General features: G+C 42.8%; 11 protein-coding genes across 17 annotated transcripts; 5 read left to right on the forward strand and 6 right to left on the reverse strand.

Moving 5' to 3' along the window:
• The first annotated feature begins 1,174 nt into the window (after positions 1–1,174).
• LOC129456248 (uncharacterized) lies at positions 1,175–4,436 on the forward strand. Its single transcript, XM_055221818.1, has 4 exons — positions 1,175–1,306; positions 2,135–2,711; positions 2,945–3,286; positions 3,553–4,436. Exons 2-4 carry the CDS (start codon positions 2,175–2,177, stop codon positions 3,865–3,867), a joined length of 1,194 nt encoding a protein of 397 aa, XP_055077793.1. The 5' UTR covers positions 1,175–1,306; positions 2,135–2,174; the 3' UTR covers positions 3,868–4,436.
• Positions 4,437–4,842: 406 nt separating this feature from the next.
• On the reverse strand, positions 4,843–11,506 carry LOC117371609 (bone morphogenetic protein 7-like). The gene is made up of 7 exons (XM_055222012.1): positions 11,119–11,506; positions 8,162–8,363; positions 6,735–6,883; positions 5,518–5,718; positions 5,284–5,357; positions 5,096–5,206; positions 4,843–4,992 (listed from the first exon to the last, which is right to left on the reverse strand). The coding sequence occupies exons 1-7, from the start codon at positions 11,504–11,506 to the stop codon at positions 4,843–4,845; spliced, it is 1,275 nt and encodes a 424-aa protein (XP_055077987.1).
• Positions 11,507–12,904: 1,398 nt separating this feature from the next.
• On the forward strand, positions 12,905–18,447 carry rae1 (ribonucleic acid export 1). Of its 4 annotated transcripts, none has more exons than XM_055221821.1 (13): positions 12,905–13,014; positions 13,383–13,501; positions 13,660–13,764; positions 13,884–13,976; positions 14,069–14,155; positions 14,232–14,318; positions 14,393–14,464; positions 15,029–15,136; positions 15,378–15,484; positions 15,602–15,677; positions 15,746–15,940; positions 17,353–17,438; positions 18,075–18,447. In XM_055221821.1, coding segments are annotated over exons 2-13 (1,107 nt in total). In that variant the 5' UTR covers positions 12,905–13,014; positions 13,383–13,411; the 3' UTR covers positions 18,076–18,447. The 4 variants fall into 4 exon arrangements, with proteins under 4 accessions (XP_055077796.1, XP_055077794.1, XP_055077795.1 ...); XM_055221820.1 differs by having other exon boundaries at positions 12,917–13,014; positions 13,391–13,501; XM_055221819.1 differs by lacking the exon at positions 18,075–18,447 and having other exon boundaries at positions 12,916–13,014; positions 13,391–13,501; positions 17,353–17,442.
• A 1,994-nt stretch (positions 18,448–20,441) lies between these two features.
• Positions 20,442–30,008, forward strand: LOC117371130 (RNA-binding protein 38-like). The gene is made up of 4 exons (XM_033966752.2): positions 20,442–20,871; positions 22,900–23,023; positions 23,671–23,725; positions 28,720–30,008. The coding sequence occupies exons 1-4, from the start codon at positions 20,659–20,661 to the stop codon at positions 29,063–29,065; spliced, it is 738 nt and encodes a 245-aa protein (XP_033822643.1). The 5' UTR covers positions 20,442–20,658; the 3' UTR covers positions 29,066–30,008.
• An 18,317-nt stretch (positions 30,009–48,325) lies between these two features.
• On the reverse strand, positions 48,326–51,085 carry tada3l (transcriptional adaptor 3 (NGG1 homolog, yeast)-like). The gene is made up of 8 exons (XM_033966742.2): positions 50,876–51,085; positions 50,270–50,517; positions 50,094–50,199; positions 49,879–50,014; positions 49,665–49,768; positions 49,483–49,589; positions 49,079–49,270; positions 48,326–48,750 (listed from the first exon to the last, which is right to left on the reverse strand). Exons 1-8 carry the CDS (start codon positions 51,083–51,085, stop codon positions 48,558–48,560), a joined length of 1,296 nt encoding a protein of 431 aa, XP_033822633.1. The 3' UTR covers positions 48,326–48,557.
• Positions 51,086–51,107: 22 nt separating this feature from the next.
• arpc4l (actin related protein 2/3 complex, subunit 4, like) lies at positions 51,108–54,844 on the forward strand. Its single transcript, XM_033966759.2, has 6 exons — positions 51,108–51,984; positions 52,901–53,019; positions 53,345–53,456; positions 53,578–53,673; positions 53,782–53,952; positions 54,370–54,844. The coding sequence occupies exons 1-6, from the start codon at positions 51,982–51,984 to the stop codon at positions 54,373–54,375; spliced, it is 507 nt and encodes a 168-aa protein (XP_033822650.1). The 5' UTR covers positions 51,108–51,981; the 3' UTR covers positions 54,376–54,844.
• Positions 54,845–55,024: 180 nt separating this feature from the next.
• LOC117371121 (6-phosphofructo-2-kinase/fructose-2,6-bisphosphatase 4-like) lies at positions 55,025–64,289 on the reverse strand. Of its 4 annotated transcripts, none has more exons than XM_033966739.2 (13): positions 60,742–60,986; positions 59,966–60,082; positions 59,634–59,730; positions 59,503–59,566; positions 59,295–59,426; positions 59,096–59,217; positions 58,751–58,958; positions 58,534–58,680; positions 58,273–58,377; positions 57,761–57,890; positions 57,505–57,567; positions 57,348–57,412; positions 55,025–55,895 (listed from the first exon to the last, which is right to left on the reverse strand). In XM_033966739.2, the coding sequence occupies exons 1-13, from the start codon at positions 60,851–60,853 to the stop codon at positions 55,836–55,838; spliced, it is 1,422 nt and encodes a 473-aa protein (XP_033822630.1). In that variant the 5' UTR covers positions 60,854–60,986; the 3' UTR covers positions 55,025–55,835. The 4 variants fall into 4 exon arrangements, with proteins under 4 accessions (XP_033822630.1, XP_055077791.1, XP_033822631.1 ...); XM_055221816.1 differs by lacking the exon at positions 60,742–60,986 and adding an exon at positions 64,045–64,289 and having other exon boundaries at positions 55,026–55,895; XM_033966740.2 differs by lacking the exons at positions 55,025–55,895; positions 60,742–60,986 and adding exons at positions 56,226–56,797; positions 64,045–64,267.
• A 3,653-nt stretch (positions 64,290–67,942) lies between these two features.
• Positions 67,943–81,149, reverse strand: mapkapk3 (MAPK activated protein kinase 3). The gene is made up of 12 exons (XM_033966743.2): positions 80,947–81,149; positions 80,600–80,834; positions 79,113–80,228; positions 72,645–72,784; positions 71,693–71,757; positions 71,511–71,590; positions 71,297–71,423; positions 70,716–70,791; positions 70,519–70,643; positions 70,213–70,298; positions 70,042–70,122; positions 67,943–68,390 (listed from the first exon to the last, which is right to left on the reverse strand). Exons 3-12 carry the CDS (start codon positions 79,383–79,385, stop codon positions 68,235–68,237), a joined length of 1,209 nt encoding a protein of 402 aa, XP_033822634.1. The 5' UTR covers positions 79,386–80,228; positions 80,600–80,834; positions 80,947–81,149; the 3' UTR covers positions 67,943–68,234.
• Positions 81,150–82,687: 1,538 nt separating this feature from the next.
• LOC129456152 (dynein axonemal heavy chain 1-like) lies at positions 82,688–83,371 on the reverse strand. Its single transcript, XM_055222013.1, has 3 exons — positions 83,213–83,371; positions 82,914–83,084; positions 82,688–82,733 (listed from the first exon to the last, which is right to left on the reverse strand). The coding sequence occupies exons 1-3, from the start codon at positions 83,369–83,371 to the stop codon at positions 82,722–82,724; spliced, it is 342 nt and encodes a 113-aa protein (XP_055077988.1). The 3' UTR covers positions 82,688–82,721.
• A 1,578-nt stretch (positions 83,372–84,949) lies between these two features.
• LOC117371610 (dynein axonemal heavy chain 1-like) lies at positions 84,950–87,804 on the reverse strand. The gene is made up of 10 exons (XM_055221817.1): positions 87,643–87,804; positions 87,374–87,565; positions 87,110–87,277; positions 86,822–87,013; positions 86,350–86,481; positions 86,148–86,273; positions 85,869–85,988; positions 85,550–85,699; positions 85,256–85,416; positions 84,950–85,173 (listed from the first exon to the last, which is right to left on the reverse strand). The coding sequence occupies exons 1-10, from the start codon at positions 87,766–87,768 to the stop codon at positions 85,170–85,172; spliced, it is 1,371 nt and encodes a 456-aa protein (XP_055077792.1). The 5' UTR covers positions 87,769–87,804; the 3' UTR covers positions 84,950–85,169.
• Positions 87,805–119,779: 31,975 nt separating this feature from the next.
• LOC129456267 (uncharacterized) lies at positions 119,780–125,453 on the forward strand. Its single transcript, XM_055222014.1, has 8 exons — positions 119,780–119,981; positions 120,937–121,004; positions 121,576–121,654; positions 121,735–121,968; positions 122,760–122,859; positions 124,319–124,358; positions 124,454–124,637; positions 124,789–125,453. The coding sequence occupies exons 1-8, from the start codon at positions 119,780–119,782 to the stop codon at positions 125,451–125,453; spliced, it is 1,572 nt and encodes a 523-aa protein (XP_055077989.1).
• Positions 125,454–125,807: the final 354 nt, after the last annotated feature.

Genomic DNA, 125,807 nt, shown 5'->3' on the forward strand with positions numbered 1-125,807 from the left:
TTGTAAATGTCAGTGGCTTTTTTTTTTTTTTTTTTTTAAGTGCATTTGTGGCCAAGTGTGCGGTGTGAAGTAAACCCAGTGTGAATGTGAATCCTCTGCATCTTGTGTCGTACAGAAGAGTCTGTGAGAGCGAGTGGGCAGAGGAAACACAGCATGACTCAACATGAGAAATCCTCTTCAAAGTCTCCGCTGGGCTTCTCGGGGGTTTACCTGCTGAGGGCATAAAAAAAATCAATGACTAACTGAAGTAAATATGAGGCAAAAAGGCAAGTTTATGCGTTTAAATGTAAAAATGTAAAAATACAACAGGCAATGTTTAAGAGAACAGCCCCAGGTCTCACAAAGTACAAAAATATCTGCAGGAGGATCATGTTTAACTGATGCTTTGAGTTAAATAAAGTTCTTACATTCAAATAGTGGAATGAATAGTGCAATAATGTGAGATATATTTATACAGTGCAGGGATAAAGCTGTGGATACACTCACATTTAATTCACACTTCACCTGCAGCAGTAGAAGCTCAGTGACACTTGTGGTCTGTCCTGTAACTGTTTCCTCAAACGCACAACATGATCAAAGTACATGATGTTGTTTTGCTGCTCAGCTTTGGATAAACTGGTGAGTTAAATTACATTATTTACCAGCCTCGTGGGATATTTACCTTTTAAAATGACTCTGTACAAGCACCATTCTTCACACGAGTTTGTCTGCATCTTTCATAATGCTGCATGTTGTTGTGTTTTTTTGTTTTTTTCTGTCCAGGCTGGTCTAAAGTGCTGTTTGCCACCCTCTCTACACAAGGCAAAGCGCCCGAGCCATCAGGCTGTTGTACTGTACGCCTACCATCAGTTGAGGAGTGGCACGGCAGACTCATTTCTAATTATACTCCCAACTGTGGAAAGCTATAGAGAGGAGGGATATTAGTGCAAAAAGGTGATTTGAAATGAAGGAGAGCCTGAGAGCCCAGCAGTCACCATACGAGGTGAACAGGTTCAGATGTGAGCGACTGACAGATAGAGACAGAGAGGAAGAAAACAGAGCTGTGAGCTGTGTCTCAGAAAGGTTAACAGGACTGGCTGAGGAGAGTGGGAGTGCAAAATGTAAAAAGCGAGTAGGAGGAAAGAGAGAGAGGAGTGTCTACTGAGCCTGTCTGGATGTTTATTCTGCTTATTTCACCTGCAAACAGGGAGCACAGAACCCAGACAGGTGTACGTAGGAGCAGCTGTTTGCAGGAACATGTCTGAAGACGTCTGAGTGGAAGAGGCAGAAAAGGATGGAGCGACCTGAACGTCTGCCAAAGAACTAGGTGAGAAATTACAAATGCTCTTGTTTTTCTAATTTAATTTGCTCAGATGTAACAACACCAGGGATGGCATCACACAAACTGCACAGAAGATAATCTCATGCAATTTAGTTTGCATAACATGAGCGTGCAGTTAACAGATGACCTCATAAGGTGACGAGTCAGACATATCTGATGAGACTGACCGATGACCCAGACGGGCAGCATTTGAATGAATTTACCTGGGTGTTATTATTAATAGACACATAAAGCATCACTCTGACAGTAAGCTCAGGATGCTCAGCTCAGAGTGGTGACGTATAAGACGACCAGCATCTTCTCTCCAGGTAAGATGTGTATTTTAAATTATTACACTTTGGTCATTACATCACTTTGCTTTTGCCGTCTGCTGCATCTGTGTAAAACCTGTAAGAGCTGTAAGAGTTACTTATACTCAGCCCAGTCGTGTGTGAGTTTTATGAGGAGGCCAGCAGAAAGGCGTCGCATCACATACGTTCCATAAGGAGGCCAGAGGAACTTGCAGATGTAACCTATGTAACTGCGCCCACTGTCGGCGTTTCGTTTGCCATATTCTTGCTTTGCTCCTCACATCATCAATTGTACTGAGCTGTATTTTGTTACCATAGCAACACGTTATCTTAGCCCTATCAACATCACTGAAGGCCTTAATTTGCTCCACGCGGTGAATCAAATGGTTCTACTGGCTACAAGAGGCACATTGTATGGCTCTGGCTGTGTGCTCATGATATTTGTGTAGGTGTAGGTCTCAGGTGAGAGCAGTGCTACGATGTTGTGTTGTGTTTTCTGTAAAGCACATCTTCTCATTTTCAGGGGAAGTCAAGCTTCAGTCCAATTGAGCAGCGTCAGCGACATGAGCTTCTCCTTGTACCCTCCCCTTGTGCCTGATAGAGACAGTCTCCCCTTGAAGAAGAGGGACCAGAGACCAGACGACTCTCCTCCCCACAGTGCACAGTGTGACAGCGCCATGTTTAAAGCCCCCTATCCTTATAAAAGACATAACAGCCCCTTCCAGCCTGTCCCAAGGCGTGTGCGGCCACTGCGCCATTCATGGACGCACCACTCGAGCAGGATCAAACCACATGCCCTGTCAGCGTTTACAGACTACCAGCACTGGACACAGATGAACAGTGTGCATTCTCCGCAGTCATGGAGTCCATTTCACTTTGATCAGCTGCACCCTCACCTGTCCGGACCCTCCAAGTATGTACAGCCCACACCTGTGTCTCTGCACAGTGCTCCTCACTGGGACAGGAAACTACAAGATGCAGACAAGGAGGTGAACGGACGGAATAAAGGCCTGAACATGTGCAGAAAAGACGTCATATCTAATGGATCTACACTGGAAAACATAAAGCAAACATCACTGAGGTCGAGTGCAGCTAAATATGTAAGTGCAGAGTTTTATGTGTGAAAGCAGCACTTACATTAAAGATACACTCACTTTATGTCAGTGTCTTGTTTTTGAATATAGGAAAATACAGTATTAGCTTTCACTTATCATTTGTTTAGAAATATTACTTTTAGCAGTTCAACTCTCAGTGTAGGCTTTGTATTTTCACATACTGTATGAGCATATCAGATTGTGTGTGTGTAATTGAATTTTTTCCTTCTTTTCCTCAGTTTCACAAGCCATCTAAGCCCCCTCCATGCCCCATTCTCAAAGTTCCCTTCAGTGAAACCCTCACAGTGAGAAGTGTCCCTCCACAGACCTCCAGTCAGTCCCGGTCCTGTCTCAGCCCTCTGCCCTGGCTGCTGCCTCATTTTGAGGCAGGCTCTTTAGTCGAGCTGCAGGACGGCCGTCTGCAGCGAGTGGAGAGTCTGCAGACAGAGGACTTCCTGTTGGGGGCGCTGGCCTGTCCCGACCTGCGCCTCAGCTGCTGCACCGTGCAGAGAATCTGTCCCTCAGAGCAGACCCCGTCTGTGTGTCGCCTGCTGCTCCTCCTGCACCAGCCGCTCTCTCAGGTGAGCAGTGTCATTGTAATAATTCAACTATTTATCTATTAAATTTTATATTATTATTAAGTCTAAAGTAAACTGAAGATAAGCCTCCTGTTTTAGGCCTGAATTACCAGTAGATCAAAGCTCCCCCTGTTCATCACATTCATTAAAGTTGTGAAAAACAATAATAAAAAGTTAACATAGTACATGTTTTGTGATAGACTTTACTTTAATAGTTTCTACAAAATGCTATTTCAAAGCCCATGAGCGCATGTGCCCTCCCCCTGCAGGAGCTGGTGGATGTGCACCTGGAGTACCCCTTCTTTGTGCGGGGCCAAGGCTGGTCGTCCTGTTGCCCCCAGAGGACGGCCCGTCTCTGTGGCCTACAGTGTCGGCAGCTCTGCGTCGGGGATGTGTGCCTGGCCCTCACCCCCCTCTCTGCTCCATGCCCCCCAGACTCAGCCTCCCAGGAGCCAGAGACCCCACCCGGCTGGACACAAAGGTGTGAAAAACCATTGCTCCCCCCAGGCCTCCAGGCACCACCCGCTGGGGACAGTGGAAGACCTGATGAGGGGCGCAAGAGGCACTGTTCAGCCCCCAACTGATCACCAGACTCCACAGACGTGTTTGTCAAATGTAAAATTGACCATACAGTGTTTCCAAATGTCAGCAGTGTGTGCGACGTGTGTGATGTGTGCGACGTGTGTGACGTGTGTAATCTAGCACTTTATGTCCAGTCAACTGAAAAGTTAGACACAAAAAATTCAAGAAAGGTTGTGTCCCTGTCCCTGCTGGCACAATGACACTTACAAATTCAACTTCTGCACCAAAAATATACTGAAATATACTGGAATTTAGTTTATAAGCAAATTCTTACTGATAATATCCTTTTTTGCTAAGCTTGGTTTGTTGAAAAAATCTACCTCTTCTTTTTTTACCTCAAAGTGGGTGTAAAAACAAGAGCAAATGCGTCGGGAGGTGAACATTATCCCGAACATTGGAGTTAGACGTTTGACTTTGAAGCTGACGTCTGCACTGAGAGATGCCAGAGTGAATGGTCTTGTGAACGTTTCTGGATTCAGAGCTTTACTTTGTATAAATTTATGCTTTTGCCTGAACCTCTTGTCCTGAGCGTCGCAGATTTACAGATAATAAAACAATCCCCTCAGGTTTCATTCACATATCTTCAATCACACTTTAAATAAGTTTAATGGAGTGGCTAAACATATAAAACCAAATATTTGCAAAAATGATGCAAAATATAATTAGAAAAAGTAGTTGTTTTTATTATTAAACCTGCAGCCCACATGGCTGAACACACAGCAGCACAGTGATCCCTGCACAGTTACAGTAATATACTGTATATTTGCTCTGCCGCTCACATCCCACACATGATCATTTACTGCATGGATTATTATTTTATAGAAGCCTTCAGTCTTTTAATACACACAATCCATGAGCAAAGAACAGCACGTCTCAGCCACAAAGTCAAACCTGCTGGATAAAAACTGTTAAGTCCGTCTCTTGGTCCATGTTTTATAATCTTCCACTTCTTCCCGAGTGGAGGGAGTGGGTGGGGGTCAGTGGCAGCCGCACGCCCTCACCACCATGTTACGATACTTCTTGAGGATGACGTTTGAGCTGTCGTCAAAGTAGAGCACCGAGATGCCGTGCAGCTGGGTGGGAGCGCAGCAGGGTTTGGGGACAGTGCCAGGGTTTATGAAGTGGACCTGGGGTTAGACGATTCAAACATTAAAATAAATACCAGTGTGTGTGATGTCAGTGTAGTGCCTGAGTTAGATTAATGGACAGGGAAAAAGCTGATATACTTACCAAAGTTTGTACAATGGCGTGATTTGTGGCGTTCATGTAGGAGTTAAGAGGAAACGCACACTCTCCATCACAGTAATACGCTGCATATCCCTCTGGAGCAATGATCCAGTCCTGACACAAATAATTAAGACAGTGATCAGTAAATAATTAAATAAGAAATACAGAAACGATCAATTAGAAACAGATACCTGCCATCCCAGATCTCTGAAGCTGACATATAACTCGTGTTTTTGACAGCCATTTTTAGAAAAGCCAAGTGTTTCTGAAATTCAATGAGAGAGTAAGAAGATTTTATTACAATTTGAACGTCGACGGTTCAGTTCAGTTTGACATTTATTCCCTCAAAACCCCTGGAATCAAACCCACATTATTTACAGAGCACTTTTACTGAATATCTGAAGGTAAACGATCTCCAAACTCACCTGTCGCCGCCTCCACCGCCTTCAGAGCGTCCTGCACTGTCCTCTGCGGCTTATTACGGTGAGAGTTGCGCCCCCTGTGGGCCGATCTGACATTCCGCAGCCGCACTTCGTTGGCTTTGAAGAACACGACCATGAAAGGCTGTTTGTCCTGGGACCCTCCGCCCGTCACCAGTCCCGCCAGGCCCGGGCTGCTCCTGCGTCCTGCGTCAGAACAGAGTAGCGTGACGTGAGAATGTCCACTGACCACAGAGGCCTCACAACAAACACGTCTGGCGCATATTTTCATCCTTCCTAATACAACCACAGTCACCACTATTGAAGAAAAAACAGTTGAGCCATTGAAAAACATGTGTGCTTTTTTATTGTTGCAGTATTTATTTGTTATTTTATGGCCTGGAGACCTCGTAATGATGGAAAATATGTAAGCTGACATGACCGAAAAGAACATACCATATCCCTTTACCGTTTTATACACTTAACCTCCTGAGACCTGGTGTCCTCATCTGTCGACAACACATTTTGGGTTGTTTAGGCCACAGTGCAAATTTTTAGAAGAAGAACAGCAACAAGAACATGTTCAATTTTGAATATTTCTAAGAGTTTAGAATATTTATTTATATTTATTTTTATTAAATCTTTTAATTTAATTTTTTTAATTTTTTTTTAAATTATTTTTATTTTTTATTACTTTTTTTATTTTTATTGTATTTTAATAAATTAATTATTTTTTATTTTTAATTAATTTGTTTAATTTAATTTTTATTTAAAGGCATCAGCAATAATAATAATAATAATAATAATAATAATAATAATAATAATAATAATAATAATAATACATTTTATTTATAACGCACTTTACATTTGACACCAAATCCCAAAGTGCTACAGTGCAAAAAGACTTTAAAAACAGAAGAAGTTGATGAGAGGTACCAGTTTGGATGGCTTCTGTTTTGGAGGCATTTAGCTGCAGGAAGTTACAAATGAGACACATTGTTCCTAGAGGCACAATTGTTTCTCATTTTCATAGTTTCATAGTTTTTGCAAATAAAGTCCTGCAAGAGCTCGGGTCTCTGGAGGTTAAAATATGTTTGTGTCCATATATCAGTGAATGCATCAATCCCACCAACTGTGCTTCATTGATAAGACCCTTTTTTATTCTTTCACTATCTGTTAATCGTCTCATTCATGTGTATTTGTATTTCACCGCTCATTCTGACCGTGCCTGTCCTCCAGAACCAGGTGAAGGCCCAGGTTGTGTTCAGGGTTGAGTAGCCACAGGTTACTAGAGGCGGTCAAATCAAAAACCATCCATCCATCTTCACTCGCCCACAGCTCTCTCCGCTCCAGCAGCAACAGCTCTCTCTGGCTGCGAAAAGAGAGAATTACAACAATTATCACACTCTGAACCAGCAAAAGTTTTAAATAACTCAAGAGATTCATGTCAGCGAGAAGCAGTCACCCGACACCCCGTTTTCTGCTCCCCCCTTTGTCATAACATCAAAAATATTTAACCATTCTGAAGCAATTATTTTCATTCTTTTGCTAAATGAAAGGTATAAAAACATATGAATGTGTGTGGCATGTTTGGGAAGTGTCATGTGACTTAAAATATATTTGGGAAAGCAATATAAAATAATACGTCCATTATCTGTGTGGTCTCGTAATGGCGACGCTTCACGAGGGCAGTTTTTCTTTTTTTGTCTTAAAAATGAGAGCTTTTAGTAGTTTATCTGCGCTCGTTTGTAGTGTTTGAAAGGCTGTTATTGTCCTGTTTGGGAATAACAATGATGCTCAACAGTAACCGCTCACATCCTGGTTCTAAAACGACATTTCACATATATTTTCCTATATAAAAACATTATATAAAAGGTTTGAGAGCTCGCTATGTGACAACTAATGATCACAAGACCTCTAAGACCACTAAGTTCTTCAATTATGTTGCTGAATCTGCCTTCAAACTCTTAATATTTTAATCTGCAAAGTCTATGGGGAAAATGTGTAGAAAATGTACTATCTCCACCCTAATCTCCATCTAAAATACTGCAAAAAAGCCATAAGTACTTTGCATTAATGCTGGACTCATTATGTGCAAATAAAACTGCAGGGAGAGAGTCATTAAACGTGTCATTTTAAGTCATAATTGCACATGATTTTAAGAGTTTGTTTCTGTTGTTTGAAAGAAATATCCAACGATTTATGATCCACAAATGCTGAGCTTGATTATTATTTGTTGCTCCACAAACTAAACTCACTCAAATCCTCCTTAAAATGGTTTCCGCTGACAAATATAACGTTTTTGAGGTTGAGTAATGTCATTACTTTTTGGAATAACTGAAAAAATTATAATTAATCAGAACTTTTTGCTGTTTTTCCAATTTATTCTGCAGCTTCCACCTCAGGAAAACAGATTTAGATTTTTACATAAAACTACACCAGGACAGTGCGTTAATTTACTCTTACAAAGTGGTTATCTGTCCTCAATCTCTGTGACCTCAACCTTTGACGAGTAACGAAGCGCTTCCTCATCTTCCTCACCAAGAAGAGCTGAAACTTGTGGATGATTGACGAATGTTGTGACCCAAACATTGGATATTTTGGCTCTGAGCTCTTCTGTAATCTGTTGTACTTCTGTAAAAGCGTGTACCTGTTTGTTAACTTGGGCAGGACTTGGTAGATGCTAACAATAAAAGTCTCATTTTCGTGTCGTTCGTGAATAAAATCCTTATAGACTCTGAATTCTGCTGCGGTGATGGCTTCTCCCTCTGGAATTCGAGACAAGTCGAATTTGAACTCTGTCAGAAGCTGCTCCTGCTCCTGCTGGTGGTGCTGCTGACGATCGTTTTGTTCTACTGCAACGAGAAACAAAGTGGGCACTTGATTAGATCTCATCACAACGGAGGCAAAGACAAATGTTTGATAATTAGTTATGTTTGTTCGCCTCAAAGTTTTGCAGAGAGTACAATCAGATGTTGCCTTTATGATCCGTGCCACAACTCGGAAGCAGTGTGGCCAAGAAGGAGAAAACTTCGATTGAACTAAACATCACTTAAGCGCATTGGGGCGTGCGTTCATGCCAGTGTGGGAGAGAGGAAACCCACTCCTGGCTCCGTTTGGTTCTCTGTTTAAATTACACACATGTGCCGACCACAAGAAAAGGCCCGTTAAGGCACAGGCCGGAAAACCGCAGCAGTCAGTGTACTTTTATAAACAGACTCATAGAACATATAGACGATTTCGCAAATTCATGTGTGACTTAACTATAGTGGTGCCACCCACACCTCTGTAATCACTTTGCCAGGATCATTGCTTCTGGGCACTGACAGTAAAGTGAAGAATGAGACTAGAGCTGTAAAATGATCAAGACGCTGTGGGGTAAACTTGTGTCGTCTTTACGTGTTATGGGTCAAATCATAAAACGGATAAGTGCTCAATAGCAAGGGTTAGACGGAGGTGAATGATTTTCTGTGGAGCAAACCTGTAAATATAGTCAAAATGTTTAATTACATGAGGTAGGGGATTACACAAAACAACTCCGGGACTTTCAAGGATCATAATTTGGGGTAAAAATATAACTGAAAAGAGGGGCAAAGTGTGCCAGCTAAGAAACAGAAACACACTTCAAGAGAAAGATTCAAAACTTCCTAAGCGTTTGCGTTTACCCTTGACCCTCGTACACGTATGAGTCATGACAGTGATTATTTTTCTGCCCGGCACCCACAATGACATCACCTCTCACCCTTTCTGACAGCTTACTACTGATTTATACACAGCCTCTTTATCCACAGCACACACTCTGGACTAAGTCTTCTAAAAACATCTCCAAACCAAAAACACACTGTCGTTTGGAGCTCCACATTCTGAACCTTGCCAGTCATTTGTTTGACCGCAATTAAAGCCGGGAATGGAACCAGGAGTGTTTTTATGAACGCTATAATTGCTTGTAAGGACTCGGCTTGTTTATGTTAGGGACCATTAGCTGCACTGATCAGACCTCAGATATGCAAACTTCCCTGTGGGAGGCGTTTCAACACTTCACAGTGCTCCTGACACAACCAGGCCACACACCCGCATCCGCCCCACACTGGAGGGGAACGGGGAGGTGGCATCACGAGTCTGCTCACCTGAAAAAACGTCACTGGAAATGCTTTATGCTTTAAGATACGACATCCTAACCAGAAAAGAACATGGAAAATGAACTTAACTACAGTGCTACAGTTACAAGAACCAAAAAACAACACAACGGACATTTGTTTTGGTTAAATAAATAGTATCATCAATAACCAAATATTCTTTTGATTAGAGAAACACAGTGAAATTTACTAATGTGTCGTCAACTGACTGATTAAAAGGAAAGTGAGGGAACCACCAGAGATGAATGGATCAGACTGGATAAGATTGTTAATGGGATTACACAAAGACAAAGGTTCTACCAAACATCTCTTTATGTTTAGAGAGAAGCACCAATAGAAAAACGTAACTAAAAGACAATTTAATCAAACTGTGTGCATATATTTCAGTGATGTGATGTGGGCCTGGGCTGAATGTTCTTCTTTATAATTCATATGTAAATGTCTCTGATCATCACATGGACTCCAGGCTTTACAGAGCTTTTTCTATTTAGCACAATATAGATTTGAATTTACTTTTGGTCTCCTGCTGGTGCCCAGAGTCAGGACTGAAACAAGGCTAAACCAGGACTGAACCAGGACTAAGCCAGGACAAAACCAGGACTAAGCCAGGACAGAACCAGGACTGAACCAGGACTAAATCAGGACTAAACTAGGACTAAACCAGGACTAAACTAGGACTAAACCAGGACTAAACCAGGACTAAACCAGGATTAAACAAGGCCTAAACCAGGTCTACACCAGGACTAGATCAAGACTAGAGCAAGACTGAACCAGGACTAAACCAGGACTAAACATGGACTGAACCAAGACTAAACCAGGACTAGACCAGGACTAAACTAGGACTAAACCAGGACTAAACCAGGACTAAACCAGGACTAAACCAGGATTAAACAAGGCCTAAACCAGGTCTACACCAGGAGTAGATCAGGACTAGAGCAAGACTGAACCAGGACTAAACCGGGACTAAACATGGACTGAACCAGGACTAAACCAGGACTAGACCAGGACCAAAGCAGGACTAAACATCTTGAGTCAGTGTTTCAGTTTTGTGCAGTTTAAACCTGGAACATTCTTCCTGAAGATGTGAGACAGGCCTCTACTTTGACAATGTTTAAATCCAGGCTAAAACAGTTCTTTTTATCTGTGCATACGGCTGAACGGGTTTTATTCTGCACTCTTCTGTTATAATGTTAATTTTATGATGATTATTTGTGATTATTTCTGTTTTGATTTGTCCTATCGTGATGTTAATGTCTTTCTTATTCTGTAAAACACTTTGAATTACTCTGTGTACAAATTGTGCTGTACAAATAAACTTGCCTTGTCTTTCAGACCAAAAAAGGTCCTTGATTAATTCATTTTAATTAAAGACTTTTTTGTTCAAAGTTAATAGCTTCAAATATGTTTTACAAAATGCTGTTTCTGTCACCAAATTTCAACAGTTTGAACATCACACAGACATTGAACTCACCCATATTGACAAAACTCATAACTGTGTCTGCCTCATCCAGAAAGTGGCTGTCCTGTGGAGAGAGGGGCGCAGGGGGAGCCCGGGTCACTGCTGCAGGTTTGTTGTCCCCGTGGAAGTTTGTAGAGATGGTTTTATACAGATCCAACATGAACACGGGCGCTGCGTTCTGTTTGGTGTGGACCAGGGGCCGAGGACGCTGCGGGAGACCCAGGATGGACAGGATCTCCCTCTGGATCTCCCGACGCTCCTGGCTCCGGAGTCTCCTCTGGATGAAGCTAGAGTGCGCCTCGTTGTCCAGTGAAAAGTTGGAGAAAGCTACATGTGAGGAAAACACACAGTGGAGCCAAGAGAACCAGCAGAGCGCCACGGGAAAGGCGTTTGGCATCATTTCAGCGCCAACTTTTACGCACGAGTCTGAACTGTTCTCTGTCAAAATTAACTAGAAAGAAATGAAATGGCCAGTGTGGGTTTCCTCTGCGCGCGCTCCTGGATGCCTCCTGTGAATGTCCTGGTCCGTGTGCTTCAGTGCGCGCTCCTGGATGCGTGCTGGGACCGTCCTGGTGCGGTTCCTCTGCGCGCGCTGCTAGATGCGTGGTGCTCGTGCGTCCTTGCGCGCGCTCAACTGAACCTCTGCGCTTTTCTTGAGGGTTTTGACAGAGTCTGGGGGTGGGAGGGGCGCAAGAACAGGTCCAGACAGACTCAATTAAACGGATCAGTGTCCAATAAAGAGAAAGACTTTGTGTTGATAATGTGAGGCTGGGTGTGGACTGAGTGCCTGTTTTACATATGTGTGCCGCTACAGAAAAGGCTTTTACTAATGAACTCGTTTAGCAGTAAGAAAAGGTAGTGTTTCTTGGCATGTTGACTTTTACTATTTGAATGAATTTATTTATTAAACTTTCTTCTGAACAAACTCCCTGATCCACTGGGTCTTTGTGAACCCAAAGTGCACAATATCCTCAGCCTTTGCTCAGGCGCCTTTTCTTTTCAAACCATCAGAGAATCAGCTCCAGACTCTGAAACTGTCTGTAGATTTTAATAATTTTACTAGAAATTTGAAAAAAATAATAAATAAAAAATAATATTTTTTTGTAAGATTCATGAATTTGTGTATGGTTCCTGACAAATAAATAAATAAATAAAAAGAAAGAAAGAAAGAAAGAAAGAAAGAAAGAAAGAACGAAAGAAAGAAAGAACTCAATACCAAATATGCTCCATTTCCAACAGCACTAATCCCATCTTTTTCTTATGTTTCTTTTCTCATCTTTTCTCATCTTTTGGGCTGTTGTGCTCAACAATCAGCTGCTGGAATCTACCTAACATTCTTGAACTACAGTTAAAGACTTGGTGCTTAAGCCCCTGCAGTGTTAAAGATGATCTACAGAGATTATTGTGTCAGGGCATCCTATTCAAACACTAAAGATCTGAAGCACCACATTTTAATTTCAAATAGGACACAGACACAGAGGAATGCATAACAACAAAACACGAGGTAATCTTTCGTTTGTGTAGTAGAACTGTCACAAACAACTTGGGAATAGTCCAAATCATCAGTTTAATCACAATCACAGTCTAGGCTAAAATGGACAATTTATATGAACTCTGGCCTAATAATTCTTTCTGCTTTCACATTAACCCAAAAACCACACAACATTAACAAATTCAATACGTGAAAAGTGTTTAATTTGTTTACGTAGATCTTTGAGAAACAGAAAGAAAAGAGTTTGTGTCCTTCTCATGTCTTTCCTGCACCGCCCCCCAGCGGCCGGTTTAGAGCGCTGCTGCTGACGTCATCCACCTGCGACACCTGAAAAACAAGCGCCACATTTTACTTCACCCAAATATTTTCCGGTTATTTTCAGGCGGATTTTATTTCCTCATGGTTTTGATTTAGTGGTATGTATTTGTTAAACAGGACCATGTTTATTTGTTTGTGCTCATTTTGTTTTGCAGTTGCACAGTTTCCAGAGAGGCTAAATCTGACATGTTTAGCATTAGCAAAGAGGTTATTTCATACTGAAGCCGCTAAATGAGCCCCCAGTGCACTGTTTTTAGTCAACTACGGGCTTTTGTCATAGTTTCATATATACCTGTTTTATAGTGAGTTATGAGCAGGAATTATTTCAATTCAGCCAGATTCTATCGTCAGACACTGAGAGCTGAGCCTCAGCGGAGACACGGCCATGTCCATGAACAGCATAAATGTTCATCATAAATGTCCATGTTTATCAGTTTGTTTATATTCCGTGATTCTTTCTTCACAGGGCTCGAGTGGAGGAACTGTTGATGCACTATGAGTCTGTTTGGGACAAACACGGGCTTTGGGACCGGGGGGACAGGGGTCTTTGGCAGCACAACGACAGACAGTCACAATCCCATGAAGGTAACATCAGCCTCAGGAGGTTTTTTCTATTATAAAACTGCTGGTGTATCACTTCATTTTCACTTTCAGTTCAGATACAAAGCATGAAAAATGGACCATTAACAGTTACTGTTCTGTACTGTTGTTTTTCCAAGTCTGTGGTTTTAAACTTGTTACAGGATGTAGAAGTGTCTTCTCCTCCTGATGACAGCATCAGTTGTCTGGCCTTTAGTCCTCCCACTCTGCCTGGAAACTTCCTCATTGGAGGATCGTGGGCTAATGATGTGAGTTAAAACAAATGACACATGCATCATTCAAGCTTTCACTAAAGACATTTTTAATCATATTCACATGTTTGAGATTGAGAAAGCTTCATACTATTTTTTTACTTTTTTTTTTTCAGGTCCGCTGCTGGGAGGTGCAAGACAATGGCCAAACAGTCCCTAAAGCCCAACAGATGCACACAGGGCCTGTGCTGGATGCCTGTTGGAGTGATGTGAGTTTTGCAGTGTTGTAATTGTGGTGCTTATACTTTAAAAATGATAGAATTCATGTTGATTTTTTTTTTTTTTTTTTTTGTTAACGAAGGATGGTAGTAAAGTGTTTACAGCCTCATGTGATAAGACGGCCAAAATGTGGGATCTTAACAGCAATCAAGCCATGCAGATTGCACAGGTTCAGTAATAGCACACGACTGATCATTAGAATTTTAGAATATTGTTGTAACTTGTTACCTTTTGTTTACTTACAGCATGATGGCCCCATCAAAGCTATTCACTGGATTAAAGCTCCCAACTATAGCTGTGTTATGACCGGCAGTTGGGACAAAACACTGAAGGTACATTGGCAGACTTTTTCCTAACATTGAACGTCAATTTAAATTTGTCCAATTATTCTCTTTTTCTCTTTAAGTTCTGGGACACACGCTCTCCCAATCCCATGATGTCATTGCAGATGCCAGAGAGATGTTACTGTGCAGATGTTGTAAGTATTTTGTATATTTGAATTCCACATTTTTGAGTGATGCAGTTATTACTTTTTCAATTCAATAATAATAATATGTTGTCTTCAAGAATTTGTTGATGTCTAATATCAAATAATACCAGAACACAAATTTAAACTAAATATTTATTTTCTTAAAATGTGAACAACATGATTACTAAATTGATCAAATCTTCAAAGAACTGTGGTGCAGATACAATTTTAAATAAAAGTTCAAATAATGTTCTGGGTCAAAATCAGCCAGGTTTTGGGGCAAAGATAAATTTAATTTGGTTGTTTAGTGCACACTGAGTTACCTGCGCATGTAAATGTGTTGACTGAGAGAAGGCAGCAAAGACTTTTTTTTTTTCCTTTGTTACATAATTTTTCAATGTAGAAAGTGGTAAACAAAAAGAAATACACATTGAACGATAAGGTCTCTCCAAAGGTTTGAGTGGTAGTGTAAGTTTTCAACCCATATTCCATACATTTTCTTTCATCCACCAGTCACTTGCCATCATTTTAAAAACTGTACCTTATTTATAAACTACTTTTCCTCTGGTTTAGGTTTATCCCATGGCGGTGGTGGCTACAGCTGAGAGAGGTCTCATTGTTTACCACCTGGAGAACCAGCCGTCAGAGTTTCGTCGCATTGATTCTCCTCTTAAACATCAGGTACTACTAACACATATTCTTTTTTCTAAATCTTGAATTGATGACATTGAAATTCAAATTTTAAAAAAACAACAGATTTATTTTCATGACCAATCTGATAATTCAGTACAACCACGGACCTCCCAAAACTATTGCCTTTACACATGACTGACATTTTAGCTCATTTTTAAATGGACTTAATCTAAAACCTGCATGCAAAATGAATGAAATTAAATACTGACATGTCTGGGTTTCCTTCCAGCATCGCTGTGTGGCCATTTTCAAAGACAAGCAGAACAAGCCAACAGGATTCGCTTTAGGAAGTATTGAGGGAAGAGTGGCCATTCACTACATTAACCCTCCAAACCCGTAAGCTTTAAATTTCATATCTAATATTAGTATGTGCTATTTTTTACAAAGTTACCAAAACATATTTTCTTTGAAATGTGCAGCCAAATATTACTGTGTATTTTATTTTTCTTTCAGAGCTAAAGACAACTTTACCTTCAAGTGCCACCGGTCCAATGGGACCAATACCAGCACTCCACAGGACATCTATGCTGTACGTTTCCCAAAATGGTTGAGATATGATATCCACAACATCGTGTACATATCTATTTCCTTGTGCAGGTGAATGCCATCTCCTTCCACCCTGTGCATGGCACTCTGGCCACTGTGGGTTCAGATGGACGCTTCAGCTTCTGGGACAAAGACGCTCGCACAAAGTTGAAGACGTCAGAGCAGCTTGACCAGCCCATCACCGCGTGCTGCTTTAATCACAATGGGAACATCTTTGCATACGCTTCCAGCTATGACTGGTCCAAGGTACAAATATAAATATATTCAAATATATTATGTCCAGTGCCGTTAAATGCAGTTCAAGGTGTGTTTTATATTCAGGATATGGATAGTTGCTAAACACAGCGCAGAATCATATTTCTAAATGCAAGCTAGTGCAGTATTAAAGGTGACAGTGATTAGCAGTCGTCCACCACCCCAAAAGTCGCAGGATTGATTTCAGGTCTGAGGAAGTTCTTCCCCAATAAGACATTTATATCGGTCAGCTCCACATGAAGCACGCTCCCGTTGGTTCAGTGCGCGCTCACTACAGTGAGGGTCAGTGGTCGTCTCGTGTGTCTGCAGGAATCAATCACCTGAGCTCCCACCGAGAGGAGAAAGCACCGCGGCGATGCATGGACCAGTCAGGTGAAAGTTTTAGTACTCAGTAAGTTCGGTCGATCTGCCGTTCACATTTTAATGTATTTTTGGAGCCTGCTAATATGAAGCTAAGTGTCTTCAGTCCCCATTTGGCCCAATGCTCGTTTGTGATGTTTTTAATGACCATTTTCATGTTCAAGAAGAAATTATCCAAGAAATTATAACGAATTATAGCAATGTGCTGTAAGACATGAGATTTTACATACTCGTGATGATACTGTATGCACGTGCATAACCAGTGAGGTGTCTACAGAACTTCAGTAGTTTAGCTCATAAAACCATGAGTTTGGATCTCCATATAGGATTTAAGGTGCATTTTTCAAGAGCCACTGCAGTGTGATCAAAACCCCTAAGCAGTGAATACAGTGTACTCAAGTAAAAAGTAGAGATTCAAATATTGACCAAACAGTAAAAGCTTTGTTTTAAGTCTTATTATACTTAAGTTGGCTAATAATACTAGTGGAAGAGTTTAAACAATATAGTAGACTAGTAGTAAATGTGTACTGTATTGTCTTTATTTATAGACCTGTCATGTTAAACTAGGCTATACAGGGGACCAGCTCATTCTTTAATGTCCAAAATATTGTGTTGATCCCAGTCTTATATGATTCTCTTTTGAAGAGTCCATTTACTGTAATAACACTTTTTATTTACTGGGAAAAACTATATAGACAAAAGTTAAACTGGCTGCTCTGGGGAGCAGTGGGTGCAGGATTTTAAATAAGCTATAATCTATCCTAATTTAAAAAGATACCTAGAGTTGTTTTTGTATCATTCACACACATTTCAATAAATGTATGTGCCTAGCGTCCTCTGCTGGCATGTATACACACATTTTGTGACATTTGTGTTCCTGGAAAGTATTTGCCAGTGTATTGCATAATATTCACTTAAGCCACAGAAAATATTTTTTTCATTCTTCATAGAAAAAGGAAATAACTTGTGACGGAATATGACTTGTTTATTAATAATCTTTTAAACCTCTACCACTCGATTCTAATGGTTCCTCATTGTTTTAGGGCCATGAGTACTACAACCCTCAAAAGAAGAACTATATCTTCTTAAGGAACGCTGCAGAGGAGCTGAAACCTCGAAACAAGAAATGGTGAGAAGGGCAGCCACACTAAACCTGGAGACAGAGGTCACTGGATCAGGCTGCCCTGCTTCCTCAGAGTCCTAAGACTGGGCCTCATGTGTTGCACTTGTGGCCAGACAGAATAGTGACTTGAATCAGATTTCCGCACTGCTATTAAGGGTAGTCATTTTGCTGTGAATGCTGCACTAACATGAAATTAATACAGTTTAGTTTATTTTTTGGGAGTGAAACTGCAGAATGTGCCTCTGACTTAATCACGTCACAATCATGTCAATAGGCACTTTAATGGTAGCAATAGATTTATCCAGACCTATAATGATCTTGCCTTAATAAATGTTGGTGTGATTTTATTTTTGAAATGTTGTTCAAGCCTTGTAAGAAGTACATAATTTTCACATTGTTTTATTTATTAATTTCATAATATTTATGGGAATTTTAGATTAAAACTTGTAAAACAAGCTGTAAACAATTACTACCAAACTCACAACATTATTTATTTCTGCTATAATTTATTAATTTATTATAACACAATATACTTGTGCTTAGATATTTTTTCTCCCTTTTTTTCTTCTGTGCAGATCTGATTTGAAATAAATCTAAACTGTAAACTTTTTTTTGTGACTGACTGCTTGCTCCTGTCTTTAGATTCGTCGTGCCAAGTCACATCTCTTGTGAAGGATTGCGGAAGACCTGCTGCTTTATTGTTTGTAAACACCCCAGACAGACTCCTTCCTTTCGACAAACACACGGACCAATGGGGTGCTGGGTACAGTGCATGGACCAATCAGAGGGGGCTATGCCGCTCGGTGCTGATAACAGATGTGTAACAGTTTGTTTCTGTCGTCATCACAAAAGGGAGATCTATTGTTGCACGATGTTGATGTTTCTGCATTATATTTTGTGTCCATCTTATTTTTTACTGTTATCCAAAGACTTTTCTTATCATAGGCTGTTTATGATTTAGCTCAAATGGATCTGGATGTCAAATAAATAAGTGCATTCACTGTTATTCAACATACTTATTCTGGGCAGAGTTTGATTCAGGTTTTTTTAATTTATTTTTTTAACCAAACTAGCAACAAGGAAGTCATTTTAACCTGCCAGTAGGTGGAGCTCTGCAAATTATGAAAAGATGAGACTTATGAAACCTTAAGGGAAATACTGTTTATGGGTCCAAATAAGATCAAAGCTGAATTCTCTTCCTATGTTAGAATATACTGGAGAAAACAGATGGAGGCTGAGGATTTATCAACAGGATATGAATGAGGTGCAGAGGGCTTCTACAAAGGCTTCATGTGTGAAAAGTGAAGCAGTTCATGAAGAGGATGTGTGAATTAAATGCCTTTTTATTGAGGTCATTAGAGTGTCACTTCGCTGTTAAACTCGCCCCTGATACTTGGTGGGAGACCAGGCTCTGGGGGCTAAGGTGCTGTGCCTGGGAACTTTTGTACCACTTTAAGAAATGCACTTTGAACTGGTATGTGGCCTACATGTCTTCAGATGCACTTGCCTGAAAGTGGGGAAATGCCTGCGGTTTCAGTACTAACAGCAAACTGTCTTTCAAGCATTTTAAAAGGCATGGCAAGTTTATTTGCATAGCACAATTTGTACACAAAGTAATTCAAAGTGCTTTACAGAATAAAGACATTAAAATCAGAATATGACAAATCAAAACATAACCACAAATAATCATCATAAAATTAACATTAAAAGATAAGAGGCAGAATAAAACACTTTCAGTCATATGCACAGCTTAAAAGAACTGTTTTGACCCTGGATTTAAACAAACTAGAGGCCTGTCTCACACATTCAGGTTTTAGCTGCACAAAACTGAAACACTGATTGTCCTGGTTTAGTCTTGGTTTTGTCCATGTTAAGTCCATGTTGAGTCCTAGTTTCTTCCTGGTTTAGTCCTGGTTTCATCCATGTTAAGTCCTACTTTCTTCCTGGTGTAGTCCTGGTTCAGCCCTGGTTTACTCCTGGTTTAGTCCCAGTTTAGTCCTGGTTCAGTCCTGGTTTGGTCCATGTTGAGTCCATGTTAAGTCCTACTTTCTTTCTGGTTTAGTCCTGCTTTAATTCTGATTTAGTCCCAGTTTAGTCCTGGTTCACTCCTGGTTTAGTCCTGATTTAGTTCTGGTTTAGTCCCAGTTTACTCCTGGTTTTGTCCCGGTTGGTTTAGTCCTGGTTTAGTTCTGCTTTAGTACTGTTTTAGTCCTGTTTTAGTCATGGTTCAGTCTTGGTTTAGTCCTCTTTTACTCCTGGTTTACTCCTGGTTCAGTCCTGGTTTGGTCCATGTTGAGTCCATGTTAAGTCCTACTTTCTTTCTGGTTTAGTCCTGCTATAGTTCTGATTTAGTCCCAGTTTAGTCCTGGTTTAGTCCTGTTTTAGTCCTGGTTTACTCCTGGTTTAGTCCTCCTCATGTGAGATGGTTCATGTGGCTCTAACATGTGGCAGATGTACTTTGGTGCTGGTCTATGGAGAGACTTGTTCATGAGCAGAACTGCTTTAAAGTCTATTCTCTGAGCCACAGGAGCCAGAGACCTGAGCAGAGGACTTCCTAGTTCTGAACTGACTTTTGATTTTGACTCATTATCTTCCAGCTTCACAATACAACAATTCAGCTCTTCAAATTGGCTTGACTCATGGTTTGTGTTCACCAGCCTGGACTTATGAGCAGTGAAACGCACAGGTCATAAATCTGTTGTTTATAATAATGTAATTTAACCCTCAAACCCCCACAATAACCCTCATTAACGCAGCACAAAAGCCCGTGTGGCCGTGTGTCTCTTCCCCTTCATCCCCGTGTCCTTTGTGCCTGGACAAAAGCAGGTGCAGTCGGACTTGGACAGACTGAGCGAGGGGGGGAGGGGCCAGAGCTTGCGACGCGTCCGAATTGGTCAAGAGTTTTACGCAGGCGGCCCCACACATCACGCTGTGCCCGGATTGGTCAAGAGTTTTTGTGTGGGCGGGGCCTCACCTCGCACAGATAAAACATCCCCGGCAGTTTCCAGCGTGACAACAGAGAACAGGCGACGTCAACGGTCACGGCGACGGTTTTACGCGGAAAAAAAGGACTTCTGTGAGGCGTAGGAGGCTCGTTTATGTGGCAAAGTCGAGATTATAACGGTGTAAGCTGAAACGAAGCTGAAATAGTGGTTTTGTGCTGATGTTGGGCCGTTTTTCCCGCTGTTGAGCACTTGTTTGAGCGTGCGCCGCGTGCTGCGGACCGATGCTTCTCCATCAGTACATGAACGGAGCCGTGGAAGTCATGCCTCCCACACTGCTCCACAAAGACACACGTTTGACCAAAATCTTCGTCGGGGGGCTGCCTTACCACACGAACGATGCCTCACTCAGAAAATACTTCGAGGCGTTTGGGGAGATTGACGAGGCGGTGGTTATAACCGACAGACAGACGGGCAAATCGAGAGGATATGGATTTGTGAGTAAAGTTGGCCTCCTTTTTGTAGTTTGCTGTGTCATTATGTGTCTGAATCTAAACGTACAGCCCCTAAACGTGTCTGGAAAAAGCCCCAGTTGCTCTTAAACACCTATTGTTCCACAGGATAAGCGCACATGCCCATGGTGATCCACTGGGGCATGTTCACTGTGTCACTGTGCAGCATCCCTGTGTTTTGTTTTTTTTTAATTGATTTTATTTTTTTAGGATCTCACGAGTTGATGGGTATCTAAGAGGATTATATTTCAACATATGTCCCTTTGCCCCCCCTTTTTAACCCCTCAATCACCCCCTTGGCTTACAGCTCGTCTGGATAAGTCCCTGCGTCCTTGCTTTATATGGTTACTTTGTCAGAGTTGGAGGGTGACCTTGTACACTCTGCTCTCCATTGTTAAGGACTGCACAAGTTGTTTCTATGAAGTGCAAGATTTACAGCAAGAACTTGGCTTGTGTGAAACAAATTCCCACCAACAATGAGTCTTTATAAACTTCCTTTGATGAAAATATTCAACAAATTATGACAGCGTTCACTTCTATTGTGTTTTTGTTTTTTTTGCCATTTTTTTAGTTGTGCCTGTAACCCTTGCTTATCCGCAGAATACAGCTGGATTACGGCAACATATCCCTGACCTCCAGATGCCCGATCATTGCCCGTAATGGGAGATAAAGACCCATTTCATTCACACAAAGAACAGAAGGAACTACAGAAATGCAAATATTTACCAAAAGTTTGCAAAGGCAGTCACAATGTCCTGTCAAACCAAAGAAGGAATGGAAAATGTGCATGTTTACTCGTAACAGCAGGACTTTAAGGCAATTGCTGTCTGTTGACACATAAACTCTGTAACACTCTGTTAGTGTTACAGGTTTAACAGGCTTGCAGTGCGCTGTGGGTGATGCCATGGGGTGAACACAAGCCTCCATGTGGTAACCTGCTAAGTTGACAAAACGACAGCGGTTCTGTTTTAAAATGTACTTCAGAAGAGCGTTAGCAAACCCCCCCCAGCACTGCTCCTCAGAGTAAACACAAGTCGAGAAGACTGTTTTTAAATGTTCTATTTGAAGGGGCACTATTCTGTAGAAGCGAGAGCACATTATCTCCATGGAGTTGTTTTGCCTGAAATGTTTCATAGTATAGCGTTAAACTTTTTACCTTGCATTCGTTCAATTACAGATATTTTTATTGCTCAAACATACCTTGAAAACATACGTTTTTACTGTAAATGGGGTTGCCGCTCCATGGAGTAGCCCTGTAATTTGTAGTTTGGTGGTGACATCTGCTTGTCTCCATGGAAAATTCAATGGAGACAGTAGGTGGATGACCCTTCACTAGAAAAAATAGTGGTTTTAAGTAGTGGCGTATCACGTTCACAGGTATAAAGATGTTTTGGATGCAAGGAATTGAATCTCTATTATAAATGTCAGTGAGATGATCAAGACTTGAATTTTGTGGCAAAAGTTAACGCTAACCCTGGGGACAGTTTTTTAACATTTTTCAAATGTATAGTTGTTGATCAAAAACTGAGCAATTGTTTATAATAATTAGCATAAAATCTAAATGATCACCTCTTTAAATAATCATTATTTTTCGCCATATCGCCCACCCATTGTTGTTTCTCCAAACAAGACGGATATGGCCTAAACTGCTCCTGATTTTACACTCCTTGGTCATTGTGAGCATTAATAGAGATGACCGTCTGATGCTGAACCCTCTGAGTTGGCAAAACCTGACAAAACAGACTGTCTAATGCCAGAAGGGAGAGAGGAGGGGCTTTGTCATGGCAATCCCCTTAATATTTAGTCCTAATTGGATTAGGTCTTTTCCAGATCCATATTTCAGCAACTTTGCCCAGTGGCAGCCTGCCCTCCACTTTTGAAAGCTCATCATTTTGCTGGGTTTTTTAATCATTGCATCAACAGTGACAGAGTCAACGACTACTTTGTGGTTATTAATGTTAGTTTAGGATCTTAATTATGATTAATTAACCAATTCTTTGGCTGTGTGTGAAGGTGACAATGACAGAAAGTGCAGCAGCAGAAAGAGCCTGTAAAGATCCAAACCCCATCATCGATGGAAGGAAAGCCAATGTGAACCTGGCCTACCTGGGAGCCAAGCCTCGCAGCATGCAGCCGGGTGAGAGCTAGCCCCAAACTTGTGCTTTCATTTGAAAAACTTTGTAAATGATGGCCCTAACCACGGTGTTTAATCAGTCTTGGCAGCCTGTGTTTTTTTTGTTTTTTTTAATGATTTTAATAAATGTAATATTCCTCAGAAAGACCCAAATCAGACTAAGCAATAGTATCTGTTCCATTTTACAGCAATTTGATAATATTTTCTGCAGATTGGCAGTAGTTGATGGCATTCCATCCATTTGTTATGGATTTAGTGTTTGGTTTGCATACATTAAATTAAATACGGTATAATGCTCATTGAATATATTCAGTATGTAGAAAATAAATTGGTCTATGACTAGGTGTAGGCAGAAGCTAAATCTTCTTGTGCCTACCCCTCTTGACATTGTGTAAAAGGATACTGTGATCCAAAGTCTCCATGTCCGGGGTTGTACAGTTAGTCTGTGTGTGTGTGTGTGTGTATGTGTGTCGGGGTGTGTGTGTGTGTCGGGGTGTGTGTGTGTGCGCGCGTCTGCGTCCAGCCTCCTCAAACTGTTGTGTTGGACTCCACACAGACTTGGCCTGTTTGCTCTGTTGCCCTTCTGTGCATTGTTCTGTGGTCCGCCTCTGTACATGCAAATGTCTGACAGGCTGCCTCCTGTCTTCCAGGCTTATCCATCGGAGTGCAGCCCCTTCACCCCGCTCTCATCCAGAGGCCGTACGGGTAAGTGAGCTCCACCAGTGCTACTCCTCCTCCTCTTCTTCTTTCTCTCCCTGTTTTCTGTGATGCCATGAGGACGAGTGTTTTCACTGACAAACAGGGCCTCTGGACAGTACATGTCAGTTTCTGTGTCTGTGTGCAACTCCAGCACTGGCCCATTAGCATATTTGAGCCGGTAGGGCCTGGAGATGGTTCACATATCTATGGTAATGGGGAGCATTCCAGGGGTGAAAGTCGGACTCACTTGTTAGCTTCTGTCAGGCGCGCTTGCCTCGTGCACCTGCCCCAACCGCTCTGTCACTGAGCAGCCTTCGTCCAAGCCGTTGTGTTGTGGAAACCAATCCAGTAGCGTCTAGTAGTCACGGTCGACTGACTGTAAAGTGTGTTAAAGACGCCCCTACAGGTCTCACATGTCCCCCCACTGCTGCGATAAACGGTTATTCACATTTGATACACTCAGTGCCAGACCCTTTTATGGACAAGTCCAGACAGCAATCGTTTTGGCCCATAAATTATTATACTACTTGCAAGTTATAAAGCAGTTACATGGATCTAAGCAGAAATTATTAACAAAACGTTTTGTTCTGTGCTCCGTAGTCGGCAGTCACAGAAATGTTTACTGTTTTTGGGAAAAGTCTGTCAATTATTAATAGAAATGATTGCAGTTTGCAATTTTTGGGGGAAATCCCAGAACAGTCCAAAATGAGAGCTGTGGTGATGAGCATTACAAAAACCTCAAAGTTGGATACACCAGAGTACAGTAAAAGAGAGTCTTATCTGCTTGGAGGGTTCAATGGGGACATGTCCAGTTGTGTTCCAGTCTACAGAGGGACACTGGATAGTCCCCTAGTGTCTGTGCTGGGTCTGTGAGCGGCTGGCAGCAGAGCTCCTGTGAGATGTGGAATACAGTTGCTTTGAGCATGTGTCTGACAGGTGTGGGCTCATATTACCGCCTTTTACACCCTCTTAATCTCCCATGACCCACACCCCAGAGACACAGCCCTGCCCGCGCACACCGCACCTGTCGGCTGGACTCCGAGAGGCACACCGCACCTGTCGGCTGGACTCAAGAGGAGGGTGACAGGCGCAGACCTCCCTGAGATGCACAAGTAGCATTTCTTTGTACCTCCGACAGAGCCCTTGATAACATGTGGCCTGAGTAAATGAGAAGACATGACAGAGCAGCAGCAGGCACACTGTTCCAGGCGTATGTGTCCACACACTGCACATGTGGGCTCTGATTCATTTATGAGGCTTTTTGAATGGCATTAATGGACTAATAGACCAGAATCTATTGACAAATGAGGTGGACTGTGCAAGACAAAGGCCCATTATTGTTCCAATGGTCTTTGTTTATCTTGTTTTTATTGGCACAGACACGGTCTTCATAAATCATGCCATGTACCGGTAATTGCTCTCACCTTTATTAGTTTTATAGAATTCTAGTTTTATTTTTAATGATGTAGTTTTGGGTTTTTTTTCTTTAGACTTCCTTTTACCTGGTTTTGTCCTATTGGAGCACCTTCAGTATAGCACAAGGAGACAGAAAGCTGACACCTGTGAGGAGGAGTGGGGAGTTGAAAGCAGATTTGGGGGGAGGTGGATCTGGGGGGACTAATGCTTAATGAGGCGGGGTGCTCCCTAGGAAACACAACTACAGGTGTCAAACAAAACACCTTTTTTCTTTCTTGCTCTCAAAGACTGCTCTAAACAAAGGGATAAACAGCACATACCAGTTCTAGGTGTTGTTTAATTCACCCTCTGACTCTAGTCCTTCTGTTTCACACCAGTGGAGTCACCAGATGAAGGCCATTTTGTCACCACTTTGGAACATATAACACCTGGGAGCGGTATCTGTGGGCTGGCGTCATTAGTTCTTTTTAGATCCACATAGTCAAGTGTTGAATGTTTCTAATGCGCAGTGGCATCCTGTCATCCAGCACAGACGGTCAGCACAAAAGCAGCTGACCGCTGGCTTCACCCGTCATCCACTTTTCTCTCAGACTGGCATTTTGAGTCTCTGGGACCTAGATATGGGGACTCCGGTCCAAAACACTGTTTGACATTTCCTTTTTACAGTAGAGGGAATTAAATGAAGACAAAAGACAGCAGTGATTTGAAAGATCTTCAGATAATTCAAGAGTATTTAACAGAAATCCACATGTCATATCTATCTATCGAACTTAAATAATTCCAGAAATGTACCAGCTGATTTGTTAATGTTGTATTTACACTGCAGTGACTGAGGAGGAGCATTTTATTGTTTGCAGAGAACATTAGATTACCAGTCATCTAATGGAAATTTTTTTTCATTTTTATTATTGTTATCATTATTTTTTGAAAACCATAGACGACTGAAAATGTAAGCGAATAATGCACAAAAGATTTCCTATTGCACTCGCCCTAAACTTGACTATCTGATCTGAATAGTGCACAGTGAACTGCCCAGGGCTAAAGTGTAGAGTAGGCCATCTCATTATACACAGTGTGAGTGAAGGCGCATATGCCCAGCAGCGTCAATGTATGTCCATCTCTGAAGGCTGTCGTCACACTGAATGCCTCTTTGTACAGGCTCAATGGCACAGTGAGGGCACAGTGTAGATGGGACCCGTGCGTGGGGGGTTGGCTTCATTTTGCTTATGTCTCCACTGCCACTGTCGCCTCCTGCAGTGTTTAGGCCACTGACTCCTTCTTTCAATCGGCCAGATGCCTGTGTGAAATCTGCTCAGAAATAGTCCCTGTTTTGTTTGCATCATTCAGAGGTTAGTAAAACAGTGATATGAGATGGCAAAGTGTTGTCTCACAGTGGCAAAAATAAAGGTATTTTTATCTCAATGAAACTAACTGATAATTAGTTTACTTTAGAGATACCAGTGCCTACAAAACGGTACCAAATATTATTGTAGGAGAGTACTGTCCTGCAAATTGATATCGCTATAGAAAGATAAGAGTGTTACCATGTTTCTAGCAAATCTTTGTTATTTTTGGCCCTACATTGCCACCTCCTCCATAATTCCTCATTTCAAATCTACAGAGATGTCTTTCCGACTTGGCTGCTGCCCCTGTCCGCTTGAGCCACAGTAGGTGTAGTTTTGCTGATGGTAATCCCAGCTCTTATCCTTTGTTTGCCAAGATGACCTTCCAGTGGCTCCAGTGAGGTCCTGAAGACACTCTAGCGTTCTCCTCTTCCTCCTCTTGTCCAGCGGCAGTGTCCAGGTGCCGAGGGGCTTGAGAGTGCCATGAGGTGCAGTGGTGTGCTGTGGCAGACTGGAGTGCCTCTCTATCTCTCCCTTGTTTGTGGTGTGAAGAGGTTGTGCTGATTGCAGTCCTGACTCTTTCTCCCTTTTGTGGCATGGTTTGGGGTTTGCAGTGGTAACCGGTGTGTGCTGGACCAGGCCGGGCAGGGGGGAGGGAGGGGTGTGGGGGGCATTGGAAAAGGTGGGCTGTGTGATGACGAGCCTTTTCCATGCATGCTTTTGCTGTGCTGCTGACTCACGGGTAGGACTGGGTGATATGGCAAACAATTTATACTAATTAAAATCCAATATTCTGGTGTTCACTTAAAAATGTGAGCCAACTTCCACTCATTTCTGTTTGCGGTGGGGGGAATACATCACAGGGACGTACACAGATGGCTAACGTCTTTAACTCCTAAGCACGAACCCCCACGAAAATGACATGACGCACTTCGAGATGCTATTCAAAATTAAGAAATGAACATTTATCATCATGATCAGTATTAATCACAATCAATACGGCATCTTCAACGACTGAAAAGTGTTATACTTTTTTTTTTGTTAATCCAGTGATTGTGTCTGGCTGCAGTAGTTACAAAAGTTTAATGTCATACTGTCAAACATTCCAGGAAAAGCAATAACAAGCAGGTGGTGTACTTCCCACCAGAAAAGTTACATAGGGCACCTTTTTATGGGTTACACAGTGAAAAAAAATGATACTGATGATTCATGGCAATCCTGTTGTGTGTGTATATATCACCCAGTCTTACTCAGCCACCTCTTGTCACTGATATTAATGATTTTCTTATGAACTTTAAGCCTGTGATTGTAAATTTACATAAAGTCCAGGTTGAAGAAAAGCCGTATCAGTGCTAAGAGTTGAGCTATGGTCAGTGACGTGACGTTTGGATTTAAGTTGTGTGTGTGGTGTTGTTGTTTTTTTTTTTCATTTATTAATGATAAAATTTAATTGTATGAATCATTTTGTAGAGCGTGACCAGCCTGAACATGTTACAATCAGACAGTCTAAAGCAGACAGCCACACTTCAGTAAAAATAGCCTCCAAAAGCAGAGACAAAACAGTCCCCAGACTCGGTCGCTCTAATCAGCTCCATGTGACCCGCGAGACCCGCCGCCAAGCCCTGATGAGCTCCCAGGCCACCACTCTGACCCCCTGCGGCTAACAACTGCTCCTCTGATAGTCCGCAGCACATTTCCCTTTTTTAACAGAGCGGACTGTGAGATTGTGTGTGTTTGAGAGAGCCAGTGAAGAGCAGCAGCTGTTAAAATACGGGATGTCTGCGTTTGAAAACCTGCCAGTAACGGCTGACACTACCCCCCCTTTCCTCCCCCTCCCTCTCTACCCGCACCCCGTCGTTTATCCCAGGAGGCCCTACCTAACAGGTTGGGTGGGTTTCCTAACCGACGTGCAGGCTGAGTCACCTTGGTTTTACATTTACCTTCAATTCAGTTGTTTTATTTTTAGTTAGGTTCTAAAATATAATTGCAGCGGTAAATGTTTACAGCAAAACAAAGCATCAGTACTGAAGGTGTTAGGGGCACTTCTTACATCGAGTTTAAGGAGAAGAGTGCCATATGTCATTACTGGCAGTGTTAGCACGTCATCTAGTTTAGAGGAACATGTACAGACTGTACATTCAGTCTCTACAAACTGGGCCTCAGGGAGCTCAATGTAAACAATAGAACACAGAGGCGTTGGATGTGCCCCCTTTGTAACCTTCTGTTTGCTCTGTCGCTCAGGTTGGCTCCACCGTACATTTATCCTCAGACCTTTGTGCAGCCCAGCCTGGTGCTGCCCACTCAGATCTCCACCTCCGTCAGCACCAGCCCTTACCTGGACTACAGCGCAGCGTACTCCCAGTATGCCCAGGCCGCCTTCGAGCAGCAGTACCCCTACGCCGCCTCTCCTGCTGCTGGTTACCTAGGTTACAGCTACGCCACCAGCCCCACAGCCACCGCCGCCGGGCCGGCGGCCGCCACCACGGCTCCGCCCACCGTGCACCCCAACCTGCCCTCGGCCAGCGGCCCCGCCACAGCCTTTCTATACGCACCCCAGCAGCACATCCAGCCGGACCGGATGCAGTGATGCTCTGAGGTCATCACGGATTCAGGGAAAAACAAAAACAGTTGGACTTTTGCACTAGATCTAAATGGGCCGTGTGCTCATGGCTTCAAGGGCAGAGGGTTACGAGGACTGTTCCAGGTTCAGTTTGGGAAGCTTTTATAGAGTATGTCACTGCTTCAAAGTGCTTCCAAAGGCTGACTTCACTCTTTTATTATTATTATATTATTAATAATTATTTTTATTGTTTCTTCTTATTGTATCTGTCATTGTGTAAGTGTATGTTATCCTTGTTTTGCTCAATCAGAGGACATGTTTAGGACACTCTTCTTTGAAAGATCTGGAGTCACTGCTGCTTGAGACTGTTGGCTCGACCAGAGCTGTGGCACAGAAAGGTCTGTGCTTTTAGAGGTCTAAGGAAAACTGATTTTCATCAAAGTAAAGAAGCCTTAAGAAAATGTTTTTTAGCCATAGACAACTGTTTTATTAAGAACCCCAAGGTGAAGTAAAAATATGGATGTGGATAATCAGTCTATGGCAAACAAGAAGCAGGAACGTGGTGTCCACTGTGGAAGAGCTGGCACTAGTAAAGTTCACTTCCTCATACTTTATACTTGTCCTTCAAAGATTGTCTTTTTTTTATTTCAAAGGGACATTCATGTACAGCATTTTCAAATTACTTCATTTATACAGAACATTTACAATATTTATATGTAGGTATTTATAAGAGGTACTAAGTTAAAGTAGATTTATGGTAACTGTGACTCGTTGTGGCACTGATGTCGACTTTCTGCAGATTCACTGTTGTTGAATTCATTTTGTTCAGTCAAAATGCCATTAGCGCTGAGTACAGCAACTACACTAGTTGCTTATTTGTGGATGGTTGCATCAGAAATCATAGATATTTCCAATAAAAATTGCCTTTTACAGTTTCTACAAAAAGCAATAAAAATGAATAAAATACAAATTTTTACTTAACAATATTTGTCATTTATTGTCACCAGTTTGTAAATCCACATTTAGTGAAACAATACCACCAGCCCTTTAAATGAGCCAGTGTGAATTTTGAATAGAAAAGTATGTTGCCATTTGCTATTTGTTTTTAATATCAGCTTAAATGTGTAAATGTCCATAAGCTTCACACATCAATGTTGCCAAAATACTGACTCCAGGACTAGTAGCGGGCTTTGTTAGGGTTATATTTGTTGAATAAAATGCAGCCAAAACATGCACCTGCTGTTTACATGTCTGACAGCATGTCACCGAACTAGAAATGTGCCGACACTGTACTGCTGCAATATCTCAAAACATCTCGCAGAGCCACTTTTACAAAACGGTTGGAGATCAGTCGTTTCATCTGTGACGGGGTTGTCGTTATCCAAACACACACCTTACATCTAGGTCAAAAACTTTCATTGTTCAAATTCCAGCCCACATGTTATCAGTGTTGTCAGCAGAGTGAACTGCACCGTCACTGTATTCATAACAACACTAAAAGACTGTTGTTGGGACTACACTGAGAGGAGTGTGCCTCTTATCACGCCCCGTAGATCCTGTGGTGGGGGGAAGCAGAAGGGGAACGAGAGGCCCAGACTTTATCAAACCACAACACCATTACCACCTGTCACTGCTGCTGTGCTTCTACTGCAAACACTCATATACTCACTGTTTGTTGCTTCAAAAACTGTTCTTTTTTTAGGTCATTTATTGTGTTTTTTGCAAGATTTTTGTTTTTTTTATTCCTACGTGACACAACAGGACATAAAAGTGTTTCTTATTTCCATTTATTCCCCTAACCCTGTGATGAAAAAGCAATTTAATAATGTAAACAAAATAAAAAGATGGCACCCAAATAAGTAAACGCTTAATTAAGGGGGAAAAGTTGTATGAAAGTTGAGCAAAATTCAGTCAACAATACATCCCCCACTACTAATTCCCCTTATAATTAGCTTTAGTGCGTATACCATGTGATTTAAACGTATTAGTTCAACTTTTATTTCCCCAAACAACCTCGGTACCTTCCCCTGCAGTGTCTCTACATGTTAAAGCTTAGCTCAGCTCGTTTCAAAGATGTGTGACTGTTAAACCTTGTGCCCTAAAGAACAAAAACACCGGCAAGGTTAGTAGAAACAACAACACATCCATTCTGTTTTTGTACTCACGTTTGACAAAAGATCCTGTAATTTATCCATCCACAGATGATTTACAATACAGCGCCGTTTTCAATAGTCTTTCCTGGACCGCTTTGTTTCAGGAGAAATCCATTAAGGCTTTGTTTACAATGGAATCGCTGTTTTTTTGTTCCCATCTTTTAATAGGTTGTATTTATCCTCTCGAGTTAAAATGGGCAATATACTAAAGGATGCCAGGAGGAGGGGGATGTGAGGGGGGAAAGCAGGTACGCCAACCAGAATCGTAACTGTTAAAGTGCATAATACTGTGTACATTTATCATTCAGTGTGATAGGGGCACAGAGCAGGGGGTAGTCACGTTCAGTCAGGACCACCTACTTTGAGAGATTTGCTTGTTGTGTAGGTTTTAAGCTGATGGGAAAACACACCCAGACACACAGACAAGATGCAAACTCCATTCAAAGCCCAACCTGCCACAGGAAGTGAACAAGTGCTAGTCAAACCTGGCTTAAGAACTGGAAAAGTGAGTCAAATGCAGAGGGTAAAACTCCCATAGAGGTCAAGGGTCAGCTCATTTGGACAGTGACGTTATTGGCCATCACGTTGAGCTTGAGTGATTATGTAAACCTTACCCTAGAATGTTTACATGTTCTGTCATAGTTTGTTTTGCCTGTTGGAGAATGCTGTTTTACTGTAAGCTGTGACTTTAGCAACATCTTGTTTTAAATGTTAATCCAATGACGGCATGAAGACAAGCTGTAGACAAGAGACTGGCAGCCGCGATGACAAGTTGCTCTCAAATCGCTGAATCATGACACAAAGTGTGAAACTCTAGCGTTGGACAGAACTGATGTCCTTGCTGTTTATTTCAGGCTCTGCTCATCTTTTCTGTCACTTTATCTTTCACTATCGCACCCCGTCCTGCCCCGTCCCGCCCCCTGCCCCTTCCCCAGCAGCTCTGTTCCCACTCACACCTTTATTGACTCAAACTTATCAGCTTGTCATTTACCCCAAACATTAGACAAAGCCTCCTTCACTCCCAAGTTTGATGCTTAAAAAAACAGACACGCCACCTATTGGTCAGACTGTGAGTGACTGGTGAGTTTAATCAATCACAGTGAAGTGAGAAGAAGCACGAGGCTGTAGATGTTTAAAGTGACATAAAGATACAAATGTCAACTGTGATAAAAATATAAATTTGATCTGGCTTTCAGTCCCGGTTTAGTCCTGTTTTAGCCCTGGATTAGTCCTGGTTTAGTCCTTGTTTAGTCCTTGTTTAGTCCTGTTTTAGCCCTGGTTTAGTCCTGGTTTAGTCCTTGTTTAGTCCTTGTTTAGTCCTGTTTTAGCCCTGGTTTAGTCCTGGTTTAGTCCTGGTTTAGTCCTGGTTCAATCCTGGTTTAGTCCTGGTTCAGTCCTGTTTTAGTCCTGTTTTAGCCCTGGATTAGTCCTGGTTTAGTCCTTGTTTAGTCCTGTTTTAGCCCTGGTTTAGTCCTGGTTTAGTCCTGGTTTAGTCCTGGTTCAGTCCTGGTTTAGTCTTGGTTCAGTCCTGTTTTAGTCCTGGTTTAGTCTTGGTTTAGTCCTGTTTTAGTCCTGGTTCAGTCCTGATTTAGTCCTGGTTTAGTCTTGGTTTGGTCCTGTTTTGGTCCTGATTTAGTCCCGGTTTTATCCTGGTTTAGTCCTGTTTTATTCCTGGTTTAGTCCTGTTTTAGTCCTGGTTTAGTCCTGTTTTAGTCCTGGTTTAGTCCTGATTTAGTCCTGTTTTAGTCCTGGTTTAGTCCTTGTTTATTTTTGGTTTAGTCCTGATTTAGTCCTGGTTTAGTCCTGGTTCAGTCCTGGTTTAGTCCTGGTTTAAATACACTTGTTTACGTTTCTTGTGGTTAGTTTGTTGACAGTATTACAGTGGTAAAAACCCCTCATCCCGCCCCGCAGCCCCTCATCCCGCCCCACAGCGCCTGTGAAGCTGAGTCACCTCCAGGTCGTACTTTCACATGCATATACAAAGTAGATCTCACTCCCCAAACAATTCTCACTGCACTGTGCAAATGTGACGTCAAAGGATTCCTCAGAAGTGTCCCACCTTATCAGAGCAGAGCACTTCTATCACAGCTTCACCGATAACGCACGTGTTTGAGTCCATGGCTTCTGTTGTGGTAGAAAAAGGGATTTTGAAGGTGATTATTTCCTTCAAAATCCAGATGAGTAAGAGTGCATGTAGATACTATTTGCATATGTAAATAGTGCTTTTAGATAGAAATACGAAAGTAATGGATTCAAAATAATGACTGTGAAACAAACTCTGGGTGAATATTTGATTATTTCACTTAATTTAATATATGCTTGTCATATTTCTGCAAAATCCACCAATATGTATAATCATTAATATTTATTTCATCTTATATCAAATAAATACTGCCACATCATCACATGGAAATATTTGTATTTTGACTGTGGCTGTGAGCTGTTTTTGCTTGTATTCTGTAACAATTTGCCATCAGCGTCAACAGAATCAGAGGAAAACTGGAGTCTAATTCTAAAGAGCAGTGGCTGAACAGGATCTTGGCTAAACCCAAGTTACGAACATATATTTAATTAAAGGTACATTTGAGACTGAATTTTATGTCAGAGCAAGTTTGAGCAGGAAGCAAAGATGGCACAGCTGCAACAGGCCTGGTTAGTCCTGTTTTAATCCTGGTTTAGACCTGGTTTAGTCCTGTTTTAGTTCTGTTTTGATTCTGTATTAGTCCCGGTTTAGTCTTGTTTTAGTCCTGGTTCAGTCCTGGTTTGGTCCTGGTTTAGTATTGGGTTAGTCTTGGTTTAGTCCTGCTTTAATTCTGGTTTAGTCCTGGTTTAGTCCTGGTTTGGTCCTGGTTTAGTCCTGGTTTAGTCCTGGTTTAGTCCTGTTTTAGTCCTGGTTTAGTCCTGTTTTAGTCTTGTTTTAGTGCTGGTTCAATCCCGTTTTAGTCCTGGTTTAGTCCTGGTTCAGTCCTGTTTTAGTCCTGTTTTAGTCCTGGTTTAGTCCTGTTTTAGTCCTGGTTCAGTCCTGCTTTAGTCCTGTTTTAGTCCTGGTTCAGTCCTGTTTTAGTCCTGTTTTAGTCCTGGTTCAGTCCTGTTTTAGTCCTGTTTTAGTCCTGTTTTAGTCCAGTTTTAGTCCTGTTTTAGTCCTGGTTTAATCCTGTTTTAGTCCTGTTTTAGTCCTGGTTTAGTCCTGTTTTAGTCCTGTTTTAGTCCTGGTTTAGTCCTGTTTTAGTCCTGGTTCAGACCTGTTTTAGTCCTGTTTTAGTCCTGTTTTAGTCCTGGTTTAGTTATGTTTTAGTCCTGTTTTAGTCCTGGAGAAGCCCCTGAAGAAGAAAGACTCTGTGGTTTCTGTGAGTTGGAGAAGTGGAAAGTGAAGCCCTTTTTTGTTGTATTATCCATTTTATGATGAATTTATAAATTCTTTATTTGATTCCATGTTCTCCCAGTGTCCTGATATGTTCTGATGAAATGGTTGTTTCATTCTAATGTTTGTAAGTTTGCATCATTTCTCTGTAAAGTCTAGAAGAAGCGGCAAATGAATTTGTTTAAATGAGTCAATGGTGTCTTATAAGGCCATTGTATAAGACATAATAATAAAATAGAAACAAACTAAAAACAAAATAGACTATATCAAGTAATTACTGCCATATCATCAAATGGAAGTATTTGTATTTTCACTGTGGTTTCTCTTTTTGCCACTGGGTTTTTTGGGGGATTTTCGTTGCCAAGAAAGAAAGTCTAAGGACAAGGATCGCCTGGGACAGTTCCTTTTGCTTTTTTTTTAGTGAATTTTGCTTAATCTGCTTGTCTGTTGTTTATGAATGTCTGTTTCTCTGTTGGATTTTCTAACTTTCTGTTGGATAAATCAATGATACTGTTAAACCCTGAGAGGCAACCGCTGATTCCGGGCTTTACAAAATCAACAGAATTCAATTTATACCAAAAAAGTACAGTGCTCCTGGCAGATTATGAACCTCAGAATCACACTGATCCAACATTGTTCCTGCACAGAGTTTAAAGGCTCGACCGTCCTGCTGCTCTGCTCTCTGTCAGCATCACTGTGGCAGATAACTCTCACTATATTTACCAAGGTTCTTAAAGCAAACAGCAAATCTCTGTCCCCATCCCCCCGGGGCCCTGTAATACACTACTGCCCCTGATAAAACGGACAAAGTTATACTCGCATTGACACAAAACACATGACGTAACGACCTTTCAGGTTTGCATAACTTGGACAGGAACGTATCAAAAAGAAGCTCAACTGCCAAATCGATTGTTCAAGTTGCAGAACCTGAAATATTTCCAAAATTCAGCAGGTCTGACCAGCTTATTGACTCATAAAATGCAAACCTTTCTTCTCCAATTACAATTACAGCTTCCTACATGTATTGTCTTTGTCTAAATTGAGTTGTTTGTGTGTTCTTATCGCTGAATACCTTCTACGCTATGGGTTTTCTAGAGGTGCAAAGTGCTAGCCCATTTCCCCTTTCCCTTGGACTGTATAAACGCTGAGACATTCAAACATAAATACAGATCTTTTCATTCTAAGTCGACAATAGAAGTGACAATATTTGAAAGCTACGGCGCTACAAACAGGTATTTAAGGTTTAGTGTAACCAGGACTCTGCCGTGTCCCGTTTGTGACAGTCGACACACGGCTCCCTCGCACCTCCAGCGTCGCCCACCTCTTCTGCTCTGGTGAGAGTGACACAAGCCAGACACGGACCACTAAAATACTCTGAGACACTTAACGCTCTTATCCTTCACATGGGTGGAAATGTCCCACTCAAACTAAATCTAAAGCCTCACATACCATTCAGGTTTGCACGGGCTAGAGCTTTTTATTAATACATTTTTACAAGTGGAGAGTTTATTTGCATTTTATATGGTTGAACTTTTAACATTTAAAGCTGTAGGCTACTCCGTTTACGCACAATATCTACATCACAATCAACACCGTCCATTTTCTTCGGCTTATCCGGGGCTGGATCGCGGGGGCAGCAGTCCAAGCAGGCACTGCCAGACTTCCCTCACCCCAGACATGCCCTCCAGCTCCTCCAGTGGGACCCCGAGGTGTTCCCAGGCCAGCTGAGAGACAGTTCCTCCAACGTGTCCCGGGTCTTCCCCTGGGCCTCCTTTCCCATCGGACATGCCAGAGAGTTATCCGGGGCCACCTCAGCTGCTCCTCTCGACGTGTAGGAGCAGCGGCTTTACTCCGAGCTCCTCCCGTGTGACTGAGCACCTCACTCTATCTCTAAGGGAGCGCTCGGCCACCCTACGGAGGAAACTCGGCCACTTGTATCCGCGATCTTGTCCTTTCGTTTTTTACCCGAAGCTCCTGACCGTAGGTGAGGGCAAGAACGTAGATTGACGGATAAATCGAGAGCATCGCCTTTGGACTCAGCTCCATCTGTCAATCTCACGCTCCATCCTTCCCTCACTCGTGAACAAGACCCCGAGATACTTGAACTTGAGACTCTCCACCCACAATCAACACAATCATCCCAAATAGTAAAGTAGCACTGATACAAAGTGGAAATAACATTGCTAAACCTAATACCGGTCGTCATAATTTTCATAAAGTCGTATTCTTGGTGGCTCAGTTCTCTTTGTAATTGTGTGAAGGTTTTCAAAAGTCAACTCCGTTAACAGGCAGCGGCTGGGGGTGTGAAGACTGTAATTATTTGGCGAGACGGAGCTGAGGCGACGCGTGGCCAGCTGGAGCAGGTAGCCCTGGTGATGCTGAAGTGCTGAACACAGACTGAGGGCATCTGTGAAAAAGGCTGCGTGCTCTCGTGTGATGCGCAGCTGCGTTTGGCCACGTCCATCAATGTTTAATGTCACTTTTTGTCAGTCTGGGCTGTGGATCTGCCTAAATAAACTTAAACTAGTCCTGTTTTAGTCCTGGTTTAATCCTGTTTTAGTCCTGTTTTAGTCCTGTTTTAGTCCTGTTTTAGTCCTGTTTTAGTCCTGGTTTAGTCCTGGTTTAATCCTGTTTTAGTCCTGGTTTAGTCCTGTTTTAGTCCTGTTTTAGCCCTGGTTTAGTCCTGTTTTAGTCCTGGTTTAGTCCTGTTTTAGTCCTGTTTTAGCCCTGGTTTAGTCCTGTTTTAGTCCTGTTTTAGTCCTGGTTCAGTCCTGTTTTAGTCCTGGTTCAGTCCTGTTTTAGTCCTGTTTTAGTCCTGGTTCAGTCCTGGTTTAGTCCTGGTTTAGTCCTGGTTTAGTCCTGGTTTAGTCCTGTTTTAGTCCTGGTTTAGTCCTGTTCAGTCCTGGTTTAGTCCTGTATTGGAGAGCCCATCAATGTTTAAGTGTCACTTTTTGTCAGTCTGGGCTGCGGATCTGCCTAAATAAACTTTTCTGAATAGCAACAGGACTGATAAACAGACTGTACGCTGCTTCAACAGTTCTGTTAAGCTCTATACTTTGGTAAAAAGCGTAAAATAAATGATGTTGTCCAGACATACACGCAGAGTTTTCAGCGAGTCCTCAAACCATATGTAATCCATTCAGTTCTGTTCTTTGTATGCCCCTAAAATTCAACAGTTGTGATTAGGGAAGTTGATAAGACGTCCACGGGGGTCTGTTTTTCCTGGGCTTAGAGATCCTTCCTTTTATTTTATATTAAAGCGGTGCCGATATGAGCTTTTCTTACTGATTGGTGGCATAATGCGTCTTCTGCACTCTTCAAAATGATAAGAGAGAAGATCCTTTTCATCATTTACTCGGCTGCAATGAAGTTACATGAAGAGCCCTGGTGAAAACAATGATACACAAACATTGTAGTGTAGATACAGTGTGGATTATGTTTGGATTCAAGTTTACGGAGGATAAAACACACTCGTACTGTGATTCAGCCTGTTTAAGTTTGGGACTGGGGTCATGTGCTTCTGGGCGACCACTTACATATTTACAACAATAAAACAGTGAATAGTTAATGCTAGTTGTAGTTATTGATGACCAAATGTTGTTTTTTACAGTGAACCCAGAGAGTTAATAAAAGTACAAGTGCTATACATTAAAATATAGTGTTAAAATTGAGAAAATGATGAGGTTTAGTGAATCTCTGTAAAGTTCATCATAGACAATGGATTAAGCGGGATCCAATCAGACGCTTATGATTAAGAGCCCAGGGACGCAACAACAGAACGCTCCTGGGGAAGGTTTGAAGTGGAAACTGAAGCTCATTTTTTGTCGTATTGTCTCTTTTATGATGAATTTAGAATATGATTTTGATATGTTTTGTTTAATATGTTTAGATATTCTGTTCTGATGAGATGGTTGTTTCATTCTAATGTTTATAAGTTGGCTTCATTTCTCTATAAACCCTGGACGAAGCAGTGAATAAGTTTGTTTAAATGAGTCAATAGGTATTTGTAACACACACCTTTTATTATTTTATTGTATTTAATGGCGTCTTATAAGATGATTAAAGGGCTCTGCATTTGTTTTTGTATGCAAGACACAATAATAAAAATAAATTCATTCATTTATTCATGAACCAGAGTTTATCAAACCTGTGATATTAGAAAAAGGTTGTATCAAGTTGAACCATTTTTGACACAGATTTCTTATTTACGGTTTTCACATATAGAAAGATGACTAGTCCTCCTGTTTCTCTGTTAAGCTCTGAGTTTGTGGCACTTCAACGACAAACAAACACAAATAAACTACCATATTTTCCAGAACTATAAGTCACACTTTTACTTACACTCAGATGTGACTTAGATGTGGAATATAAGTAAAGAAGCTTAAACAAAGCATTGAATTTATGTCTTAAATGAAGACAGGGGTGGGATTTAATAAGTTTTCTTCTTCCTTCCACTCCTTTTTGAGCTTATATAAGGATTAATTTCTGAAATGTACTTTAAGTGTACCCGATACATGTGCTAAAAATAAATAAATAAAATAAGTCACATCTGAGTATATCATTTCACATCTTCGTTACAGTCGCTCTGACAACCCTGTTTTTTCTTCATTACTATGCACTTTTTTACTTATACTCCGGAGCGACTTATAGCCCGGTAAATACTCTAATTGTTTTCGTGAACAGATCCAATATTGGTCTTCTCCTCCTGTTTCCCTCGTTCACTTGACCCTCCAGGATAAACCAATCTGGCAGCGCTGGCATGCACACACAGACCTCACATCAGAGCGGTTTGTTCTGTGTCATTGTGCATGTGAGCAGCTAATGTGGCATGTGTAACACCAGACAGGGAGGCTTCAGGAGGAGCTGAGGGTCAGAGAACTGCAGACGGAGCTACTGGAGATGTGTAGAGTCAGTCTCACCAGCGCAGATAGCAAATAGTTGAATAAAATTGCTCTTTCTTGTATTGTTCTTTCATATTTCACATCTTTAACAGTGTTTTGGAGGTTTTTGGGCGGATACTTACCACATACTAATAGTAAACTGATTTATTTTCCTACTAGTACCTGTTTTAAAACTTCCCCAGATGCTAAATTTGCATATATCAACACTACAACACTATTAATTTGTGCCGTTTGCTGTCCTAAACCATTAAAAACACAATAAAGACTTGAACTTTCCAGGATATATAGCGATGCATCCAGAGTGACGTCAAATAAATCACAAAATCTAAAAGTTCCCGGGTCAAAATCGTAAAAATATTGACTCCGAGAGAGATTTGGAGACTCTAAACAGCCACTTTTTGTTTTGTTGATGATCGAACTGACAGATTTTAATTCCAGTGTGTCCCCAGTCCACTCTCTCTCGTGCACACATGTTTTTTATGTTTCTGTACTTCTGTGTGGGTTGTCTGCTGATTCGGTGCCAGTTTCCTTATCTCGGAGTAACATGCATATATTAACCAGAAGGGCGTCCAGCTAGATCTCAGACGCAGCAGCAGCAGAGAGGGGGATGGGGCGCGACAGGTTGAGCTGTGCAGAGGGGGGCCCTGCGCTGACAGCCACAGACAGCTGAACTTCCTGCCTCTGTGGGACCAGTACAACCACAAACTGACAACACAGAGATGGCACCGTGCAGCAAACTGGTCTGAACGCTTAGAAAACACATCTTTTACTTGCATTGGGTAAGGACAAGTACTTCTGCTTTACTTAAATGTGTTCTAACTGCTAATTAAACACAATAAAGTAATAGTCTCATTGTCACAAACACCGTGATGGATGGTACAGCAGGTGTAGAAAGTGCAGGACCCGCAGTAAACCTTTTGTCCCTGGTTTGCCCTCTGTACTTTAAAGTTGTCAGCGCAACATATGACAACATCTGTCAAAAAGGCCACTCTGGAGCAAGGTCTAAATCACAGGGATATAACTCTTTAAAATACTGTGGCAAAGTTTGGAATGAAGACAAAATGAAGCAGATCAGAGCACGTCAAATCAAAATGTAGTCTTTATGACAAAAATAATGAACTATTTCCATGGTAGAACTATCTGCTTTTCTGTTTACAAAGAAGAAAAAATAAAATATGTATTTATTTATTTAAGTGTGTCCCCCCTGAGATGATTCAGCTCTTTCAAGGGGGTCCTACATCCTACAGTCACTGAGCTTAACAAGAAGTAAAGTCTTTTCCCTCCAGTTGTCTCCATTGTAGAATTTAAATATAACACATGCAAACATATATTTACAAACATTTAAAGGGTCGATAGGTGAGACTGTCGTTTATAGAGACGACTTAAGGGGCTTTTGAGAGGCGGGTGATGTAATAGTGGGCGGTTACTTGAGTAGCGCTGGAGACAGGGATAAATCACATTCAACACTCCCAATGATGACACACAGCTGTTGGATTGTTAATATGTCTAAGAGAAACCACAGAGTTTGTGTTTCTGGCTCTACTCAGGCCCAGCGTTGAAACTTATCTAGTCCTGTGTTTTTCTTTGCAAAAAAATTGTGTAGATTTGTTTCACTACATACACAAGTAAACATCATAGTGGCGGTGATGAGGTTTAGACTAGAAAATACGGTGGATACACAGTCAACTCTTCACTCTGCACCTGATAAACTACTGTCTAATGTATGTACCGTAAATTTCGGACTATAGAGCGCACCTGAATATAAGCCGCACCAGCTAAATTTGAAAAGAAAATCAATTTTGTACATATATAAGCCGCACCTGAATATAAGCCGCAGGTTTTTGTGTTGTAATCTTTCCCCATGTCTCACTTTTGCATTTACTGTTAGAGTCCCCCTCGTGGCCGTTAGGCAGTAAAAATCTATAAATTAGCCGCACTGTTGTATAAGCCGCAGGGTTCAAAGCGTGGGAAAAAAGTAGCGGCTTATAGTCCAAAATAAATAATAAAGATGTTATAGAACTGTAATGATATAAAATACTACATACAATGAATTAGGATTACAATGTCTTCGTTAAAATTAATCTGGTTTGGACCTCTTTTCTAAGGAAGCCTGGTTGGGAATGACTGGAGTAGAAACTGATGAATGAACTAATTATACAACGGTGGAAGTGAACTCATGCTCAGCTTCAAAATATTTCCACTTAACAAAGCTGACATGAACTCCTCACAGTTTGTAACACAATACATGAAGAGGCAGAGGTTAAATCCTAAACCAAACAGTGTAATATGAATGCACGCAGACAGCAGCGTCTCTGTGGAGTTACAACAGCATCTGTCAGACGTGAAGACAACTGCCCGAGGCTCGAGAGGAAAGTACAAAACACACGCGTTCTTCTCTTATCAAAATCATGCTAGAGATACGATGTGCGCCAAGAACTGTCTATATAAAGTCTGGAGTCTTTTGGAGAATGAGAGCTGAAGTGTAAAGCAAAATAATGTGTCCGATACTTTGACTATTCGATTCAAACTCCCTGAAATGAGCCAAGATGTCTCCTTTAAACTGAGGGCCGAGCGTGGAGCCCATCACTCTGTTACTAAAACTGAGACGAGATCATCAAATTAGGCAAAAAGAGGCATCTTCAAACAGACTGTAGATTTGTTCCCAGATGTAAATTCAAATGTAAAATCCATCTTTGGGGATATTCTTGGAAGAGGGAGGTTAGGGCTTATATATCTCAATGGGATATACAAAGGAACTCCCCTCCTCATTTTTTATTGCGCTGTTTCTCTCGGTAGTTCCCTCGGATTTCTCCTATTTTAGTATGTTCATCCCATCATTATTTAGATAGAGAGATAGCTCGAAAGCAGGAGAGAGAGAGAGAGAGAGTGGTTGCTAAGCTCTCTCATAACATAGTGTGATGTACTCCATCCTAAGGGGGCTGCAAAAGATTGTCCAGGCGGATCCACTCGCAACTCTTTATAAGGACTGGAGAAAAAAGGCCCCGCTGACTCTATATTTAGACTCACTTTATTCAGACTGTAGTTTTCTCTCTCTCTTTCTCCCTTCTCCTTCTCCTTTGCCGCCGCTGCTGCTGCTGTGAGGGGTCTCTCAGCAAAACCGTGTGGGCGGTCGTCCCGCTCTTCAGCACAGTGAGGGGAGGATGATAATGATCTGGAGATAGTAAGAGCAGAGGGAATATGAGAGACGAGAGCGAGGAGTACTGAGCGAGTGTCATTCAGCAGAGGTTTTGCCAAAAGCTGAGTTGACTAAAATGTTACTGACGTGTTTATGATACTCTAAGATAAATCTACAATTAAACAACGGTAATGGTTTTGTAATATGAAGTGATTTGAGCGGGATAGCCAAGTGAATGGTGAGTAAAAGTGTGAAGAAGCTGGATCGATGTGGTCGAAGTAGCAGGCAGACGCAGACAAATTCACAATGTATTTCGATTTACCGTGGAAAAAATAATACAGAAATGAACAAAACTGAGGAAAAACCCCCACGTGCACCAGACTACACTGACGTTCTCCCCAAAAGCCTGACTTCCCGTGTTTATAAACCCTCTCAAAGCAGGTAAACTCCATGTACTTCACGGGTGCTGTAGGTGTAACTTTAGCAGAATCTCATAACCCACTGTGTACTTTTGAGAACCTGAGTCCCTTTAACCCAAAAGTGTTTAAAAGTAAAGCTATAAACACTTAAACGTTGACATAAAATGCACAAAGACGTTGAACCAAAAAAAAAAAAAGAGCTTAACCCAGTTCTCCCTCCACATGGTCCGGCCCACGACCACACCCAAGGATTTAAAAATGGCCGACAGAGGCCACGCCCCCTCTCCGTCTGGACCATGTGGAGACTCAGGTAAGAGTGTGTGTTAAACTGAATTAAATAAGTTTAACCAAATAAAATGTTTTTAAAGTGACAGGTGTAAGTGTGGAGTAGAATATAACTAAAAGACTAAACTAAATAAACCCGGGATTATAAATTTCGGAAATGAACAAATGTGTGAATATAAAAAGAATTAAGGCGAGATTAACGGGACAAAGAAAACAGCACTATAACAGCATTTACTTTTTAACTCACTTTAACTCAAATAACATAAATATAACTTAATAATAGATGACAAAAGATGATGGAACAAACTCAAACAAATGTGTTTCCTTGACTGTTGACCTTACAAACTGAGTAGTATAGATGTAACACACACACACACACACACACACACAGGAGCCATATGGGTGTTTTTGGTTGCTATAGTAACGCGTGAGGGGTGGGGTTCACCTGGGCAAAGGTGGATTCAGGTAGATTCAAAGGCACCGGTTTCCTGCTGTCTGGAGGTGAAGAGGGGAGACGTGGGGCAGCTGTATTTTTCGTTGAATGCTTCGTTTTTACTTGTTACCAGACCATTTATTTGTAGGCCTACATTTTATCATCTGTGTGTGTGTGTGTGTGTGGGGGGGGGGGGGGGGGGGGGGGGTTTAATGACACTGCTTAAACCACTGTGTCATTAAACCACCAGAAAATACTTTATGTCACTCAGTTTATTTCTTATAAACTGGACCTGGTCTCCTCTGTAAGCGACAAAGGCTCAGGGTCGAACACACTAGTTAAATAAAGTCTGAATGTCGGCCATGTCCTATCGAATTATAGTCAAAAATTAAATTCAAACTGTTATAATTCGATGTAATCACACTGCATGGCGATGTGGTGGACAGAGGAGTTTGCATTCAAGGTTATTTCTGCTGTCGTTCAAATATATTCCGCGCAAACCTCACTTGAAGCATCCTCCAGGTGTAGATGTTGTCAGAACTTTGGATAAGCTACTAAAGCAGGCTACACGAGATCGTTTTTATTATTTATTAAATGCAATAGTCAACCACAAAGTCTCCCACTGCGTTTGTCCCTTTTACAGTAATATCCACATGTATGAAAGTCCTGCAGAGGCGTTCTAATTGTGCTATCAGTCCTTATCTCCAAACTCAAACATATTTCACAACAGCTTTGACCTCTGTGTCCAAGTTTACAGCCAATGACACACTGCACCCTTATCCAGCTTTTCTGGCTCTCCATCTTATCTGTGCAGCGAAAGGCACGTGATTCAACAAAGTGTCACTAAAGACGGCTCAGAGGATAGTGCTACTATGACCAGTCCTGCTAAATAAATGTGTCCGTACCTCTGGATTTGATTGAGATGCTTAAAAATAGGTAATATTCTGTGTGTTCCCAGGCACAATGTTGTTCTCAGAAGGTTTAGGTTCTACTTTCATGATTATAGAGGTGGTATAACATAAAGATTGTGGATTATTATTCCTAGAACAGTCAGTTATATAAAAGTAAAATCTGTCATGGCGTTCCAGTTTCTGTTACCTGTGAATGTTTAGCTTATCTCAAAGGCCTGAAGACACAAAGAGAAACCTGCAGAAACATGTGGTGACCTTGGTGGTGAGCAGACAGGTGAGGTGGGCAGAGAGAGAAAAAAAAAAAAAAAAAGGCACGTCGATTTGCATAGGAGCTGCAGAGTTGGGAAGGAGCACAAGAAGAGCTTCAACTGCCATGCAAATGAGAAGCAAATGGGATTCAAAGAGTCGAGACGAGGGACGGATTACGGCACGGTTTCTATGAACACTTTGGTCATTTCTGTTTGAGGAAATAATGTTAGTAAAATACAGTAAATAAACAAAATAGGAACAAAAAAGCTGTTGTTTTTTTTTCACATAACCTCCAGAGACCCGAGCTCTTGCAGGACTTTATTTGCAAAAACTATTAAGAGCACAACACATACATTTTGTGTAAAAAACTAAATGAGAAACAATTGTGCCTCTAGGAACAATGTGTCTCATCTGTGCTGCTGACAGGTGCAGGAAGACATATGCCTTTAAATAATTAAATAAAATAAGATAAAATAATAAATCAAAATACAATAAAAAAAAATAAAATAATAAATAATACAAAAAAAATAAAAAATAAATAAATAAATAAATATTCTAAACTCTTCGAAATATTCAAACTTCTTGTTGCTGTTCTTCTTCTAAAAATTTGCACTGTGGCCTAAACAACCCAAAATGTGTTGTCCACAGATGAGGACACCAACTCAAATATTTAGCTTTTGCTTTTGAACTTCCCTTGACTATTATTTTTTTAGTCTAATTAGCTAAAATTTCCACAGAGACAGGCTGCATTACGCTGTATGTTATGTCAGTGTGGTTTTCAAAGTGACAGCAGCTCTGTTGGGACAAACCATGACATCAGAAGAGGACACAGCCCCGAGGACAAAGGCGCTGTGTGAAGGACGGGTGAACAGGCGTGGTCACAGAGGACAGAGGATCTTCTCAGCAGCTGTTCCAACCTCTGGACATTTCAAAATCATAAAGACAATGGACTTAAAAGAGGAGATTTTGATTTGAAATGTCGTAAACCTGATCCATCTGTGTCCAAAGATGTGAGGTAAATATGTCCCACAGAAATAAATGACTGGTTTATTCTTGACTACAAAAAAAAAAACATTGGACGTGAACGTACAAACATGACGGACAAGGTGTTTATGTAATAATTTGATTTGGTTTCGGTTGTATATCCAATCAGAAAGCAGAATGAGCCTCACGTGAGTCTCTCATTTGCCAGTTTTAAGGCTTAAATCCAGTTGGTTTAAAACTAAAGGACTCTCTTTGACCCCAGAACCTGCAGCCAATCATGAATCAGTGCTAGTGCAGCTTCTGTAGCTCAGTGAGTGAATTCTGGAGGGTCTGAACTTTCACATGAGGCCTGTACATGTGCTAAGAATGAGAAAAACCTGTATGTTTCTTCTATATACACTGGAAACCTGGGTCCAGTTGTGATTATCTTGTGAGTATCTTTAAAAAAAAAAAACAAGCATTCAGTTCTTTCGATGCTTTTGAATACTTAGTTGATTTGTGTTTTTTCCATTTCACAAAATCAGAAATAGCTCATAAACGTACACAAAAGTGGCATGTGGCCGACAGAACATGATTATGTGAAGACCCTCCAGCTGAGGAACGCAGCGTGGAGGTGGAGTAGGAGGAGAACCGGAGCTCGTACAAAACCGGCAAAACAAAGACCCGATGGACAGAGAGGATTGTGCAGTGTGATCTCATGTAAACAAGTTTGTGTCAGTGCATGGCTGGCCTACATCATAGTCCTGGATACTGAATCATCTGTCCACTGCATGTGCTGGGACAGGACTCACGGAGGGGCTGATTATCCACAGGTGAGGCAGAAGCAACCACAGAACTCTTACCTTCATCTCAAGATACAACAAACATAGATTAACAATGCAGGTATCACAGTGTTTATAGCCTAAGCTCAACACCAGTCCCCACAAGGGCTTTTAAAAGTGTTCAAATTTCACTAAAAAGCTGTGGGATTAATTGTGAAAAAACATAAATAAATCCCACTGTATATACTGTTTGTCAAGTATCACACACTCACATTTCACTCTTTCGTAGCCCTCATCCTGTGGACTCAATCTACTGACAGCAAAATGTATTCAAGCAGCTGAGATTCATTACATTTACCTCAGTCTGATTGTAAAATGTCTCCTTCTCCATAGCTCAGACATGTTTAACCCCACTACTACATGTTTTATTGTGTCATTATGTGTCCCATACATAATATAGATTCAATAAAAGGCAGAAGAAGTATCCTAGTTTAAAAAAGCCGTACTACTTTATATAAAAGACATGCCACACCCTTCAAGTTGAAACAGGAGGAGACCTGGAGACACCTGGACCATTGACCTACACAGAATCTGTCTCCAGCGCCGAACGGGATGTGCAAACAGAAGATCAGCATCACTGAACATGTATGAGATAAGAGCACACAAAACCCACCTGCCCTGAGTGTAGCTGCACAGACAACAAACCCAACAAACCCAACAAAGGCGAGTGCTGCTCCCAGCCTGGAGGGGCCTCTGTGCCAGTCCATTCAGCTGCAGTTTACCTGGAGCAGGATTCAATAGGTCTGCACTATTAAAAGCCTTTATACACAAGGCAGGCCATTATTTGTGTGCATGTTTAATCTGGTGATATGGGGTTTTCTACAGACAGCAGGAGGACTGAACCATACCACATTAATGAATATGGGTCATTAATGCAGTGCAATAGAAGTTGAACAATGTAGTGTGTCATCATTGGCCACGTGTTGCCATGTTCAGGGATTCTGTCCAGTAAAAAGCCTATTAGGATTTTAAGCTATTAGGCTACAGAAAGGGTTTTTATATTATTTGTAAAGCAGCCCTACTTATACAGACAAACCAAAACTGTGCACATGAAACTATGGTGTAGGCATTATCTTTGTCAGACTTGAGAAATGCTGCCCTCTAGTGGTGAACTCACTCCAACTCACCTCCTCCACATTTAAGGCTCTGTGAATTATGACAAAATATTAAAAGAATAAAATATTTAACAAGATTGAAGGAACTTTAGGAATCTGATTCAACAGGTACTTTATACAGGTCTAAAAACGAAAATGAGGTGTTTGCTGTTTAGTCTTATTTAAATTACTCAGTCATCCAGGTGTGAGCCATAGTAAAAGAAAAAAATCAGGTCTGTCAACTGGATATTAAGGGCCTGAATAATTATGTAAAGTATGATTCAGGCAGTTTAGACTGTGTAGCTCCTAGACCTCGCCTACAGACAGAATAGGCATGTTAGTTTCAGTGTAGTTAGCTCCTCCCTTCAGACAGATATAAGGCAGTGTCCAGCAGTAATCTGACCAGAATTGAAGAAGCTGCCTGGACGAGCAGTGGAACATTTTCACTGAAAAACCCTTTTGTCCAATTGACATAATGTAATTTTTCTTTTATTATTTACGTTGGCTTAGGTGCAGGTGGAAGCTCCTCTTTAACAAAACCCCCACAGTCATTATTTATTAAACAGCACATCTTTTATAGCACAATGTTACAATGAGAAAACATAATCATTTAACAAATAAAACAAATTTTAAAAAATGAAAATACAAATAGGTCTCTGCTTGTGGACATCACTAATGGGCTCCGTTTACTGATCACAAAACAACCTTCAATCATTAGTCCCTTGTTCTATTTTTCATGGCATCAAGAAGCCTCCACCGAATGTTGAGCTTTTTATCCATCTAATAATTTCAAGATGCTTTCTCGCTCTTTCAGTGCCTTCCAGGCTTGGTCTTTCTCCTTCTTACTTGGAGTGCGTTTCTTTTGCCGCGCTGCCATGATTCGGCGAAATGCCTCCATAACCTCATTGTCTGCTACTCTCACTCGCTGCCTCAGCTCCTGTTTGCGCATCTCCTCCTTTGCTAACCTGGAATAAAAAATAAAGAGCAATATAATTCCCATATTTTACACAAGTTTTGATGTGTCAAATCTGTTCATTGCATCAAAATTGAGAAAGCAAATAGAGGCTGTTCATTAAATAAATCTGGGAGTATTGCATGGGAACATTTACTTATCCTAGAGTCAAGGTGGCTGGTATTTGTAATTGAGCAAAAACAATACCAATAAAGTAATAACAGAGTTTTCTTCTTTTCTTTTAAAAAGGTAACACAAACAACTCATTAGTAACCAATTGTGTCCATGTGTTTTTTAATGAAAACCTTACATTTGACCACACAACTGACAGCAGTACTCACCGAAGCAGCTCCTGTTTGCGTGCTCTGTTGTGAGCGCTCAGGGCCTTGAGCTCAGTCTGTCTCTTCTGAAGCTCAGCCAGAACCTCGTCCTCAGAGTCCCCCGCAGGACCCGGTCTCTCCTCTGAGTCCAGCAGACCCTGGGCCACCAGCTCCTCTTTGATCCTGGCTTCCAGTGAACGTGTGTGTGGCACACTGCACACAACCACAAGACATTAATACTTTAGCCTCAATCTCTCTTATTCCTCAGCAGTAAATGTAAAACCAGTCCTTTAAAACATATGGTGAGTTCTCATAATCATCACACCTTTTGTTAACAGACTAAAGATTTTTCACATCCTAGATTTAATTAAAAAAGGCAAACTGCATTTTTTTTTTTTTTTTTACATAATTTTGTATGAGCTCACCTGAAAGCTTTTCCTTGGCTCCGAGGAGACGTTCCAGCTCCATCATTAGCATCCTTCCCAGTAATGTCTGGGATGGAAGAATCCTCCATAGGGGATATAATGTTCTCCTAAAAGAATCACATGATTGTTTGATCATGTTTTTCCAAAATACATTTCATTAGAAGTGCATGTTATGACGTTACCTCGACGAGAGCCTGCAGAAGACGCTGTGTCAGAGGACCAAAAGGACAGCCATCTTCGGGGGATTCATGCTGGGATTCAGACTTTTTTAGCAGCGAGTCAACATCTAAACAAATCAATGAGAAAAACTGACTAGACCAAAATTCCCCAGTTTTGAGTCAACACTGAAACTGAAATCATTACATTTTTTCTCAGTCACTATAAGTTTTGTTTTACCCTTTGCATCTAGCTCAGACAGTGGTCCTCCCATCATGTTTTTCTTTTTGTCATTGGCTCGTGCTCCTTCTCTCTGCTCCTCCAACAGATCCTCCTGAGCCCATCGCTGAGAATAGTGTTTTCCTAGAGCAGGAATCTAAACAGAACAAATCACAATTCTAAAGTAACACCAAAAATTAGACTCAATATGACCATTGTATATTTCTATGCCTTACTTTGAAATACTCTGTTTCGTCCTCTGGTGGTTTTAAAAGTTCCTCCAACAGTCGGATCTCTTCATTTGTTATATCAGCACAATATGGTTCGACTGATGCCCAGAATCTATAAACAATGGTTTGAGATTACTGGAAGTCACTTTTAAGTAAACAAACCCTGCATAAGCGTGGTAAACCTGTTAGGGGCATCGTTTTTGGGAACACGAGGAATGTCCTGAGGCTCTTCTGTAAACTCATACTCTGGAACCTTGGGCTGGATGTTTTTAGACTTGGGTCGACCTGGGCCAGGACCTGGGGCATGACTTCCTTTACCGTCCAACTTCTGCTTCTTTGGTTTATGACGAGATGTGGCAGCAGGATCTGGGTCTTTACCAATCTTCAAAAAACGCTTGTCTCCTTTTTTGTCCTGCCAGTCTGTGAGGATCTGCAATACAGTGATACAAGATCAAAACTATAATTGTGAATATAGGGCTTCTTATGTACATGGTTAATGAATGTGACAGTGAATTGTTGTTATTGTAAATGTGCGCAACTAACTTAAAAGGGTCTAATGCATTTTAATAATCCCTTCCAAAAGATGAAATTAAATCTGTCAACTGGACAAAACTTTGTGGGAGTGATGACATTTGGCTGCTTCTTCAGTTCTGCTCAGATTTCTGCTGGACACTGCCTTATATCTGTCTGAAGGGAGGAGCTAAGTACTCCTGAAACTGTAAACAGATGTTGTTTACAGTTTCAGCCTTAATGGCCCTATTCAACCTTTAATAATCCCAGAGTTCTACCTGTCTCTGTTCCTCCAAAGCTCGGAGGCGGCGGCTGGCTGAGGACAGGAGGGTCTCCAGCTCCAGCTGCAGAGTGTCCAGTTCTTCAATCCCAATGCCATCATCCTCTGAGCGGCCGAGCACAGCCGTGTAGCGAGGACACACCTTCACGTGCTCCACTGGCTTGAAGTCATAGTATTTCAGAGGGGGGCAGTCCTTGAGTTCACTCATGATGCTCACAGGGAGGCATAGAATGAGCAGCACCTCAGTGGCTTTAATGGGATAGAGATAAAATAAGAGTCAGTACGTTGCTGATGATAAAATGATGAACCTTTGACCACACTCACACATTCACGCACGCACGTGAGCTCACGTACAGGCCGTTATTGCAGAGAAGGAGCCACTGGCTCCAAACTGCAACAAGGGCTCAGATACTGTGATAAAACTCACTGTAATCTAACCACAATGAAAGTAACGCTTGTTTGCGAACAACATTCAATATGATAGTTATAAACTATGTAGCAGAAGGAAAAATAATGTAATTTATAAACGTTAAGGAGAAACGATTTTACCGTCAGTGGATGGCGGCCATGATGGAATAAACCATTACATTTATGAGGGGGGTAAATATGGTTTGTATATGTTTAAACTGACATTCGTTCAAATATAATGATGAAAAGACAGACAATATAAAGATAAAGATGCCATAAAGTACAAATAACAACAAAACTACCCTTTTAACCAGAAATACTGGAATAAATCTATAAAACGGATCACACTTGACATGGTATAACCGGAACGAACCATTAAGCTATGCATCGCTGAAAAGGTTAGCACGAGTTTAGCTTTTCTGTCATGCTAAGTACACAGTTACTCGCACCGTGTCTTTTTATATTATATTTTCCACAAATGTATAATGTGTTCTATCTGCTGATGTAGCACTATAGCTTGTGGTTGCTTTGTTCTGTTCGCCGTGGACACTGTGTGGGCGGAGTGGAGATTGTAATACAAGGCAAAGCGCTTCTTCAGACGAGCCGTGAGTGTTAACAAACGCACCCAGGATGTAGGCTTTACGGAAGAGGAGTCCCAGGCGTGGCAGTAGAACTTCCGTCTTCTACAGCTGCAAAATGGTAAAGAATATCCACTAACTCCATTCTCTTTTTCTGTATTCTTTATAGCTGTAGTAATCTTTTTAAAGCTCGTGTTTAAATTGAATCTGAACCTCCCAAATGTTGCTGCTTGGGAGGTTTTTGATAGATGATGTTGAGACGTGATTTGCATCCCTGTCTGAGCTTGCACAGGAGCGCTCTGATGTTATATTTTCTGCACAATTAGGCTACTATTTAAGGAAGTATTTACACAGCTTTTCTTGTTATATTTTAGTAGTGATGCTTGCCCGTTTTGTTTCTATTCAAATAAGTAAGGGATGACGTTGTATTCAATGTTGTTACTGCAGTGTTGTGTAGTACATTTGTATAACCATGCTATAACCTGAAACTGAAAAACACACAATTGATGTTCTTACACAAAAATTGCAGTCAAAAGGCTTAGAATGGATATAGAACAGATGAGAATAACTTGTTCTAACTGGATCTTAGCCAGAGAAAAGAAATTGTTTGAGAAAGGAGTTAAAGAAGCTATTTTTGTTTGGAAAGATGATCCTTCTTTAAACAGGAATGGGAGAGGCCTGAGACATCATCTTTCCTCCCCATCTATAATTGCATCCTCACACCCAAACCAAACAAAAACAAAGAGAATAATAGTGTGAGCCAGTAGAGTCATTAAAGGTTGAATAGGGCTGTTAAGGCTGAAACTGTGAGCTATAGCTGTTGACAGTTTCAGTGAAGTTAGTTCCTCTCTTCAGACAGATACAAGGCAGTGTCCAGCAGTATCTGACCAGAACTGCAGAAGCGGCTTCACTCCTACAACGTTTTGCCCAGTTGACAGATTTAACTTTGGCTTTTCTTATCCAACCAATTGAATATTTAAACATTATATTCTAAAAGTTCAAACCCATGGACACTCTGACTGTTGTGTTTTGTGCAGACGGCGACTCTACGTCCGTATTTGAATGCTGTGAGGGCCACTCTGCAGGCAGCCCTCTGCTTGGAGAACTTCTCTTCTCAGGTGGTGGAGCGTCACAACAAGCCCGAAGTAGAAGTCAGGTATGCCTCTCTGCGCTCGCTCCTGTAGAACTTGTGCTTTGAGGCTGTTTGTAGAAGCACCTTCAGGCATGTACAGACCTGTCCAAACTTGTGTCATATTTTAAAATCCCTTAAACAGGTATGGGCAGGATACAGCGAGCAGATCTCGTCACAGCACACGAAAACGCCATCTATTTTTATCCCCATAGCTAGAGTTTTATTGTGTGTTTATATATGGAGCAAATGTTATATCAGCATCAGTGAAGAAAGTCAGAAGCTTATCACTTTGTTAAAATATCTCATGATGTCCCTTAATACCATTATTTATTTTTTGTCCTGACTATAGAAGCAGCAAGGAACTTTTACTCCAACCTGTAGTGGTCAGCCGTAACGAAAAGGAGAAGGTTCTTATAGAAGGATCCATTAATTCAGTCCGAGTCAGCATCGCTGTCAAACAGGTAACTACATCTAGGCCTGTACTATGAAGGCTACTTAATGTCTAACTGAATGACACATAACGTTTGCAAACTGTAAATGATTATTTGAAAATGAAAATGATTATTCTGCCACCTTTGTTAGGCTGATGAGATTGAGAAGATACTTTGCCATAAATTCATGCGCTTCATGATGATGAGAGCAGAAAACTTTTTTATTCTTCGGAGGAAGCCAGTTGAGGTAATGTATGAGGAAGTTAAATCTACTGAACTTTGCAGCAAACAGCTATTAAAAAACAATTACAAAGAATTGATTTATCATTGGTTGTTCCTCTTTTTTGATTTTCAGGGGTATGACATCAGCTTTTTGATCACCAACTTCCACACAGAGCAGATGTACAAGCACAAGTTGGTGGACTTTGTCATTCACTTTATGGAGGAGATTGACAAGGAAATCAGCGAGATGAAACTGTCGGTCAATGCTCGAGCTCGTATTGTTGCAGAGGAATTCCTAAAGAATGTAAGAAAAATAATATATGACCTGTACTTTTAGTTGCTAATGTTGATACTCTTACCAGCACAAATTCCAAAAGCAGCTGCAGAGGCACTGCTTTCTATTGTGACATTAAGCAAAAACAAATATTTTTGATCTGGTACCTTTGATACCTTTTTAAAAAAAAAAACATGCTTACCTTTTATTTATGAAACAAAACATGCTCTACTGGGCAGAGCTGTAGAAGGTCCACAATCCATCATCCACAGGTAGTAAAAAAGCAAATTTCAGGTTCAGATCAGAATGGTCTGTGAGGCCTGTTCAGTTTGTTCTTTCTTTCAAATAATCTCCAAAATCATTGTGGCCCTTTTCTGTGGGTGTGTTACTTTATCTGACTGTTGTATAAGTTTTATTAACCATACTATTTTGTCTGCTTCTCCTCAGTTCTGAAGTTGCCATTTCATAATGAACCTACCGTATCTGTAGGATGCACAAGGGGCCAAATCTACAAAGAAATGGAGAAGTGCAATGGAGAAGGGCCAACTGGTCAGGATATGAGAGGAAAACGACCCTCCTGGCAATACCAAAATTAGTTTATGTCTCCAGCAGTTTCCTGTACTCATGAATATCACTGACTGTATATAATGAAATCTTTAGTTGTTTCATTTTCTGCTACTTAGAACAAATCCCCAAATCAAAGGCGGGTCCTTCAAAGTATTGAATTTGATAATCATGTTTACAGGGTTGTTGAGGCTGTGTACATTCACAATTGCCAGGTTTTTGTATTGTCTATTTCGCCATTGTTGTATTGTTCCAAATATGTCATCATGAAAGAATATGTGCAGTTATTGTCAAAGAACAGGTCTGCTATCAAAAACATGAGATTTATGATTGAAAATAAAAGTCAAGTGTTTATATATTTTTTTGATTGTAATAATTTCACAATGAGTTAACCAGTTTCTAAAATGATGTCAAAAGTTCACCTTTACATTTCAGATTCTAGATGCATGACAGGAACATCTTCTCAGTCTGTGAATCATGCACAAACATCTACAAATCATTTTTACTATATACTTCTTAAGGCTTTCAGAGCAGAGTGAGGAAATGCTGACATTTCACCACTTCTCACTTTCTGAGGTTTTCAAAGTATTTTTAGCCAAGAGTTGCTCACAAAGATTGTTACTGGACCACAGAGTTCACAGGAAGACAGCTAGTCATTTAATGTATTCACAAGCCAGTTATGTTGCTGTCTTGCAAAAAAATCTTTACCTTGAATTATAAATGTCTACAGTTACAGGATTTTTGGTGTAGTTGAATAAATATAACAAAATCAGGTCATTTTAAACATTTTGATTATGAAGAATGGACATATTTGCACCAACATATAACAGTGTACTATTAGTGTATGTAATGGAACGTGAATTCTATAAAAATAACAGATCTTTATTCCTTCAGAGTGCAGATACAGTGTACATGGGTTTAATTGTTTAAATGAATTCACAAACAATGACTGAAATTTAGTCTAATAAAATACACATGTAAAACTAAGTCACTGTAAAAACACAGTGATAATGATCGGTTCAATCACAATACATTGTTTTAAAAGTAGGTCAGGCCTCGAAATTGCACGCAGTCAGTGAACATGTGGCAGTAAAGTGACATATTTTTTAAACTCCAGAGAGTTGCTTAAAGCCTTGTGTCTACAAAGATAAGTGGATATATTAACCTTTGCTGAGCACCACAACAAGTAAAATATAAATATGAACACTGAGGATCTAACACTCTCCTAAAACAATGAACGACTTCAGTATAGAAGGTGCAGAGGTGGAGGAGGCACATCAATAGATTTGACACTATGAGGAGGCAGTGTAGAGATCGAGACAAAAGTCCAGTGAAGCAGACTGACGGCATCAGAAGTGAGGAGGAACGGTCTGTAGTGCGTCCTCTGTTGTACGGTGGATGGTCACATTCTATAAAGAAAGCCAGAGTTTATTTTATGCTCTTCATGAAATGTAATTATAGAGACAGAGAAATCCTTGAAACACAGTGATTTACATAAACCACCAAATTTGCTTTCATGGTTTGGACAAGTATACAATTGTATCATGGCAGAGACTGTGGGTGTTATAAATGAAGAGCACTGTTCCACCTCCTGAATGAGAGGCACTTTACTGCTTCATAGAGCATGTACATGAATATAGAAAACATACAAGACACCAGTATGTCAGCCTGTCTTCAATAACCACAATAAAGGGATACCGTTTATAAATATAGACAAAAAACTGGACGAGGAATCATGATTATATCACTGTTTGACTGTTGTTTATTTAGACCATCACAAACATGTTTTTTGACTAGTGATAGGACTAAGACCTTCATTTACAGACTTGCACTTGGAGATGTGCTCAGAATGACAAACATCTCAAGGTGTGTAGGTCGAAAGTTGACATTAAGGAATGAACTACTTTTAACACAAATAAAAAGACAGACAGGTGTAACATGTGAGTTTAGACTTTGGCAAACTCAGTGGGAAAATAAACACATTTTAGCAGGAAAACGACATTTCATTTTCATCAACTTCATTATGTATGTCATCTTTGAGATTTCACGGATAAAACTACACTTGACACATAAACTGTGTCACTATTTGATTAAAAATCACAGTATCAACTGGATTCCAGTTAACTACAGCCATCATCACAGCTTTAATAAGAAAATCAATGTTCACAGGCGTCGCTCAGTCTGGCAGGTGCATTGTGCGTCTGATTGCGTTAGTGAGTGTTATGGGGGAAGTGGGGGGTGAGGTACGGCCTCATTGATGAGCTGGTACTGTTAGCAAAGCCTCCTCTGACAGCCGCCATACGTCTACGTTCTGTTTGACATAATAAAGACACATCACACAATTACACACAGCACACGCAGGGCCAGTCTCTGGAGAAGAAAACGTTTAAACATAGACATTTTCACAACATTTTGTTTTGCATCGCCACATATGAAGTCCCGAGGCCTGTACAACGAAGCTGTCTGAACTGATCCTGGATAAGTTTCTCTTATACAGAGACAGACTCAGACATGTGGAGAGGTTGTACTATAAAGCTGTTTCACAACTTGCTCTGTCAATCCCAGACGTGGGGTCAATGCCAGTCGACCAATTAGAATAATGAAGAAGGGAGGAGCTGCGTCGTTCACACATGAAGAACTGCCACCGAATATTCAACAAAACGCATTCACACAAGATGGAAAAAGATCGTGTTGCCATAGCGATCTACCCCGATAGAGAGTAAGTAAATTACCCCACTAACCCTCTAATCCAAATTCAGCTTTGTAGTACAGGCCTTAGGTTAAACATCCTTATTAAATAAAACAAACCATGTTCCATTGTGTTTATTTAATCAAAACATATGCACAGTTGTTAGACCTACCTCTGGTTTCTCTCTGTGTGTGTCAACAGCCTCCACATTTAAGCAGATAGATTCAACTTTACAACCTAAAAAGGCATTTACAAGATCATTATGTGTAAGAGGTAGTAAAAAAACAAAGCACCACTCAAAATAATCCAATGTTGAATAACATTCCTACCATAGGCCACTGGAGTCAGCTTGAGCACAGTGTGCAACGGGCACTTGAGGTACGGCAACTCTTCTGTGGAAACAATCACTAAAAGCTTTACAAATAAATACTAACAATGTGTGTAATTCATAGAGATTTAAAATAGAAATGGAGCAAGCTGTTTGACCAGTGAACACACATTCTGCACACATAAAAATGATGATGTGTAGTTGTGTAAGAGAAAAGTATGACAGATATGTGCAACAATAAGAGTATCATAGGGCACCTGCAGTTTTGTCCAGGAAATACGCCAACAGGCAGCGCATCACGGCTTGGTGACAGATGACCAGAACGTTCTCCTGCCTCTCTAGCTCCATGATCACTGGCTCCAGCCGCTGCACTAGGTCCTCATAAGACTAAATACAAACAAAACACCAATAAAGTTTCTAAAAAGGTAACAAAGGAAGCCAACAAAACCAAAATACCACTCTGAAACTTATCACAGAAGGCTTTAAGAGGGTGGCATTAAGGGGTTACGCTCTCTCCTAATGAATAAAAACAAAATGTGTAAAATCTATCAAGCCTTGAAACAGACCAGAGGGAATAATTCCACCATTAAATCCCCAGTATCATGTTCAAAACCTCAAAAGCCTGACACTCATAGCAGATTGTGTGTGTCCAGTGTCCATCCTGAGACATTTTTGGTGATTATCAATTGTGTTTCTCAAAGCACATCACACAAACAAGAACAGCAGTACAGCAGCAGCGTTTGTGAGACTGAATACTCTCAGTACTGACCTCTCCCTTTGGGTAGCGATAGCGGTACTTGTCCTGGTCTCTCAAAGCAAACTCCAGAGGGTAGTTCTCCTGGATTTCTTCATACATTAACTCTTCACATACTCCCTAAAATCACATCGCATACTTCATTGAAAACACTTTATTTTATGTACAAACCAGACGGTTGCTTTGACATAATTAAGTTTGAATATAGGGAAAAGATACACAGTACAATCATTTCTCCTGTCATAAATATGGTAAACAAGATGGCTGCCCACTCACCGCATCAATTTCATTCAGGACTTTCCACTGTTCATAGGGCACATTCAGCGCCTCTGCCGTCTGGATGGTTCTCTTCATTTGACTAGTCCACACCTTCAGGTCGCTGATGCCCTGGGTCTGGATGAAATGGCTGAGCTTCTTCGCAAACTTCAAGAAACAATTGCAGTCAAAAACGATGAAATGGTTTGATAATGATGATTTGCCGACTGGTTCGTACCTCTTTGCCTCTGGGAGTGAGGCCTGAATCCCCTCCGATGCGTCCCTTAACGTTTAGCTCACTCTCACCATGGCGACACAGGTAAATGGAGCGAGGTGTGATGTGTATGTTCATGAGGTAGTACACGATCCGGCTCTGGATGTGGTCCAATACGCGGTTCACCAGGTAACGCTGACCGACGTCGAAGATTTTAATGTAGGAGAGTTCTCTGGGAGGACATCACAGTTAACCACCCTGAGTTATTTAAATGTCTATGCGTGTGCTTAGATATTTGGTTAATCCTGTTTTTATATTCTTATGATATGGGGGGAAAAAAAACATAAAATAGAGTAGTTTTGTTCTCACCTGTCCAATACTTCATCCAGTGTTTCATACGAGTTTTCATAACATTTAATTCTCTTCATAAAGTCTTCCACTGCATCGTCTGAGTTACAATTGGTGTAATCCGGACTACCGAGTTTGACTTGCTAAAATAAGCATTAGAAACATAAAATAACTAGAAAGTTACATAAAATAAACACATGCACATAACTCAGACACCCACGACAATGTTCTCTTGTATGACGTCTGGATCTTCGCATACAGATTCCACAAAGAACACTTTAAACCCATTTTGTTCAGCAAACTGGAGAATGGTATCCCTTCTTTCTCTAGTGGTGTTTGTTGCATCAAAAACCTGGTAAATGAAAAAAAAACTTAAATAAGCAACTGTGCATTTTTAATTTGCCGTCTGCCTGCAAAAAAACACTTACAGCAACTTGTCCTCCGCTCGTAAGATACTGCCGGACATCATTCAAAGCAGCTGATGCGCATTGTCTACAGTAACAAAAATAATTTATCAGTCTATAATTAAAATAAGGAAAAGCGATTAAAAGACACTGACCTTCGTATCCTCAAACCCTCCTCATTGTCTGGACGAAAGAACTCAAAGGACTTATAGATCTTTACAAAGTCTCTCCTGTACTGTCCGACATTGAACTCTGCGTAGAAAAAAAACACATTTAACAAACACACACACAACAATAGAAGAGTACATGTAGAATATAATGTCTATTTTGTTATGTTTTATTATATTTCTATGTTTTTTTATCTAATTTTATCTTGTTCAGTGTCCTTGGGTGTTTTGAAAGGCAATTATAAATAAAATGCATTATTATTATTATTATTATTATTATTATTATTATTATTATTATTATTATTATTGTAAAGATATACCTCTAGTGGGCACGCCGATCCAGTTGAGATATCGAGTAAGCTTCTTGGAGATGTAGGTCTTTCCTCTGGCAGGAAGTCCCACAGTTACAATCAGAGTGGGGCAGTTGGTCATGCATACTGGAATGAAAGAAAAGTACATGGTCAGAGTGTATTCATTTGGTTACACATGCTCCTGTTCAGCAAACTGTCCAGTGGTAGGTTCTGTCTACTCTTTGAAGCAAACAAACACACACTGGCTGCACTGTAGAGTCAGAGAAAACATTTGTCTGAAAATATAGAGCCATTAAAGGTTTGAATACAAATAAATGACCTTTTCGGATCAGTAAGATTAAAAAAATGGCAAGAATACAAAGCCAGAGTCAGTTTAACAGTGTCAGCCTGTACAGAGCCATTCACAATACTTCCTCAGAATGTGTTCAAATAGAGGCTCTTTATGTAAGTCATGAGGATTGTCAGGATGAGGCTCCGATGGCTCCAGTGGCCTGTGCGCCCTGACGCAGCGGTGGATGGAGAGTGAAGTGTTACGCAACAGAACCAGATGTCTGCAGAACGACACATTTCACGAAAACCCCGGACTCAAATGTTTTTTTAGAGGAATAACGTGCACATTTGCTGCTTCTAGTCGTTTGTAGCTTTAAACACCACACAAACATGTCACAGAAGCCCGGAACAAACGAGCCTGGTGACATAGATGTCAATTATTCATGGCTGCGGAAAGCGACGCAAACTAAAGCTAAACATTTGTAGCTCTAATCCCAGCGCCACGTCATACGCACCCTTTCTCTGAGAAATGTGGTTTTCGGGAAGGCCATTTTTACAGGGCATCCAGATCTTCTTGAGCGGGTTTTGTGTGAGTTCCCGCGGGTTTGACGGGCTTTTATCAGCCATTGCTTCCTGCGATGGGACTGAGGCGCACTCAGCGGAAGCACGAGCCCTTTTCCCGTGATGCTGTTGCGAAGGGGACCGGGGATTTCATCCGAGGAGCGCGTGGAGCTGCTTGGGGCTGCGTGGAGCTGCGTGAGGCGCGTGGATGGAGACGGGCGGAGGTAAGAGCACGAGCGCACCCGGACACCTCGTTTGCTGCTCGAGTCACGTGATCCAGTCTAGCCACCTGATTGGAAATGAATGGCCGCGTCCCAATTCGACACATGTACCGTTCAAAGTAACGTTCAAAGTACCGTTAGAAGTACTCCTCCGGGCAGCCTCCATCGTGCTGAAATTGGACCTGCCTACTCCACAGAATGTACTTCAACTGCTGTCTGTGCGCTTACGTTACGTCCCTTACGTTACGTCGCCTAGCAACGGTGACTTCTGCTGACTAATGAGTTAAGGTGTAAAATTGACACTGAAATAATTCGTTTTATTTTTAATTCTTTATTATTTAATAGAAGAAAAGTCAAGGTGTCGTTTATTTTCTGTTTATTTCTATTTCTGTTTAAATTGAATGAAGTAATGAATAAATCTTTCCCTTCGAGTATCAACAGACAAATATAACGTTGTAGTTGATTTTTTCCAAACCGTAGCTAGTATTACATAACTTTAAGAAGAAGAAGAAGAAGAAGAAGAAGAAGAAGTCACGCGCGGGGAATGATGGGGTATGGCAGTGCGTGAAGTCTGCTCGAATGCACGCTTCGTTCACGGCCGGTCTCCATGGAAACACTGGAAACTCAGGGCACGTTTGTTGGCCGCATTTGTCGTGTGCGTAAAATGGGACAGCCCTTTATGCGCCATCTACGGTGAAGACCGCATTTTTGTTCCACAAATAACGGCTTCCATGAGATAGATATCTTTTGCTGTTTTAGGTCAGCTTTATGCATTAAATCCGTGTGATGTGAATGGATCTGAAGAGTAAAATTGCTAAAGTCAAATTAAGCATATTTATAAGGAATATCTGCATGACATTCTCTGTCCACAAGGGGGCAGCACCTCCATCCAAACAGCCTCTGCTCTGCTCCTGGCTGTTCTATGGAGGCTGCTCAACATAAACCATTTGAACTCACATAAACAGCACTAAACGAGTGTAAAGCAAAATCATGTAACATCACATCTCCTGCTCATTAATAAAATAACCTGACCAAACTTTATCGATCATTACTGGACACAACACACACAAATCAGCCTTTAACAGAAGAAAATCTATATTAAAGAGAGATTAATGGTAATAAAGAAAAACTAGCTGAATGATGAAAAGTGTCGGATAAAAATATAAATAAACATACAGACATATAGACTTCTGCACAATGTGAAAAGTAAATTCAAATAGGCTAGATTAGGTTATATATAAAGCTATAGTATGTATGAGAATGACATTTTAATTTTTAGGCATTGGAACTGGCAACATAAATGACAGTCTGTGTTCTAGTTGAATCCTGACACCAGACACTCTGCATTGGGTTTTCCACCAGTAAAGTTGTATTTGATCTGAACTTGTCTATTTAGACTTCATATCTGGCAACACAGGTCAAGTTTATGGGATTTAAAGGCAAAATCTGACATACAGATCCATTAAAATGACAAATGGCAGACTTTTCTGACTCATGCTTTGCCTCGAATGCTCCACTGTATGGCATCAAACTTATTCATCTCCATGAAATAAGCAGGGGCATCACTGAGCTGAGTTACAAGTCAGATCTACGGAGAGCAGACTAAGGTCTAAGTAAGCATGTTCATGAGGAATTAGAACAGAGCTATGTTTAGCAATATCAAACATCTGTGACTGAATTAATCCAAGATATAAGATTAACTCCAGGAAAAGAAATACCTGAGCCTTCTACAGAGACGAGCAGGTGACATTGTACTTTTTCCATCACCGCTCCTAAGATGGCAGCAGAAGGAAACTCGTGAGTTTTCTACAAGGAAATAAAATCAATGACAATGTCTAGGACTACCTTCTATTTTTATGCTACTGCAGTCGAAACAATAAAGAAACGTGGGTCGACTGAAAGCATCACCTGAACATGATTCATATCAGATCAAATAAAACTGGAATAAGAGTCAAAACACTGGAGTCTACAGAGGAGCAACAGGCCACGTGACCCACATAACACAGGATACTCTTTTCTAATTAAGTAGGCTCTGTCTCAAAGTCCCTCACTGCATGTGGCACATTATATATAACAGGGTCACCAGGTCCACAAATAAATGACACTCACTGAGGATCGGCCACATGAGTACAGGCCTATGATGAAAATACACAGAAACACACAGTCTATAGGATTTATAAGAACTATCTGTGTGTTTTTATTCATTTTAATGTATTGGTTATTTATGTGTTGCCCTCGTGTGCTTTGTGCTTATGATTTATTTGGATGCTTTTATTGTTTAGTCAGATTAAACTGAGCATCATTTCCTTATAGTTTTTATTGTATCTGTGCAGCACATTGGAAATTAAAATGTAAAATGCAATAGGCTAAAAAAAAAAAGTTTGAACTGTGGATTTGAATGCAAAAACATCATAGGGAATATCTGACTGTAAAACTATAAACACTGTACATGCTTCTTTATTATAGGACCAGATGAGGACATTTGTACAGTGTGTCCAACATGAGCAGGACGCACAGAGCTCCTCCTTCATCCTCAGCCTGAGTGCAGCCTGAGTGCAGTTAGCCTTTAGCATCCACTAGTCTCCTGCCTGACATGACCAAGGAGCTGGTTATAGTCAAAAAAAAAAAAAAACTGCAACATGTCAACAGCTGCAATGCAACAGGATCAGTAATAGACACAGTAATGAGGACAAGCATTTCTGCAAACGCCACAGGACAAAAACATGAGGATGCGCCACAGCAGTGAGACACCACACAACACCAGAGTCTGCAGCGGAATAACATGAGCAAAGCGCGCAATATTAAGACATTTTCAAGAGGTGACAGGCACAGGCGTCTCCAGGACTGAACACAGCCGCCTCTGTGCGTCCTGAGGCGGGCACAGTCAAACGCAGATAGGGAGAAGTAGGGTAAAGGTCTCATGGCTCCTGAGCGCGTCGCCTCGTTTACGTCCTGTAGAGTCTCCATCCGCGTAAAGCTGCTGTTTTTGTGGAGATACATGTGTCTGTGGTGTGTGTAAACGTGTGTTGTTCTTACCTGCTGGGCTCTGGGTGTGCGCGCTCTTGGCTCGGCTCGTGCAGCCTCTCATCATGGGCGCGTGTGTGATGGAGCGCGCGGCTGGTGCTGGAGCTGCGTGCGTCCCAGGGCTGCGTGCGTCCCGTGCTGATGCTCTTACGCACGCCCAATGCCCGTGGATGGAACTGACTGCCCTTAACCCCGAGCCCACCTCCACCTGCCTCCCCCTGAACCCTCCCACTGCCCTCCCACTGTCTGCAGCTGTGGGTCCCTCTCTTCCTGCTCCTGCCCCATTCACTCAGCTGTGGGTCCCTCTCTCTGTCCTTTCCCAGTCACTGGATTCACATGAAATGACTGAGGGTTTAATGTAGGTGTTTTACCCGCTCGTGGCACTGAACAGCCCCTACCCCACAAACCAGTGTTATAATCAGACATGAGTCATTCACAGAACTTGCTGAACATGTTTTGGGCTGAGTGTGTGACCTGTCTGTGCCCTGTGTGTGGGTGTGTGTGTAGGGGTGTGTGGGTGTGTGTGTGTGGGTGGGTGGGGGGTGTGTGGGGGGGGGGGGGGGGGGGGGGGGGGGGGGGGTGTATGTGTGCTCTGTGTGTGTGTGTGTGTGTGCTCTGTGTGTGTGTGTGTGCTCTGTGTCAGAGTTTGCTGCATCATCAGTTTCTGTTGATGCCTGAATCACTCTGGATGGTCACTGTCATTTTTGTTGCATATTTGTTATAACAATAGTTTAATAGACTGGGTTTTTCCTCACATCTGCGTTAGTTTTCAGTCGGCAAATGTGGGGTTTTTCCTGAATTCCAAAAAAAAAAAAAAAGACTCTTGGTGTCTACAGCACTATACTTTGGGACGACACATTCATTTATTTTATTTAACTTAAATGGACTTTAATATGTATTCAACCTTGACTTTTTTTTACTTTATAACAATATCTATTCTCTCAGAGCTTTTAGAGGTTTGAAATACTTTGAAATATGACTTGTCAAGGTCTTGGCACATTAGATTCACAATAGCCCACTGTCTTTAGTCCATTTACCAACAGCAGCTTTTCTCCTTTATTTACTCCAAAAAATCTAGGCTGGATTTGAAATCTGATTTCCCTCAGTTCATAACTCATTACCAGTTGAATTTAGAGTAAATCTGACTCCAGAGACAAAGACAATGAAGAGGTCAGCCTTTTATTTTTCTTCTACAGGCTTCAAAAACAGCTTTTTAAATTTGGATTTAGTCTGGCATTTTAGGGAAAATCAGCCTGTTGGATAATCAAACCAGTATCACTCTGCTCCAGCCCTTAATCTGTCATATTTTTTACACATTTCTGTTTATAATTTTAGGAAAGATTCTTACAGTGAATTATAAGTCTTTATTTGGTAATTAATTGTATTTTTGAATCACCAGCTTAAAATATGGCAAAGATAAAAATGACAAGCAGAAAATTAAACCACCAAACGCTGAGGTGATCGCTGAGTTTTGAGTTTGAAGAAAAACCTGCGAGTGGGAGCCTGTATTTGTATTGTAGATTGTTGTTATTGTAAGTGAGGCCACCAAACAGCAAAATGCACTTAGATACGACCTGAACACGTCTGCACTGTGGTACATGTTTATTGGAGTTACATGCAGGTAAAGTCCCATTACACTAAGTGCGATGGAGGACAGAGTTGTACGGCCAAAATCTCACATCAACATCATCATAAATAAAGAGAGAAGTGACTGTGAATATTCTCAAACCTTTAACTAATAATGACCACAAGTTGTGCAGTAAATGTGCTGATGGTTCCTGTTTATCTACCAGACGGAGGCTTTGCAATAGTCAGAGTTGCAGCACAGAAGACTGCTCTTGTGGCTGGACACACTCACATGCAGTCGACCTGGGACCGTAGACTGTTTATTAAATATATAAATGAACTATACTGAGATAAAGTGCAAATCCACCCCACGCACAGAGTTGAACACAGTAGTTTTGAGGTTGCCTGACTGAAAATGGACAGTTTTAGTTTATCTTCAAAGATTTGGGGAACTGGGGGACATAATAAATGAAGAGAACAGATAAAAAATCAACCAGGACTAAACTGTAACGGAATAAGAATCATGTCTGAACCAGAATCAAACCAGGACTTAACAGGATAAAGACATTATCTAGAGTAAATCAGGGCTGAACTTTTTATAGCCAATGGGACAGAGGATGATGTTCAGGCTGTGAGAAAATACTGCGTTTAGATACAAATGACCAAAAACCTGCACAAAACCAGATACAGATACATATTAGTTACTTTGACGTGTATTTTTGAAGACGTCCTCAACCCAAAACCCACACACTTCCATATTTTCTTAAGTGATTTGTAAGATTTCTGGGCCACAGGAGCCATTTCCCCATTAAATGTACTATTTATTAATTGTATTTATTTGTTTTTACTAACAAATATGCACAACGGACACTATTAACTCATTATTATTCCTTATTTCCTTATTCAGATTATTAACAGGAAGGTCTGTTACATTGAGAAAAATGAGAAAAATATGAATAATAATAATATTCCATGAGTCAGGACAGTGCTTATGTCCAGCACAAAGAAAGAAAAATGTAAAATCATGTAACACCAACACTCAATGAACGAGAAGAACGCAGATTTGAAGGAAACTCATTTAACTGTGACACTAATCTGATCTATCTGTGTTTTTGTCCTTGAAAAACATGTTTTCATGTTGCAGGGGCTCCTCTTAAGTATGAGAATAAATGAATGAATGAATGAATAAATAAATAAATACATGAATGAATGAATGAATGAATAAATAAATACGTCTTGGTTCCTCGTCTCAGCTGAATTTATTTTAAGATTTTATTTCCAAACTGAATTGTTCTCTGTGGCTGGTTGTGACAGGATGGAAAACAATGAAGTCAAAGAAAAAACAAACTTGAAAACTCAATTCTTTGTTTACGTTCTGAGCCACAGTTAATGATTTTGTGCATGTGTTCCTCCTCAACACTTGACCTTTAACCTTTTAAGTGAGATTCAGTCTGTTTCAAACCCAATAGTGTTTACTACAGACTCACAGGCAGTTGTATAATACCTTAATGTTTCAGGTGTTAGTGATGCACATATTCTGTCTAATCTCACTAAGTTCTGAAGAATCCTTAATCACAATCACATGATCAGTGTCTGTGTCACGATCACGATCATGATCACAGAGACTTGATGAATCGTCTGCATTTGTTTCTGTTGAGCTGAGGGCGTTTTATTCTTGTCCCACTACAGCAGCTTACCTCTGAGGATCATGTGATGTGAAGTAGGCCAAAGGTACTGGCTTTATAATCTAACCATAATAATGTTGACCTTTTAAGCGTCAGATGCCAGCTTCCCAAAATGACTCCACACTCTATATTTATAGTCAGCTCTTAAGTCCAAGCAACAATACGATATAAGTCACTGTAGAGCAGTCAACACACACTGTAACAAAGAACAATCTACTGCAAACAAACTTCAAACTTCACATGGAATATTGAAATACACGTGTGACTAAACCAAAGTTGTCTCCTTGGTTGAACCTGCAAACAGGAGCTGTCACGTCTCCAGTCGTGTTGAAATGTCTAAACATGCACAGTACTTTTCAGGCAAGCTGGAAAGAGTTATTCTGTCTACAATGAAATGATTGTATAAATATTAAAATCCAAATTTAAATGAGTTTATATTATTATCATTTGTCCGGCCAACAACTTACTGATTTAATACACTCTGTGCCACCAAAACCAGTGTGTTTAATTGTGCCACACTGGTTCGTTACATAAATACAGTTCAAGTGTTACTCTACTTCATTCACATTCACGTGGCTGTATCCTTCAGCCTCACAGAGTTAAACCACTTTACCTGCCTCTTCAAACTCAAACAGAAAGAAGTAACAAGAAACAGATGTACATAAATTAACTTGACACAAGTTGGACTTTAATGATAAAGGCGATCAACAGCTGACAATATTAAGACAATACAGAGAGTTTTTCACAGTCCAAATTTCTGCCTGTGTCAAATTTACACAGTATGTTCATACAAAATAACTTCACACAGGCTATTTGTACACGACACAGTGTCACAACACACAGCACCCAGGGTACAAACAGCAACGGATTCAAATACATAAAAATAATGTAGATTCATCTTCTTAAACATGCATGTTTAACACATGTCCATTGACTCCTCTGCAGCAGAGTCTATTGACTCTGACAAACAGAGGAGCCGCTCTTTCCTCCAGCAGCTGCTTTTTTACGTCGCTTGTTTAATAGTGGGTTGCTGGATGTGTCCAGATCTTTAATTTTCACCTGGTCATAGTCCACACGCATAGTCGCCAAAGCACTGGTCATTTCCTCCTGTAGAGCACAGGCATATCATCTTATTAGTCATATTTGTCATTCATTAGAATCAACCATGAACAGAGAACAACTGGCTTTTTATGTAACAGTTATTTGCAACCAAAGTAATGTACAATAACCGTATATTTCCCCATTTCAAACAACGTCAAAATGTTGCAAGCAGGATGTGAAATGTACGACTTTCCCAACCTTTCATTGCTAAACGGAAAAAAGGTGACCTAAACTATTGTGTGAGCCTCTTGAAATCATATCAAATCCAACAAGTGAAGGAATGTCCTTTTCTTTCACCTTTTCAGCAGCGGGTCAATACAGCAGCTGTTTGCTGATGGAGACTTTTAATAACCTCTGAGGAATTCACACAGCAGTGATGCCATCTTTACAGTGTTGTGTAAACTCAACCTGTGGTGGAATCAGACACTGTGGGTTCATGTCTGGGTCCTGCTTTTGGACGTGGCTCCCCCTGGGGGCTGGTAACAGTATTACATTAGGTAAAATTGATCTTCATCATGGTACAGTCCAGTTTTAGAGGTGCAAGGGGAGGTAGAGCTATACTTATTGTTCCACACAGACAAAATGTGTCTTGGGCACATACAAGCATAAAGGAAAGAAAACACATTAACTTGCCAGCCAAATGGTCATTAAAATAGTCAACTATTCTTTCTTTATCTTTATTTATACAGGGGGAAAACAATGAGAGCACATGGGCTCTTGTTTTCATGAGCGCCCTGTTTAATATACAATACAATATACAAGCAATTAAAAAAACAAAAAAACCCAAAACAAGTCCATATAAAAAGGAGCAGGAGTGTGTATATAAGTCCATATAAAACATTAAAATCGGGAGCAGATGTGTAAAGGTTTGTTATCACATTATTAAATTTTGATTGTGTCACCAAAGTCTCCACTTCTGCTTTTCCTCTGAGTAAGTTCCATTTTTGTGAAGTAAATCAGCTAAAAGCCTCTTTCCCGTCTCAGTTTTGGTGCAGCTCGTCCTTTGCCTCATACAGTCATGTGATCTGGGATTAAATGTCTCAGTATCAATCATTAACAAACAGGTGAGGCATTCTGGGAATTTTTGAAGTCATCCCTCATAAACACATTTCATACAGTGTGTTCTCTTCTAACAGTGATGGACAACTCAGTTTTTCATAGAGAAAACAGTGATGGGTTTAAATCCATCACGTGTAATAAAATGAAGGGCAGAGTGAAACAGTTCTTCTAGGATGTTTTCCCCTTTCGATAGAAGCTTCAAAAATATGAAATCCACTCACAATGGGCGGATTAGACTGTAGTGGGTTTGAAATCTTACTCAGAATACTTTGTTGATTCTCAAAGGAAATGATTCACCTGCTGCAGCTTCGATAAACATCCAGACCCTTTAATGAGCTGATGTGTGAAAAGTCCTGGGTCAGTGTTTCTCAAACTGTGGTACCTAGACCTGGGGGCCAAATATTTCCTTTTCTTTAGGTGGTACTTTTTTGTGAAAAGTGTGAGACCCACAGTGCAAGGTCACCTGAGAGGTTCTGTTTTGTTATGTATTTATTTTTGCATGTATACACCGTTTAAAGTAAATGTATCTGAGGCTAAGAAAAAGAGAAAAAAACTGTAGTGGCAGCAAGAGCCCAGCAGGTGTCAGAGCTGCACTGACCTTGACATCTTCCCACAGCTCCTTGTCTTCAGTCAGGACTCTGGTGGTGTGGAGCGGAGTGGACGGGACCACCATGGACTGCTGCGTGTAGGACGTGAACATTCAAACATAACGTTAGACAAAGAAAAGTTTGTTACAGAAAAGTGCAGAAGAAAAAGAGGAGGCGCTCACATTGATCCAAGGATGGTTCATAAACTGTGTGATGGTCATTCTCTCGTTGGGGTCTGTTTTCAGAAGTTGGTTGATCAAGTCTTTTGCTGCATAGAAAACCCAATTTATGTTGATAAAAGTGGCAGTGATAAACTTAATTAATGCATGTGTACTTTATAGTATTTACATATTTGTATTTTTACCAGTCAAACTAAACTTGTTCATATAATGTTGCTGTAGCCTTGTTATTCTATTACATCTTTAGAGACTCATTATCAAACCGCATTAATTGTAGTTAGTGAGTTTTAATCTGACGTGTCCTCTCACCCTCCTGTGACACCTCGGCCCACTCTGGGTTTGGAAACTCGTACTGGCCCATCCTGATGCGTCTCTTCATGCCCGGTGAGATGGCCTGGCCCGTGTTTGAGTAAAATGGTGGGAAGCCGCAGAGACTAGAAAATAAATGTATTTAAGATTAACAACACAAACAACAACAAATGCAACAGCACAGAGAGTTTACTTACAGAATGTACATAATGACCCCCAGTGACCACATGTCACATGACTTGTCGTACTTCTCTGGACCTAAAACCTCTGGAGCTTATCAGTAAAAACACAGGCAGTTATTAGCGAAGGCCGCACCTCTTTGACTTAAAAATGACTAAAAGTGCATATGACATGTCTTTTCTATTACTTTGTTTGGAGAGATATTATACGTGGTAAATATTTATCATAGTACGACACCAGACAAGAGGCAGTTTGAGGAAAAAAAAAAAAAAAAAAGGGAAAATTCTAAAGGAATCCCAGCTGCTGTATTGACCAACATTTCATCTAAATGCAGGGTCAATTTACAAGCAAGGAACATAATTATAAAACAGTTTAAACAATCACTTAACTACCGGTAACTAAAGATGATGAATATATGTTTGTTTGTTAATTAGATGACGTTTATTCTTGTTTACAGTCTGGCTGCTCTGTAGGTTTTATCTGCTGAAACTAGGAAATTAAATTATAAATCTCTCCAGAAATAAGTAAGTAGGATTTTTAGCCAAATACTAAATATATTTGGTGTACCTGTCACATGCACTTTAACCGTCCCACTTACCAACGTAGTACGGCGTGTAACAGGGCGTCTGGAGTGGGTTGTGGAGCGTTGTTTCTTTTGCAAACCCAAAGTCGGTTAGTTTTAGAACGCCGTCCTTTTCCTTACATGTGTATAAGAGATTTTCTGGCTGTAGAACAAACAGAATGTAATAATAATAATAATAATAATAATGACTGATCCACAAACTATAAAAACAGTTCCATCTCATACTTACTTTAATGTCTCTATGTGCAATGTTAATGCTGTGTAAGTAGTTGATTGCTGTGCCGATGTCCCTCATGATCTCAGATGCCTCTGGGAAACAAATAAACACGGTCACTGTCTTAAATCGAAAATACAAAATACAGGAGTCATTTAGTGTTGAGTTGAAGTGTTTAATGTGTTTTATATTCTCACCTTTCTCTGTAAAGGCCTGGTCTCCTCTGGCCTGGATTCTACTGAACAGCTCTCCACCTTCCATACTGCAACACGCACATTTACACGACATTTATGAGTTTAAATAAATAAGCCGGTGTTAACAGTAATAGTATGAATAAGCCAGAATTCACCTCTTGTTTTTTCCATTTGTCATTATTATTAATACGGGCACAAGTACATCAGTTTTGGAAACCTTTGACCTATATTTATGCAACTTTCTCAACTCAGACTTTCCAGCTGAGTGTGTTTCACTTTCAAAGAGCCTCCCACTCACAGCTTTCACAACCGTTTTCAAACATCCTCTCCGTATTCAAACATCCTCTCCGACGGTTAATGTCTTTTAGGCTATAGTTAGAAAATGACTCAATGACTCTCATTAATAAACTATTTGTGACATTAAGGTTTAAAATAATGTCCTCATGGTGAAATAATGACTATATAAGGCTGGATGCGATGAAAACTTGTACCGGTAGTTATAAATCACTCATTTGTACTAATATGGAGTAACACACTGTCAATCAACTTTCTTAAAAAGCCTTTACGCGTGATGTTTTAATTTTTTTTTGTATGTATTTGCTTGGGTATATTTAGGAATAAAACCTGAAGTGCATTAATGACTTTGCACTGCTGCCAATGTCCTTTCCTGGTTAGACATACACAGTAGATCTGTAAAAGCGGTTATTGTGTGTTTTGGGTTTGTTTTCTAAAAGTAAAAATATTAAGCAGAAGAAACACAGCTTCCTCTCTGTAGTATTCAGTTCCTCCTCCATCTGTTTCAGTTTGAAAAGAATGGCAATGTTATGTAATTTATAAAAGTCAACAAAATATCATCTACAATGTGTTCTAAAAGTTGCTAAAAATATTTTTGGGTCACTCCTTTCATTGTTCGTGTCTTAAACTGTTCGGTGTGGTTCTCTGACTCTGAGCTTACCACTCCATGATGATGAGGAGGCACTTCTTCCCATGGTGCATGTTTTCATACAGGCCCAGGATGCGCACGATGTACGGGCCTCCTGACACCCGGCAGTGAAGCTCCACCTCACGTCGGGCTTTGGGGCTGTCATAGAGGATCTGCGGAGAAACAGGGAAAACAGCCAGAAGAATTATAAGACCAATACAAACTGATTTATTTACGTTTAACATCTCTGCTCACACATATGGCATTGACCAACAAGCTCCAGTGACTGCAGTGACTTTGTTTCTCACATACTAAGACCTTCTGCTGAAGTGGGAAGTTATTTCTCTGGGAAACAAGACTTGTTTGCATATTTTGCAGCTGATAATGGTGTTTCTCATTCTTCATCCCAAAGTTTCTGAATATCATGGCACAGAACATTGTATTTATTGTGAAGTATTATGTCTTTGTCGTCATGGTGTATTTTGCTGATGTGGAGTTGTGTAATTTTCTGAAGACAGAGTCTCATCTATTCCACTGTGTTTTAAGTGTTAATAATTGTTTACATCACAATAATGTTGAATTATGATTTTGTATTTATTTTTATGCCACAAATCAACTTATTTACATCAACTGTAAGCCTATAGGAAGGTGTGTGTTCATGCTAATTTTAATCAAGATTCAGCCCTATTCAGACACCCTGAAATATTTCACTCTTTCTTTGTTATATGCAGCCATTGTTAAAATCATTTAAATTCATTTTTTCCTCATTAATGTGCACACAGCACCCCATATTGACAGAGAAACACAAAATTGTTGAAATTTTTGCTTTTTGAGCTCATACAGCCATGAGTCTTTTTGGGAATGATGCAAGTTTTTCACACCTGGATTTGGGGATCCTCTGCCGTTCCTCCTTGCAGATCCTCTCCAGTTCTGTCAGGTTGGATGGTGAACGTTGGTGGACAGACATTTTCAGGTCTCTCCAGAGATGTTCAATTGGGTTTAAGTCAGGGCTCTGGGCCATTCAAGAACAATCACAGAGTCGTTCTGAAGCCACTCCTTTGTTATTTTAGCTGTGCTTAGGGTCATTGTCTTGTTGGAAGGTGAACCTTCGGATCAGTCTGAGGTCCTGAGCACTCTAGAGAAGGTTTTCGCCCAGGATATCCCTGTATTTGGCCGCATTCATCTTTCCTTCGATTGCAACCAGTCGTCCTGTCCCTGCAGCTGAAAACACCCTCACAGCATGACGCTGTCACCACCCTGCTTCACTGTGGGACTGTACTGGGCAGGTGATGAGCAGTGCCCGGTTTACTCCACACATACCGCTCAGGCTAAAAAGTTCTATCTTGGTCTCATCAGGCCAGAGAATCTTATTGCTCACCATCTTGGAGTCCTTCAGGTGCTTTTTTAGCAAACTCCATGCAGGCTTTCATGTGCCTTGCTCTGAGGAAAGGCACAGTGGCCTCCATAATCCTTAAATGGAAGACGTTTGGGACGACCAGAACTCTTCCTACAGCCGGCCGTCCAGCCAAACAGCAATAGGGGGAGAAGAGCTTTGGTGAGAGAGGTAAAGAAGAACCCAAAGATCACTGTGGCTGAGCTCCAGAGATGCAGTCGAGAGATTGGAGAAAGTTCTAGAAAGTCAACCATCACTCGGGGCTTTATGGCAGAGTGGCTGACAGAAGCCCTTAGGAACCTTAAGTGCATCAGACATTTTTTGTAGCCTTGGCCAGAGCTGTGCGTTGCCACAGTTCTGTCTCTGAGCTCTTAGGCAGTCCCTTTGACCTCATGATTCTCATTTGCTCTGACCTGCACTGTGAGCTGTGAGGTCTTATATAGACAGGTGTGTGGCCTTCTTGATCAAGTCCAATCACTTTAATCAAACACAGCTGGACTCCAATGAAGGTGTAGAACCTTCTCAAGGATGATCAGAATAAATGGACAGCACCCGAGTTAAATATATGAGGGTCACAGCAGTGGGTCTGAACACTTATGGACGTGTGATATATCAGTTTTTCTTTTTTAATGAATCTGCAAAAATGTCAGCAATTTCATGTTTCTCTGTCAATATGTGGTGCTGTGTGTACATTAATGAGGAAAAAAGTGAACTTAAATGATTTTAGCAAATGACTGCAATATAACAACACTTTCCGTGCCCACTGTACGTTAATAAAACTGTGTTCAGCTTTTTGGATGAAGACATTTGGCTGTTACTTGTGTTAAAAGTCTACACTATTCATGAAATCAATACCAATATTATTGTGTTCTTGAAAAAGTCAAGTAAAATGTAATTGAAAATTAGGATGGATCAATATGAGGAAAAAAAAATATGATTTTTTTTTTTTTGGCATTTTGCCTTGCTCTATACAGAGACGTCTAGGAAAGGGCTGGTCACATGAGTCGCAGCAGGTGGCAGGTCCTGACTTAGGCCTCCTCATCCGTCACACTGTATTTTGGGACATGACGGCTATGATGAAGTGATCTGCTGTGGTTCAAGGCCTGACTGACTCACTGCCTGTGACAGAGTCTAACTGGAAGCAACAATATCAGCAACACAAAGAAATTAAACTATTTTTGGTATAGATTTCTCTCCTTTTATAGGATCAGTATTACAGTATTGTGAATCTGTCTGGTTAAGAGCGTGAGACAGTATCATGAGAGTTTCCTGTGAACGTTATGAGAACGCAGCACAGGTTCATCTTTGACTTTTACAGGTTTATGACCCTTATTGAAGCAAACAGTGTAAGCTACAATAAAATGTTTATCTGTATTACATAAGTAAGTATGGAAACTCTAGATTAAACAAGCTAAACGTTTATTACATAGAATACATGAATTATCTCACAAGTGACGTTTTAATATCCAGATTATTTTATTAACCAGTGCTCACTGAGACAATGTAAACAGCAAGTCTCTTTGTCTCTTTAATGGTCATAAAAACAAGTCTAATTTAAATTTAAGCACAAGCACAAAAGGTCATGTCTTAACAATAAACTGGTTCGTACTGTAAGCAAGGATTTGTGCTTGAATTAATGTGATTCAAAAGAGTAATATTGCCTTTCAGTGTATATCTCCTGTGTGTCTGTGGTGTATTAGGAGAATTAAATATTTCTTTTCTTGGACCACACCTTTACCACTTCACTGACTCCCTGTTTGCACTGATGTGTGATAGCTGTATATGTTAATACTACGTAGTTCTTATGCCTATTATTATGTATGCTGTCATGTCTTTATCAAAATAGTGTACAGTGGTAATAAAGGTTTCATTACGATAATAATTCATGGATTACTAAAGCAAAATAACTGTTTGTTTGTTTAATTATGTTTCCATTAGATAGGTCCAGTAATATTTTATAGTACATTAAATCCTCTCACGTAATAAAAAATAGCATATTTTGAAGGCTCCAGGTATTTTTTTTATTAAATCAATCTTACAATGATACTGAATGAAGTAATTTCGTAGCTTATTAACATTTCGTACAACTAAAATATACTCAAACTCATATTATACACTACATGGATCAGAATGATTCCACAAATGAAGTTTTCTCCTTATATTTTACCATTTAGTGCAATGATCAGTTTAAGTTCTACACCTTTAAGCGAGGCCTAAGACAGTACAACAGTACAGCCTCATGAGCAGTAAAGGTTAATGAGCAACACAAACAGCAGTCTTTAACCTTATAAACCATTCAAGTTAGAGCCAAAGAATTCAATATAATTTGGGTTTGTTGCCACACACACACAATTGTTCTGCCAGTTAACCTGATGAATTCTCTTGGCTGTTCTGTGGCTGGAGGAGGTCTAATCTACATTATCCTGTAAATGAGTGTTCGCTGACCACAGACACATAGACGTCACGTAGGACTGTGCATGTAAGATTATCACTGTTGTAGTTGGAGAACCCCTTCATGTGTTAAGCTTGGGCATTAGATACAAAGCTCCTCATTCCCCTGCTTTGTCCACCGCTGCTCTCAACTCTACAGTACATTACATTTAAGACACTGGAGCTTCAGTAATCTGTCATCTCTAAAGGGAAACACAATGTATAAAGATGTGATGTTCATTCAAATCTATAATTAATTAAACTGCACTTTTCAATACAGTCTACATAGGATCACAAACAGACAGTATGTTCTGCAAATGGACCACACTGTAGAGCCGCTACTGTACTTCTATCTTTGAACTATTAGTAACTCCTATTTTAGATGATTCTTAGTAACGCACTGGCGCCGTGAGTGAATGCCCATGCGTGTTTGTCGATGCCCAATCAGATCTCAGAAGCTAATTAAGGCGTTATTATTATTGTTTGGCTGCCGTAATACTGCTCACAACAAGAAATGTATGAATGTTTTATGTAGATCAATATTTCCAACACAAAACACAAATGGTCTACACTCATGTTACTCCTGTGAGAGGAAAATCCAGCTCACCTGTTATTCATTTGCGTGACTGTTTTTAAGTCATGAACTACCCATCTGAACCTCACCTTTAGTTATTGGTTAATTATTTATGTATTTTCTATAGAAGAAAGACGTTTCCATCTCCTAAACACTGATTGTGTTTTGAAATATAATGCTGTTAAATCACACTGAGTTTTATTACTGTTTTTAAACATACAAAGAGTGAATGAAGCGCGTCTCTCAGGAGTAACACAAATCCCAGTTAAAGAAGCCTTGGGAGAGTAAGTGAATTACATTAAAGCATGGCTCCCTTCCAGCTTCTCTGCAAAGTGGATTAAAGCCATACTCCTCGCTTACATTAGCCGCTTAGAGAAACACTTAATTCAACAGAACGTGTGTCGGACCACTGTGCTCCGTCTGGCCCACATCAAAGTCCTGCTTCCATTATCTGTGGATATACCCAAAAATCCAAGAATAAAATGTATCTCGAGTACTTGGTAAAGCTGCCCAGGTTCATATGTGCAGAAGAACCTGTGTCACCTTTGAAGATCAGTTAACAAACTTGTAAATTCTGGATAAGAATATCATATTACAGTTGGTTCAATATTATACTGGAAATCCATGCAAAAAGAAGAGATATCAAACCCTTTTATGAGTAGCATTAGGGAAACTTCAGCTTTCTCACCAACCTCCTGCTTCCAGGGTTAAATTTAAGGTGGGAGGAGTGGCTGAGATAATGTTACATGAGTAATTTTTCAACTTTTGTGACCATAAAAAGTTTCCTTTAGGACTGTAGTCTACTAAATAAATTCTTGGTCGACTAAAAACATGTCCTGCCAACTGGCTGACAAAAACTATCACATATCTCTGTATCTGACCCAAACTACACTCACAACACTACAACCACACGAGAGTTCATGCATCAGTTGAACGATACAAATTTTGGTTGACTAAGACTGCATCGACCAATTAATCAGCTAAACGACTAAAGGCCTAGAGCCCTGGCCTCTCTTCCATTTCAGTCTACATCTCTGGTTCAGTTGGTCCATTTGTAAGCGCACTGCTGTCCTCACTGGCAGATGGATTATTGTAAGCCACTCAGTCTAAGTCTGGCAGACCAGTGGAGTCAGGTGAAACCGGTGCAGGCTCAGTGCCTCAGAGTCTAACAGTGGACTTCAGTGAAAATGACAGCATATGGAATAATCATGACACACTTCTGATTCAAGCCTGGGCCATGCTCCTGCCCTCATGTGCAGCACATTTAGAGCACGTGGGCTCAGGGGGGGTGAGCAGTCTGTACAAAACCTACAGCAGCATACTGACTGCTCTCATGTACAACACATGTAGAGCACATGGGCTCAGGGGTGTGTGAGCGATCTGTGTACAGCAGCATACTGGCCTCATGCAGACATGAGCAAGTTATCACACTAACACACATGATAATGAAAGGCATTTACTTGGTACTTGGACTTTTTATTTAGGCTATCTATGTGTCAGGGTGTTGTTTCCAAATGACACCGTGGCCAAGGATTAGACACACATGTCATTTGGGGTTTATATGAACTGGAGAAGGTTTCATTTGCATAAAAGCAAATAACATTCACACAGTGACATGTAACATATATCTGTAAGGGCTGTTTGACTGAGTTGTTGTGTTTGTTTTGTTGATTTGTTAATTGTAAATAAGAACTATTCTTAAAATGGTGCATAATTTGTGAGCTACTGGACAAGTCATTTTCCTTGTGGATCAATAAAGTCAGTTTAAGTCTAAGAAAGGCCAAGATCTTTTTTTTTTTCAGCAAATCTCACAAAAGAAAACAAAAGAAATGACATAGGCTGCAAATTGTAGACCAAGACTCACTGAGACACTGCATGACTCAAAATAACAAAAGAAAAGAAACAGTTTGAAGGCGACAGGACACAGTCCTGTCACTTTGGACTCTTGAAGAGACAGGACAGTCCTGTGACACACTGGACTCTCGAGGGGCACAGGACTGTCCTGTGCCACTTCTGAAGGGGACAGGACTGTCCTGTGCCACACTGGACTCGAGTCCTCGAGTCTTTGAGCTGTTAAAGTAAAAAGGTGTGAGTAGTGCCTTACTTTGAGTGCGCACTTCTGTCCTGTTTTCTTGTTGTAACACTCGAGGACTTTCCCGTTGATGCCCAGTCCCAGGACATGAGTGGACAGAGTGTAATCGTCCGTGACGGCGTTGCGCTTTATTTCCACTCTGGGATGCGCTGTGGGGCAGTGCGCTCCGTCTGCGTCCGCCGCGTCCGTTCTGTCCGCCGCGGGCTTCTCTTTAGAGTTGTCTTCTTGAGTCTCGGGTTTTGCCACTTGTGAAGGCTTCTGTTTTTCGTTTCCATTCTGCAACATATTTCCACTGGATGAACCCGGCCGTGGGCTGCTCGTGGGAATAAAGTGCGGAAAAATTCACCCGCAGTGATGAGTCCGTCCGCACAAAAACACTGACGGGAATCCGTGCGCTGTCCCGCAGGTCAGGACCCAGTGTTCAAATAAGCACTAGGCTGACTTCATGACCTGTTTTTGTCTGTTCCTTAAATCATAACAGAGTGACAAATGTCTCCATCCCTCACAAATAAACGCTTAAACCCATTTAAAATCCAAATGACTCTGGGGTTTCTAAGTTAGTTCCGCTGGTTGACGCAGCGGTCTCTGTTTCTCTTGTCAAAGTCTGAGTCTGTGTTTGAAGCGCCTCCCTCCTCAAACTTCTGAACTGGACATAGGTGACCGCCTTAAAGGAGCCGAGTCATTTCTGTTAAATATAAAACTCCAGTAATCCAGAACTAAATAATATGAATTCTTTTAAAAATTTAGATTTAAACATTACAGGATATTTTGGCATTTTCAATCATATAGACTGATTTTTATTTTGGGAAATACTTTTATTTTATTTAGTCAAAGTAAATACGCGTGTACTTTTTGTTTTGTGACTTGTGTAGAAGGATTACAATAAACTAAACAAGTTTCTATAATGTAGTAATACCCACCATTTGGCTACCTCTACTTAAATGGATTAATTTATACAGAAAACAATGGTAACAATGTGTTAATATGAAATAGTTTGAGAAAATATTCAGTAATCTAAAGCACAGATGAGGGCCACTCCCTGTTTGATCCAGTGCCTCTGAGTCTGGTCAGTTGGCAGCTCCACAACCATCACATAGTTCGTAGAATGTCCCGTTGTGGACAAAGTTCCTAAAGCAAACACAGAAGAATAGTTAAGAACAAGAATGTTAATATGTGTTAGCACACTTTCGTTCTGATCCTTGCTCTGATTCAGTTTAACCTTCAATGATGAGGTGTGGGTGTTGAGGGTGGAAAATACATAGCTGCACTTGGAGTAGCTTGGTGAAATTGGACACTGACTGAAGTCTATTTTGAGTGAGTTATAAAACCACCAAAGACGATATGGACAAACACATAACGTGAGCACAGCCAGCACCCAGTCTTTAAACACACTGAACAACAATAAAGGTAATCTATGCATTTTGTAATTTTCTTCTAACATTTCATTGTTGCATAACTAAAGGTTTAACTCCCTTTTTTTGTGATCTGTTTGTACACACCAGTACGTGTGAGGGTCTTGTAGATGGGGCACACATAGACGCCTGATGTTGGTGGGCTCCGATTAGGCACTGGAATAAGCCATATGTCAGCCATTTCAGTGTAAAGCTCTTTGGGCCTGGACTGTGCAAGCCGACCTTCCTTATTATCCCAGCGAGCCCCCTCCAGGAATAGTCCGTGGATATAGCAGCCTGTGTCTGGTTTCTCCTTTATCTCTGACACAGATTTAGGTATTACCTATGGGATTACAAAAGGGAACAAAGGCTTTTATCAACAGAAAACACAATGCCTTTAAGGCGTGTCAGTATAGTGTGTTTTCGTAGCTTATTTGCATTAATCTGTTTTTTACCTCAAAATCAAATCCGATTGTGTCAATGGAGGTGCTTGAACATCGGACGTAATTCTGGAGGGTTCCAGTGAGAAAGGCTTGGGGGAAAAAGAACCCACTAATCCAGAAAACAGGGGGGATGCCTCTGGAGATCCACCTTTGCACAAAACTGGTCCTTTGGAGCAGGTCTGTCACCCATGAGGCCAGAGGTTTTAGAGATGGGTAGGCCTAAAGAGAAAGCTATGCATTACTGTAAAGCAACCCATACAATCACACTGAAAATTATATAGAATTTTCTTCAGTGTAGGCTATGCCAACATAACGGCACAGAACCTAAATGTCCACAGCATTTGTTCAGTAAAGTTATTCACATTTGTTTATTAAGGGGAATAACCTCATCTCTAGGTTTCGTAACATGAAATTCTATTAATTCCAGCTTTCTGTTGATCGTATATGAGTTATCATTTTTTACATTTTCTTTTCTTGATGACTCCTACCCTGGCCTTCCACATTTCAGGCACTGTGTTGTTGAAGAGGCTGTTGGCCATAAGCTCCAGTTCTGATGACATCACCACTTAACCCTTTAGGGCCTTCACTATGTCTCTGAGACTCCTCGAGATGACGGCCAGCAGGTTGTTATATCTGACAGAACAAATCCATAGGTGTTAATGACGATGTGATATACACGAGAGACATTTGAAGCCACCAATATAACCAAAATGTCTGAGACGGGTTTATTATTTTTTCTGTACCGTGTGTGTTTGTGTTTGTTTGGAGATGTAAATAAATGAACAAACCTACTAGGATATTTTACCTAATGACTTCCTGGATGAGCACTGTGTTCATGGACTCTTCATACAGAGCAGGGTACTTAGCCATGACATCTTTCACACGGAAGGCAGGAGGGATCTTTTCCATTATACCAGTAACAATGTCCTCTACAATCTGAGACACAAAATATAAACATACATAGAGCTGACAGTCAGTGTTGTTCCATCTTGATATGCAACAGTTTTCTTTGTACCTCTTCAAGCGTTTTGCCACCAGCAGAAGAAGCTCGAGGCTGGAGCTGAACAACTGTTGCTAAGAGGGTAAAGGTTTCATTTTGGGCGAAGCTGATGTTGGCATTGTCATGGAGACCAAATATCTCAGGGGTGTCATTGATTGGCAATCCACTGATGTATGCTAAATATCCCTGTGATTGGAAAGCACATTATTACATATGGACAATGCAGCAGACATCACACGGCTGCACTTACGGTTTAGTCCATTTTAGTCAGTTTTACACCTATACATTACACTCGCATTAACTTACGAATGAATAAACTTACAGAATCAGTTCCTTTTTTGAGAAAGACAGCAGGGACTGAAAATCTAATCTAGTGCATCACAAAACGGATACCGACTCATTTAATATCTTAATGTTATCTTACCTTAACATTCGGACTTGTATCAATCTGTCGATACACTCCAGAAGGAGAGATATGATCAACCTCAAGCACAGCTGGACAATAGAAATCCTCCAGAATACTGAGCAAACAGCGCCGGTCCCAGTCATCTGTCACTCTGCCACCATAATTGATCTCCCCAGCAGTGTACTTCAACACCTGGACAAGTCAGACCAAAACAGGACAAGATGAATGTAAGAGAGCTGCTTTGCCAATACTGTTGAAATATATTTTACAACTGCCTCAATTAAAAACAATATTAAAAATCCCATCAGCATCTGTTTCTCACCTTATAAGGAACATTCTGATACTCATCCAGAAACATTTTTAGCTGGCTAATGCAAATATTCAAGTCCCCATCTGTGAACTCATACGGAATATTGAATCCCAGTGCACCAAATTTTCTTCGCTCCAGTGCAATCCCATGAAGACAGTGACAGGAGCAAAGGCTTGAAGACATTAATCTGTAAGGAACAAGGTACAGAAGCTTGAATCTAGACCTGTAACAATTAAAAAGGAATTCCACAAATTTGGCTGGACCTTAGTAGAGGAGTTGATAAAGTCATTGCTGAGCTTTAGATAAGTTCTCTGAAGGTTGGCTTTGATTCCCCTCGGAGGCTCAATGGTCATCTTGGAACCATTTTGGAGAATAGAGACAGGAAACTTGTTGCTGGGAAGACTTGTTAGCCACAAACGGAAGTCCTTGTGCACCTGTTTAAAATTACATATTGGGAAGACTGGTGATTTTTTTGTAAAGTGTGCCTGAAACAAAGCTTTGTCCTTTCACTGAGCTGGTCTAGTAGATGTGAGAGTTACTGTTGGCTTGTTTATAGTCTGACCTTTCCGGGGTCGATATGTTCAATCAGTCTCTCTAGTGTGGGCATCCAGCTGGGAGCCAGATGACAGTTCTGGAAGAAGACCCAATGTCCTTTCATCATAGCAGCGTACATCATGGTCTCAGCCCAGGGGCCCTGCAAGCAGCACACCACAGCCCACATAAGCACCTTATGTATAAACCAGAAAACAAATGAGCTACATTATAGTCTGGAGTGTTAGTAGAAAAAGTTCACATTACATAAGTGAACATGACACAAGACCAGGTCAGGTGTGTCATATTTGCAAAACCTATCAAGTGTGTGTGAAAGCTATCAGTGCATTACACAGGATGACAAATTACATCTGATAAATAAACATTGCAATGCTTCAAGTCTGAGCCTGTAAAAGTAATGTAACATGCCTTAAAGGTAGTGTGCTGGAAGTGTAATAGCTAAAAGCTGTTTTGGTCATGTCAAAGTCACTTGTCAATGTTTTTGTCATGAACCAAAAGTGTGCAAGTTATGTTTTTTTTGTTTTTTTTTTAGCAGAGTTATAGTAGAGCCTATGAACCTATTGAAGGTAAATGGTGCTCATCTTCTTGGAGAACTGCATGACATCAGCAAACTTGTACAGATCTGCAGCAGGGTCGGTACCAGGGGACAGAACAAAGATGAGAGGAGTCATGTGGGAAGACTCTTTAAAGGCCTCCGACAAATCAGATGTCTAAAAGAGGAAATATATTTTACAACCGGAAATGTTTTATTATTTATAACTGTTTTTTTAGTAAGTTCTGGTACCTGGGGTTATATGAATTGTTGACCCAGTTTAGCTGCCACAAAATCTTGTAAGCCCTGAACAAGACAAGACAACAACACCAAGAGCTTCTGAAATGAGTCCAAATTTGTGTCCCACTCTCCTGGTAATGGCTCCCTATTGGTTAGAAAATATCAGTGGTTAATTGATAATTACATTTTATCCATGTGCTTTGTAGAACATTACACAGTTAGTAACCTGTGTGGTTGGTTGCTGTCAAAAATCATCTTAAATCCTTGAAGATGCTGAGGGAAACTCTCTCCCAGATTACTGAAGTTTGATAGATTACTCAAGCGCTCTGATAACCAACTCACTGCAGGGTTTTGAAGCTCTTTAGATGGCATGCCTCCAGATAATAGAAATCGCCATTCAGTCTGTCACAGTCAGATAAAAAAGGAGTCAAACAATTCTAAAAATATATACTTTATATGAATATATTGGCAGAAGAGGCACTTGCCATATCAATTTCTTTTCTATTCATCAGGATGCATACACACAGAAGGAAGGCAAACATAAGTTTGTGCTTCTCAAACAAGCTGCGACACACATTGGTGTACAAGCTGAACGTGAAATGTTTGTTTATGTTGGCAATTCTTTGCTCTATACTATCTGAAGATCAAACAAAACAAGTCATGTCAATATCTACTTTGCACAAAGCAGAGTCAAGTATAATTTCTACCTGCTTTCTCAGAGTTTGAAATGGCCGACACAAAGATACCAAGGAACCACTCCAAAGAATATTGATATATTGGATCCACACTGGAGAGGTCAGAAACACAGAAGAACAGAATCTGGGTCCGTACGGCCACAGGAACATACTCCAGGCGTGTTGCATCAGTTTTTCTGCAACTGTCACTTTGGCCTTTCATGAAAAAAACATATTAGAAAGAGATGTTATGATATGTGTCTATTAGGTATAATAGACATTTAGTTATTTAATCTGACCTTAATTTCTTCTGCTTTGACTTTGGAAGCTGCTAAAACCTGAATAAGTTTCTCATTGTCCACAGGGTTTCCTTCTGTAGAGCTGAGTCGCAGCAATATCTCATCCTCAATCTCTTTTAGCTCCTGTTTCATTTGAGCATTACTAACAATGAGCTGATTTTTAGCTTCCTCTAAGTCTGCACACTCTATAGCCACAAATTGGCCGAGGAACTGGTCCTGAAGTCAACTGGAGCAAAACAAAATAAACACATATAGTACTTTAAATATTTGTAATAATACGTGTTTTCTTAGAGAGGACAGCAAAATACCTTGGTGATAAAGTGAAGTTTATCAGTGTAACTTTGGTAGAGACTTCTGGGGAGTAGTGTGGGTTTGGGAGCTTGGTGGTAATATACATTTTGAAGTTTTCATGATATGGGATTACTGAATCATCAAGCTTGAGCATTGTGCTGCCTGACTGCTTAAAGGTCTGCAGAAAAATACAGAGGATCAAGGCAAAACCAATATAGGCATATTCATATCACAGCAGGATACACAGACTAGTACTATAAACAGTACTGCATGGACAGTTCTCTTGTTAGTAAATGGTGATGGCTCTATACCTGCTGTAACAAAACAGGTTTCAAAGCAGGATCAAGTTCCTCTCCCACGTTTTCCAAGAGGACGGGTTTGCCAAACCGTATCGCGTGCTCTAGACTGCGCAGGACGTCATTGTCACTAAGCTTCAAAACCTCAAGTCCATTTCCTCGTTCCTAGGTGACATAAAGGAAACAGGGCATGCAAAGGATCAAATATACGGCAACTGCAGTATCGTCAGAAAGCAATGTAATGTGAGTCGCCACAATTCCCTGCAACAGTGGGTATATTTATTAAATAATCTGTTATTGTTAAGACATGCTTACATTTTATATGCACACTCACCATGTTTTTAATCCACTTATTGGCTTTTCCTTGAGGGTCAATGAAAAGAGCCCAGCGCAAAGAATATTGGGCAATCACACCATTCTCTGCTGAAAGGTTATCATTTGGCAAACCTGCAATCTGAATTTAGCATAAACATAATAAAATGAGAAAAGGAAATGACTACTGTTTTAAGGTTAACAGTCAACCCAGGTTTGATCTGCCTTCATTTTGATTCAATAAACTTGCTATTGCATATTATTGTTGTGGCGTGGTCATCTATATTATCCTTGTACTGACCTGCCATGAGCGAATCTTCACTGGATCTCCAAGTGTGTTGATCAAGTTGGGTTCTTTAGTGTGGGGAACATTTAACTCCTTGAAACAATGAAGCCACTCCTCAGCCATCATAGCCCTATACTCCCCCTAGACAACAACAGTATCACACTTTAATTGTAAAAATAATGACAATGATAAATGCAAACCTCGAATCAGCGCTTACAGTAAAGGGTCCCAAGTATGCCACATAACCAGCGGACAGAAGCACATCTCCTGTCACATTATTGACCATGTAATCCAAATTTTGTACAGTTTCCTTCCAATGCACTTTCTCATCAGCAAGTCCTCCTGTGAGCTGAAATCAAGAAAATCACATTTATAAAGACATATAAGGCATGTAATTACTGTCCCATACACGTTCATATTTGTCAAATGATGTCAAATGAAAAAAAGTCATTGTACAGGTTTCCGTGGTAACACTGCAGATTGTATATTAGCAGCAGTTCACATTCTTCTATTAGTGCTTGGGCTAAACAAGCTCAATAGGATATGACACATACATAAATACAGCTGACACATACCATGGCAGAGAATCTGTATACACAACACTAAGATCTAAACATGGAATGGGTTCTAACACCTATAAATATTTACTATTGACACTTAATGATACTAATTTACCTACTTCTCATTACCTTATCTGCACGAACTCTCCGTTTTTCACACAGGTCATACTGATACTCCAGTTCATTCTTCCTTGCTATGCAGGCGTCATACTTTGCCTGTAAAGCAGCAATTCCACCCTCAACGGCTGCCAGCTTTGCTTTGGAATCATCTAACATTTGTTGGGTGACGGCTAAATCATCCCTGACCTCCTGAAGAGCTTGCTATACAAAATAGCACAGAATGATCAAAGTATTATTTCAGAGGACAGAAAATTGTATTCAAGGAAAAGATATGAACTTAAACATTATTGTTTTTACCCTTTTGGGCTCAACCGCCTTTGCTACAAAATGATACACATACATTGCCCTTGTCCACTGGCAAATGGATTTACAGGCTTTGGACACTTTGGCAATAGCGGCTGGTTGAAATTCCTCATTGTCCATGTAGGGTTGGATCAGCTGGATCACAGTATCTGGAATGTTGTCCTGTGAAGAGACAAAAACATGTAAACACTGCACTGAAACTACTGGGCCAGTGGGAATCCAAACAATAGATAAGCAAAATATATACTTAATTTCTACCTTATCATAATTGAACAGGCCCTCCAAAAATTTACCAGGGTCTTTCAGCAGTCCCTTTTCTGGTTCCCAGTAATCATTCACCTTCGTACCTGGCTTCTCTCCAGGTACGTTCTTGGGCTTAATGCCCTTCATAATACACACTGCCTCTATGACCAGTTTTACACCTGGAGAAGGTCGCTGTAAAGCTCGCACCTATCAAACACAAGTATTAAATAACAGTGACAATGCAACAAATCTAACACACAAGAAGTATAAATAAGAAGTCTGACCTCAGTAACATCATTTTTGTTGAGTGACTTTAAGCTTGTGAGTGCAGCATCTAGTGCTGGTAAAGCCTCATCCAAGTCTCTCTGAGCATCAGTTGCAATGGCCTCTGCTATTTGTGCTTTCTCCATGGCTTTAGTTTCATCTTCTTGTACTGATTTACGTGTTTCTTCTTACGTGTCTTTCTAAAAAGAAAAGGATGAACATTTTATATACAATTAATTATTACCTTAAGAGAGCTCCCATTGGACTCCTGGGAGCTGATGTATGTGGTGTATGACTCTAGGGCTGTGTCTCAATTCACCAAATGCACCGTTCGAAGGTACCCTTCGAAGTACTCCCCTAAGGACCGATCGAAGTACCCGGTCGAAAATGTGTACTCCTCAGTGTAGCCATCTTGTCGAAATGGGACATGCCTACACCACGGACCATACTTCCATCGGTGTCTTTGCGTGTACGTTACGTGCATTACATACGTTATTTTTTATTTTTTATTATTTCGTCGCAGCCGTTTATTTCTGTTTAGATTGAATATCAATAGGCAAATATAACATTCGAGGTGAGTTTTTCTCAATTGTAGCTACTTCATAACTTTAACAAAATATACCTTGTGAAAACATAATAACAGAGACAGAGGTAACAATGTACTTTTTACATTCATAGTCTATAAACCAGAGAACACTGATTAGTTGTACATAAAGTGGGATATTGTAGTTTATGATTCGGTATTTGGGAAGGTTCAATTTGATCTGTGGCTAAACCACTTTAATACCAGTAGTGGGCGCTGTTTACCTTCTATACCGTGCCAGTTTATTTCATTTTATTTTTGTAAGTCTCTTGTAAGTCTTTTGTAAGTTTCTATCAGTACAGCACTACATCAAACTTAGTAAATCAAGCTTGATTTACTAATGCGAAGGTAAATGACACATGCCACCAGGGGGCGCACACCTATGGAATGCACCTGAACTCATGAAGATGTTGTGCAGACCTCCCACCCACACACACACCCACACCCCCAAACAAACACACACACAGGGGGGACTATGGAAACTATGGAATTACTATTAACTAGTCACCTGGCAAATCCACACTAAATACCTTTGTATTTTTAAACAGGATATCGGTCTCTACCTGGCACCACTCCCTTGTTATGTCTCGAGCCAAACAGTAGGCTACTGTGCAATCAGATTTGTTTATTTTAGTGATGCTTGAGACAAAGTTGCTCATTGGTCACCTATCAATTTGAACACAAGGAAAATTCTCTCACCTCAAAGTTTAGTGTGTTGCTCATTGAAACCCACCAAGACACAGGCAGAAACATGCAAACTCCACACATAAAAGCTCTATGTGCAGTGTACACAAATGCTACAATAGTGACCTCTTAATCATGAAAACCAGGTACTGGAAGTTAATGTATTATTAGTTTGTAACTGTTATATATATTTCACAAGAACTATTCCACTGAACAAAGTGCATTGAACACAAAGGACAAAAACACTCAATTGGCATTTGACAAGAATCACAAAAACAACATGTATGCTTTAAGAATATTATATTATTTGAAAGATTTGAAAGGGGGGGTGGGGGGGGGTGGGCTCATGTTTTAGTTGATGGGGGAAACCGGAGTACCCGGAGGAAACCCATCCAGACACGGGGAGAAACATGAAAACTCCACACAGGCCTTGCTGTGAGGCATGAGAGTTGCCACCGTGCTGCCCAAACACAAAAACACAAAAACAGAGAAGAGGGGTTGGTCTGGTCTGCTGCAGGAGGAGCCCTCGTCACCACCCGCTCTGTGGGAACAAACACAAGACACAAGAAGAGGGGGAGCAGAAAACAAAACATCTAATCCCTAACATTTTATTTATATGTTTTTTTTTGTTTGATTGCTTCACACTAAAACACAAGAACTAAACACACACTATTTACATGCTATTTACAACATAAATCACAGAATGATCATTAATACACACAACACTATACTTAATTTAACATCAGGCATATTTTTGCAGATTTCTTAATTTTTTTTATTTTTTTTGGTTTTTTTTTTTTTTGTTTCACACGAAATACAAGAATCACACTATTTACAACAAAACACCTATGTATATTATGATACAGTCATAGTTAGTCAGTCATATGTCATAGTTAGTTGGCATCTGTGGAGTGCCAGGTCAGAAATGATAGAATACGGGACATGAATGATCTGAGGGTCCCTGCAATAGCAGCCGAAAGCGTAGCAAAGGGAGCAAGGAGAGCCTTAGCACGAGGAGCAGAGAGGGCCTTGGTAGGAGGAGCAGAGAGGGCTTTAGCACGAGGAGCAGAGAGGGCCTTAGCAGGAGGAGCTGAGAGGGCTTTGGTAGGAGGAGCAGAGAGGGCCTTAGCACGAGGAGCAACGCGGGGCTTAGCAAAAAGAACATGGCGGGTGTCAACAAGGCGAATAGGGAAGGGCTTTGCGGGGGGAGCGGTGTGGGGGTTGGCGGGGGGAACAGGGAGGGGCTTAGCAGGGGGAGCAGGGCGGAGCTTGGCAGGAGGAGCAGAGCAGGGCTTGGTGGGAGGAGCAGGGGGGGGCTTTGGACGAGGAGCGAGAGAGGCAAGGAGTCTCATAGGAAGACGATCCAGGAGAGGCTTAGGGGGAGGAGGCTGGAGCTTAGCTGGAGAGGCCGGTGGGAGCCTGAGCCCCCAACGAGGAGCATGGGGCATGGCGGGAGTGGCAAGGAGGGGCATAGCAGGAGGAGCAACAAAATGCTTGACAAAGGGAACAGGCCGGGCCTTAGCAAAACGAATAGGGAGGAGCTTAGCAAGAGGAGCCGTGCGGGGCTGAGCTATGGGAGCGGAGGGGGGGGTGGCAGGGGCAGCAGCGATGGGCATGGTGGGGGCAGCGGGGAGGGTTGTGGCGGGGGCAGCGTGGAGGGGGATGGCAGGGGCAGCAGCATTTGGCATGGAAGGGGAGGTAGGTAAGGAAATAGCGGGAGTGGCGGTGAGGGGCATGGTGAGAGGAGCAGGGAAGAGTATGGGGGGAGCAGCGGAGGTGGGCATGGCGGGGATGGCGGGAAGGGGCAAGGCGGGGGTGGTGGGGAGGGGCATGGCACGGGCAGCAGGGAGGGGCATAGCCAGAGAGACGGGGAGGGGCATGGCGGGAGCAGCGGAGGTGGGCATGGCGGGAGCAGCGGAGGTGGGCATGGCGGGAGTCGCGGGGAGGGGCACGGTGGGGGTAGGCATGGCGGGGGTAGCAGGGTAGGGCATAGCACGAGGAGCAAAGAGGACCTTAGCAGGAGGAGCAACGCGGGCCTTACCAAGACAAATACGGAGCAGCTTAGCAAGAGCTGCAGGGTTGGGCATAGAGGGAGCGGAGGGGGTGGGCATGGCGGGGGCAGTGGGGGTGGGCATGGCGGGAGCGGAGGGGGTGGGCACGGCAGGGGTTGTGGGGAGGGGCATAGCCTGAACGGTGGGGAGGAGCATGGTGGGAGCGGAAGGGGTGGGCAAGGCGGTGGTGGCGAGGAGGGGCATAGCATGGCTAGCGGGGAGGGGCATGGCACGAGCACCAGGAAGGGACATAGCAGGAGGTGCAGGGAGGACTTTAGCAGGAGGAGCAACACAGGGTTTAACATAAGGAACAGGGCGGGCCTTAGCAAGACGAATACGGAGGGGCTTAGCGGGAGGAGCAGGGAGGGGAATGGTGGGGAGGGGCATGGTGGGAGCAGCGGGGAGGGGCATGGCGGTAGCAGTAGGGAGGGTTATGGTGGTGGTGGCAGGGGGGGTCATGGTGGGGTCAGCGGGGAGGGGCATGGCGGGGTCAGCGGAGGTGGGCATGGCGGGAGTGGCGGGGACAGTGGGGGTGGGCATGGCGGGAGCAGAGGGGGTGGGCACGGCAGGGGTTGTGGGGAGGGGCATAGCCTGAACGGTAGGGAGGGGCATGGTGGGAGCGGAAGGGGTGGGCAAGGCGGTGGTGGCGGGGAGGGGCATAGCATGGCTAGCGGGGAGGGGCATGGCACGAGCACCAGGAAGGGACATAGCGGGAGGTGCAGGGAGGACTTTAGCAGGAGGAGCAACACGGGGTTTAACATAAGGAACAGGGCGGGCCTTAGCAAGACGAATACGGAGGGGCTTAGCGGGAGGAGCAGGGAGGGGCATGGCGGGGAGGGGCATGGCGGTAGCAGTAGGGAGGGTTATGGTGGCGGTGGCAGGGGGGGTCATGGTGGGGACAGCGGGGAGGGGCATGGCGGGGTCAGCGGGGAGGGGCATGGCGGGAACAGCGGAGGTGGGCATGGCGGGAGTGGCGGGGACAGTGGGGGTGGGCATGGCGGGAGTGGAGGGGGTGGGCACGGCAGGGGTTGTGGGGAAGGGCATAGCCTGAACGGTGGGGAGGGGCATGGTGGGAGCGGAAGGGGTGGGCAAGGCGGTGGTGGCAGGAAGGGGCATAGCAAGAGCTGCAGGGTTGGGCATAGAGGGAGCGGAGGGGGTGGGCATAGAGGGAGCGAAGGGGGTAGTGGGGGTGGGCATGGCGGGAGCGGAGGGGGTGGGCACGGCAGGGGCTGTGGGGAGGGGCATAGCCTGAACGGTGGGGAGGGGCATGGTGGGAGCGGAAGGGGTGGGCAAGGCGGTGGTGGCGGGGAGGGGCATAGCATGGCTAGCGGGGAGGGGCATGGCACGAGCACCAGGAAGGGACATAGCGGGAGGTGCAGGGAGGACTTTAGCAGGAGGAGCAAAACGGGGTTTAACATAAGGAACAGGGCGGGCCTTAGCAAGACGAATACGAAGGGGCTTAGCGGGAGGAGCAGGGAGGGGCATGGCGGGGAGGGGCATGGCGGTAGCAGTAGGGAGGGTTATGGTGGCGGTGGCAGGGGGGGTCATGGTGGGGACAGCGGGGAGGGGCATGGCGGGAACAGCGGAGGTGGGCATGGCAGGAGTGGCGGGGACAGTGGGGGTGGGCATGGCGGGAGCAGAGGGCACGGCAGGGGTTGTGGGGAGGGGCATAGCCTGAACGGTGGGGAGGGGCATGGTGGGAGCGGAAGGGGTGGGCAAGGCGGTGGTGGCAGGGAGGGGCATAGCATGGTTAGCGGGGAGGGGCATGGCACGAGCACCAGGAAGGGACATAGCGGGAGGTGCAGGGAGGACTTTAGCAGGAGGAGCAACACGGGGTTTAACATAAGGAACAGGGCGGGCCTTAGCAAGACGAATACGGAGGGGCTTAGCGGGAGGAGCAGGGAGGGGCATGGCGGGGAGGGGCATGGCGGTAGCAGTAGGGAGGGTTATGGTGGCGGTGGCAGGGGGGGTCATGGTGGGGACAGCGGGGAGGGGCATGGCGGGGTCAGCGGGGAGGGGCATGGCGGGAACAGCGGAGGTGGGCATGGCGGGAGTGGCGGGGACAGTGGGGGTGGGCATGGCGGGAGTGGAGGGGGTGGGCACGGCAGGGGTTGTGGGGAAGGGCATAGCCTGAACGGTGGGGAGGGGCATGGTGGGAGCGGAAGGGGTGGGCAAGGCGGTGGTGGCAGGAAGGGGCATAGCAAGAGCTGCAGGGTTGGGCATAGAGGGAGCGGAGGGGGTGGGCATAGAGGGAGCGGAGGGGGCAGTGGGGGTGGGCATGGCGGGAGCGGAGGGGGTGGGCACGGCAGGGGTTGTGGGGAGGGGCATAGCCTGAACGGTGGGGAGGGGCATGGTGGGAGCGGAAGGGGTGGGCAAGGCGGTGGTGGCGAGGAGGGGCATAGCATGGCTAGCGGGGAGGGGCATGGCACGAGCACCAGGAAGGGACATAGCGGGAGGTGCAGGGAGGACTTTAGCAGGAGGAGCAACACGGGGTTTAACATAAGGAACAGGGCGGGCCTTAGCAAGACGAATACGGAGGGGCTTAGCGGGAGGAGCAGGGAGGGGCATGGCGGGGAGGGGCATGGTGGGAGCAGCAGGGAGGGGCATGGCGGTAGCAGTAGGGAGGGTTATGGTGGTGGTGGCAGGGGGGGTCATGGTGGGGACAGCAGGGAGGGGCATGGCGGGGTCAGCGGGGAGGGGCATGGCGGGAACAGCAGAGGTGGGCATGGCGGGAGTGGCGGGGACAGTGGGGGTGGGCATGGCGGGAGCAGAGGGGGTGGGCACGGCAGGGGTTGTGGGGAGGGGCATGTCAGGGACGGGCTTGGCAGGGGCAGCAGGGAGGGGCAAAGCCTGAATGGTGGGGAGGGGCATGGTGGGAGCGGAAGGGGTGGGCAAGGCGGTGGTGGCGGGGAGGGGCATAGCATGACTAGCGGGGAGGGGCATGGCACGAGCACCAGGAAGGGACATAGCGGGAGGTGCAGGGAGGACTTTAGCAGGAGGAGCAACACGGGGTTTAACATAAGGAACAGGGCGGGCCTTAGCAAGACGAATACGGAGGGGCTTAGCGGGAGGAGCAGGGAGGGGCACGGTGGGGGTAGGCATGGCGGGGGTAGCAGGGTAGGGCATAGCACGAGGAGCAGAGAGGACCTTAGCAGGAGAAGCAATGCGGGCCTTACCAAGACAAATACGGAGCAGCTTAGCAAGACCAGCAGGGAGGGGGATAGCAGAAGCAGCAGAGGTGGGCATAGTAGTAGCAGGACTGTGGATCTTAGAATGTGGAGCAACGCGGGCCTCAGCAAGACGCATACGGCGCAGCTTAGCAAGAGTAGGGAGGTGCATAGCATGAGCAGCACGGAGGGGCATAGTGGGAGTGGCGGGAAGGGGCATAGCAAGAGCTGCAGGGGTGGGCATAGAGGCAGCGGAGGGGGTGGGCATGGCAGGGGTGGCGGGGAGGGGCATGGCGGGGGCAGTGGGGGTGGGCATGGCGGGAGCGGAGGGGGTGGGCACGGCAGGGGTTGTGGGGAGGGGCATGGCAGGGACGGGCTTGGCAGGGGCAGCGGGGAGGCGCATGGCAGGGACGGGATGGGAAGGGGCAGCGGGGAGGGGCATAGCCGGAGCGGAGGGGGTAGGCATGGTGGGGAGGGGCATGGTGGGGGCAGTGGAGGTGGGCATGGTGGGGGCAGTGGAGGTGGGCATGGTGGGAGCAGTGGAGGTGGGCATGGCGGGGGTAGCGGGGAGGTGCATAGCGGGGGTAGCGGGTAGGGGCATAGCAGGGAGGGGCACGGCAGGGAGGGGCACAGCAGGGGTTGTGGGGAGGGAAATGGTGGGAGCAGCCGGGAGGGGCATGGCAGGAGCAGCCGGGAGGGGCATGGCGGGAGCAGCCGGGAGGGGCATGGCGGGAGCAGAGGAGGCGGCCATGGTGGGGGTAGCGGAGGTGGGCATGGCGGGAGTGGCGGGGAGGGGCACGGCAGGGGCGTCAGGGAGGGGCACAGCAGGGGTTGTGGGGAGGGAAATGGTGGGAGTGGCAGGGAGAGGCGTGGCAGGGAGAGCGGTGGCAGGGGCAGCGGGGAGGGGCATAGCCGGAGTGGCGTTGAGGGGCATAGCGGGGGTAGCAGGGAGGGGCAGAGCAGGAGCAGCAGGGAGAAGCATAGCAGGACTAACAGGGAAGACCTCAGGAGGGGGAGCAACACGGGGTTTAGCAACATGAATACGGATCACCTGACCAACACGAGCAGGGAGGGGCGTATCAGGAGCAGCAGGGAGGGGCATAGCACATTGAGCAGCGAGGACCATATCATGATGAGCAGAGAGGACCTTAGCACAATGAGCAGAGAAGACCTTAGCACGATGAGCAGGGAGGACCTTAGCAGGAGGAGCAATGGGGGCCTTAGCAAGACGATTATGGACCAGCTTAGCAAGATGACCAGGGAGGGGCATTGCAGGAGCAGCAGGTAGGGGAGCAGCAGGTAGGGGGATAGCAGAGGAAGCAGAGGTGGGCATAGCAGGAGTAGCAGGGAGAGGCATAGCAGGAGTAGCACTGTGGATCTTAGCATGTGGAGAAACGCGGGCTTCAGCAAGATGCATACGGCGCAGCTTAGCAAGAGTAGGTAGGCGCATGGCACGAGCAGCACGGAGGGGCATAGCCGGAGCAGCGGGAAGAGGCATGCCGGGGGCAGCAGGGGTGGGCATGGTGGGAGCGGATGGGGTGGGCATGGTGGGGGTGGTGGGGAGGGGCATGGCGGGGGCAGTGGAGGTGGGCATGGCGGGAGCAGTGGAGGTGGGCATGGCGGGAGCAGTGGGGGTGGGCATGGTGGGAGCAGTGGGGGTGGGCATGGCGGGGACGGGCATGGTGGGAGCAGCGGGGAGGGGCATGGCGGGAGCAGCACGGAGGGTTAAGGTTGCCGTGGCAGGGAGGGTCATGGTGGGGACAGCAGGGAGGGGCATGGTGGGGGCAGCGGGGAGGGACATGGCGGGGGCAGCGAGGAGGGACATGGTGGCAGTGGCAGGGAGGGTCATGGTGGGGACAGTGAGGAGGGGCATGGTGGAGGCAGCGGGGAGGGGCATGGTGAGAACAGCGGAAGTGGGCATGGCGGGAAGAGCGGAGGTGGGCATGGCGGGAAGAGCGGAGGTGGGCATGGTGGGAACAGCGGAGGTGGGCATTGCGGGAGCAGCGGAGGTGGGCATGGCGGGAGCAGCGGAGGTGGGCATGGCGGGAGCAGCGGAGGTGGACATGGCGGGATTGACGGGAAGGGGCACAGCAGGGGTAGGCACGGCGGGGGCGGCAGGGAGGGGCATAGCAAGAGAAGCTATGTGAGTATGTGTGTGTGTATTTGTGTGAATGTGTATGTCTGTGTGTGCAAGAGTGTGTGAGGATTTAGCTCCTGATGTGAGGACGTGTGCAGGAGGTCTGGACGGAGTGCAGGAGTATGTGTGTATTTGTGTAAATGTGTATGTCTGTGTGTGCAAGAGTGTGTGAGGACTTAGCTCCTGATGTGAGGACGTGTGCAGGAGGTCTGGACGGAGTGCAGGAGTATGTGTGTGTGTGTATTTGTGTGAATGTGTATGTCTGTGTGTGCAAGAGTGTGTGAGGACTTAGCTCCTGATGTGAGGACGTGTGCAGGAGGTCTGGACGGAGTGCAGGAGTATGTGTGTGTGTATTCGTGTAAATGTGTATGTCTGTGTGTGCAAGAGTGTGTGAGGATTTAGCTCCTGATGTGAGGAAGTGTGCAGGAGGTTTGGACGGAGTGCAGGAGTATGTGTGTGTATTTGTGTAAATGTGTATGTCTGTGTGTGCAAGGGTGTGTGAGGACTTAGCTCCCGATGTGAGGACGTGTGCAGGAGGTCTGGACGGAGTGCAGGAGTATGTGTGTGTATTTGTGTAAATGTGTATGTCTGTGTGTGCAAGGGTGTGTGAGGACTTAGCTCCCGATGTGAGGACGTGTGCAGGAGGTCTGGACGGAGTGCAGGAGTATGTGTGTATTTGTTGCAAGAGTGTGTGAGGACTTAGCTCCTGACGTGAGGACGTGTGCAGGAGGTCTGGACGGAGCGCAGGAGTATATGTGTGTGTATTTGTGTAAATATGTATGTCTGTGTGTGCAAGAGTGTGTGAGGACTTGGCTCCTGATGTGCGGACGTGTGCAGGAGGTCTGGACGGAGTGCAGGAGTATGTGTGTGTGTATTCGTGTAAATGTGTATACCTGTGTGTGCAAGAGTGTGTGAGGACTTAGCTCCTGATGTGAGGAAGAGTGCAGGAGGTCTGGACGGAGTGCAGGAGTATGTGTGTATTTGTTGCAAGAGTGTGTGCGGACTTAGCTCCTGATGTGAGGACGTGTGCAGGAGGTTTGGACGAAGTGCAGGAGTATGTGTGTGTATTTGTGCAAATGTGTATGTCTGTGTGTGCAAGAGTGTGTGAGGACTTAGCTCCTGACGTGAGGACGTGTGCAGGAGGTCTGGACGGAGTGCAGGAGTATGTGTGTGTGTATTTGTGTAAATGTGTATGTCTGTGTGTGCAAGAGTGTGTGAGGACTTAGCTCCTGATGTGAGGAAGTGTGCAGGAGGTTTGGACGAAGTGCAGGAGTATGTGTGTGTGTATTTGTGTAAATGTGTATGTCTGTGTGTGCAAGAGTGTGTGAGGACTTAGCTCCTGATGTGAGGACGCGTGCAGGAGGTCTGGACGGAGTGCAGGAGTATGTGTGTATTTGTTGCAAGAGTGTGTGCGGACTTAGCTCCTGATGTGAGGACGTGTGCAGGAGGTTTGGACGAAGTGCAGGAGTGTGTGTGTATTTGTGTAAATGTGTATGTCTGTGTGTGCAAGAGTGTGTGAGGGCTTAGCTCCTGATGTGAGGACGTGTGCAGGAGGTCTAGACGGAGTGCAGGAGTATGTGTGTATTTGTTGCAAGAGTGTGTGAGGACTTAGCTCCTGACGTGAGGACGTGTGCAGGAGGTCTGGACGGAGTGCAGGAGTGTGTGTGTATTTGTGTAAATGTGTATGTCTGTGTGTGCAAGAGTGTGTGAGGGCTTAGCTCCTGATGTGAGGACGTGTGCAGGAGGTCTAGACGGAGTGCAGGAGTATGTGTGTATTTGTTGCAAGAGTGTGTGAGGACTTAGCTCCTGACGTGAGGACGTGTGCAGGAGGTCTGGACGGAGTGCAGGAGTATGTGTGTGTGTATTCGTGTAAATGTGTATGTCTGTGTGTGCAAGAGTGTGTGAGGACTTAGCTCCTGACGTGAGGACGTGTGCAGGAGGTCTGGACGGAGTGCAGGAGTATGTGTGTGTGTATTCGTGTAAATGTGTATGTCTGTGTGTGCAAGAGTGTGTGAGGACTTAGCTCCTGATGTGAGGACGTGTGCAGGAGGTCTGGACGTCTGGAGCAGAGCTGGCCTTTGTCTCACACAGATCTGTGGAGAGACACATTTGTGTCAGACACTGATGCTGCAAACAGGGGTCACATAGAAGAATACAGCAAACCCAACAGAAGGGGCCTAAATGACAAAACTGTATAGACCAAAACGCTTCTAACGTTCGTTTCTAAAATTTCAGTTTATGCCAAAAGCCGAACGCAGATAGCAAAGCAGCAATTGTTGAGCTCTTTGCATACATGTTAAATTAGAAGATACTGTTTTGCTATGTTTTAATAACCCCAAATGCATGCGAATGTTTTGAAATAATACATTGGTAGTTGGCCTTACCCAGTTATTTTGGTCTCTCAGTGTCTAACATGTCTGCAGTACTAGATCAACAGTGATTTTGATCAACAGTATTTTGATTGAGTTATCTAACCCTTATGTATTATCCTGAACTAATATAGTGAATTTTTCATGTTTTAGGTCAACTATATTTGCAGTGAAGACATGTTACAGTGCTTTTATGCACCCAGTTAGTGAGTGCCTCTCTATTTCAACATACACATTCATCTGACACACTGTATGGACCTCTAAAGCAGGGGTCACTACCCCTAACCTGAGAGATTTTTTATGGCCACGGAGTCATACGAAGGGCTACCAGTTTGAGACGCTCTTCTGAAATATTCTGAAAATTTTCTCAGTTTGCCTTTAGTTATACATTATTAATAATGATAAATGATAATCATCTATGTGAACACACTGATCACGTTGCAAGACACTGATCACATTAATGATTTCTCAAAAATAATTATAAACAATGAGCAAGGAGGGAAACAGATATCAGTATTCAGCACTTTAACTTTACTAATCTTAGTAATTGTTAAATTTCCAGATGACACTTATATCACTACATCTCATAGGAGAAGTGTCCCATTTTCACTATCCATTGACAAACCTTTGTAAGAAAACATAAATAATATACATTGCACCATGTTAGTTAGTGTGGAGCTTTGCGAGACGTAGTGAAGTGTTCCTCCGCATTGTGCCGCTTTGCCGTCACCACAGTCGCTCCGCAGATGAGATACGTACAGGTTTCTTTTAGTCTTAAATCGTTGTGAAAGTGATCTTTTTATTTTCTACCATGTTTTGCCGTAAGAAACTGCATTCGGCGCATCTTCACAGCGCTCGCGAGCGGAGCATTGGTTTTGTCACGTGCACAATACTGACCTTTGAAGTGAGTAGGTCAAAGTTCACCTTAACTTATCTAAACTTCACGTATAATGAACATATGTTTAAGATATTGTCATTTTTAAATCTATATAAACGCAAGGGTGATTAAAAAAATAGCAACAGAATAAAATTAAATTTTAGATGCAGCTCATTAGTGAGTTGTGCTATTTTTAGAACCGGTCTGCGGGCGACTCATGTGGGGCTTGGGGGCGACATGGCGCCCGCGGGCACAGTGTTGGGGACCCCTGCTCTAAAGTGTCCTGTACAAGACTGTATTCTCAGCTGCTGAAAGGCAACAATGCAAAAAGCAGTAGGTGAAAACATATAGTCTTCTGGTAGTCTAAGGTTAAATCCAGAAGGTTAATAGTTTTGTTTTGTTTGTTTTTTTAAAAGATAAAATATTGAATAATGCATAAAAAGTGGTATTTTCAAATGACAGACCACAAAAATAGCACAACGAAATCATATCTTAAAGAGTAGTGCAAGAAACACAAATGTTCAAATAATGTAGTACTGTCAACAAAAGCTTGTAATCTTACTCACAGTGAGAAGATAAAGTAGCCAAAACTTTCACTCAAGTAAGAGTACTGTTACTTCAATAATAGGTAAAGTAAAAGTAAAAGTATGCTGCTAGAAAAGCACTGTGAAATAACTACCCCGAACGTGAACGTGGAAAGTCACAAACCTCACGTTTTTTTCTCCCAGAAGTCTTGTAGTCTAGAAGTCTAGGTGAAAATGTTCAGAAGTCTAGGTGAAAATGTTCAAAAGTTATCTCTCTTTCCGAAGAAAATGTCGAATAAAGTTCATAAAAACAGTTTTCTTGTCGCAGCCGAGGTTTGCAAAGTTTGCATAGATACGCGAATGTTTGAGACGCGCGCTTGGCAACAACACGTACGCACGTACGCACTGACGTCAGCACGCGCGCATCTTTGCGTCATCTATAACAGCCTGTAAAATATGATCTAGCGATTTATGTTTTTTTTAACCAAACTAAGATTTCATTTAGTTATCACAGGATTACTGCCACTACTAACTGCTTCTAGTCCACTTTAATCTAGACTACTGCTCCAGTAGGCCCAAGTGAAAGTGGCGCAGATACATGCCCTAGAATGGAATAAATATAATAAGGATAATAAATAAACATAAATCAGGAATAATAGTACCATAGAGTGAATGATAAGAGGATTAGAGCTGTGACCACTGTTCCCTCTAAACTGCGCGCGTGCGCAATTGCGCACTGCTGACACGCACAGAAAATCTGTGCTGCGCACAAAAAAATCGAACCGGAATTGAAAATAAAATAAACACACAACGATTCATTCTGCGCTATTTTTAAATGTGAGTCAGTGAGTGTGACCGGTGACGAGCTGCTCCAGCCAATTATGTGATTCACATACGTATTTGCGCAGCTTATCCACGTCATTGACAGGCTCCTCATGTCCCGCTACCAGAGTTTTAGCCGATGTGGCCGATGTGGAGTGAAGACTCGCTAATGATGCTAATGATGCTAAGTGTTTATCCCCTTAACGTTCCGACGGCCCGCCCTCGGGCGCACTGTTACGCACTGTTTTGCAGCAGTTTTGCGTTTTAAATATGACGAAACGGACAAAACAAAAGAAGTACGCGACCGAGGACACTGTGGATGTTTGTACAAGTTAAACTAGAGGCATCTCGGACCCGGAGCGGTTCGTGGAACCGAGTGAAGATCTCTTGGTGGACTCAGGAGCAGAGGACCTTATGATTGGATGGACTGGAAGCTGTTCCTGATCGGTAAGCGTGGTTTATTCTGCTATTGACATAATTATCCCTTGTGCTCCCCAAGGGGGGTCACCGGGACCCCGAGTCGCAGCATACTACGACCCCGCGGTGGAGCGCCGGGGGTCGGGGAGACCCCACGAGTCCGTTTATGGAAGAAGAAAAAAAAAAATAGATAAATAAATAAATAAACGGAGAAGGACTTCGATGGGGTCCAGGAGACCCCACCCACCGAGCGGCGGTGTGATGGTGGGGGGTCCAGGAGACCCCCACCGAGCGGCAAGCGGCCGTGGGGGGTCCAGGAGACCCCAGCGAGCTGCGGTGTGGTTTGGTGGGGGGTCCAGGAGACCCCCGCGAGCGGCGGTGTGTGGGGGGTCCAGGAGACCCCCAGCGAGCGGCGGTGTGGTTTGGTGGGGGGTCCAGGAGACCCTTCCCGAGCGGCGGTGTGGTGTGGTGGGGGGTCCAGGAGACCCCCACCGAGTGGCGGTGTGGTGTGATGGGGGGGGCCTGGAGACCCCCGCGAGCGGCGGTGTGATGGGGGGGTCCAGGAGACCCCAGCGAGCGGCGGTTGGGGGTCCAGGAGACCCCCGGCGAGCGGCGGTGTGGTTTGGTGGGGGGTCCAGGAGACCCCCAGCGAGCGGCGGTGTGGGGGGTCCAGGAGACCCCAGCGAGCGGCGGTGTGACGGGGGTCCAGGAGACCCCCAGCGAGAGGCGGTGCGGGGGTCCAGGAGACCCCACCCAGCGAGCGGCGGTGGGGGGTCCAGGAGACCCCCCGCGAGCGGCGGTGTGATGGGGGGGGGGTCCAGGAGACCCCACCCACCGAGCGGCGGTGTGATGGTGGGGGGTCCAGGAGACCCCCACCGAGCGGCAAGCGGCCGTGGGGGGCCAGGAGACCCCAGCGAGCTGCGGTGTGGTTTGGTGGGGGGTCCAGGAGACCCCCGCGAGCGGCGGTGTGTGGGGGTCCAGGAGACCCCCAGCGAGAGGCGGTGTGGCGGGGGGTCCAGGAGACCCCCAGCGAGCGGCGGTGTGGTTTGGTGGGGGGTCCAGGAGACCCTTCCCGAGCGGCAGGAGACCCCCACGAGCCTGTTCGCGAAATGAAATAAATAAACGGAGAAGAGCCGTGACGGGGGTCCTAGAGACCCCTAGTCCGTTCATTAAACAAAAACAAAATGGAAGAGGACTTCATGAAACAAAATGGAGGAGGACTCTGGGGTGGGGTTGGGACGACGGGGGTCCTAGAGACCCCAGTCCTATTGATGACAATAAAATAAAAATAAAAAAGAGAGGTGTGCGTGCGCGTGTATACCTTGTTAAAAATGTAACAAAGACAGAAGTAATGAAAAACAAAATTGTTTAGTTCATTTATTTATTCATTTATTTATGTTTACATTCACAGTCTATAAACCAGAGAACACTCAGATCAGTTGCACATAAAGTGGGATATTGACAGTTTTTTTTTTTTTTTTTTTGGCAATTCGGTATTTGGGCCAGGTTAAATCTGATCTTTTGCTAAACCACTTGAATACCACTAGAGGGCGTGGATACAAAACAAATAAAACAAAGGGATGAATGATGAGAACCATAAACCTAAAAAAAAAAAAAAAAAAAGAATAAATAAATAAAAATAATAATAATAATAAAATGTAAAAAGAAAGAAAAAAAATCAAAATAAATGAATAAAATATTGAAATGAGCTCCGCCCTGTCCCAGTGATAAGCCTGAGTTTCCCAAAGGCCCTCAGAGGACCCATGTTTGTAGGTCTTTACCACATGCTCATTGTGACAGCAAATGTGTGCCAGCTTCATAAAAATACATATTAAGATTTAATATAAACAGTGTGAAAAAAAAATTACAGCCATGTATTGACACTTACTTACTGAAGCCACAATTAGATTAAACTTTTAATACCTTTGAAATTGATTAATTTGGTTTGTTCATGTTGTTATTTAACATCTCTTTCACATTTGATGTTATTTAACATCAAAAAGTCTTTTAAGGCATGCCAACATCAGTGACAACAAAAGGAACAAAAGTTCCAACAGTTTAGCGGCAGATTGTCACGTTAAGACAAAACATAATTCAAAAAGATGTAACTTGTCAATAAATTGTGTTGGTCTCTCAAAACAATTATGTGTGTGTATTTTAAAGGGACCACCTCAATTCTGCAGTTTTTAACAGGAAGTCAGTGGCCCCATTGCTGTTATAAAGCCCTTTTACAACAATATTGTGATTTACAATGAACAAAAAAGTAAAGGGCAAAGTTAAATCTGTCAAACGGACAAAAAGTTTTAGGAGTGAAGACATTTCACTGCTCATCCAAGAAGCTTCTTCAGTTCAGAACTGAGGATGAGCAACCAACCGTCTTCACTCCAACAACTTTTTATCCAGTTGACAGGTTTAAGTTTGGTCTTTACCACAGATCAGACCTGGACCAATGAGGGATTACACAGACAATGAACAAAATGTAAAATCATGTTGTAGTCCCACATATAATATGGTTTAACATGATTCAATACCCAACAAAATATGTCTTCCTTAAAGCTTTGCAAAAATATCCACTTAGGCAGTTATAAAACAATGAATCTGGATTATTTCTATTTGAGGTAAATTTTCTGTTAAAAACAGCTCCCGTTTCAAACACATGTACCTTGTATTCACTCAGTGCAATTAAATTACTTATTCTTGATTTGCAAGCACTCACCAACATAAGCAAATACAGTAATTGTTATGTTCTCAACAAAGTCCATTGATGGACACAGGAAATATTTTCATTGTCAAGTCTCAAGAAGTGTCAGTAAGCTGGCCCTCAACAAGGGTCGTCAGAGAGTACAAAGTTTCAGTGACCTGGGTCTTTCCCGGGGCCTCCTCCCGGTGGGACATGCCCAGAACACCTCCCTAGGGAGGCGTCCAGGAGGCATCCTGAGCAGACGCCCGAGCCACCTCAGCTGGCTCCTCTCAACGTGTAGGAGCAGCGGCTCTACTCCGAGCTCCTCCCGTGTGACTGAGCTCCTCACCCTATCCCTAAGGGTGCGCCTGGCCACTCTGCGGAGGAAGCCCATTTCAGCCGCTTGTATCCGCGACCTTGTCCTTTCGGTCATTACCCAGAGCTCATGACCATAGGTGAGGGTAGGAACGTAGATTGACCGGTAAATCAAGAGCTTTGCCTTTGGGCTCAGCTCCTTCTTTACCACAACGGACCGATACAGCGACCGCATCACTGCAGACACTGCACCGATCCGCCTGTCAATCTCACGCTCCATCCTTCCCTCACTCGTGAACAAGACCCCGAGATACTTGAACTCCTCCACTTGGGGCAGAGACTCACCACCCACCCGGAGAGAGCAAACCACCTTTTTCCGGTCGAGAACCATGGCCTCGGATTTAGAGGAGCTGATTCTCATCCCAGCCGCTTCACACCGCCCCAGTCCTGCTGCAGGTCCTGGCTCGATGAAGCCATCAGGACAACATCATCTGCAAACAGCAGAGATGAAATCCTGTGGTTCCCGAACCAGACCCCCTCCGGCTCCTGGCTGCGCCTAGAAATTCTGTCCATAAATATAATGAACAGAACCAGAACATAATATTAATAGTAATTAATAGTAGTTCTTAATATTAGCGTAGTACAGGTTAAACACTAGAGGGCGCAGTTCCATTCAGCTCTCACCTTAGATAACCTGTTACATGGTTATTACATTATAGATACATGGGGGAAACCTGTGGCCACTGGTATGATCAAAGCACAGAATAAAGCAAATCAAAACGACAAAATCCATCTTAAACAGTATCTTGTCGTGATTCTAACCACTCCAGCAGTGACTCTAGCACTATGATACTAAACCTGCCCCTGCAGCTGGCATGATGGCTGCTGTGATACATGACATTGACAAATATAATGTCACAGGAAAAAAAAAGTAATTCAGCCTTACCTTCTTGCCTACAGTACGACATGTCTGTAGCTGATGATATGTAGTTCATGTCCACCTCAGTAAGTTTGTTTGTTTTACACAAACTAATCAAGTTTCCCGGCGCCTGAAGCAGCTCTTTTTTAGACTCTGATCAGGAAGCATGTCGAGAGGTGCATAATAATGACGTCACCAGCTCTTCCTCCTGTCTGCTGTCTGGTCTGTGGAAGTAGTAAATTCATATTATCCCCATTTCCATACATTTTGTAACCCTTGCTTCAGGTTCCAAAGCTATCCAGAAAGTTCTTAAAAACACAATAATTTCCTCTAGTGTTCAAATAATGAAATGCACAGCTTGACCTCCATAACAGAATGAAAGGTTTAACAGAGGAAGCAGTAATTCAAAGACAAAAGAACCATTGCCTCACAGTGATGTGTTTTTAAAAAGCATTTTAGGCTTGACTTTGGTGATGAATGTGTTGGTCCTTATGAAAGAAGAATTTCTGTCACCTGGTGAGATAAAGTGCATCTATCTAAAGTTGAAATAATAAATACAAGGCAATGCCAGAGGTGTATTGGAAAATCCTGTTTTAATAACAATAATATTTTGTTACATAAAGTAAAAACCAATATGACAGCCCATTCTCTCCCTACCAAACCCACCCTAACCCACATGATCTCAGCAGTTTGTGCAGCAATTCATTTTTAAGATGACATTATCTTTTGGAGACCAGCTACACAAGGACAACCAAGGAGGCATCAATGCTATACAAAAAAGACATTAGACAGCTTAAATAAATACAATAATGTAGCTACTTTACTTTAACCTTTCATGGCCTCTCACTAATGTAAAAGACTACATGCATTGCTGGCTTTGTAAGCTAACTAGATCCATGTACAGTAAATGGAGATAGACTACTATATTACATTGTCTAATGAACATTGTTTTGGTACAGTGTAAATTCTTACCACCATATTTCCCCTCTCCATTTAAACTCGAAGAAGAATGCAGCACAGGATGGGTGGTAGATTTTCCTTTGCCTCTCCAAATCTGCCTGATCTATCATCTCTCCTCTGTACTCCATGACAAAGTCTCCTTTTTCAAAGGAGCCTTTTGCAAAAAGACCTCGTCCTGCAAATAAAATACAATGCTTTAATAAATAATAAATATAATAACTGACAAACAAAAAATACCTTTTACTGGACTGATGTACTTGATCTCCAGTATATTCTTGTCACACTTGTTGATGAAATGATATGTGGCATCTTTTAAAGGGCTAATTCATGGTGCCATCTGAAATTTATGTGCACAAGTTAATAAAACACTCAAATATAAAAAATAAATATAATCTAAATGGTGTTGTATTCCTTGTATTACACATTATTTGGCTCTAGAGCTGGGCAATATTGACAAAAATTAATATCAAGACTTTTTTTTTACATATCTCAATTACGATATTTCCACAATATTATGTCAGCCCAGCCGAAAAGTGTTAAAACTTAATCTTTAAACATATTAGTTGAGGGTTATTAATTAAGAGGAATGTGAAATGTGCAGCTAGCTAACACTAGCCCACTAGCATTAGCGTCAGTCACAGCTACTTAGTGGCTAACATATTAAAAAAAACCTTGTCAGATAAATCTAAGATACAGTCTAAGATACAGATACTGTTATTTTTTTCTACAAATCCCCTGGTTTCGCACATCCCTTACCTCCACCGTTTCCTGTGGTGTTTCTGCCCTGTTGTACACCACCCTCTCCCGCTTGCTGCTGTAACTTGCTTCACTCTGTTAGCTATGACCATGCTACTAGGCTATTTAGCCCATGCAGCCTGCTCATGGCCTTGGCTATCCGCAACAACTATCCCCTCTGGCAGAATTTATCTTTATCAATATCTCTTTAAAACAGGCTAAACAATTGTTGGCTTATTTTCACAACGTATATTTAAACAATTTTAACGATGATTGTGATAACAAATAATCACTAGCTACATTTAGCTTTCATAATTAAGTTAGCAGCGAGCCAAGTTTGAACAAAATATGTTCTCTAATATACTGATCACATAAAAATAAAAATGTAATCATTTAATGAAATGATCACAATATGCTCAAATATGCTTACCTTGCAATTGTACGCTGTATTTCGTCTTTCACTGAAATCAGTCAGCTGCAACATCATTCTTTATGAGGACCAGGAAATATCTGGTACCTCACCATATTTGGATGAAGTGTGTGTGGCGGCAGTGATGTGTTACCAGTCCTCACCACTAGGGGCACCACTGAGCACCAGTGTTGGGAGTAACGGCGTTAAACTATAACGGCGTTACTAACTGCGTTACTTTTTCAGTAACGGAGTAATGTAACTAATTACTTTTCCTAGCGTCGTAACGCCGTTATCGTTACTGTCAATAAAATGTAACGCGTTACTTTTAATTGAGTTCACGCTGCTCTTCATCAGAGTCTCTCAGCCGAGGAGCTGCTGTTGTGTTTCTGTGGTGAAAGAGGAAGCTGGGGTGAGATAAAAGGCTCGTTTGAGATGAGGCGGGCGCAGATACGACGCCGTCAGTCGGTGCGCGGTGCATGCCGGTTAGTTTTGTGTCCAAGATGCCACCGACTTGCTCTGACGTATGCGCCGGTAACGGGAAGTTTTTGAGCGAGGCGAGCGCAACACGGCTTCCATACAACAGCTCTCCACAGACTGCGGCCGCCTGGACTACAAACGCGTAATGCATGATGGGAAATGATGTCCTGTCCACACGTGCATTCACAGCAGATTAGGTCCGAGTTGTGTTTTGATCAGAAACGTGATAGAAATGTTCGTTTCTGATGCAAGCGTCAAAGAGGAGAAAGAGACTGAAATATAAGTCAGAAGGGTTTAATGAGTTCATCACAGGTAAAGTTAACAATGGAGCACCGGACTCTCAGGAAAGGATAGGAAGAGAGTCCTGAGATGTTTGTCTTTCCAGCTTTTATAGGCCTCCCAGTGTGTGAGGCGGGTCTTCCTCTCGGCAGCATGTGATTACACGTTAAAAACCTTTTTTGGCAAAATCCCTGAATGTGCATTTTTAAGTCCCTCAATCTCATTGTTTTATGACCCTCACAGGATGGGGGCACTCAGTCCTTGGTGAACAGGGCCACAGATAAGAAGTGGCCCTGGTCCTAGGTGTTATCTTCTTGGCCCCAGTGCTGTAGATTGCTTTACGACCCTCTCAGGGTGGGGGTCTTTGGTGAGCAGGGCTACAGGCATCTGAGGGTAGCATTACATTGTTAAAAAAATACCTTACAATTCCCCCTTTTCACACCATGCTACATGGTGTGAACCCAACTATGAAAAATAAAAAGTAATGTTTACAACAAGTAATAATAATGGAAGAAATTAAAAATTTAAGCAAGTATAATACTAAGGATAATAACAAAAGCATACACATTCATGAGTAGAATAAATGAAAATAATTTTGCTAAATTAAAGTACGTGGATTTATGGGTACAAAATCTAAAAACCCATTTATTATAGTTTTGTCATTTTTCCACCTTCTGACTTAAATGGGAAAAGACATTTTGTGGCCCCGCTCCCGTCAACCGTCCGAAGACACCACATATACCCACAGTACTGTACATGATTATGCTATTATTAAACCAACCCAAAATCAAAAACATGAATTTCCCAAAACAACATTATACAGCATGTTTACACTGAATGTCCTCAGTCTCAGAGTCAGAAATAATTGTGATGTACATAGGAGGAGGGGTGTTAGAAGAAATAGGAAGTAGTGCCATTTGTTTTGCAGCAGTAACTTCTTTAGAAAAAGCTGTAGTCACACACCTTTCAACCATAGTACGAGCAAAAGGGATGAAACAACAGCCACAGACCATCAGTATGGTTAGAATTATGCTAATAGAAGTGAAAAGTGAGAGAAATAAAGTTTTCCATTTACCGAAGGTATTAGAAAACCAATCACCTATTACATCATTAATTCCAGAGGCAGTAAGCATCTGGTCTGAGTGATCTTTCATTTTATCTAAAAGTTCTTGGAGAAGCCCAACAGGGCCAGTGTTATTGGGTATGATTGTACAACACTGGTCACCAAAGAGTGAACATACACCTTGTTTTTCAGCTAAAAGCATGTCTAGAGCAATACGATTTTGGTAGGTCATTAACGTATTAGCATGTAGTTCTTCTTGTAATAGAAGTAAAGCAGCTCTAGTTAGATTGGCCTGATACATAACATTGTAATGAATATAATTAATTCTATCTATATTTTTATTAATGGTACACCACCAACAAAGAATAGATTTGAAACCTGCAGCAACTTGGTTAGCAATCTTATAGTTAATGGAACATTCTCTAAATGATAACACCTTTTTTCACACAATCCAGTTTTGAAAATTAAAATTAAATTTGTAATATCCCCCCTTTGACACATGTATATATTTATATATACATGTGTCAATTTTGGATTCGTTGTCTTCTGCTGCAAGAGAACAGTCAAATTACTGTTGCTGTAATAAACATTTTGTGAAGCCCAAAACTGTTATTGGTTAGTTGTTAGTGTTGTTATTGTGTGATTATTTCATAGGAACATGTAAAGAAAAAAAAAAGAAATTATGCAGCATCCGCATTACAATTAATGTAGTATCTCTTTGAGAGTACTCATACAATGCCACAGTCATAATTAAGAAGAATCAAGTTCAGCCAAATCAGTTCTAATTTGTTTCAGAGTGCGTTCAGGAGGTTGAGCTCTGACGCAATGAGTAATGTGAATCCAGTGGCTCACTTTACTTTTGTGGGCTTTGTCAATTTTTTCGATTCTAATAGCCCTTGAGCGACTGTTAAGTACCTTGTAAGGACCTACAAATTTGGGTTCAGTCCAATTAGGTTTAATACTTTTTACCAGTACCCAATCACCAGGTTTGATTGGGTCTTCTAAAGTTGACTCAGAGGAGGTCTCCAGGTTCAGGATCTGTTGGGAGAGAACTAAACTTAAATTAGTTAATGCTTTGTAATAGTCAGAGATTTCATGATCTTGGTCATTTCTAGGTACACACACATCAGGTTGGAGAGGAGTGTCAATCCTTCTCCCAGTTAAGATCTCATGTGGAGACAGATTGAGATGTTTATGTGGTGTGCATCGCATTGCCATCAGCGCTAATGGCAAGGCATCCAGCCACGTCATTTTGGTGGAGTTCATGATTTTAGCTAGATAGCTTTTCAATGTGCGGTTTGCTCTTTCAACCAGGCCCTGGGATTGTGGGTGAAAGACTGTTCCAAAATGTTGTTTTATTCCAAAATATTCACACACTGCTGTCATATTTTTGTTAGAGAAGTGTGTGCCATTATCAGATCTGATGGTACGGGGAAACCCATACCTAGGAACAAATTCTCTTGTCAGCCACTTAATGACTGAATTAGCTGTCTCTCTCCTTACTGGGGTAACTTCGACCCATCTTGAGAGAGAGAGTTGATGATAGCGCCAAAGTCCTTTTTCGTCCTTCTTCGCACCCTTGTCAGTACAAACACTATGTTCATACGGTCCTGCTTGAGTCTGTAAGTCAATAATATCCTGCTCTGTCAACTTCACTGAATCTTTCTCTTCATCCATCTGCACACACACATACTTTTTACTCGGAGGTCCTTTATAACCTGCTGCCTTTTTTGCTGCTGCATCTGCTGCTTCATTCCCTCTAGCTATAAGTGTTGTTCTCTCTGCATGGCCCTTGCATTTTAATACAGCTACTTCAGATGGGAATTTAACAGCTTCTATCAATTCAGTCATTTCTTTGAGATGTTTAATAGGTTGTCCAGTGCTGGTTATGAATCCCTTATGCATCCAATGAGGGGCATCAATGTGTATTGCATGTGTTACATAAGCAGAATCAGAATATATATTTGCTGTTTGATCTTTAGCTAATTGCAATGCTCTGGTTAAAGCTATTACTTCTGCTAATTGTGCTGAAGCCCCTGGCATAAGTATCTCTTTAGCTTCCATGATTTCAAACTTTTGTCCAGTGGCTTTCACTACTGCATATAATGTTCTAATTTTCCCTGTGTTATCTCTATAGCTACATCCATCACAAAACAGCATTAGTTGTGGGTTCTGCAGTGGTTCTGCATACAATGTTGGCACTAGAGTCATGTCTAGTCGCGCTATGTCAGCGCAGTTGTGCGGTGTCCCTGTCCCTAGATCATTTGCCATATTGATGGTTGTGCCTTCAAATGTAATATGTGGCTGATCTAGTATTTGTTTGATTTTTTTCTGTGCGTCGTTCTGAGAGAGTGTGAAAGCTACTGATTGTAAATAGGCTGCTACTCCATGTTGTGTATGTATGATTAGAGGATGACATTTCACTATGTGTGCTGTATTAATTATTGCCATAGATATAGCTGCTACATGTTGTGTGCATGGTGGATGTCCTTTTTCTATATTGTCTAATTTAGCACTATGATACATCAGCACTTTACGTTGACCTGCCACACCGTCCCCCTTTTTCTGATAAAGTATTGCATTGCCAACTCCATTTTTCTCATACACATCTAGGTGAAAAGGTAAGGTATAATCTGGTACAGCCAAGTCACATGAATGTGCCATTTGTTGTTTTAAGGAAATAAATGCTTCCTCTGCCTCAATATTCCAGTTTAATTGAGCAGTAAGGTTAGTTGGTCCTGCCTCAGTTATCAGTGCTCTTAATGGGGCTAGTAGTAAAGTATACTGTTTCCAAACTTTTGTTTCTAATTTTGTTAACTGTGGCCATTCTGAATGTCGTTTCAAATATGTTGCATATGCATTATGTAGAAGCCCCAGTGCAACAGCTCTGATGTACAATGAAAAGAAATAGCTTAAATAATGTTATATTGATATATGATTATTTTCAGGAATGGAGCAAAAATGTTTCAATTAAATGAATACACTTCTAAATTTTGTAATTGGGTTAAAAACAAAATATTTGACTATGTGGATCTGAGAACAGGCTCCAGTCATGAGTGCCCAGGCAAACACAGCCCAAACGCAGCAGCAGAGACAGTTTTATGGGGCCTTTAGAGGAGCAGCAGAGCACTTGAAGGTTTTGATTCAGTTCATTCATTTGTCATGTGACCAGTAGTGGAGGAGCCCAGTCCACAGATGAGTTTCAGAGCCAGCAGGACTTTCTTTGGTTTTAGTTCAGTTCATGTTTCTCAGTGATGCAGCAGCCATCTTTAGACAGCAGAGCCAGTCCAGGTCATGTGACCTATCAGTTCAGAGCTGGAGCGATGCACCCAGAGAGCCACTGCACTCGGACTATGCCCACCCAGACACCAGGCCAAAGACCCATCTCAAATCCACTTCAGTCAAAACTAAAATCTATTTAAAGTCTATTCCAACTTGCATGGACAAGTTGTTCATTTTCACCTCAAAAAATGTGTGAACAGTTTGCATAAGAAATCTGTATCTATATTTACAATATCCTAAAGTTAAAGTGAGGAATTTTCAATAATTATAAAGACATGGTTTGAATTGTTTACTTAAATTTCAGCATGATCTAATTAAACAAAAAATATTCTAAAGTTTATGTGAATGCTCAAATAAATCATTACTGTCAGATTAGTTTAAAACATACTGCTCTTTCTTTTTATATGCATACTTCTGATGAGTAAACTGTTCAGGGAGTGCAGGATTCTGAGAGTATGGTGATCTCTCATGCCTGACCCATGTAGGAGGGGTCAAAAGGTCAGTTGGAACTCTATCATAACCTGTGTTTGGTAGATCACTAATATATAAACCTTTTGGCCTTGTAGATTTAGGTTTAATATCAGTTGTAAATGAAGTCTCATACAATGGTTTATTAGGCCCGAGCCCCTACAGGGCGTAGGGCCTATTGCTTCCGCAACGATGAGTGCGAAGCACTCATCGTTGCAGACTGTCTTCACGAAGTTGCGCGCGAAGCGCGCAACTTCGTGGCAGCACCGCGACCTTGCACAGACTCCTGTGTCCTAGCAAACCATGCCGTAGGCATGGGACATGCATATTTGTTCTTGCTAGCATGTCAGCGTCAACATTGAGTCAATGGGCGAAGCCCATTGACTCAATGTTGACGCTGACGCAGCGCGAAGCGCTAATGTACCCAAACACACTCCTGGCATCAAGCCCTATCCAAGCCCCCATGCCGCAGGCATGGGCCATACTTGTTACTGCTAAAATGAATGGAAGTCAATGGGAGGTCAATGGCGGACCCCGACGCCATGGCGAATGACGAGCGCGTTAGCGCTCGTCATTCGCCATTGACCCCTCGGTGACGTGGGGAAAGTTGAGAGCTTTCAAAAAACGTATAATATGTGTTTCTAATGTTATCGGATATATTGTTTTTGCTAAAATTATTATTATTTTTATTATTTTTTTTTTTTTTATTTCTTCTTTCTTCTGCTCTTTGAGCAGTAATTTGACCCTCTGAACATATTCAAAAACTCACCAAATTTTGCCCATAATTCAGGTCTGGTGAAAAATTTATTTTTTTATGTGGTGCGTCATTGGGCATAAAAAAATGGCGCGACAGCGCCCCCTGCAAAAGTCAAATTTTTGACGTCAATGGGAGACGTCGACGTCAACTTTTTCATACAGCCACCAAATTCGGTGCATGCATTCTTCAAGTGATGCCAAACAAAAAAGATTATTATGGCCACGCCCTCTGACACACCGGAAGTCGGCCATCTTGGATTGAAAATTCCAAAATGCCGAGTCAGCGTTTTCGCTGACCTCGCATTTCCGTCAACTCCTCTGAAGGCGCTTCACCTGCAGGGCTGAAAATCACTGTACATCATCTAGACAAGTGGGGCATCAAAAGTTATCCAATTTATGATGATCCCTATTACGGTTTCCGTGCGGCGAAGCCGCAAAATTCCATCAGAATTTTTGCAATTTTCAAAAGTCTAAATTTGCTCCCGTTTGCGCATGCAAAGCCCGATTTTGCTCAAATTCGAATCAGTTGTAAAACATTCCGGCCTAAATCTAATGTTTGTGAAAGAAATAAATTTGGCGCGACAGCGCCCCCTACAGAATAACAAATAAATTTGTATGGAAGGCTGAAAATTTAGTTTTTCTAAATGTTACCAAATTTGACACAAAATTCCATTGGGTCATCCCAATCAATAAAGTCAATCAGACCCATGTGTTTTTTTGCACCGTGTTGCCATGGCAATGCGCTAAAGTGCCAATGTTATCCTAATGGGAAACCTTCCAATTTTTCCCATTCATGGGAAAAATATTAGTTTCATGGAATAATGTGAAATTTGGCACCATGACTCTTCATGTCATCCTGATCAAAAAAGTCAATCAGACCCAAGTCATATTTTTCACTGGGTTGCCATGGCGATGCGCGAAAGCGCCCATGTTATCCTAATGGGAAAATTTCCAAATTTTCGTACATTTCAAAGTCTTATAACGACTTATTATCGTCAACGACGAACATAAAATTTTGCACGGTGATTCTTCAGGTCATCCCCATCAAAAAAGTCCGAGGGGCCAAGTTTGTATTTTGTACGGTGTTGCCATGGCGATGCCTGGAAAACCCATGTTTTTGCATTTTGTGCATCAGCACTTCCAGTGTGTTTTGACTTGTTTGGTGACAAGTGCAGCCCAAAGCTGCGATAAAAAAGGGACAAGTGGCGCGTTAGCGCCACCTACAGGGAGTGCCGGGTCGGCCGAGTGCGAAGCACGGCCCGCGAGGGCCGTTCGATGCCGCTTGCGGCTTTAATCTATTTTTGTTTTTTATTTTACTAGAAACCTCTTCTAGTGTAGAACTTTGAGAATGCTTACCATCACTTCCAAATTGTATTGTTTTTCTTATTGATTCAGTAGGTGTAGGAGTTCTTGAGCCTTTAGTGTTAATGCCCTTCACATTAACAAATTTCAGTGTTTTAACATCATCTGAGTCAATCAGTTGCCCTGTCATAGATGTTGCTCCTGCCTGCATTGTCATCACTGATTGCTTCCGCATTATCAGCAAGCATCGTTTACTACTTCAATAGCTTCATTTGTTGTAGGTTCTTCTACTATGTCTACTAATCCTGCTTTAACTAATACCAATGGACATTGTGATGTTGGCTTTGATTCATTAGTATTTATCAGTGTTGGGGTGTAACAGCCCAAGTTTGTGAATTAGTAGCTTGAGTTAGTAATTTATGGGCCTCACTAGATGAAAGGTCAGTATAAGGAGGAGGGAGATCTGCATCTTCCCCTTCTTATCTAAGGTCGTTTCCCTTTCAGTTTTAGATTGCACCAATTGTATTTGTGGCATCACTGTGGTGTATGTTATGTTAAAACCTGCCCCCCTCATTAAGTGGGGGAGGTATGCATTGCAAAGAACTTTATTTTTTCTGGCTATATCCACTCTCTTTTTAAACTCCCCTATACATTTTTTGCCATTTCGCTCCCATTCAGCTTCAGTGAAATCACAAGCAGCATGGACAACTGTTTGAATATTCAGCAATTGTTCTTTTCTAGGATTTGGAGATGTGTCCTGTCCTATCAAACCTCTCACTTTACAACATACCACAACTTTTCATTCACTTTCTTTCTACCCTCTGTCCCAAACAAGAGTATATCTAAGGCATTTCGTCGTAGCAGGAGTAAAATTTGTCCTCTATCGTCCATTGTCTAGTGGTGGAAAAGGCTCTCAATTTGACCTTCAGGTGAGAGGGAAACAGGCAAATGCTAATGGGAGATAGTGGGGGTAGGGTTGAAAGAAAGGAGGGGGTGTATAGCTGAGTAAGGGAGTATGATAGGCAGGAGAGATAAGACTCACCCTAAAGAAACTATTCACTTAGAATTTATTTGAGAGCAAATAGTCAGAATCCTAATTGAGTAAACCCGCAACTCTTTTTCCACCACAGTCAGTCAGTCTGTTTGTCACTAAGTCTGTTTTACACACCTGTAATTTGGTCTATTGGGAATGAAAAATGTTAATAAAACCTGTATACATAAGCCTAATGTATGGATCCAAACCTTTCACCACAGAGATCCCTTTAGACCTACCCGTATCGCACCCAGACTTCTACGCAGAGGCCGAAGCGTCTGTGCGGGGTGGGGGTTCTAGCAGGATATGTGATTTTAGTTTTAAAGACCCGACACTCCTACACCCCGGGCTGTTTGCCTTTATTTTCTCCACCCCCAAATGCAGCCTACGCAGTCTCTACTCCAGCCAATACTCTATGTGATAAAGGCTAAAAATGAGGAGTCAGAGACCCAAGCCACCCACAGTGACCCAAAAAGAAGAAGAAGAAGTTCTGTCCCTACCGGTTTATTCAATCGTGCTCAGCTGAGTGGGTCCCGGACCCAGGGCTCCACACCCCACATACACGGTCCAACCGTGTCTTGGTCATAGGGCGCTCAACACCCTCAGAGTCCAACTCTGGCCAACAATAGAACCTAGTCTATTGTCAGACGACCGGGCCTAATGCCACCTGGTCCCGGACCAGGATTTTCCCCCTAACACGGTCCCAGCCGTCTTGGTTACAAGGGCTTCGTGCGTTTCTTAGCAGTGACTACGTTCAATAGACTCTCGTCAGATTCTATTCCAAGAGGTAATTTGATTAAGAATTTAACTAGTTGCCCTCAGGGTCCAGCCCTGGCTATCCAGTAGAACCTGGTCTGCTGGTAGTCTCTCAACCGGGCCTAGCGCCACCTGGTCCCGGACCAGGATTTCTAATACCGGCTCATTAATCTGTCCCTATGTGTTAGTAAATGTACTTCATGCAACTTTACATGTGAAAGAACAAACTGGACTAGATAGCCCACCCAATTATATTCTAAATTTGCAAGACAAAGAATTACAGATTCATGTGACAGTGACAACCCTAATAAAGAATAAACTAACCTATGCAGAAATTTTATTAAAAAGGTTTTCTGCTTACCTTATTTTGGGGCGCCCTGGTTGTTACCGACTCAGTCATCAGACTTCACCTCGATATGCCCAAAGGTCCTCCAGATCACTTGACACCAATCACGTCAGGGTCACCAAATTGATAGAAATGTTCGTTTCTGATGCAAGCGTCAAAGAGGAGTAAGAGACTAAAATATAAGTCAGAAGGGTTTAATGAGTTCATCACAGGTAAAGTTAACAATGAAGCACCGGACTCTCAGGAAAGGATAGGAAGAGAGTCCTGAGATGTTTGTCTTTCCAGCTTTTATAGGCCTTCCAGTGTGTGAGGCGGGTCTTCCTCTCGGCAGCATGTGATTACACATTAAAAACCTTTTGGCAAAATCCCTGAATGTGCATTTTTAAGTCACTCAATCTTATTGTTTTATGACCCTCACAGGATGGGGGCACTCAGTCCTTGGTGAACAGGGCCACAGATAAGAAGTGGCCCTGGTCCTAGGTGTTATCTTCTTGGCCCCAGTGCTGTAGATTGCTTTACGACCCTCTCAGGGTGGGGGTCTTTGGTGAGCAGGGCTACAGGCATCTGAGGGTAGCATTACATTGTTAAAAAAATACCTTACAAACGTGACTGTGTTCTCTCCAAAGAGGAACAGGCTCAGATCAGAGGTGATTAATATTTGAATACTGGGCAGAGAATTACAGTGTGTGGCCAGAGAAGCTTAAAGGTTTTAGTCGTGGTTTAGTCCTGGTTTAGGCCTGGTTCAGTCCTGTTTTAGTCCTGGTTTAGTCCTGGTTTAGTCCTGTTTTAGTCCTGTTTTAGTCCTGGTTTAGTCCTGGTTCAGTCCTGGTTTAGTTTTGGTTTGGTCCTGGTTTAGTCCTGGTGTAGTCCTGGTTTAGTCCTGTCTTAGTCCTGGTTTAGTCCTGGTGTAGTCCTGGTTTAGTCCTGGTTCAGTCCTGTTTTAGTCCTTGTTTAGGCCTGGTTTAGTACTGGTTTAGTCCTGGCTTAGTCCTGGTTTAGTCCTGGTTGAGTCCTGTTTTAGTCCTGGTTTAGTCCTGGTTTAGTCCTGGTTTAGTCCTGGCTTAGTCCTGGTTTAGTCCTGTTTTTGTCCTGTTTTAGTCCTGGTGTAGTCCTGGTATAGTCCTGTCTTAGTCCGGGTTTAGGCCTGGTTTAGCCCTGGTTCAGTCCTTGTTTAGTCCTGGTTTAGGCCTGTTTCAGTCCTGGTTTAGTCCTTGTTTAGACCTGGTTTAGTCCTGGTTTAGTCCTGGTTTTAGTCCTGGTTTAGTCCTTGTTCAGTCCTGATTTAGTCCTGGTTTAGTCCTGGTTTAGTCCTGGTTTAGTCCTGGTTTAGTCCTGATTCAGTCCTGGTTCAGTCCTGGTTCAGTCCTTGTTTAGTCCTGGTGTAGTCCTGGCTTAGTCCTGGTTTAGTCCTGGTTCAGTCCTGTTTTAGTCCTGGCTTATTCCTGGTGTAGTCCTGGTGTAGTCCTGGTGTAGTCCTGGTGTAGTCCTGGTGTAGTCCTGGTTTAGTCCTGGTTCAGTCCTGGTTTAGTCCTGGTTTAGTCCTGGTTTAGTCCTGGTTTAGTCCTGGTTTAGTCCTGATTCAGTCCTGGTTCAGTCCTGGTTCAGTCCTTGTTTAGTCCTGGTGTAGTCCTGGCTTAGTCCTGGTTTAGTCCTGGTTTAGTCCTGTTTTAGTCCTGGTTTAGTCCTGGTGTAGTCCTGGCTTATTCCTGGTGTAGTCCTGGTGTAGTCCTGGTGTAGTCCTGGTGTAGTCCTGGTGTAGTCCTGGTTTAGTCCTGGTTCAGTCCTGGTCTAGTCCTGGTCTAGTCCGTTCACCGTTTTGCAGGTTGAATATTTTTGATAAAAGTTTCAGTGTAATGTCGTTATGTGACCAGCAGAGGGAGACACAGATCAGACCTCTGGGTGTGGACACATTTCACAGTAACTCCACATCAGAATCAGAATCAGAAGACTTTTATTGCCATAGTCTGTGAACACAGTTCACAAACTAGGAACTTGATACGGTGAAAAAGTGCAACATAAACACACTGAATAAATACAAATACAAATAAGGGCATGCACAAAGTTAAAAAGATATGCTTAAAAAAATCAAATGAAATACTTAAAGGGAGAAAATATGTACAATAGCCGTCTGAGGCCTGTTGGTAGAAGCAGGTTTAGTTTCAGTTTGGGCTAAGTTCAGGTTTAGTTTGAGGAAACTCAGTTTTCTGCCTCTGAAAAGAGGTTTGGTTTAGTTCAGTGTGAATCACCATGGTAACAGACTCCACACGGCAACCTGCTCTGGACCAGGGTAAGATCTGGTTTAGAGTTAGAAAAACCAACATGGACCAATCAGATGATGATTCAAAAATGAAGTTTGTCCAAAACGTTCTTACTACAAAATATAAAACCAAAAGATCAAATATTTTTCCAAACTGCACATGCCCAGTGTTTAAAAAAATACAAAACACAATTAGTGGAATGGAGATACAAATGTTTTTGTTCATGAAATTACGCTTGAAGCCATGTTCTGTTTTTGCTTTTTAACAAGAAATAAGATCTTCTAAACAGGAGACATCTCTGCATGTTCTGTTCAAATGGACTCTTCTGATTCCAGCTCCTACAACATGGACCCACCTGGACCTGGCCCCGGGTCTGTCGTAATGCCAGTGTTGGGTGGACCAAAGAGGTGCAGAACTCAGGGCGGATTTACAAAGTTTATTTACAGATAGTGAATAATAATTACACAAGAGTTCAATAATCCAACATGGTGCACGGAGCAGGGTGCGAGCCAGAGCCCAGGGGCGCGTCGAGAGGAGTGGGGGCGGGGGCCGGAAACCGCCAGAACCGGGACGGAGATGGGACCGGGAGTAGAGCCAGAGGAAGCCGGGCCGGAATGGACCGGGAAGCGGGAGCCAGGACAGGAGACGTGAAGCAGCCGGGGCCCAGCACGAGACAGGGAGGTGAAGGTAAGGAGTAGACTGTACCGGAGCAGGAGTGCGGAGTCAGGAGCCAAACCAGAGACCCGGAGCTGGGAGGGTCAGGAGTAGAGATGTTACGCTCGAGTCTGTGATCTCGGAGCAGCGTCGGGCTCATGAACCCGAAGGGTTGCGAAGCCCTGATTCGACGTCGGATTCACGTGGCTAAAAATCACGTGTCCATGACATACGGGGCTTCATTACGTCAACACTACGTTACGAGCTCTGATTGTGCGCTGCTTTGCGGGAAGTTTGAAGGGGATTGGCTTGTAATTATGTCATAGCTATAAAAGAGTTCAGAATTCTTTTCATATTGTGGGTCTTGAGGAGAATTGCTGACGCCACTGCTTATTGTTGTTTGAGAAAGGGAAAGTTTGTTGAGATAAAATTTCAGGTAATAACAGGTAAGATATAGACAAGAGGTAAGGTAATAAAAAGGTAAGCTATCAGGTAAGGTAAAAAAGGTAAGAAAAGTGTAATAATAATAATATATGTAATAGGCTTTGTACCTTGTCTACAGTCTAGGCTTTAGCCCACAAGAGACAGGCCAAGTCCAGGCTGTATACATTGATTTACAAAGTCATTTTATATTGGCAGTTTCAGGTAAGTGACAGTGGTAGGCTAGTAGTAGCCAATCAAATAGGTAAGTGACAGTGTTATAGAAAGGTAAATGAGAGTAAGTGTTCAGGGTTTCAGTTATTGCAGGCCTGCTTAACTGTGAGTATTGTGTGAAAGTTTGAGTGTGAGAGTGATAGTTTGTGTGAAAGTTTAAGACAGGTAAGACAGGAAGGGCTATGGAGGGTCGAGGACAGCCAGCAAAAAGAGTTTGCTCTTATGTATGGGAGCACTTTGACTTGAAAACCCCCACACAAGTAAAGTGCTTAAAATGTGGTCAAGAGCTGGCATATTCCTGCAATACATCTTCAATGGTTCGCCATTTACGCAGGAAGCATCCGGAAACAAATCCAGAAGCAGTGGCTGCTGCATGTGCTTCTGGTGCAGCAAGTCAGCAAGGTATGTAGCCCATGTAGGCAAGGTTATGGAAAGAATTGGTTAAACACTCACTCATAACTCTAAGTTTATTTATTTTTTTCATTCATTTATTTGTGAATTCATTTATTTATTTATTCATTCATTTATTTATCTATTTATTCATTCATTCACGTTTTATTAATTCATTATTTTAAGGCCGCCAATCTGAGCTGGATGAGGCACTTCTGGACATGATCGTCATGGACCTACAAGCATTTAAAATTGTGGAAAGTCCAGGGTTCAGAAAATTTGTTCAGAAGCTGAATCCAGATTATGTTCTACCAACACGCCAGGCGGTCAAATCTATGCTGGAGGCTAAATATGCAGAAGTGCAGTAGCAAACAAATAAACATCTTGAGAATGTTGAGACAGTCAGCCTCACAGCAGACATGTGGACCTCCATGAATATGGATGGATATCTCGGAGTAACCTGCCACTTTGTAAAAAAATTATTGGGGCAGTAAGAGCTACACCAGTAACATCTTTATTTTGTTTGTTTATAATGATGTCTGACTAACAGCATAGTTTATAACATTTCATTCATAAATTCTAGGGACCATTACCAGAAGCAGCAGGACTTGCAGAAGCAGAGGAAGGTGACAGTCTGTGGGACTTTCTAGACTGTCGAGTCGGTTTGTATTTCACTTTATTAGCTTTAAAAATATATGTAAACTTAAGCTGTATCCTCATTAACTTGTATTTTTACCTTTAGGTGCAACCCAAGGTACAAACAGCACCACGGCTGATGCCACAGTGGAGGTTCAGCGCTACCTCTCAGAGGCCTATCTGCCAAGAGGAGAAGACCCGCTCAAATACTGGGAAAGCAGAAAAGACATTTATCCCCATCTCCATAGAATGGCGATAGACTATCTCCACATCCCAGCCACTTCTGTACCATGTGAGCAGGTCTTCTCCAAAGCTGGAGAGGTAGTGCGACAGAAGAGGAGTAGGCTAAAGCCAAAAACTGTTGATATGATTCTTTTTCTGAATAAAAATCTAAAGCATTAGCCCTTATTCACTTTCACTTACAAAAACAATATGTTTCCTTTCCCTTTGACTACAAGTTGCATAAGCACTTAGGCAGACTTCATTCACAATATTCTTACCCAATAATCCCCCCAGTAGAATGGCAGTTTTTCATTGCACTTTGCTTAAAGTTAATTTCACACATTGTCAATCTACTCTACTCACTCACCAATTCATCATTTATTATTATTATTATTATGTCAAGTGAACAGAACTTATAGATTTACAAAGTTAAATATCTTTAATAAGATCAAAAGGCCTGTCTAGTGAATGTAAACCCCCTAATGCAATACATATAAATATCCAGCAGATGTCGCTGTTCTAACATCACTCTGCTTCGAAACAGTGTGCCATTTCAAAGCAGGTGTTTCATAATGATTCAGTGGTTCATGGGGCTTCAGTTTCTCCAACACTAGTCAGGAGAACCGGAACCTGGAAGGCAGCAAACTCCAATTAACATCGAAAAGGTAAGCAACAAGAGTACAAAAACGTAGCTAGAATAGTCACGTTTGACATGCGGACGATCTGGCGCCGAGTGTCTTCTCCCAGCTCCTCTTATCCATGGCAGGTGGTGATGATTGCCCTGATGGGAAACAGGTGCGCGCAGGAGGAGCCAGGAGCTCCGCCCACCTCCAGGTTCAGGCAGGTGAGGGAGGGGGGGAGAGCACACAGGGAGGCAGAACAGGAGCAGAGATACGTGCCTCATGACAGGGTCTAAACCCAGACCTGCTCCCAACTCTGTGTCTCTGAAAAGTGACCGCTCCAAAGACCCTCCTCCTAAGTTTAGAGAGGCTCCTCCTGAAGACCAGAGGTAAGACCTGCTAAATCCAGAGCTCTGGACATGTTCTCAGGACAGCGCCACCTGCTGCTCGTCCTTCATCAGTGCAAACAGTGATCCTGTATTTTAATGGAGCTACTCTCAGTGTGAGACAGATGAGTTCAGGTGGGACAGGATCACAGGGTCTTCTACAGATTGTACAGAGGTCTCAGAGAATCAGCTGTTCTGAACCTGCCCTAAATACACCATCAGAGTGAAACAACTGTCCTACAGGAGATGATGAATTTGACTTTTTTCAAGTGCATTTAACCAAAGATCAGCCTTTCTAACATATTTTACCAGCAGCACCCATAGTCTTTAGACCTGAGGCTCAAGTCTTTGTCCATCAGACCTGATGATGTAAATTGTCCCAAAGGCAGCTGGTGTCACGATCCGCATTGTTCCTGTTCCTTCCCTCCCCCACCTGCCGGAGCCGGAGCTGGGCTGAGCCCCTGGCTCCTCCCGCGCACCTGCAGCCCATCAGCGCAATTACCGCCACCTGCCGTTGATAATAGGAGCCAGGACCAGACACTCGGTGCCAGATCGTCCGCGTGTTCACGTGAATACTCTAGCTTGTCTTGCCTTTTGCTGTTTGCCTTTTGCTGTTTTTTGTATGCTGCCCATTGGAATTTTGTATGCCACCCTCCTGGCTCCCGCGCTCCCGGCTCTGCTCCTACTCTACCTCTCCGACCTGGTACAGTCTCGTCTCGCCCTGTTCTTCGTACTCTGCACCTCTGGACGCCGCTCTGCACCCTGCTCCCTGTCCTGGCTCTGGTCGCTCTATCTCCCTCCCTGCTCTCTACGTTTCCGTGTCCTGGCTCATGCTCTGCTCCCCGCCCCGGCGCTGCCTGCACTGTGAGCTCCGCTGTGCCGGCCGATTCTCCCCTGACCCGCACCCCGTCTCGTGTTCCCCGCCAGATCTACCCACGTTTTTGAACTGTAATTCACATTCTATAACTAATCACTGTAAACCTTTCCCATGTCCTGCACTGTTTGGTCCGTTTTGCCTGCCATTATGACAGCTGGTCCCTGCTCAGAGGGACTCTCCTGTTCACTGTCTCTGTGTGTGGACCTCCTGTACACCCTTGTATACAGCCCCACTGTGGTGCACATATAAGGTCACACTGTAAAAGCTCAAAGGATCTTCTACTGATGCCCTCAGAATACTGCTGGAAAAGCCCAGGGCCAGTAGTGCCAGTCTCTTGTTGTGTCAGGCAGGGGTGAACACTTTTCAGGCTCTCATGACAAACCTGATGTATACATTCATGTGTGGCCTGAGTGTCTGAACTCTGTGGTGGTGATGCTGGTCCCAGGTTTAGTGCTGTGCAGTACCACTGCTCTTTATGGAAACACTGAGCTGTCTTTATAACCCAGTTTGACTCTTGTCTCCTGTTCTTTTATGGACCATGAGTGTGGAACAAATACATGATGATGCATTTATTGTTTTTTACAGAGAGCCAGGCCCAAAGGAGCAGCTGGACGCCATATTCAGAGTGAGTACCCCACAAGCGCAGCATGTGTGGGGTTCTGGGGGTGCTCCTCAGGTACTCTCTTTGACTAAAACTCTTCTCTTATTGTTCTGTTCCAGTGTCTGGAGGAGCAGGTCCTGAGGTTTGTCCAACAGCAGCTCCAGAGGTTCCACAGGCTCCTGGCCTCAGATTACCCAGAATGCTCCGAGAGTGAGGAGGAGGAGAGCAGAGAGGTTCTGAACATCACCCTGGACTTCCTGAAGAGGATGGACCAGGAGCATCTGACCCAGCGCCTGTTCAACAGTAAGAACCTTCAGATGCCCTCCCTGTGTGTCAGATGCCCTCCCTGTATGTCAGATGCCCTCCCTGTATGTCAGATGCCCTCCCTGTGTGTCAGATGCCCTCCCATATGAATTATTACATGTTTAACATTATAACTCTTCTGTCTTTAAAGGGAGTAATGTTGGGGTTTGCAGAGACAAACTGAAGTCTGACCTGCAGCAGAGGCTCAGCCATGTGTTTGAGGGTGTGGCTAAAGCAGGAGACTCCGCCCCCCTGACACAGATCAACACAGAGCTCTACATCACAGAGGGCAGAGCCTCAGAGGTCAACCAGGAACATGAGGTCAGACACATGGAGACCGCGTCCAGGAGACCGGCCGCTCCGGAGACCACCATCACATGTGAAGACCTCTTTAAACCACACTCACCAGAGCCAATCAGATTTGTGCTGACGAAGGGCGTGGCCGGCGTGGGGAAAACGGTGCTGACTCAGAAGTTGAGTCTGGACTGGGCTGAAGGCCACGCCCACCAGGACCTCCAGCTGCTGTTCCCGTTCACTTTCAGAGCGCTCAGTGTGCTCAGAGACACACAGTTCAGCCTGGTGGGACTGCTGCACCACTTCTTCAGTCCATCCAAAGATCTCTGCAGCTTCCAACAGCTCCAGGTGCTCTTCATCTTTGACGGTCTGGACGAGTGCAGACCTCCTCTGGACTTCAGCAGAACCCGAGTCCTGACCGACCCCACAGAGTCCGCCTCAGTTCATCAGGGGGAGTCTGCTTCCCTCCGCTCACCTCTGGATAACCACACGCCCCGCCGCAACCAGTCAGATCCCTGCTGAGTGCGTCTCCATGGTGACAGAGGTGCGAGGGTTCACCGACCAGCAGAAGGAGCAGTACTTCATGAAGAGGTTCAGAGAACAGGCCACAGCTGTCATCTCCCACATCAAGAGCATCCGCAGCCTTCACATCATGAGTCACATCCCAATCTTCTGCTGGATCCTCTCCACAGTTCTACAGAAGCTTCTGGAACAAACGGAGGAACCAGAGCTGCCCCGGACTCTCACACAGATGTACATCCACTTCCTGGTGGCGCAGGCCGAAGAACAGAACATCAAGTATCACCAGAGATCAGGGGAGAACCTTCATTGGACTCTAGAGACCAGGGAGATGGTGCAGTCTCTGGGAAAATTGGC

Source organism: Periophthalmus magnuspinnatus, chromosome 5 (assembly GCF_009829125.3).
Source record: "Periophthalmus magnuspinnatus isolate fPerMag1 chromosome 5, fPerMag1.2.pri, whole genome shotgun sequence".
In the NCBI taxonomy this organism is placed as follows: domain Eukaryota; kingdom Metazoa; phylum Chordata; class Actinopteri; order Gobiiformes; family Gobiidae; genus Periophthalmus; species Periophthalmus magnuspinnatus.

Excerpts from the sequence above, each read along its gene's own strand:
- LOC129456248 (XM_055221818.1), top strand. The coding sequence starts at position 2,175 with ATGAGCTTCTCCTTGTACCCTCCCCTTGTGCCTGATAGAGACAGTCTC. Across the intron at positions 2,712-2,944 it reads GGTCGAGTGCAGCTAAATAT|TTTCACAAGCCATCTAAGCC; the intron begins GTAAGTGCAGAG and ends TCTTTTCCTCAG. Across the intron at positions 3,287-3,552 it reads TGCACCAGCCGCTCTCTCAG|GAGCTGGTGGATGTGCACCT; the intron begins GTGAGCAGTGTC and ends CTCCCCCTGCAG.
- LOC117371609 (XM_055222012.1), bottom strand. The coding sequence starts at position 11,506 with ATGATGCCAAACGCCTTTCCCGTGGCGCTCTGCTGGTTCTCTTGGCTC. Across the intron at positions 8,364-11,118 it reads TATGAGTTTTGTCAATATGG|AACAAAACGATCGTCAGCAG; the intron begins GTGAGTTCAATG and ends TCGTTGCAGTAG. Across the intron at positions 4,993-5,095 it reads ACGCCATTGTACAAACTTTG|GTCCACTTCATAAACCCTGG; the intron begins GTAAGTATATCA and ends GTCTAACCCCAG.
- rae1 (XM_055221819.1), top strand. The coding sequence starts at position 13,412 with ATGAGTCTGTTTGGGACAAACACGGGCTTTGGGACCGGGGGGACAGGG. Across the intron at positions 13,977-14,068 it reads TGGATGCCTGTTGGAGTGAT|GATGGTAGTAAAGTGTTTAC; the intron begins GTGAGTTTTGCA and ends TTGTTAACGAAG. Across the intron at positions 15,485-15,601 it reads TACATTAACCCTCCAAACCC|AGCTAAAGACAACTTTACCT; the intron begins GTAAGCTTTAAA and ends TTTTTCTTTCAG.
- LOC117371130 (XM_033966752.2), top strand. The coding sequence starts at position 20,659 with ATGCTTCTCCATCAGTACATGAACGGAGCCGTGGAAGTCATGCCTCCC. Across the intron at positions 23,024-23,670 it reads GCCTCGCAGCATGCAGCCGG|GCTTATCCATCGGAGTGCAG; the intron begins GTGAGAGCTAGC and ends CCTGTCTTCCAG. Across the intron at positions 23,726-28,719 it reads CTCATCCAGAGGCCGTACGG|GTTGGCTCCACCGTACATTT; the intron begins GTAAGTGAGCTC and ends TCTGTCGCTCAG.
- tada3l (XM_033966742.2), bottom strand. The coding sequence starts at position 51,085 with ATGAGTGAACTCAAGGACTGCCCCCCTCTGAAATACTATGACTTCAAG. Across the intron at positions 49,590-49,664 it reads TTCTGCAGGCTCTCGTCGAG|GAGAACATTATATCCCCTAT; the intron begins GTAACGTCATAA and ends TGATTCTTTTAG. Across the intron at positions 48,751-49,078 it reads CGCAAACAGGAGCTGCTTCG|GTTAGCAAAGGAGGAGATGC; the intron begins GTGAGTACTGCT and ends TTTTTATTCCAG.
- arpc4l (XM_033966759.2), top strand. Across the intron at positions 53,457-53,577 it reads TCAGCATCGCTGTCAAACAG|GCTGATGAGATTGAGAAGAT; the intron begins GTAACTACATCT and ends CACCTTTGTTAG. Across the intron at positions 53,674-53,781 it reads TTCGGAGGAAGCCAGTTGAG|GGGTATGACATCAGCTTTTT; the intron begins GTAATGTATGAG and ends TTTGATTTTCAG.
- LOC117371121 (XM_033966739.2), bottom strand. The coding sequence starts at position 60,853 with ATGGCTGATAAAAGCCCGTCAAACCCGCGGGAACTCACACAAAACCCG. Across the intron at positions 58,681-58,750 it reads TCACTCCCAGAGGCAAAGAG|TTTGCGAAGAAGCTCAGCCA; the intron begins GTACGAACCAGT and ends TGTTTCTTGAAG. Across the intron at positions 57,568-57,760 it reads TTTCCTGGACAAAACTGCAG|AAGAGTTGCCGTACCTCAAG; the intron begins GTGCCCTATGAT and ends TTGTTTCCACAG.
- mapkapk3 (XM_033966743.2), bottom strand. The coding sequence starts at position 79,385 with ATGTTGCAGAATGGAAACGAAAAACAGAAGCCTTCACAAGTGGCAAAA. Across the intron at positions 71,758-72,644 it reads CTCCTCATCATCATGGAGTG|TATGGAAGGTGGAGAGCTGT; the intron begins GTAAGCTCAGAG and ends TGCGTGTTGCAG. Across the intron at positions 68,391-70,041 it reads AGCTGTGGGAAGATGTCAAG|GAGGAAATGACCAGTGCTTT; the intron begins GTCAGTGCAGCT and ends TGTGCTCTACAG.
- LOC129456152 (XM_055222013.1), bottom strand. The coding sequence starts at position 83,371 with ATGTGGGCTGTGGTGTGCTGCTTGCAGGGCCCCTGGGCTGAGACCATG. Across the intron at positions 83,085-83,212 it reads AACATATCGACCCCGGAAAG|GTGCACAAGGACTTCCGTTT; the intron begins GTCAGACTATAA and ends AATTTTAAACAG.
- LOC117371610 (XM_055221817.1), bottom strand. The coding sequence starts at position 87,768 with ATGGAGAAAGCACAAATAGCAGAGGCCATTGCAACTGATGCTCAGAGA. Across the intron at positions 85,989-86,147 it reads TGAAGATTCGCTCATGGCAG|ATTGCAGGTTTGCCAAATGA; the intron begins GTCAGTACAAGG and ends TGCTAAATTCAG. Across the intron at positions 85,417-85,549 it reads AACCTGTTTTGTTACAGCAG|ACCTTTAAGCAGTCAGGCAG; the intron begins GTATAGAGCCAT and ends ATTTTTCTGCAG.
- LOC129456267 (XM_055222014.1), top strand. The coding sequence starts at position 119,780 with ATGGTGCACGGAGCAGGGTGCGAGCCAGAGCCCAGGGGCGCGTCGAGA. Across the intron at positions 119,982-120,936 it reads CACGAGACAGGGAGGTGAAG|GAAGCATCCGGAAACAAATC; the intron begins GTAAGGAGTAGA and ends CCATTTACGCAG. Across the intron at positions 121,969-122,759 it reads GGTAGTGCGACAGAAGAGGA|GGTCTAAACCCAGACCTGCT; the intron begins GTAGGCTAAAGC and ends GCCTCATGACAG.